General features: G+C 37.0%; 6 protein-coding genes across 10 annotated transcripts; 3 read left to right on the top strand and 3 right to left on the bottom strand.

The window, feature by feature from the left end:
* Nucleotides 1-33,004: 33,004 nt before the first annotated feature.
* LOC106060662 (N-alpha-acetyltransferase 38, NatC auxiliary subunit-like) lies at nucleotides 33,005-41,044 on the top strand. The gene is made up of 5 exons (XM_056008941.1): nucleotides 33,005-33,092; nucleotides 34,956-35,070; nucleotides 36,877-36,948; nucleotides 37,614-37,715; nucleotides 39,007-41,044. Exons 1-5 carry the CDS (start codon nucleotides 33,075-33,077, stop codon nucleotides 39,132-39,134), a joined length of 435 nt encoding a protein of 144 aa, XP_055864916.1. The 5' UTR covers nucleotides 33,005-33,074; the 3' UTR covers nucleotides 39,135-41,044.
* Nucleotides 41,045-42,569: 1,525 nt separating this feature from the next.
* On the bottom strand, nucleotides 42,570-54,027 carry LOC106065074 (retinal rod rhodopsin-sensitive cGMP 3',5'-cyclic phosphodiesterase subunit delta-like). The gene is made up of 6 exons (XM_056008193.1): nucleotides 53,821-54,027; nucleotides 52,468-52,530; nucleotides 51,959-51,984; nucleotides 50,183-50,308; nucleotides 49,364-49,469; nucleotides 42,570-47,828 (listed from the first exon to the last, which is right to left on the bottom strand). The coding sequence occupies exons 1-6, from the start codon at nucleotides 53,859-53,861 to the stop codon at nucleotides 47,747-47,749; spliced, it is 444 nt and encodes a 147-aa protein (XP_055864168.1). The 5' UTR covers nucleotides 53,862-54,027; the 3' UTR covers nucleotides 42,570-47,746.
* Nucleotides 54,028-59,280: 5,253 nt separating this feature from the next.
* On the top strand, nucleotides 59,281-86,581 carry LOC106053655 (uncharacterized). 3 transcript variants are annotated; one of them, XM_056007665.1, is made up of 9 exons: nucleotides 59,281-59,594; nucleotides 65,989-66,143; nucleotides 67,844-68,002; nucleotides 68,373-68,501; nucleotides 80,688-80,779; nucleotides 82,865-82,976; nucleotides 83,386-83,473; nucleotides 84,812-84,924; nucleotides 85,042-86,580. In XM_056007665.1, exons 2-9 carry the CDS (start codon nucleotides 66,003-66,005, stop codon nucleotides 85,117-85,119), a joined length of 912 nt encoding a protein of 303 aa, XP_055863640.1. In that variant the 5' UTR covers nucleotides 59,281-59,594; nucleotides 65,989-66,002; the 3' UTR covers nucleotides 85,120-86,580. The 3 variants fall into 3 exon arrangements, with proteins under 3 accessions (XP_055863640.1, XP_055863639.1, XP_055863641.1); XM_056007664.1 differs by having other exon boundaries at nucleotides 65,986-66,143; XM_056007666.1 differs by lacking the exons at nucleotides 59,281-59,594; nucleotides 65,989-66,143 and adding an exon at nucleotides 67,036-67,112 and having other exon boundaries at nucleotides 85,042-86,581.
* LOC129922286 (myb-like protein X) lies at nucleotides 75,276-80,464 on the bottom strand. Its single transcript, XM_056007663.1, has 2 exons — nucleotides 80,098-80,464; nucleotides 75,276-79,254 (listed from the first exon to the last, which is right to left on the bottom strand). Exon 2 carries the CDS (start codon nucleotides 78,384-78,386, stop codon nucleotides 76,302-76,304), a length of 2,085 nt encoding a protein of 694 aa, XP_055863638.1. The 5' UTR covers nucleotides 78,387-79,254; nucleotides 80,098-80,464; the 3' UTR covers nucleotides 75,276-76,301.
* A 2,578-nt stretch (nucleotides 86,582-89,159) lies between the features above and the next one.
* LOC106053657 (uncharacterized) lies at nucleotides 89,160-109,184 on the bottom strand. 2 transcript variants are annotated; one of them, XM_013209248.2, is made up of 5 exons: nucleotides 109,057-109,184; nucleotides 94,863-94,985; nucleotides 94,011-94,100; nucleotides 92,124-92,298; nucleotides 89,160-90,711 (listed from the first exon to the last, which is right to left on the bottom strand). In XM_013209248.2, exons 2-5 carry the CDS (start codon nucleotides 94,921-94,923, stop codon nucleotides 89,442-89,444), a joined length of 1,596 nt encoding a protein of 531 aa, XP_013064702.2. In that variant the 5' UTR covers nucleotides 94,924-94,985; nucleotides 109,057-109,184; the 3' UTR covers nucleotides 89,160-89,441. The 2 variants fall into 2 exon arrangements, with proteins under 2 accessions (XP_013064702.2, XP_013064701.2); XM_013209247.2 differs by lacking the exon at nucleotides 109,057-109,184 and adding an exon at nucleotides 101,226-101,837.
* Nucleotides 109,185-114,594: 5,410 nt separating this feature from the next.
* On the top strand, nucleotides 114,595-136,663 carry LOC106064005 (uncharacterized). 2 transcript variants are annotated; one of them, XM_056008847.1, is made up of 20 exons: nucleotides 114,595-114,984; nucleotides 118,427-118,530; nucleotides 119,242-119,331; nucleotides 119,429-119,530; nucleotides 119,666-119,809; nucleotides 120,358-120,417; nucleotides 120,645-120,806; nucleotides 120,895-120,971; nucleotides 121,567-121,723; nucleotides 121,880-121,978; nucleotides 122,288-122,456; nucleotides 122,739-123,130; nucleotides 123,221-123,360; nucleotides 123,941-124,205; nucleotides 124,591-124,763; nucleotides 125,182-125,386; nucleotides 128,366-131,956; nucleotides 134,163-134,241; nucleotides 134,360-134,488; nucleotides 136,293-136,663. In XM_056008847.1, exons 1-20 carry the CDS (start codon nucleotides 114,966-114,968, stop codon nucleotides 136,454-136,456), a joined length of 6,321 nt encoding a protein of 2,106 aa, XP_055864822.1. In that variant the 5' UTR covers nucleotides 114,595-114,965; the 3' UTR covers nucleotides 136,457-136,663. The 2 variants fall into 2 exon arrangements, with proteins under 2 accessions (XP_055864822.1, XP_055864821.1); XM_056008846.1 differs by lacking the exon at nucleotides 114,595-114,984 and adding an exon at nucleotides 117,438-117,586.
* The last annotated feature ends 7,516 nt before the right edge of the window (nucleotides 136,664-144,179 follow it).

Here is a 144,179-nt window from a genome sequence, read left to right as displayed (position 1 = left end):
CTTTGCATGTGGTACCTAAGATTAAACAGTTTAGTAAAGAAATATACGTTCGTGAACATTAGGCGCACAGTCTCTAAGTCTTCTATAGACCTAAAATTGTATATACTCTGACTCTGAGAGGATTTATAAATACGCTTAACAAGGATTTTGTTTTCGTGGGGAGGGGGAATTGGGGCTGGGTAAAAAAAAAATGTTCCCCTTTTTTATTTTACAATCTATCATTCATTTGTTATTGAGAGTATAATATTCTCTCTTACAAAACAGTCATCATCTTTATAAAAAAAAAGTCTTTTATTTTCATTTTGCTGTTTTTCTTTTACAGCAGTTCTCACATGTTATAACGACTAATTAGAACTACGCCTGGGGGAACCGGTGTAGGTCAGTGATGGTACAATATTCTCTCTTACAAAACAGTCATCATCTTTATAAAAAAAAAGTCTTTTATTTTCATTTTGCTGTTTTTCTTTTACAGCAGTTCTCACATGTTGTTATAACGACTGATTAGAACTACGCCTGGGGGAACCGGTGTAGGTCAGTGATGGCCCACATTCTTCTGCCCTGGATTTAAATACATTTCAGATACGCGTGTCACGGATCCAATAGTTCCGACATCCTGCGACTTCTGCAGAGTGGGCAGACGTTTGGAGGGTCAGGACGGTACCGCCTTTTGGGCCGGATATGGACAGCAGGTCTTAGTTTGAGCATCGCTGGTTCAGCCTGAAAGTTTTGAGAATTGGCACTCTGTGGGATGAAAGAAAAAAAAAACTGACAGAATAATTATAACATCACATGGAGTCGCTTTTTTATCTAAACCTCACACACGCCCCCACACATCACCACACAACTATCGCCATACTCCCACCCACCATCAAGTCTTAAACTAAAACGATTGATGTCGTGTGTCGCCCACCCCCTTCTTTTTTTTTTCTCTTTCCCATAATGCAATTGATTTCCGTTACAACTTTAAATGTACTCCGCCAAACAATGCTAAATATGCCAAAGAGCTTGCCAACTTGATCGTTTTAAACCCGCCGCTCTGCACTATACAAGTAGTAAGACAAGAAGTGATACACATTTCACGTTCATTTTTTGTTGCCAACTACGGTCGTAAGCCAGTTCCAATTGGAAATGCTAAGAGGCTAATGGGGACGTCGATAGGGTGAACAAATAGGCCGATACTGTGTCGTGGAGATGAAATTTTACATTGAAGTTTATTGATAGAGGCGCTCCAGTTGTTTAGATAGTAGTTTAGCTTGAAAAAAAAAGAGTATCTACTTACCTACTTATCTAAATATTATATAAATGGATGGCTGCCTGGTCGTGCGGTTTGCACGCTGGACTGTCGTTCAGATTTATCGATGGTCCCGGGTTCAAACCCTGCCCGCTCCCATCCCCCGTTGTCCTGCGGGAGGTTTGGACTAGGAAGTAATTATCTTCAACTCTGAAGGAACATCCGAAATATGTAAAACAAACAACAAATATCTATCTATCTATCTATCTATCTATCTATTTATCTATCTATCTATCTATCTGTCTGTCTGTCTGTCTATCTATCTATCTTTCTATCTCTATCTATGTACCTGTCTGTCTGTCTATCTATTTGGCTATCTATCTATCTATCTATCTATCTGTCTGCAGGCCGGCCCTAACTATTGCGGGGCCCTAAGCGAAACGGATTGTGTGGAGCCCGGTCTGTGTAGCAGTAGGGATAATAAGTGAAATTTAAGATTTTGGTAGAAGACTATTCATACTAAATTTTTAGAATTCATACTAAGTTTTTCATCGTAAGAGTAACAATTAAATAGAGGTCTGAACCCAAATATTATTTTCCTTGTCACCTTTTTCCAACCATTACTTTATACTGATATTTTTCTATTGTATAAATAAATTAGGAACTTTACATCACAATGTATTCTTGACTCCTGAAAATACAAACAATTTAAAGTAGAATCTAATTGGTGCACTTCATTTCTCATCCAACTTCAGAATTATTTTGTTTAGAGCTTTAAATTATAGTTCTGTAACAAAACAAAGTTACAAACATGCCTATTGAACAAAATGTATCAATTACAAATTAGCTTTTTTTTTAAAAAAATTATTTTTCGAATAATTTTTTTTTCGGCGGCGATCCTCAAAGCCTTAATCTAAGTATGCGGGGAATCTTCTTTTCAAGGAACAAATCGGTTGTATCTGCAATGTTGTAAGGGCCAGTAAATTCATATTAGAATATGTTTCAAGTAAAACATTATAAAAGATGTCCTTTTAATAGGATGAATAATGAGCTGTAGATGTCAGGAGAATGCGTTTCTATCTATCTATTTATCTGTCTGTATGTCTGTCTGTCTATCTATCAACTTTTTATTGTGTTTTTTCAATTATATGAAGATATGTGAACACTAGAAAATAAATCAAGTGGATTTTGTAAAATAAATTCGTTATTGAACCATTTACATCTCAACAATGTCGTATGCTAGTTCTAGTAATGGTTGCCTAGCAACGTGTATTCGGTATACTGACAGAAAATACATAAGTCTCCGGTCGGGCGCATGAAATAGGTCAGTCTGACACCTAAGCTCTCGTAACAAAATGTCACCTAGATGAAGCTGAAATGTCACAGAGCACCGTGGTGAAATGTCACAGGCGAGAGAGGTGAAGGCTTTCAGCCCCTCTCCCGACACCTCTTGACTCCGCCCGGGGCGCCCTTCTTCACCCAGCAGAGTTGCGTAATGTCGCCACTGGAGAAGACACTTTGAATGAAGTACCCGAGAACAGGGAACCGTTTCAATTAAAACTGACAATGACTTTTCTTCTGATTTTTTAAGGGACTCTATTTTAACTCGGTAAAAGGCCACTACCTTTAAAATACAAATCAACCCCTTGTTGATCCAGTCCGTGCTTTGGGTTGTAGCTCCTGACAGTTAGTCTATCTTAACCCTGTACGAGTAGGCCTATAACTAAACATGACTGAAGTTCAGAAACCTCTTTTTTTTATAATTTAAACTTGGCTGAGTGGTAAAATACTTGGCTTTTGAACAGGGAGATCTTGGGTTCGAATCTCAGTGAAGAGTGAAATATTGAATTTCTTTATTTTTAGGCTGCCTATGAGTCCACGAATCTCGGGTTGTAGCTTCAGACCTTGTAATCTTTAGGGCAGACGATGTTAAGGCCATCTGACGGCTAACGAGGGTATCATCTGGCCAGCACAACGACCAGCCGCTTTACTTTCCCCAGCCAATGTCAGGCACCCATTAGAATAGAGTCTGGTGGACTCAGGGACCCTAATAAGATCCCGAAATTAAAAATCCCAGTCTTCATAGGGTTTTGAACCCGGGATATACAAACAGTAAGGCTTGAAAATATTCCAGTGAGATATATTTATATAATATGATAGCTGATTTGTTTTGATAAGCATATAGGCTCGTGTGGTTACAGTTTTTGTGGCATTTAGTTTGTGCACCATAGTTTGAGTGACCTCTAGATTGTATGGTCCATAGCTTGAGTGACCTCTAGATTTTATGGTCCATAGCTTGAGTGACCTCTAGTTTGATTGTCCACTAGTTGGTGTGTCCCACAAAAGCTCTTTTTTTCCCCAAATCTTTACTACACAATGGGACACAGAAGAATAAATGAAGAATTGTTCTTTAAAGTCTTATTGCCATAGCCCCATGTTGGTGTTTCCATGCCGCTGATGTTAGAAGCTGATGACAGAATCTGTTAAAGTTGGACAATTTAGGGGAGATAAGTTTTGAGCGCAATACTTGTGTAGGGGAGATCATTTGAATTACGTTAAGGTTTTGGTTAGAAAACGAATCCTCGACAAGATCTATTTATTTGTCTGTGTGTGTGCGGATGTGTGGAAGCAGTGGCGCAGCTAGGGTGGGGGGAAGAGGGGGGGGGAGAATTTGAAAATCCCCCCGGGCCCCCACTTGAGGGTGGACCTTCAAATGAGTGTTTTTTTACATCAAAAACTAAATATTACTCAAAATGCAGAAGCCCCCAAAGAGGTCAGGCCCCCGGGCCCCCAAACAATGGGAAATTCCTAGCTACGTCCCTATGTGGAAGTGCTTTTGTGCGGCTATGTGTGTGTAGATGTGCGCGGCAAAGTGTGTGTGGCTGCTTAGTTTCAGAAGTCTTCCAGGACTTGCAGACGTCTGTAATGTAGAGAAATAGACCTGGCCCTAATGACAACATATTGGCGAATTCTGCACCGGAAGTAGAAGCTGTGGACAGACATGTAGGTGTGACAGGTGTGTTACATACAGTGAGGGAGGGCGACAGCGATATCAATAACCATTCAGTCAGCAGAGGAAAACTGGGTATCAAAATCAGCCCGGGCATTACCATATAAACCGGCCCACAAATGGCATGTCATATCATGGGCGTAGTCAGGATATATGAGAGTGGGTGTATAATGTAATTAATCTTCATTACAAACTGACCTTTCATTCTTTCGGAAGTTTTCTTTTACCCTAGATTAGGCCCTTCCTTTAGTTAGTGTAAAGACAGTACACACAGCCCCTGACAGCTAAGTAATCTGGGGGAGCGCTGTGAGCTCTGCGACTAGCTGCTGACCCCCGTTTTTTTTTTTAGTTGTCTGCATTAAAAAAAAAATCATTTTTCTTTGGTCGCAACCAGACCGGCCCATTTGGTGTCGGCCCACCGGGCATTTGCCCGTTTGCCCATATAGCCAGTCCGCCCCTAATTCATTATAACTTTATGATTGGGCATTTTAAAAACTTTTTGAACAAAAGTGCCTAAGAAAAATTGTTAAAAATCTTGGAAGACAACGGCCCCCCGCTCCATCAGAACTACGCCAGGTCGTCGCGAAGTGGGCGACTGCTGTCAATCAAAACAAGAACGGAGCGGTACAAAAACTCGTTCGTACCTCACTCGGTCAGACTCTATCACCGCCACTCATTGATCAGGGAACATGAAATGCACCAAGATACCTGTGTGTAGTCGCTGAATGAACTCTTTATGTTGTGTCTGTTGTATTTATGTGTATTTTTCTGTTGTGTTGTCTTTATAAGAGAAAAGAGTCCTTGTGATCACAACAAATTTCGGTAAGGATCAATAAAGCAGTCTTAGTCTTAGTTTTTAGTGTAAGAATTACTAGGTCTTAAGTTATGTACTAACCATGACTTGCTCAGCGTTCTCAAACTGTGGTTTGCAACCACTAGAAGGATCAAGGGGTCTACTGTATAAATTATGTTAGCCTTTATATTTTATAACAATACTATTCCTTACGTGTTTCGTTTTTTTATTTTAAAATGAAATCTTATAGCAAAATCAATTTAAAGTTATTATATATTTGTCACAGTCTTAGTTGACATTGCATGATTTAATGTTCACGTCATGTTAAGAGTTTAAAAGACATGTGAAATTCCTGATGTAGAAAACAGGAAGTAGAATAAATAAAGTTGACTTTGAATTCAGTCAGTCAAGTCAAGCAGACAAGTGAAGTCAAGTTAGTAAAGTCAAGTGTATTCTTTGGACCGAGTGGTCAAGTATATTTTGGTCCGGGATGGACAGTAGCGACTTAGAAAAGTCGGTAGTAATTTCAGTTAGAAAGTAACTTGTGGGCAGTTGTTGCCAGTGGTCTTTTGAGACACGTATTAGCTAATCTATATTTCTGCACAGTGTTACCCGCTGAGACGCGGACGTGATTTGTAACTGACATACATGGGCATACTTTTGATACCGCTGTTATGCGGATAGGATTGTTTATTATTTCTTGACTTGTAGCACTAACAAGGAGTGCAGTGTATTATTATTATTATTGTAGTAAAATAAACTTCATGTTTGTCTGCTGAAACGGACTTAGGTCAGTTTATAGTATTTGTCTTGTCACGTGTCAAGAGTACTTCAAGAAGCAAGAACCCAGTATTACACGACATTCTCATTCTGCAACCTTACACCATTCAACCTGTCATTTACAATATTAAACAAATCTTTTCTACAAATCATAGGCTCTTCAACTTGGACTTATTTTAGTTGGTGGTCTAGTACAATCTCTGTCGATTTCAAACCTAAGAACCTATTGAAATCTTTCGCTTCTAGTTTTGTTTTTTAGCCTTTAAATCTAGACTATTAATACAAGTTTACTGTAAGTTTAACTCTGGAACGCTAATATTTAGATTATCTATGGTATCTGTTCCATTCAAACAGACGGTCCACATTGCATCTTCCGAAAAAATCTGGTAGAAGTTCAAACTTATTTTTAGCCTAGTGATTGGTTGAGTGGATTACAGTGAGGGGTCGGCAGTAGCCTGGTCCCTGGTCTCGAAACTTAAACAGGAACAAAGAGGGCGTCCGCCTCAGCTAAGAATGCTTAAAGAAAAATAAACATATAGAAGGGAAAGAATAATCAATGTGGTGCGGCTACTGGAATAGAGTTAAGCTCAAATTGTTTGTGGCGCATTTTTTTTTAGATCTGCCAATGACAAATGAGCTACTCTATGATTTGTTTCAATGATTCAGGACTCATTCTGGTTACACCGACACTTTTCCAAGACAATCTCTTCAAAACTCTTCACCTGTCTCTTTAACACTTTCTTGAACAATCTCTTGTACAATCTCTTGAACAATCTCTTGAACAATCACTTTAACAATCTCTTGAACAATCTTTTGAACAATCTCTTGAACAATCTCTTGAACAATCACTTTAACAATCTCTTGAACAATCTCTTGAACAATTTCTTGAACAATCTCTTGAACAATCTCTTGAACAATCGCTTGAACAATCTCTTGAACAATCTCTTGAACAATCTCTTGAACAATCATTTTGACAATCTCTTGAACAATCTCTTGAACAATCTCTTGAACAATCTTTTGAACAATCTCTTGAAGAATCTCTTGAAGAATCTCTTGAACAATCTCTTGAACAATCTCTTGAACAATCACTTTAACAATCTCTTGAACAATCTCTTGAACAATCTCTTGAACAATCTTTTGAACAATCTCTTGAACAATCTCTTGAACAATCTCTTGAACAATCTTTTGAACAATCTCTTGAAAAATCTCTTGAACAATCTTTTGAACAATCTCTTGAACAATCTTTTGAACAATCTCTTGAACAATCTCTTAAACAATCTTTTGAACAATCTCTTGAAGAATCTCTTGAAGAATCTCTTGAACAATCTCTTGAACAATCACTTTTACAATCTCTTGAACAATCTCTTGAACAATCTCTTGAACAATCTCTTGAACAATCACTTTAACAATCTCTTGAACAATCACTTGAACAATCTCTTGAACAATCTCTTGAACAATCTCTTGAACAATCACTTTAACAATCTCTTGAACAATCTCTTGAACAATCTCTTGAACAATCTCTTGAACAATCACTTTAACAATCTTTTGAACAATCTCTTGAACAATCTCTTGAACAATCTCTTGAACAATCTCTTTAACAATCTCTTTAACAATATCTTCAACAATCTCTGCGACAATCTTCAACAATCTCTGCGACAATGTTCTCAACATCTTCAGACTTTCTAGTCTTCACAATGACGTCTGACCGAGCATATCGCTGCTAACCAAGCGTATGCTAACTGACCAGGTAACAGGCAACATTATGTCTGAATAAAAAAACACCTTGTTTATTGTTAGATTGAAAAGTCTCGAAGACCTTGGAGTGATATTGGTGTAAACAAGTAGATGAAAAGTAAAGACTGACAATGATGTAAACAATTGAGTAACTTCTTTTTTTTTCCAGACTATTTAAGAAATGTAGAAATAACTAACGGAGTTATTGTTCAAGGACATTTATTGTGAGCTCCTTACTTGGATTATACTTGACACATAACATACTTCTTTCAATAACTCAAAGCGACGCCAGAGATGAATTAACAACAAAATATAACTTGAATAAAAGTAATCAGGATAACTGTAGTGGTAGACAGCGCATTAAATGTCAACTAGTAAATATATGCATAATTATGAAAGCTGACTTCTATATTACTTATACTATACGACTAGGTTCCATAACTCAGGCCTCACTCGGTCAGACTCTATCACCGCCACTCATTGATCAGGGAACATGAAATGCACCAAGATACCTGTGTGTAGTCGCTGAATGAACTCTTTATGTTGTCTGTTGTATTTATGTGTATTTTTCTGTTGTGTTGTCTTTATAGGAGAAACGAGTCCTTGTAATCACAACAAATTTCCGTAAGGATCAATAAAGCAGTCTTAGTCTTAGTCTCTGACAACAATAACAAAACTCTAAGCGCTGTCACTCTGTCTCAACCAATGGACCAATGAAATAATGATAAATAAACATAAATCAAAGTAGAATTCTTTAAATCTTACACCCAAGATTCTCTCAAGTGTTGTTTACAATATTATATACAGACATAGTCATAGTCACCACAACAACATTCTATAATGGATAGTTAGTAATGGTCAGTATTTTCTCTGTGCTTAATTTATACAACTATAATATTATATGGCTGTTTATATGGATAGCTGCCTGGTCGTGCGGTTTGCACGCTGGACTGTCGTTCAGATTTATCGATGGTCCCGGGTTCAAACCCTGCCCGCTCCCATCCCCCGTCGTCCTGCGGGAGGTTTGGACTAGGAAGTAAATTATCTTCAACTCTGAAGGAACATCCGAAACATGTAAAACAAAACATATATGCCAGTCAGGTTATTATTCTATTTGTACAAGTGATATATATTTTATGGGAACTGGTCCATCGCTGGATCACTTGTTTTATTGAACTGAGTTTGACGACATTGAGGTCAAGGATAATATATTCTACACTGTGTTTCTTCAGTGTGTACTTTCTTCAGTGTGTACTTTCTTCAGTGTGTACTTTCTCTTCAGTGTGTACTTTCTCTTCAGTGTGTACTTTCTCTTCAGTGTGTACTTTCTCTTCAGTGTGTACTTTCTCTTCAGTGTGTACTTTCTCTTCAGTGTGTACTTTCTCGTGTACTTTCTCTTCAGTGTGTACTTTCTCTTCAGTGTGTACCTTCTCTTCAGTGTGTACTTTCTCTTCAGTGTGTACTTTCTCTTCAGTGTGTACTTTCTCTTCAGTGTGTACTTTCTTCAGTGTGTACTTTCTTCAGTGTGTACTTTCTCTTCAGTGTGTACTTTCTCTTCAGTGTGTACTTTCTCTTCAGTGTGTACTTTCTCTTCAGTGTGTCCAGACAAATAGGTACACCCGAGCTCGCACATGTCATGTACTTTGGGAGACAATACTACTCTCCAAAAAAAAATCGTGACACTGACCATTTCTGAGTCCATCTCAAACTATACCTGACTTGGCTCTCAGAACTTTTTCTAACCAGTGGTTTAATTGGAACTTTACATCCTCTTTTCGATAGGTTTCCAGTAGAAAAGGTAATTGACCAATGAATGGCTTCTATCCTTAACAGGTGTTTACTATTCAAATGAAACCACGTGATTTGTTGATACTGTCAGTCACTTTCCATTATTCACGAAATGAATTATATTGATTTTTTTTCGGGCTGTCTGCGTGAATATAAAGGCTTTGTGGTGACAATAGAAATCTTTTCTGAGTTGGACTGTCAATGTTGTCATTGTTGGTGATATACATTAATAAGATGTTTGCTTACTTTCGTTCTGATAAGGTGAACAAATCAACTTTCATTAGCATTATCAAGTCTGAACAAAAAACTGTTATTCATTGGATACCAGCTCATATACAACTAGCAGGAAATGAGGAGGCTGACTCACTCGCCAAGAGTGGGAGAACTAACTCACAAATAAACTCTGCACTCTATCCAGAAGAATTGAAGAGATTAATTGTAAACAAAATAAATGAGAAAAGGACGAGCTCTCATCCAAATCACAAGAAAGATGACGCTTACTATAAGCTATCCCGACAAGACCAACGTCTTATCTTTCGACTCAGGACCGGACACAACAGAATGCGACAACAAATGTAGCGGAAGCTCAAAATTGGAACCAGTGAAATCTGCCCATGTGGAGTATCACCAGAGAATGCCGACCACGTCCTCCAAAACAGCTCTCTTTACCAAGAGGCCCGTATAAAACACTGGCCCCAAATCACCCCAATAGGAAGGAAACTCTATGGAGAGCTCCCTGATTTGGACACCACTGCACAGTTCATCTCATGTATTGGTCTAGTCATATGAACACTCCAACATAACAATGAGAACGAGGAAGAAGAAGGAGTCTCAACGATTAATTTACCTTCCAAAACTCTTTCAATACTATTAGAAGTTGCAGACAGTGTCTTTTTTTTTTTAATTTATGTTAGACCAACTAGAGCAATCCAGGCATCATAAAGACTCTTACGTCAAAATGCCCTCTTCACATCTGGTATCGAAATCCATTAAAACGCATCATGAAAATTCACCGTGTCCTTGTCCTACCATCTTCATGTCATTAACATGTCATCACTGAGTCATCTTTTCATCATTACCATGACATCACCAAGATGTCATCACTGAGTCATCTCTACATCTTTACCATGTCATCACCAAGATGTCGTCACTGAGTCATCTCTACATCATTACCATGACATCACCAAGATGTCATCACTTAGTCATTTCTACATCATTACCATGACATCACCAAGATGTCGTCACTGAGTCATCTCTACATCATTACCATGACATCACCAAGATGTCGTCACTGAGTCATCTCTGCATCATTACCATGACATCACCAAGATGTCGTCACTGAGTCATCTTTTCATCATTACCGGTGCCATCAGCACAATGTCCAAATCTTCGTGACATGACCTTAACATTACCATCTCTTCACTATAACAGCGCCGTCTCTTTGTATTTGGTCTCACCACGTCACTATTCAGTTTAGCATTGGTCTCACCTAGTGTCTTATTAAGTTAGGTGTAGATGTTTTGGGGGGGAGGGGGTCATTCTTACCTGGAGCACAGACCCGGAACAGAAGACTTCCACGTATTCAAATTTATCATAAAACTGACTGTTGTCGATAACTCCGTGAATATAGAATGGAAGGGAGGTAACCCTTGAAAAAAAAAAAAAAGGTTTTGTAATAAGAAAACAATACTAAGGGAAAATGCGCAATGATTGTGTTAGCCAACCAATAAAATATCAGAAATACTGCCACACCGTGACCATTATCAGAGATCAGTGGCTGGAGTAGACGCCCTTACACGGTATTGTGGCTGTAACAGGAATAAAAAGAAATTCCCTGTTCCTGACGCTGCCTTCAGCGCTTGTAGCAAGTAAGCTCAGGACCTTGTACATTGTAACATTGTAGTGGTAACGAGCATTGTGGAACCTTAAGACAGGACTTTGGGTCAAGAGCTCCTTGTCCAGTCCTGGTCGCTGATTAAAATCCCTTTCAAAGACTAATCGGGATAATGGGGAGGCGTGATGGCTGTTGGTTAAGCGCTTGGATTTCGATCTAGAGGTCCTGGGTTTGAATCCTGGTTAAGGTTGGAAGTTTGACTTTCTGGATCTTTAGGGCGCCTCTGTGTCCACCCTGCTCTAATGGATAACTGATATTAATGGAGAAAAGTTAAGTCGGTTGGCCACATGACACCCTCGTTAACCATAGGCCACAGAAACAGATGACCTTTACATCATCTGCCCTATAGACCACAAGGTCCGAAAGGGGTACTTTACTTTTTTTTTTTTTTGCACTTCATATAAGCTTTGTTTTAATTTTGTTTTTGTTATAATTATTTTTAAAATGTTTTTCTAGTTTGTTTTCAGATAGAGAAAAATTTAATTTTAAAATTAACTTTCCCAGCAGTTTTGTTTCATAAAAGTAGGCATACACCATTTTTACAACTATTCCTAATTGTAAATAGTAAAAAAAAAACAACAAGAGAAATTATCCGGCATAACAGATTAATAATTAGCATTTTTCAAAAACATTTATGCAAACGGTTTTATATATTTTGCTGACAATATGTTTTAAAAAATGTGTATTACTAAATTAAGTACCTTCTGTTATATTAGTTACTTTTAAACAAAATGTTACTATTTTCATTACAAATCATAGTATAATTTTAATTTTAAACAACGATTGATAATTACTGTCGCATAGTATACACCTTAACAGGCAGGCCTAGACAATGGTATTCTTGTACTTCTTGAGACTGTCAGATAAGAGTTAAGCCTTCGGCTCTTGGAACACTAGGCCAGCAAAAGCGAACAAGAGTTCTCCCCTCTCACCGGCCTGAATGAGAATGGGCAGGGGGGGGGGGTCTGACTCGCGGCCAGAGGCTGCGTACACCAGGAGCCCCGCCATTTTCCTTTTCTATACCAGACTAACCGTGCAGGGAACGGGACCTCCGTGATCTATATCGAAGGTGCCGGCGGGATACACCATTTATGTAACGGTCCCTTGAGGAACGGCTTTTACCCCAAGCTCTTTAACCCATTGTCCATTTGAGCACAGCCACATGAACAAGTTGAGGTGAACCACAAGTTGTTTTACGAGATGAGCCATAGTCGTTTTAGGATTTGAACCACAGTCGTTTTAGGACTTGAACCATAGTCGTTTTAGGACTTGAACCATAGTCGTTTTAGGACTTGAACCATAGTCGTTTTAGGACTTGAACCATAGTCGTTTTAGGACTTGAACCATAGTCGTCCAAAGACTAAAAGAGGTAAACACCAAAGATGTTCACTAATGTTTTAAAAGAAAAAAAAGTTTCATGATGAAAAATTTATAAACTGATTGACCTTACATTCTAACCCAGTAAGTTTTCACCCTGAGCCATTCCACGCCATAGAGACAGAAGCCCCCCCAAGTCCAGTTTCTTATTTAAGCCCCACAAGTCCGTCGTGGGAACTTGAGATCAATTAAAATGGGAGCGAAATCTTATCCCAAGAATAGTTTCAGCCCTGAGTCCAATCCACACGTGAACACGCACACATTCCCCCCTAAAACATAACACACATGCTTAAATGCACACATACACACACAAACGCTCCAAAAAATCTCGCAGATTGGCGGGATCTCGCTTGCCATTGGTGGATAATCCCATCACGTCTATTTCTGGACCTTGTATCGATTCACTCCCTTGTGTCGTCTAAATTACGCCATATTGGTCTGGAAACGTCTAAAGAGCAAGTGTACGAAATACCATTCTCTCTCATTTCTTTATTGTAATTTTCAGTTTCATCCGAGCAATAAAATTCAGTTAAATAAAACTCATGATGGCAAATTATAAACTTCAAAAGTGTTACGTCATACTGCGGAAGTGTACCGCGTTCAATGATGACGCAATAATTAAACACATAATAAAACGTTCTCCAGTTTTAATTCATATTAATTACTTACAAGTGTTAATATAAAGATTATAATTCACTCCGTTCTTACAGTGTACATAAGCCCCTATCTCCCTCGCACCCTGGAGGGTTCTTTCCAAAAGATAAGCTGTGTTCTTTTTAAGTAGTTTTAGCGGCCCCCGAAAGGGGAAAAGACGAAATTAGTTTGTTGTCAACTTCGGGGCCGATTTTCAGCTTGTGATTCCACACAAGCTGTCTTTGTAACCTTGTTTTTATTTTGCTTGCTTTATAAGTTAAAATGCTCAAACTCTTTACATTGCCTACCTACAACACAGAAAATGTCGTTTGTACCTTTTAGTCAACTGATGTTTGTTTGTAAAATGGTTTGTATGTTTTGGAATTTCCTTCAGAGTTGAAGATAATCTACATCATAGTCCAAACTTGGGGGCGCTGTGACTGAGCGGCAAAGCGCTTGGCTTACTTACAGGAGTCCGAGGTTCGAATCCTGGTGAAGACTAGGATTTTTAATTGTGCTGGCCGCATGACACCCTCGTTAACCGTAGGACTCAGAAACATATGACCTTTACATCATCTGCCGTATAGAACTCAAGGATGGCAGCCCTATGAACCCTGGACCATCGAGAAAACTAACGACAGTCCAGTGTGCATACCGCACGACCAGGCGACCATCACTGCATACGTTCTTCAGAGAGCTCTGCGCTCCATGGACTCAACGCTTCTAGTCTGGCCACGTTTCTCCCTCAAAAGTTGCAGTTTGCTGGATTTTGTTTTAGTGCATGGACCAAAGGTTTGGAACTCTCTCCCCATTGATCTCAGGCTTCTTCTTTTTCTTCTAGCCAGCTTTATTGCTGCTGAGCTGTCAGCTCTTTTTCAGACTTTGGAAAAATACAGACTTTGCCAAGGAAAAATACAGACTTTGCCAAGGAAAAATACAGACTTTGCCAAGGAAAAATACAGACTTTGCCAAGGAAAAATACAGACTTTGCCAAGGAAAAATACAGACTTTGCCAAGGAAAAATAGTGTGTTGTTTTCTTCAGTTGTTCAGCACTGCCGTACAGAGCGTTGGTTATGTTGGGCTCACTACATTCAAGAATTCTGACCAAAACTTTTTTAAAGATTAGTTTGTCATTTTAACTCTTATGTTTATCTTTGTTATGCTATTATATGGAATATATCACCTTGAGTCTACATCATGTTAATTAACAGCGCTTTATAAATTAAATTTTCAATTTACTAATCCTTAACAGAATACTCATCTGTAAGAAAACTTCTGCTGGTCGAAGTGTCTCTTCTCTTACAGTATGAAATGTTCCGGAACAACGCAGCAAAAACAAAACCTTAAAAAAAAAAAAAAAAGTTCCTCAAACCAGGGATTAGCCAAAGAATAACCTCTGCAATCAAAATATAAACACTCCGAGAAATAGTCCTGATATGACAACAGGCTGACTTCTCCAGCTTTGGCTTTGTTCGGCGCGATAAATCTGGCAAGCGATGCGGGTCAGGGGTCAAGAAAAGAGATGAGAAACCTATGAGACATTGACGTTCAGTCCAGATTTTTCTTGTCAGTGACAGACCTCTGGGGGAAGGATAAATCGTTAACTAATCAAATCTGAATAAAACGGACGAATAATGGTTTTGGCTTGTAGAGAGAAAACCTTAATATCATGGCTCAATGAACGCATTGTGTCCTCTGTCTCTAGATTTCCAACTGGCTAAGGCAGTGTTTCCCAAACTGTATTCCGAGGAACCCATGTGTTCATTGAGGCCTGGATAGTTTTTTTCCACGAACTACTGGAATAATTAACTATCTTATCTTATATAATACAGACGTTACTTCAAAAAAGAAGATGATTACGTCCTACGCGTCATACATTTAGTCATGCATATTAACCAATGACTTAAATTCTGCCAAGCCACTGGTTTTCCTGGCTATCTCAGGCTCTAATAGCACTAGGGAAGAAGGAGTATTTGTACAAATTTGTCCTAGCATATGGGACAAGGAATGTGCCTTTAGTAGTAGGTCACTACACGAATGCATCTCTCTAAAAAAAATTAGCAAAGTGTTCCGCTAAATACTCAGATTGTGCGAAGTGTTCCGTTAAGAAAAAAAGTTTGGGAACCACTGGGTGAAGAAACGAACGCAATGTATGTGAAGTTATTAAAAATGATGAGATATTTGTTGTACTGGTCACACGGGAGTGTTCAATGTCCCAAGCAATGAATAGGATTAAGGGCCAGTTAAGGCTTCAGTTGGTTTCAATAGTGTTTCTTTACTATCATAAGACTCGACTAGAGATTATGATTCTTCGTAAATGTAAACTATTGCATATTGTAAAGTACCAGAAATCATGTTTGTTTGTTTGTAAAATGTTTTACTTATTTCAAATGTTCCTTCAGAGTTGAAGATAATTACTTCCTAGTCCAAACCTCCAGCAGGACGACGGGGGATGGGAGCGGTCAGGGTTTGAACCCGGGACCATCGATAAGTCCGAACGACAGTCCAGCGCGCAAACCGCACGAGCAGGCAGCCATGCTTGGTACTACCCTATACAATAAACTAAATTTTACTGCAAATACTGATTATATCAGCAAAAAAGGGGCAACAAAGGTTACGATTACTAAGAAAACTATCCTCGTTTAATGTTAGCGAAAAGGCCTTGGTTATGTTTTATCACGCTCACATCTGCAATATTCAAGTTTCAATATCACTGCCTGGTATGGCAATCTGAGCATTAAAAATAAAAATAAACTTTATAGAATCCTAAATGCTGCAGGTAAAATCATTGGCAAAAAACAAACCCCATTTGGGCAGTTGTTTGAGACAAACATCTACAAAAAAAAAGCAAACAAGATCCTCGAAATAAAAAATCACCCTTTGTGTCAGGATTTTGTGATTTTACCATCACAAAAGAGATACAAGACACCGATAGCAATAGCAAACAGACACAAACACTCTTTTGTTCCCCTGGCAATCAAATCATTAAATAAGAACAATCTGGTATAAACTTTGTCACATGTAAATTATGAGTGAGTCTGGTGTGAATGCACACTTTGGTTTCTTATAGTTATAATGTTTTTTGTTTGGTGTAATGCACCAATTGTAAGACATATTTCCATACGGACAATAAAGATTATTATTATTATTACTATTAAGATGTACAATAGTGACACGTGTTATAATTTCAATTTTAAAAATGTTTTAAGTCTTTGTGCAACAGACTACTCTCTCTTCATTTTGCTAGAGAAAAAAAAATCCGGTGAGAAGTTACATTGCAAGGGGAGAAAAACAAACGAACAAAATCCCAATCTAATTAGAGTAGCTTCCCTTCGTCAATCGCTTACTCTGTTGAACCGTTCAATTCAAACCTCTGTTGCCTTGCAGCTACACACAATCATAAGAAAAGCTTCGGGAGTCAACCCTGAGGAAAAATCAGGAGGTGGCGACCCTAAGGCAGTTTGCAGCACCCAGTGCTACACTCTGGCAGAACCTGAGACGCCGAAACTATATCGGTACTGCTGTTCCTTTGGATACATCAGCTGTGTGGAGAGGGGGGGGGACTGATGTGTGGGCGACATCGTTCCGACCACAGCTAATGCCCAGGCATTCATCTCATTTCCATGAGATGATCCATACTCGCTTCGTGACTGAAGAAGGCCCTAGCGAGGTAAATGCGAATGCTCGAATTCAATGTATTGTAAATATCATATGTATTCACATCATAAGGATGGCTGCCTGGTCGTGCGGTTTGCGCGCTGGACTGTTGTTCGGATTTATCGACGGTCGAGGGTTCAAACCATGCCCGCTCCCATCCCCCGTCGTCCTGCGGGAGGTTTGGAACATCCGAAACATGTAAAACATTTTACAAAAAAACAAACATTTTATAAAACCTTGACGCGTGCATTACAGTAGTATGAGTATTTTCTCGAACTTAAATTGCTTATTTATTCAAATCATGAAACCTTGACGCGTACTTCACATTAGGTATAATTTAGTGTTGACCTGAGATAAATTATGAGGTCCTAAGTAAACAAGTTAAAAGACATAAAGAAAATGGAACAGACACAAAATAGGGCAGTGAGATTCATAACAAACGAATATTCACTTTTGACTAGAGTAACACCTTTTGTTAAATCACTAAATTTAGAAAGCCTTCAGGACAGAAGACGCAAAAGTAAAGTAGCAATTATACAAAACACTGAACCATAATCTTCAAATACAAAAACAAAATGAGGCACATACCTCATCCCATATGCTAGGACAAATTTGTACAAATACTCCTTCTTCCCTAGTGCAATTAGAGCATGGAATGGGTGGCCTGAGCTAGCCAGGAAAACCAGTGACTTGGCAGAATTTAAGTCATTGGTTAATATGCATGACTAAATGAATGCATGACGCGTAGGACGTAATCATCTTCTTTTTTGAAGTAACATCTGTATTAAGTAAAATAAGATAAGATTCCTTAGTGCTAAAGCCCCTTATAAATGTCGGCGCTATGTGAGAGTCTCCCTGTGTCTGAATCTGCACACTCCCAATGTCGGCGCTGTGTGAGGGTTCTTGTACATGTGCCAGTGCAATCCAAATGAAGGGGTTACGTCGCTATAATATTGTGAAAGCCCTCGGTCGCGAATCTAACGCAAAATCAATGTCGATGTTCTGTTAGGCTCATAAGGTGAGGACCCTTGGGGACTGCACCGACGAAGCCGAATGTCGGCGCTGTGTGTAGATAATATTTCGTGCCTTTATCGCCAGTCAGCACTTTTGGAGTCACAATCAATGTAAAGAACACTAATCCCCATTGCAATCGGAAAGGGGAGCTTAGGAAAAAAAAAAGAAGACAACAGAAGGTGTAGAGCCGAGTGGATTATTGGCCTTTGTAACGAATGATCACGAGATGGCGCTCTGAAAGCTATGACGTCATTCAACTCTCACATCCTCCTCACCTCCCCCCCCCCCGAAATCTTCTAATATCATCACCCCCCCCCCGAACCTAAATCTTTTGTAAGCGCTGCTGACCAAAGTGTGAAGTGTTGACACACCAAGCGTTGATTCGGACGTGAATGCGAGATTGGTGAGCTTTAAGAGTATAGGTGTTAGCCAAACGGTCAGCGCTCTGGGCTGTCGTCTCGGTGGTCCCAGGTTTGCAACCTTGCCCCTACGCCATCCTCCGCCCTGCTGCGGGAAGTTTGGGCTGGGATGTAACAATTTTCAATTCTGATGGAAATGTTGTTTACAACACTTACAACTATTGTAATTGTACTATATTACACTAATAATAAACTCAATATCTGTGACTTCTAATTTATATAACACCTCTTTTGGTGTTTATTTAAGTGTCTGCTGTGTACTAGCTAACTGGTCTTCTCTTCACTTGAATTATTGTCGCCTATGTCTACTAAGATAAGATAAGATAAGATAATTTTATTGACACAATCAAATGGAAATTCAGCTTGACTACAATTGACAACATTAGCTGAGTACTATAACTAGAATAGCACAACAAAATGGCAGGATGGCTGCCTGGTCGTGCGGTTTGCGCGCTGGACTGTCGTTCAGATTTATCGATGGTCCCGGGTTCAAACCCTGCCCGCTCCCATCCCCCGTCGTCCTGCGGGAGGTTTGGACTAGGAAGTAATTATCTTCAACTCTGAAGGAACATCCGAAACATGTCAAACACTTTACAAACAAACATGTAGATTCAGAACTAAATGCAGTGAGTAACAGACGATATATTTATTAAGTATAAAATAACAACATACTGGCAATTCCAGCCATAAAGAATCACATGTGATACTTCACAAAATTACTTGTAAAATCTAATGGAATACAAGTAGTACACATAATATTAGCATTCAGTGTTTGCAGAGTCACTTAACCTGTATGGGAGCTTTGAGGCACTATCCCGAAGTTTTACGCTGAGGCTCTACGGGAGGACTAGCCCTTCCAGCCTTGCAACAAATCGGATTTCATCAGTGACTAAGAGTTCAAGAATGGACAGGGCTCTCTCTTGAATTATTGCTAAGAACAGCTGATGACCCTGAAAAGTGTGTGTGTGTGGGGGGGGTGGAATTCTGTTACGTGAACTTTCACCCCAACAACAAAAGTCAAGGGACATGACTCGAGTAAAAGGTAGATAGTTTTAAGTTAAACTAATTTTGGAAACTAGAGTCGTCTTTTCTTTGAATGGTTTCAACGTAAAAGCTATCAACAAGCATACAAATTGTTAAGTACACCTTTCAGCATCTATATGACAGATGATGTAAAGCCATCTGTTTCTATGGGAGGCGTGGTCGAGAGGCTAAGTACGCTTGAACTTGGCTTGGCTTGGCTACCTATGAAGGGGGCTCGAGGTTCGACACCCGACTCGAGAAGAGTTGTGTTTACTGAGCGCCTAAAGGCAGCACGGAAAACCTATTCCCAGATACTCCCTCCCCCCCCCCCACTGGTCCACAAATGAGATTGGACCAAAGCGCTCTGAGCATGCTATAAGCATGAAAGTAGCGCTAAACAAAAGCCATAATTTATTATGGAAGAAGGTTAAGATAAGATTAGAAAAGATAATTTTTATTGCTCCAATCAAATGGAAATTCAGTTTGACTACAATTGACCACCTCAGCGTAACTGTACAATAACAAAATACATGTCAATACGAGCAACATTCACACACGAAACGAACACACACTCACAGCCAGCGCTTTATAAATTAGACTTCTATGAACTTCTCGATGACGACAGCTGATCTTGTAACACTCTGACCGACAGTGGGATGAAGGAGTTTTTAAATCTTTCTGTTTTAGTCCTAATGGAAAGGAGACAAGGGTGTCATGTGGCCAGCACACACCTGCACACAACTCACTCTCCATTCCTTAACTCAAGTCAGACAACTATTAAAGTCGGGTGGACTCCAAGAGAGTCATGAAAATTCCGAAATTGAAAATCCCTGTCTTCTCCTAGATTCGAACCAGAGACCCCGCGCAAGCCAAGCGGTTTATCACTCGGCCACCACGCCACATCAACAAACATATAAGTATTTAACGACGCTGAAATAAGTATAGACAAGCCAGTGGCGTAGATAGGGATTCGGCGGCTGGGGGAGCTTGATCTCTATAGGGGCCCCTGAATTTTGACATTTGACACGGAAGGAGATATTGGAGTAATATTTAATATAAAAAAAATAAATTTCAGACACTCATTTGGGGACCCTCAAATGGAGACCTGAAGGGATTTTCAAATTTGAACCCCACCCACATCCCCGACCCTAGTTACGCCAATGATACAAGCCCCAACCGGAATAATAATAAGAAGAATCTCAAAAAAAAAATTAACTAAATATTTCTAAACCTCGGAAGAGCGTCAAAGCTGCAGATATTATTTTTAGCTTGTGATCCATTGCTTTGGTTCTGACCTTGACAAGCTTGATGGGAAGAGAAATCCCCAATCAGAAATATGTAAATTTTAAAGTTTAGACTGAGGGGGAGATCATTCTTGACAGATATGTCGTTAAACTATCATGACATGTCAACATAAAACGAAATTGGAAAAAAAATCATTTTAAATTCTATTTTTGGCATCTTTGAAGCTTAGGCATAAGAGGAAAAAGTTATGTGAGTTGAAGTCTGCAAGATCTCCATTGGATTGATAATGAGTGCGTTGGAGTCATTGGAAGCACTTCAAAGATTTAATAATGCCAGAGCGGCCACGTAACCATGACCTCTTTAATTAAATTACGAAATTTTGAAAAAAAAAAAAAAACTCTAGCCTTTGTTCATCGTTATAAAATAATTCATTTGTTGTTATTTTTCTTAATGCTGAAACTCTATTATTGGTTTAGTGTATTGATACTACACTATAAACTAATTTATATGATTCCTACAACAGGGCCAGCCTTATGCAGCCGTCTAGGGCCTCCAATTGGTAGGGGGTACTCGCTTAGGACTGCAAACATTTTGTCTAGAGAAGAAATAGCGAATTATGGCCACCAAATTCACTTCGCCTAGAGCCTCAAATTATCTAAAGCCGACCCTGCATATAATTGCACTTTTTGTTTCCATGGTAACCTTAACATTAAAATTCTGAGTGCTGATGTCACCCATACACTAAGCACGAAGTAAAGCATTTAATTTAGTAAAAGTAAAGCTCCCCTTTCAGACCTGTAAAGATCATCTGTTTGGCCGACGGTTAACCAGGGTGTCATGTGACCAGTTCAATTACCAACTGCATTTACTTTTAATCGACTAATGCCAGGTATCAATTTAAGTTGAATGGACTTAGGGACGTTCTAAATATCCCGAACTTCAAATTCCCAGTATTCGCCAAGATTCGAACCCAATACCCTCCGGTTCGGAATCTCTTCGTTTAACCACAGGGCCATCCATCTCGCAAAGTTGTGCGTTTAACAAGTTTTAATATTGACGCAATAATCAGAGCGGTATAGAACAATGTTTGAAATACCACTTCCCACTTTTTCTTCATTTCAGAGCCCACACTTAAGTGAAGTGATCCTATGAGGTAGGATCAGGGGGATGGACGTCTGATTAAGTGCAGACCCTGTAGTTTCGGGAAATCCCGAGAAAAGGATCGAATAGAGGAACTTAATCCCTCGCATTTAATTGGAACCGATTCAAAGCCCCAATTCCATTTTGCAAACTCTGAGCTCTTCAATGTGTATCTGTCTGTGTGGATAGTATGTTTGTGTGTCTGTGTTGATGGTATGTTTGTGTGTGTGTGTGTTGATGGTATAACTGTATATGTTGAGATGTTGATGGATATTTTTTGAACGAATGTGTATCCGTGTGTAACGATTGTGTGTGTGTGTGTCACTGTGTTATTCAGTGCAGATTAGGGTGTTTTTTTCCCCAATCAAATTAAAATGACCTTAAGTTAAATCTTCCGTGCTGCAAAGGCAAAAAAAAGAAAATCAACGGGGAAACGCCAAAGTCCAAGATTATCGTTTCGTGATGCAGCTTTGTGCGTAATTCTCTAGAAACCTGCAGTAATGTCCAGGCATATCACGCCACGGGTCTATAACCCAAATAAACAGGTTTGGTAAAAAAAAAAAAAGCAGGCTGCAAGGGTCACCAACCGTTCTCCATAACGAAGTTAGGGGGTGGGCACTGAACCGACTAATTAGGTCGTCGATGGTGAAGCCTTGGCGGTGTATTTCTGAACTTAATAGACTTTTATGGTTTAATATACTTTAAAATATCTCTAAAAAAAAAAGTTATCGGACAGAAGACTCAAAAGTAAAGTAGCAATAATACATAAAACACTGAACCATAGTCTTCAAATACAAAAACAAAATTTAATAAAATACTCAGAAAGACACAAAGATAAAGGCACATTCCTCATCCCATATGCTAGGACAAATTTGTACAAATACTCCTTCTTCCCTAGTGCTATTAGAGCATGGAATGGTATGCCTGAGCTAGCCAGGAAAACCAGTGACTTGGCAGAATCAGAATGTAAGTCATTGGTTAATATGCATGACTAAATGCATGACGCGAGGACGTAATCATCTTCTTTTTTGAAGTGACCTCTGTATTATATAATATAAGATAATATGTTTAACATTTGTAATTGCTGATATAAACCAATCTCTTCAAGAAAGACTTTAAAGTTGTACTAGTGATGGGCCTATTACAGACATAGTCAAGGAAGTTCTACAGCAGCGGTTCTCAACCTTTTAAGCTCGGCGACCCCTTTTTACAATCTCCCACTCTGCCGCTACCCCACCTCACACACACACACATACAGCAATAGAAGAATAGACAATAACAATCCATATTTTTGATGGTCTTAGGCGACCCCTGGCTAATCGTCAATCGACCCCCAAGGGGGTCGCGACCCACAGGTTGAGAACCCCTGATCTACAGTCTTACCGTCGGGCAGTCATACTGTAGTACATGTGTGGTGTGTGCTACTTGATAGATAGACAGACAGACGTATAAGCAGGTAGATAGAAATATAAGATAGATGGAAGTAGAAAAATTGTTTAGCAGGTCATGTCCTTACAATCTGCATCTCATTTCTGAATATGTATACAGGGATAAGGAGAAAAGCAGAAAAAGGCTACTTAGATCAAATTACATTTTAATGGTATGTTTTGGACCCCTCTACTCAAGAAAAGTTAAGAAACTGGGACAGACGCAGAATGGAGCCGATTTTTGTTTAAAGAACCACCAAGCCATCCAACAGGTGGAGATAACACACTAATAATCGATGGGTATCGTCCATTTGTACCAAACACGCGTTACTTATACCAACTAATTCAATTAGCTGAGCTCCCTTCAGACACCACTCCCAAGCAATCAATAAACAGTTACGTGTCAACCTCCCCCCCCCCCACACCCTTTTCCAAACATACGCTTACACTATCACAGTCACACTTTTTATCACACAGTCAGACGCATATACACCCTCACACACTTCTTGACACTACCACACATACACTTTTTCATAATAACACATACAAACACACACCCCTGCCTCTTTTATTCCCTGCTGTCCGGATTATGGAGGACGAATCTTTAATTTCAGAAGGAACAGCCAAAACTTAAAAAACAAGCATTACTGCTAAGACGTTATCAGCCCCTCTGGCCATACGCGGTGGCTGAACGGTAAAGCGCTTGACTTCCGAACCGGGGACCGGGGTTCGAATCCTGGTGAAGAATGGGATTTTTAATTTCGGGATCTTCGGGCGCCTCTGAGTCCACCCAGCTCTAATGGGTACCTGACATTAGTTAGGGAAAAGTAAAGGCGGTTGGTCGTTGTCCTGGCCACATGACACCCTTGTTAACCGTAGGCCACAGAAACAGATGACCTTTGCATCATCTGCCCTATAGACCACAAGGTATGAAAGGGGGACTTTACTGGCAATACTGCACACCGCGACACAACCAACTCAATGAAATTGCCAACTCGGGCTCCAAATACCGAAATTCCAATATTATCACAACCAATACTGTACAATTGGCAACATGATTCCTCGATTCGTGGATAAATGTTCTTCCGGGCTCTTTACTGCTGTATCAAACTTTACTAGCCTCCCCGTCTCGTCCTGGATTGTCAAGTCACGCTCCCCTTTCAGACCTAGCGATCTATAGGGCAGATGATGTTAAGGTCATCTGTTTCTTTGGTCAACGGTTAACGAGCAGGGTGGCCTGTGGTCAGCGCAACGACCAACCGCCTTCACTTTCCCCAACTAAAGTCAGGTACCCATTAGAAATGGGTGGACTCAGGGGTGCCCTAAGAATCCCGAAATTCATAATCCCAGTCCTCACTGAGATTCGAACCCAGGACCACTCAGCCACCGCGCACTCTCGTCCTGGATTCTACTTGACCTATTTCACTCTGGACACAAATATCAATCAAATGTGGAAATGATTTTGTGCTATAAAAGAAAGTGCACAGAAATTGTCACAAACCTTTTAAAAAAATATATTATCAACACTTTATTCTTTACACCGGATACCCCAAAAAGCTACCTATTTATAGAATGAACATCTCCAATATTTCTGTATTCTGTAAATCATTGCCACCAAAAAGCTACCTATTTATAGAATGAACATCTCCAATACTTCTGTATTCTGTAAATCATTGCCACCAAAAAGCTACCTATTTATAGAATGAACATCTCCAATATTTCTGTATTCTGTAAATCATTGCCACCAAAAAGCTACCTATTTATAGAATGAACATCTCCAATACTTCTGTATTCTGTAAATCATTGCCACCAAAAAGCTACCTATTTATAGAATGAACATCTCCAATACTTCTGTATTCTGTAAATCATTGCCACCAAAAAGCTACCTATTTATAGAATGAACATCTCCAATACTTCTGTATTCTGTAAATCATTGCCACCAAAAAGCTAGCTATTTACGGATTCGCCGCCATGTAGGAAAACCCTGCCCGCTCCCATCCCCCGTCGTCCTGCGGGAGGTTTGGACTAGGAAGTAATTATCTTCAACTCTGAAGGAACATCCGAAACATGTAAAACATTTTACAACATTTTACAAAACAGTGAGGACTGGGATTATGAATTTCGGGATTCTAATGGGTACCTGACAGGGTTTGAACCCGGGACCATCGATAAATCTGAACGACAGTCCAGCGTGCAAACCGCACGACCAGGCAGCCATCCATGTCGGAAAATGTCCACTAAAGTAGTTATACCTTGTTTAATGCTTAGCATTTTGGAACACAATATAATACATATTTGACTTAAATACTTAAGCCTATAAATAGCACAGAGCCTCGGAATAAATACAATAAACCAAAACGTAATATGTTTAATTTATATAGTTCAGTCATGTATATATATATATGGCATTATTAGATAATTATTTTTCATTTTGGAAACAACTAAAGAAATTAAACATTTATTTGAACTTCAATATCAAACAATCGAGCAAGAAAAATTCAGTGGAAGCGTTGGCTTTGTATGGTTTTAGAAAGTTTGGATACATTTGGCTCATAACTTGGTTTTTTTTTTTTTTGTTTCAAACACGACTCTAAATTTCCATTTGTTAGTTGGCTTCTTACTTTACTTTTAATTCTATTCATGCAAGAGAATGCTTGCTCGCACGAATATGTCGATCCAAAGATAGTCATCACTTCGAATGCTAACTTCGCCTCACTGTAGCAATGTGGAAGATTATTTCATGCGCCGAATCAACTCGCGGCATTCCTTTTAAAGCTGTCCACTTTTGTTGCGTATCGTACATACATTTCTGGACCTTCAACTCTTCCAACTTACTTTTTTGTACAATTGTGCTGATGTAATTCGTGCCAAAAGTTGCACTGATTTAATCGCGATACTGATTTAGACATTCAAAATGAAGTAATTGACCGCTCTGAATATCTTCTGCAAAAAGAAATACTTTTTCTTTAAAACAAACCAATTCCTCTACCAAAACGTAGTCTGAGTTTTCCTTTCCTTGCAGTTTTAGATTCAGTTCATTTAATTTTCGCTGTATTTAGTTTTCGCTGTCATATCAATCATTAAGTAAAATGTTTGCCACTATTTGTCGTTCTCTAATTCGGTGTGATCAATGCCTTTATCATTGAGCAATGTATTGATTTCGTTCAAGCACAAAGCAAAACGTTTCAACACCTTACCTTTGGAAAGTCATAGGTCGGATATACTGAGTCTCCATTACGTTTAAGTGGTGGAGTGCTTTTGACAAGATGCTGTTAATAATCTTGATTACTAAATTGATGACCTCATCTATTTCAGTCGGAATCGTTTTGGACACAAAGCGCTTCTTGGTGCATTATTCAGTGAAACATAAGAATTTCTAGGTTTATTTTGCTCCGACGAATCGTTGTTGCCCTTTTAGTTTTTCCTGTCATACTTCTGGCTCTATCCGTAGCTATTTTAATGATTTTATCTTATTTTCTTCAAGGTATTTTTGCATAGTATTCACTCTATCGTCCCCTCTAGTTTGTCACGAGAGTGGTAGCAATCCTAGGAACGACCTATACTTGACCAAAAGACAAATTGTGCTGTGTCTTTATGTCGCAAGACTAATCTATAGCAAGTGAATGAAGAAGAATGTTAAATATCTTCCACCTGCAAATATGTTACATGTGAAGACATTGTAGCTATTCTATCTTGTACTGTTTCAGCGGATAGTGGCAAATCTTTGTTGTTGTTTTTTTTTTTTAAGATTTCTGGTTTATTTTTGAAATTCACGAAACAGTTCTTCAGATGCACGTAGGAATCAGTCTTTGTCATACTCAACATCTGTAAATGGTTTGCCTTTTAGTGCAATTTCTAGTGGTACCGCAAAGCTTGCCAGATTAGCATTACTTGTAGATTGCTTCTAACTTTGAGAAGATAATTCGTGGTGAAAAGCAAGTACAAGTGGCTGAGAGATCGAATTGGCACCTAATCCTCGTTAAACGATTCAGAAATTTAAAAAAAATGTTTCGATAAAATAAATAATATTAGCATATGGAACTAAAGAGCCGCAGCTTCACATTCAAAGAGCCGCATGTGGCTCGCGAGCCGCAGGTTGCCGACCCCGGATCTAGACTATTCTTGCCCAAACTGTAGTACGCGCCCCAGGTGTCCACGAGAGGACAGAATAGTGTCAGCAGAAAAATGAAAAATGTATACAACAAAATAATCAACTTGACCCTCACGACTGTTTAATGTAAAGTATAGAACTATAGACACTTGTTTAGGGTAGGCCCAGCGCCAGAAACATTTAGGCCCGAAACAACTGGGTACTTTTTTAAAAACGCATGGCTGCCTGGTCGTTCGGTTTATGCGCTGGACCGTCGTTCAGTGTCTCGATGGGCCCAAAGTTCAAACCCTGCAGCTGCCATCCACCGCCGTGCTGTGGGAGGTTTGGACTAGGATAACATTTAAAAAAAAAAAAAAAAAAAAAAAACATAACCCATATTTTTTTTTGAAGCAAGGGAAATAATAATAAGATTATTAATTTACATCTGGACTTTTTGTTACCTCCCTTTGATAGTCAAACTTGTTTTTTTTTTTTTGGGGGGGGGGGGGACTGGAAAGAGTGAGCATTCTTTAGAAGAGCTAAGGGTTATTTAACAGCATTTCTAGTGTTTCTCAAGATGTAGATACAAGGAAGAAAGTCTGAAAAAACAACAACTCTGAATTGGACATTACTGTTACTCCGTTTGTCTTTGAGCTTACTTAAGAAGATCGCCTTTGGCATGCGGCCGTCCTCCGTGCGGGATAAGCGTCCGACCCAGTGTAGCTGTCGAATGGTAACATACTCATTAAAGCTTCGGTCAAAGAAAACGCTTCAGGGACACCCTCAAAGCCTCTCTGAAGGCGTTCAGCATAGACCCAGCCACCTAGGAGACAAAGGCACATGACAGAGCATCATGGCGTCGCGCTGTGAAAACTAGCGCACAGGTTGCTGAGGAAAAGAGAACAACGCTGGCAGAAGAAAAACGCCAGAGAAGAAAAGCAAGGCCAATGGCACTAACTTCAGAATAACCTGCCTAGTGTGCAGCCGAACATTCCGGGTTCACATAGGTCTCACCAGCCACATAAGGAGGCATAAAACCCCAGTGCAAAGCCCTTAGCTCCCTGTATGACAAAGTGGTCATCTTCTTATCTTATATAATACAGACGTTACTTCAAAAAAAGAAGATGATTACGTCCTACGCGTCATGCATTTAGTCATGCATATCAACCAATTACTTAAATTCTGCCAAGTCACTGGTTTTCCTGGCTAGCTCAGGCAACCCTTTCCATGATCTAATAGCACTAGGGAAGAAGGAGTATTTGTACAAATTTGTCCTAGCATATGGGATGAGGAATGTGCCTTTATCTTTGTGTCTTTCTGAGTATTTTATTAAATTTTGTTTTTGTATTTGAAGATTGTGGTTCAGTGTTTTATGTATAATTGCTACTTTACTTTTGAGTCTTCTACCCTGAAGGCTTTCTAAATTTAGTGATTTTACTAAAGGTGTTACTTTAGTCAAATGTGAATATTCGTTTATGAATCTTATTGCTCTATTATGTGTCTGTTCCAGTTTCTTAATGTTTTCTTGAGTTGAGGGGTCCCAAACAGAGGATGCATATTCTATTCTTGGCCTAACCAAGGTTAAATAACATTTTAGTTTTATGTTCTTATTTGATTTATAGAAATTTCTTTTAATAAATCCTAATGCTTTGTTTGATTTTTTTTGATAGTTTCATCAATATGGGGATTCCATGACAGTTTTTCATTTATTATAACACCTAGGTATTTTGCGTTTTTAGTCTGTGTTACTGATTTACCATGAATAAGATAAGTTGATTTAATTTGTTTTAGTTTTTTTTTGTTACTCTTAATAAATGGCATTTTTCTAAAGGGTTAGTGTTGAAGGTGAAGCAGTAAGCGGGGAATCATCAAGGTTTAACTGTTACATTAATATCTCAACCGTCTTAATCTTATCTTCTTATCTTATATAATACAGACGTTACTTCAAAAAAGAAGATGATTACGTCCTACGCGTCATGCACTTAGTCATACATATTAACCAATGACTTAAATTCTGCCAAGTCACTGGTTTTCCTGGCTATCTATATGGTAAAATAGTAGGCCCTACTTTTAAAATAGATTTTAAATCTAATCCAAATAGAGGGACAAACAGACTGACTGATATACAGCACAAAAACTAAAGACGGCATTTCCCATTACGTGTACGCTAAACATGGCCATCTCTGTTGAAAACTAGAAGGAAAAAAAAAGTATCCTTTAGTCTACATCACACATAGGGGAGATAACAGGCGAATTCAGTTAATTTTTCTTGGGGGAGCTACCACCTTCTACCAAGCTCGTCCCCAGGTGGCGGATAGGGGAAAGACCCTTAGATATAAGGGTTAGATGTGAATAGCAAATAAACAGCCGCGGACCAACTGGTTTGCAGTCATGGAGGATGAGGTGAAGTATTCCAGTGGTTAGAATATTTACTAAAAACATCTCAGATTGCAAAAAGCGAGTGTATTATTTAGAGGCCTACAGTCTTGCAAGATCATGAGACTTTTCAAAGGCTAAATAGTCATTACTTAAGAAAGAAAAAAAATAACCTTCTAGAAGTTCATGGCAAGGAATGATATTGTCTAATTTCAAATATGTGTCACAGTCTAGGTTGACATTGCCTGTTATATGTTCACCTCGGGCCATGAGGGTGAAAGACACTTGAAACTCCTGATGTAGAAACAAGAAGTAAGAATGACTAAATTGACTCTTGGTCAGTAGTAACCTTAAGGGTCGAGAGAGTAGCCTATGTCAATGAAAGGTTTAATGGTGTAACTTTGTAGAATGCGAATGTCGTGTAATACTGAGTTCTTGCTTCCTGAGGTGCTCTTGACGCGTGACATCTTCAACTCTGAAGGAACATCCGAAATAAGTAAAACATTTTACAACATTTTGACAAGACAAATAGTATAAACTGACCTAAGTCCGTTTCAGCAGACAAACATGAAGTTTATTTTACTACAATAATAATAATAATAATACACTGCACTCCTTGTTAGTGCTACAAGTCAAGAAATAATAAGCAATCCTATCAGCATAACAGCGGTATCAAATGTATCCAATATATGTTAGTTATAAATCACGTCCGCATCTCAGCGGGTAACACTGTGTAGAAATATAGATCAACTAATACATGTCTCAAAAGACCACTGGCAACAACTGCCCACAAGTTACTTTCTAACTGAAATTACTACAGACTTTTCTAAGTCGCTACTGTCCATCCCGGACTAAAATATACTTGACCACTCGGTCCAAAGAATAACACTTGACTTCTAACTTGACTTTACTTGTCTGCTTTTCTTGACTGACTGACTCTAAGTCAACTTTATTCATTCTACTTCCTGTTTTCTACATCAGGAATTCCACGTGTCTTTTAAACTCTTAACATGACGTGAACTTTAGATCATGCAATGTCAACTAAGACTGTGACAGCCTAGTCACTTGAGAGTCGGTAGTATCTTCTATCTCAGAAAGCTGAGAAAATTTAACATCGACAAAACAATTATTAAACTTTTTTATACAGCAACCATCATCTGTCTAATTAACTTTGCCATCACCTGCTGGTATGGTAATACCTCACTGGCACGTCTACTTAGACTAAATAGACTAATTAAAAAAGCATCGCATATCACTCGAATGCAGCTACCATCTCTTGAAGAGCTATTTCATGAAAGATCCCTTTCGAAAACACTCTCGATTCTTAAGGACAACCTGCACCCATTAAACCACTGTTACATAAGATCTGAACGAAGTGGTCGTCTCCTTTCCATTAGGACTAAAACAGAAAGATTTTAAAACTCCTTTATCCCACTTTCAGTCAGAGTGTTGCAAGATCAGCTGTCGTCATCAAGAAGTACATAGAAGTCAAATTTATAAAGCGCTGGTTGTGAATGTGTATGTGTTTCGTGTGTGAATGTTGTTCGAATTTCTCATCTATACCGTTATTGTACAGTAGCTACGCTGATGTTGTCAATTGTAGTCAAACTGAACTTCCATTTGATTGGATCAATAAGATTATCTTATCTTATCTTATATAACAATAGAGTCGTCTCTGGGAATATCTTATCTTATCTTATATAATACAGACGTTACTTCAAAAAAGAAGATGATTACGTCCTACGCGTCATGCATTTAGTCATGCATATTAACCAATGACTTAAATTCTGCCAAGTCACTGGTTTTCCTGACTAGCTCAGGCAACCCATTCCATGCTCTAATAGCGCTCGGGAAGAAGGAGTATTTGTACAAATTTGTCCTAGCATACGGGACGAGGAATGTGCCTTTATCTTTGTGTCTTTCAGAGTATTTTATTAAATTTTGTTTTTGTATTTGAAGATTATGGTTCAGTGTTTTATGTATGATTACTACTTTACTTTTGAGCCTTCTGTCCTGAAGGCTTTCTAAATTTAGTGATTTTACTAAAGGTGTGTGGACAGTAGCCTACATATATTTTCTAATTGTTGTTTTCTGTAGGCTACTTGGAGCTGGATACATATTATTATTGTTTATTGTTACCCGCTGTGATGCGGACGTTACTTGTAGTCTATTCTGGAGAACTTAACATGTTGGATATATTTGATACCGCTGTTATGCGGATGTGATTATGTTTCTTATTGGATTATGTAACCACCAAGAAGTGCATTATGATTATTAAATAAACTTTATGTTTTGTCTGCTAAAGTGGATTTAAGTCAATCTGTAATATCTATGTTTGTCACGTGTTGAGTGGACACACGAACCCCAGCATTCTTATCTTCTTATCTCATCTTATATAATACAGACGTTACTTCAAAAAAGAAGATGATGACGTCCTACGCGTCATGCATTTAGTCATGCATATTAACCAATGACTTAAATTCTGCCAAGTCACTGGTCTTCTTGGCTAGCTCAGGCAACCCATTCCATGCTCTAATAGCACTAGGGAAGAAGGAATATTTGTACAAATTTGTCCTAGCATATGGGACGAGGAATGTACCCTTGTCTTTGTGTCTTTCAGAGTATTTTATTAAATTTTGTTTTTGTATTTGAAGATTATGGTTCAGTGTTTTATGTATAATTGCTACTTTACTTTCGAGTCTTCTGTCCTGAAGGATTTCTAAATTTAGTGATTTTACTAAGGGTGTTACTCTAGTGAAATGTGAATATTTATTTGTTATGAATCTCACAGCTCTATTTTGTGTCTGTTCCAGTTTCTTAATGTTTTCTTGAGTTGAGGGGTCCCAAATGGAGGATGCATATTCTATTATTGGCCCAACCAAGGTTAAATAACATTTTAGTTTTATGTTCCTATACACAACAAGCATGTTATAATATGGAACAGTAATTTTATCATTAAAATACGCTGCCAAAATATCTAAGAAATTTTTCCCAGTTTTCTTTTTACCTTCTTAAAACATATTAACGAGTTATGAAACATGAAACAAAACAAAATCAATATTTAAAGTCGAATTATTATTCACATATTCATGAAAGGTAGGCACCAATTTTTTTTTCACACAAAGACAATAAGAACTGATAAGAGTTACTTCATATTTTCATGGCCTCCAAACATGGAATGATAGATCTATTAGCTATAGCACTTAAATATTTAAGTATTTCAAAATGTTAAAAATATCTTAGCCTAAATGTTCATTAAGTATTAAGGTTTTTAAATAATTTTATGTCTAGATAAATAAACTTTCTTTTTTTTTTCACATTATTGTTTAGATCTATGACATGTATATCTACCTAGTCCTAGAGAATCTAATATTGAGATCATTTCGATTTTCAGAGGAATTTCCTGACCAGTTTTATATTAACTCTGTAAACATTCTGCGAAATGGCTGGTGATTCGATGGTAGGTTTACGATTTTAAAATCTAGATTCTAGCCTAGATCTAAATTGTCTTAAGACTTAAGTCGAGTTTCATTTTAGAACTAGTCTAGATGATGTCTCATATATCTAGAAAAATTTTAGAATCTAGAGACTAGAGAGTAGTTTATTTAAACCGGACATTACATGAATTCAAATGTGTAAGTTTTCCTGTAACTTAGTCTGACTTAGTCAACTTTAAACTTAGTGTAAGTAACTGTAAGTCTGTCTGTAAGTGTGTAAGTAGTGAATACTAGTGTAAGTCAGGTTGTTGTTTGTAAAATGTTTTACATGTTTCGGATGTTCCTTAAGAGTTGAAGATAGTTTACTTCCTAGTCCAAACCTCCCGCAGGACGACGGGGGATGGCAGCGGGCAGGGTTTGAACCCTCAACCGTCGATAAATCCGAACGACAGTCAAGCACGCAAACCGCACGACCAGTCAGCCATCTATGTTGTATGTCCTATGTTACCTGGATGACTTTACCTCTTCCTAGGCCGCCTAGAGTTAAGACTAGTCACTAGATCTATATTTTTTGGTTGGCTAAGTCTATACTAATGAGCCCGGCAATATTTATTGTTTTTGGGGCTAATTTATTTCATTCAAAGGCCAAGTTTTTTGATTCCATACAAAAGAAAATTAATAGGGTGTTTGAATTAAATAACGATTTTCTTACCAAAATTTATTTCAGATGGACAGTTTTGGACATCAATGTTAATGATCTTATATTATATTTGTTTGTCTGTTTTTTTTATTTTTTTTAGAGAATAAATGGGCAGATGTTTGGAGTGAGCTTGATACATATTATTGAATGAAGTTAGGTGCCTAGATCTAGTTTCTAGACCTACTAGATAGATTTCTGATAGATCTAGGTAGATTTATATAGAGAGAATATAGATGATTCAGCTATTTAGGCAAGAATGCTATCCTAACCTGTAATATACTACAAAAGATCATCTGTATTAGAGATGTATTAGATTAATAAAAAAAAACACAAACATTCAACACACATCTAATCATGCGAACATAAAATAAGTCTAAAAGTCTGTGTAGAAGTCACTATCCCAGAACGATAGCTCAAAACTATAGAAATAATCAATTACTATGCAATCTTCCACATTCATAAGCTTTTTACTACCTCGAGAAGCCTGAGAAGGCTTGATCTATGAGTTCCACCTTTTTTTTATTTTTATAAATCCTTTTTTATTGTTTGTCTAGATCTATTACAAATTTATTTACATGACTGATCTAAACTAATTGTTACAAGTATGCTTAATATTTGTTTTGTTTTTTACAAAAAGATTTTTGGTTTGATATCTGGAACAAGGGAAAGAAATTTTACTTAACTGAAGTGGTAGTATTAAGCTAAATTACTCCCCTTTAAAGGTCGTCATCTGAGGCTTAGTGAACACAAACATGAAACAGGATAAGAAACAATAGACAACTATACAATCTTTTATAATCTTAAGTACTTCACTAGCAGAATGGTTACCATGTCAGGTCCTTCATCTTTTTTATATATATATAGATACACATATATTCCGTTCTTTCTCTCTCTCTACCCCCCCCCTCCCCTTTTTCCAACTGGACCAGACAAGTGATAGGATCATAGCGTATTGAGAAAGCTAAAAGCATGAAATTGTGCTAAACAAAAACAAATGCTAAAAGTATTTCTAATCGCAAAGATTTATTGTTGTTAGTCTAGATCTATTACAAATTTAATTACATGACTGATCTTAACTAATTGACACAATCACACTTAATATAAGCTTTGTTTTTTAAAAAGAAACAATTATTTTTTGCATTTTACTTACTGTTATTAGGATTACAGTTTTTGGCTTACATTTCAGAAAGAAAATGGTGAATCTAGTCATTGTGAGGAAAGAAGAGTGAATCGCCTGAAGCTGGAGCAGTGGCTGAACAAAAGCATGAGAATCAAAATGACTGATGGAAGAACACTTATTGGTTAGACATTTTGTATTCCATGTCTTGGTCATACATAGGGGTTGGTATGGTCTGTGTGTTTCTATGGTGACGGTAGGAAGAGGTTAGCGATTGGTTCTGAATGATGCAAGAAAGGTGGCTTTGTCATCAGTGGTCTTAGTGGAGACCAGTCCAGAATGTAAGACTGAAAGGTTGTGTTATTGTAATGAGTTAGATTTTGTTAAAGAATATTATTACTAAAGTCTTCTATATTTATAGCATTTTATCACAAATGGATTTTCTCTATATTATAATAAAATTGATATTTAATACTGTTCACAAAAGAAGCTATTCAAGTTATTTCAAGTTTTACAAGTTAATATATAAGACACCTACAGCGGTTTAGTTGTCTACCAGTTGTTTGGTCAACAACCGTCAAAAACAGATGGCTTGTTCATAACTAGCTTTTGAAGTGTTTTGAATTCCCAGCTAATTTCTATTCATTACTGAGTTTTTTTTATGTGATCTAGATTTTTTTTTAAAATTTTAACTCCACAAGGCTGTCTGGTCAATCAGAATGCGCGCCTGTCATTGTGACTTGTCAATGGTCGCAGGTTCATACCCTGATCGGTGCCATCCCCTGTCGTCCTGTAGGAGATTTGGACTTATCTTCAACTCTCAAGGAACATCTGAAACATGAAAACATTTTACAAACATTTTTACAAGTTTTGAACATGACAAAGAAGACGTAATCATCCACGGCATGTTTGGGCTCAGAAACATTGGAATTATGCTCATCTTAGAATTTTGCTAACAACATTGGTGACACTCTTTAACACTAGAATGAGCTCCGTCTACACCAAGCTTACTGGTTTAGGTGCAAGCTTCTTTTCCTCTAAATCAGCGGTTCTCAACCTTTTAAGCTCGGCGACCCCTTTTTTACAACCCCCCACTCTGCCGCGACCCCACCCACAACAATAGAAGAATAAACAAAAACAATCCATATTTTTGATGGTCTTAGGCGACCCCTGGCAAATCGTCAATCGACCCCCAAGGGGGTCGCGACCCACAGGTTGAGAACCCCTGCTCTAAATGGTAACAGCTCTGCCAAATCCAAAATATAAGCCACATGTAGAGGCCAGGAGTTGGTCCGGTTGTCGGAGGCTATTTGAGACGCATGACATTGGAACATTTTGTAGGTTATGGAGTGCTTATATCCATTACAGCTTCCAGCAATATCAACCTTACATAACCTTAAATTGTATAATAAATAATTTACTAATTTCCAGTCAGCCCCATAGGAAATGTATGGCACATTGTGAGATTTTTATCCATTTTTGTCTTTCTTTTGTACTACTGTTATCAATTATCCAAGACATCCTTTTTTTTTTCTATCATTTTATTTGAGTTATTAGGCAACAGATGTGTTGTTTTTCACTAGACTATCTGTTTCCACTTTTTAAAATTCCCAACTAGGGCAAAATATTAATTTTATAATTGTAGAGAAAAATGGCTTCTATTTTTCTTTGTTGCTTTTTTAATTATGATAATCTTGGACTTTTGATTACCCTTTTTCAAGTGGAAATCTGTTTTCCTTATTACATTTTGCTAGCTGTGGCTATTGGCTTGTCAACTCTGAGTTGAACATTATGAAGCTCCTATTTATTTATTTTTAACTCTTTAAATGACAAAGTTTCAAACCGCCCTTCTAAAAAATGTAAATAATTACGTCCTAGCCAAAGCCTCCTGTAGGATGGAAGGGGATGGTCAGGGTTTGAACCTGAGATGATACTGACTACAGTCCAGAACATAATATATCTATAAGATTGTCATGTTTTTGTTTTTCAGGTACATTCTTGTGTACAGACTGTGACTGTAATATTATAATGGGGTCATGTGAGGAATATTTAAAGTCTCCAGGTAAAAATGATTGTATTTTCAGTTGTCATTTATCTTTATGTTGCATGTTACGTTCAATAAACAAAAATAATCTATCACCTTCAGGTCATATTAACCTGCTAACAGCTAATTATCTTTTATTTATTCAATCATATTGGAAAAGGCTTTGGAAATAAAATCTGAGGGGAAATCAGCCGATGATCCTTAGGGAACTTGTAGCACACAGTGCTAGCCCCTGACGAAACTTGAATTACCACTGATCCCAAACTTAATCAGCAAATGACATTCCTTTGGTCACATCTACTGCGTAGAGTATCTAGGAGTTGGTTTTCCGTGCTGCCTTTAGGCATTCAGTAAACACAACTCTGCCCGAGTCGGGTGTCGAACCTCGAGCCCCCTTCTAGGTAGCCAAGCCAAGTTCAAGCGCACTTAGCCTCTCGACCACGCTTCCCAAAAATAGATAAATCCCATCATCATCCTATTAAGATATTACATTAACCAGCAAACTTTGTAGCTAAGGGAAATTTCTTTAAAAAAAACAACAATATAATTTAAATCAAATTATTTTTAACAATTGAACGTTCACCCTTTTTCAGACATTAAATTTGTGAGCAACAAGATAATAAAATTTTATTTAATAACTTGCCAATTTTTTTTTAATTTTTTTTTTTCTTCTCATGTAATAGATGCAGAGCCTAGGGAGGATCCCAGAATACTTGGATTGGCCATGATTCCTGGGAAACATGTTGTATCTATAGAGATAGACGACACTGTGTCAATGGGAGAAGGTTGGTCATGGCTTTGGTTACCATACTTATGTAGGGAAAAGTAGTCGGTGAATATGATGTAGCCATTTTATGGCTTGTTCGACTTATTTTTAGGCATTCCTTTAGTAATAAAGTGTATTACAATTACATCAGTAGGGCAGGGGATAGTGGCAAGCAGATTTTAAACCCAAGAACAGTTGGCTATCCATTGTTTTACATGTCTGAGAATGTGGTAGCTTCTTGAGACAGATCTGGTCTCAAAGAAGGAAATCCTATGCAGAATTGGGAGTCAGACACTTAATGAGGTTGTGACAGAGCGTCACATGAGGTTTGCGGGACATGTTCTCAGGCAAAATGAACTACGCATACCAAGAGTTGCGATGACATGGAGGCCAATATGAGGAAAGCGCAAACTGGGACGTTGTCGTGTAACTTGGCGCCACACCTTCATGGAGGACCTCAGAACAGTGGACACCAGGTGAGAGGAGGCTTCAGACATTGCCAGTGACAGATCCTTATGGTGAGAGCTTGCTGCCCAATGTGTCTACTGTACTTAATCAACAAAAGTAAATGACTCTACATTCCACAGTAAATAACTACATTCTTTGTGCCGCCCAATGCGCCTAAGTCTAAGTGAGCTTCTTGGTTTTGCAACATTTGAATACCGTATGAGGTTTAAATGCTAATTCTGATTTGAGCTCATAATTAGAATCAACATGTGTTGATCAGTTTCTGCTTTTGTCGAAGACCTGTTGTTCATCTTTCCTGTACTGTAGATGTTTCCAGAGTTAAAAATTGTAATATTGAACAGCCGGTCCTCTGCAATCCTAAGGGGTCGTGCAAACAGTGACAGTAACTGATTTGTTTTAAAAACTTTTAACTGAAGAGCTTCAATACCATTTCAAAGTTCTTCAAAGTTGGAGAAAAAAAAAATTAAAATTATGTATGTTTGTAATAATAACTATTGCATTCACTTGGAACACAGTATAGGTCATGGTTAAATCAGGTTTTCAATAACCCTTTTAGTCTTAGAAATTTACTCATGATAAATAGACAGGCAGTACAGCACACTAAACAATTTTTAAAAATCTGCTCTGAATATTTGTCTGGTCGTATGGTATGCACTCTGGACTGTCATCTGAATGGTCTTCAGTTCAAATCCTACCTGCCGCCATCCTCTACCATTTTAATGGAGGTTTGGGTTGCGATAGAATAATCTTCAATTATGAAGGGACAACCAAAGCATGTAAAGTAAACATATATAAACAAACATAAATATTATTTTAACTAATATTTATTATCTTTTGAACAGAAGATTCAGAGTGCCCAACAAGAAACAACAGTTGTGATACAGCTGAGACCACAGCCAGCGGGACAGATATCAGTACCTCCGTCTCTGACAGTGAGAGAAACATTGCAGTGGATTACATTTCATCGTGAGACTTTGATTTGATCTGCATTTTGCTTCCATTGTAGTTGTGGTCTTCTCTTGGGTCGTATTCTGAACAGGACGCTATATCTCCTTGTTATCAATCATTTAAAATCAGATATGCTTATACAGTTTTACTGTTTCTATAAAATAGTTTTTTGAATTTCTTGAGCTATGATAAAAGTGTTAAAATGTTGTTTTAACTTTCATGTTGATGGCCAAAGGAAATGTAAAACTATAGGATTCACAGATGAAATGATAGTTTTTTTGATCTCTTTGAAACAAATTTAGCTGTTATTAAAATGGTCTAAACAAATATGAATACATTAAAAAAATATTTTTTTTTACACTATGTTCACTCATGTTACCAGTTTGTAACATTTGTATTATTATGTGTCACTTTTTAATTTGTTTTCCTGTGCTGGTGTGTGTGAAGTGTCCATATTATTCTCTCACCAAGAAATCATTTTTTAAAAACTTTCTGTGTTTGCAGTATCCACTTAAGATCAATCAGAAGTCAATAGATAAATTATTAGATGATAAATAGCCCCAACTAAAACAACAAATTCATCAACTTACTGCAGGACTTCAATGGCAATTAAAATTTCTCACAAAGCTTGAATATGGCTTGTAGTTGCCAATTATAAACTTTGGTTTTTAGTTCTTTCCATTAAACAACCTTTATACCCCCCCCCCCTAACGAGCTGAAACAAAGATCTTACTCTCGAATGTTTGGCTACATTCTGAACATGCTACAGAGGCTGGACACTGTGCCAATAGCCATCAACTTTTTGTTACCATGCATTTCTTCTTCTTTGAGTTTGTCCTTGAATTATTTCATTTGATTACATTGAGTTAGCTGCCCTTTAGTTAGCTGGTGGAAAAGGATTCATTCATTCTGTCGATGTGGTCTGCCCACTGTCAGGACCTCTGTATTATGCAGATTTTATTTAAGGCGCTGGTTATTCAGCTTATTGGTGATTTTTTTTTATAGTGCTCATATTTTATTATTATACCTTTTATATAGCGCTACTTTCATGCTTATAGCATGCTCAGAGCGCTTTTGGTCCAATCTCATTTGTGGACCAGTGGGGGTGAGGTGGTATCTAGGAGTTGGTTTTCTGTGCTGCCTTTAGGCATTCAGTTAACACAACTCTGCCCGAGTCGGATGTCGAACCTCGAGCCCCCTTCTAGGTAGCCAAGCCAAGCCTCTCGACCACACTTCCCTCATATTTCCCAGCAAGGGCATCCAATAGACCTCAAGCTTACTTTGTGATGCCTTGTCTCTTTCAGTGTAACTTTTCATTAGTCCCATGTACTTTAATTCTGTAAAGTTTCCCAGTGAAATTTTAAAGTTCATTAAACAGGCGACTTAAGAGTTTATTTGGCTTGCAGTTGGGGTGATTGTTTTTTTTACAGTGTTCAACAGATGCCAGTAGACAGGTGAATGTCCAACAGATGTCAGGTAGCTAGGTGAATGTCTAATGAATGTCAAGTAGATAGCTGAATGTCCAACAGATGTAAGTAGATAGATGAATGTCCAGCAAATGTCAGGAGAATGTCCAACATATGTCAGGTAGATATGTGAATGTCCAATAAATGTCAGGTGAGGTGCTAGGTGAACATGTCTCCTTTAGATTTTTCAACCCTTTGTTGGGTAATACTAAGCTTTGATCCAAACCAGAATTGTATTATGATGACATTGTCTCGTTATTAACAAAACAATAAGGAATTTTATATATATATATATAAATACATATATATATATATATATAAATACAAAGAGAACATACATTAAGAAATCATTTGTTTATATGAACCAGCAGCACTGATATATATTTTCAACTTGTTCATGTGAAGCAGCAGCTCTGAAGAAGTCTTACTGAGTTGGTGCCAAAGACACTACCTTCTCTGTCTCCACTTTACTATTGTACACTGCCCAAATTATGTCCCATAGATTGAACACTGTATTCTATTTAGGATTTTTTTTAGTACATCTGTTTGTTAATATTAAAAATATTTAACTTTATGACTAAAAAAAACAACAGTTTAATGATTTTTTAGATTTAAAAATAAAATTATTGATCTGTTGAATTTTTTTTAAATTTATTTTTCAAGTAACTTTGTTTAAATTATGACTGCCTGAACTATTATGAGAGCTTGTTTTTTTTGAGTGTAAATTGTCAGGCCTGGTTGATGTATGTAATGTTCACACATTTTCTTTGTTCACATGATAGACATTGTATAGACTGACTTACTAAGACCATCTGGATTTTCATAGTGTGAGACTGCATAAAAGAAAAAAAATAGCAATACTTCTTATTAATAATGCAATTGCTAAGTTGGATTTATATGAAGAAATAAAAATATCTTTTTAAATGAATTATTTCCTTGTTGCAAATGTACATCTTGAATGCACATCAAGCCCCTAGCTTTATATCTACTATAGCTTTTATATAGCACTACTTTCATGCTTATAGCCTGCTCAGAGCGCTATGATCTATTCTCATTTGTGGACCAGTATGGGAGGAAGTATCTGGGAGAAGGTTTTCCGTGCTGTCTTTAGGCGTGCAGTAAACACAACTCTGCTCGAGTCTGGAGTCGAACCTCGAGCCCCCTCCTTAGGTAAGCCAAGCCAAGTTCAAGCCTACTCTAGACCACGCATCCCAGGAAAGAATAATGACAAATGGAGAAGGCATATAGAGTTTATGTTTGAGTTTTTCCTGGTTTTGTGTAGAAACAACAAACATTCTTAAGAGCTCTGGGGTGATGCACTCAAAATTTGTTGGAGAGAATATTAAAGAAAGAATATTTAAAGTATCTTGTAATTCAGGTTTATTATTTTTATCTTTTTGTTTCTTGCAAAGAGGCATTGCAGGAGATAATAGCTGCATTTGGGCTGCAGATTAAAGAGGTACATCTCCTCTGCTGATGCTAGAGCTTAGCAAGTTTCTCATAGCAACAAGGTCGTAAGGCTAGCCACTGGGTTAAATCAAGACCATTCGTTCTGGAAGGCCTCAACACTGACCTGCAACGTCACAACCTGTGGGCAGTTTAGACCAATAGCTCGTTGCCACATTGTACAGGCCTGTGATGTGGCAAAGAGCTATTGGTCTAAACTGCCCACAGTTTGTGATGTTGCATGTCTGTGACCTGTAGGTTTTGCATCTTCATGTGAACATCTCATAGATTAAGAAAGATTGCAAAGGCCCTGCTGTGACCTAAATATTTTGGCGTCGTGCAGACCTGTGACGTGGCAACCAGCTACTGGTCTATACTGCCCACAGTGTGTGACGCTGCATGTCTGTGTTTAGGCCTTCTATAATTGATTGGTTAAATACAAGCTAATTAAGAAAAAGTTGTTCATCTATTTTCTAAAAAAAAAAAAAAAGCTATCTCAATAAAAACACAGAATATGAAAAAAAAACAACTCAAAAACACAAGGCTACTAGAACCATCACACATATGTATTTAATCTTTACAATAAACAGTTCAAAGTAACACTAGAAAGTACCTGTCTAGCCTTTATAGTAGCACTTAAAACAAATAAGTCCAAACAAGTTCATTGAAAAATATCATACTACTTACAAAGATGTGTTATAAAATGTAAACAAAACAATGTCAAAGACAGAATCAAAATTGTTTGACTGTAGATAAACTTTTGGACAACACAACAATTTACAAACTAAAAAGTTTATATTCTTCTTCTTCTAGCCAGCTTTATTGCTGCTGAGCTGTAACACGTTTATATATGGGAGAACAAAACTTGTGCATTTGTTAGATGGATGGGGGAGTTAAATTCTAATTCTCCTTGTTCAATTCTAAAATTATTTCATTTCTATATTGCTCCCTGGTCATGGCCACATTTTTAAATGCTTGCGAGTCTTGGACGCTGACTGCAGAGCTAGAGTGGAGGATCCTAGCATTGGAATTGAGATGCTACAGAAGGATCCTAGGGAACACACTTAAAGACCGCATCAGAAGCAAAGAGATTAGAGACAGGGTTACTAAATCGATTGGTCCACACAATGACCTGCTCACTATTGTTAAAAAACACAAACTAAAACTCTGTGGCTGTATTACAAGGTCTAAGGGCTTGCAAAAACCTTCCTTTAGGGAACAGTGCCAGGTTGAGAAAATGAGGCAGACAAAGTGATGGAAACACAAAAAAGAATAGATGCCTCTGCAAGAGGTTCTATCAAAGGAAAAATACAGAGGAATGGAGAAAGATGGTTGACAAATCTAGCACGGTGCCCCAACGGTCCAACAGACTAAGGGATAGATGAAGTTTCCACATAAGCTAAACTGAATGTAGGCTCAAGATGCTAGGAGAAAGAAACTAACATAAACACCGGAGTTAAAATGATAAACTCATCTCCATAATTTCAAACAGTCATGTTTTAATGCTCTTCTTCAATGTAGTGAAGTTTGTGTTTTGTTTGAGCTCCATTGTCTAGGAACTGAAAATCAATGTAAACATGGCTTTTGAGGGGAAAAAACAAACCAAGACTTTAGTCCATGTGAGTGATTAGTCCAGAACAGTTGAAGCAATTGAAGCAACTTAAAACATTTTTATGGGAGACTTTAAAAGATAGAGCAAGAGATGGTGGTTCATTGTAAGTTTCTTGGAGGTTCATCGTAGTTCACTGCCACTATAAATCATGTCATTCAGTCAGTCTAGCTGCATTATTGTTCTGATACTTAAATCAATATGTGATTTTTTTCCCTCACTGGAATGATATTCATTTTCTACGACCCAGCTTGAAATCAGTCTCGTCTATCTTCAAATCCACTTGACACATTGTCAATTCAAAAACAACTCTAAATCTTGTGCATGACTATGCCAGACAAAATCAAATGTATCAACAAATATATCAACTCTCAAACCCAGCCACAGTGAAGCAGCACAAAGTCTAAACTCACAGCACTGAATTGAAAGCTTGACCAAAGAAGTGAACACCTTAGAGACTTCATCATATAGAATCATCATTGGCTGTGAAAAGCATGATAATTGAAATGTCTCAAGTTTTGATTTCTAAATTTCTTGACTTGTTCCAAAGATGAAAACTCGTCTTTTTATTAATGAAGCTAAGCAACAAATGAAATCCATAAAGGGCAGGAGCTCTTACAAAGTCAGCACACTAACAGTTGAGACCTTAAAGGCTAAACAGAAGAAAGGTGCAAAATGACAAACAAACAAGTGTAAGAGGTGTCAAAATATTTAGGTCACAGGTGGCCCTTTGCATTCTTCCTTTATCTATGAAATATTAACATGAAGTGGGCAAAAAATATAGGTCATATAGGAACTCTTACAAAGTCAGCAGCACTAACAGTTTGAGATCCAGAGAAAAGACTAAATTGAAGAAAGGTGCAAACGACATACAAACAAGTGTTAGATGTGGCAAAATATTTAGGTCACAGCTGGGCCTTTACCTTCTCCCTTAGTCTTTGAGATACTAACATGACAGCATTTGTTTCAGTACTAAAGCCTCAAACCCTATATATATATTTCCTTAATCTTAAGAGTTAGCAAAGAAATGCTGACAACTACATGCAAGAAAACTGCCTTAATCACTACTTCTGCTTCTTTCAGAAACATAAATAAAACATGTCAAGTGGCAATTTTCCCTTAGAAATGGGGTACCCAATGTGTGAAGATGTACAACAAAAAAAAGGCACTATAGCTATCAGTGGTGTGAGAACCTTTAACCTGGAGAGACCAGGTACAATGCTAAAAACAATGGCATGGAATGAACGGTTTAAAGAAGAAGCTACCAGGTCATCCTTTAGTTAGGGAAAGTAAAGACGGCTGGTTGTTGTGCTGGCCACATGACAGCCTGCTCGTTAACTGTTGGCCAAAGAAACAGATGACCTTTACATCATCTGCCCCATAGATCGCAAGGTCTGAAAGGGGAATTTTACTTTTCTCTTTACAACCAGGTCATCACAAATCTTTAAACTATATGTGACCTATATTTAAGTCAACCAAATATTAACATTACTGAAAGCATTACAACCTGGAATAGTCAACATGTTGAGAACCTATACTTATATTAGATGACAGCAATACAGTAGATTAAAGATCTGCGACTAAAAATATTCTCTGCTTGGTCCTGTGTTAAGCACATTGCAGGAGGTTTGGCCTGGGATGTAAAAAATCTTCAATTCTAAAAAGAAATGTACAAAACATTAACATCTAAAACAAACAACTGCTTTTAAAAGTCTGCTGACATTGCCATGATTTAGAATCTATTTTTGTGAGACGACTATCAAGATTCGAAAGGGGTGCCCCAGGAAATAAGACATAAAGTGAATACAACATTAAACATCATAATGAGACGGTGATGGACGGAATCTATTCCAGGAATGAATGGCAACTATTGCTCCACTGACATGTCCAGCTAAGGTCGCTGCTGTAGGTGGAGTCAATAGTAAATAGTTAACTATCAAATCAGTGTGACATACAAAACAAGACTACAGAGTGCTCAGATATAATGTAAACACAGCTGTCAACATAGTGAATCAACAACCCTGAACAAAAGTGGGGAATGGGTACTTCCTAAAAAGAAAACAAAATGCTGGTTCTGAGCTGATTCAGGATCATCTACTGTTTGATAAAATCAATAAAAACTTTGGTCAAATGGAGGGCCATTTTATTCCTGTAGGATGACATCATTATACTTTTGTAGGATGACATCATTATACTTTCGTAGGATGACACCATTATACTTTTGTAGCATGACATCATTATACTTTTGTAGGATGACATCATTATACTTTCGTAGGATGACACCATTATACTTCTGTAGCATGACATCATTATACTTCCAATTTTGATATTCAATACCATCGTCCTAAAACTGTATCACAACATTCCTTTGACTCTGAATATTTACAAGTTCATTAATCAAATTTTCCTTATATGAATAAATATTTGGGACTTTTGACATTCAGGTAAAAATATTAAATATGAAAAAATACCAGAGGAAATAAAATGATATCATTGGCAGGTGGGTTACAGATACACTGAACATTGAAAGAGCAAAAAAATCAAATAAATCTGGTGATAAAAACCAAAGTCGCACACATTCAAACGCAAAAATGTTACAAATTTTCTTATAAAAGGGATGGAACTCTTCAAGTATCAAGAATTTCAGACCAAAATCTTATCACCATTGTGACTCTCTTATATGGGGTGAAGCTAGGTAGGGTTTTAAAAAGCTAGGAAAGTTTAGAGCAGTAAGTTCTTGTCTCTCTTGTGGGTGTATACAATTAAAAGAAAAGGAGAAAATACAGGAATAACGAAATGCTGAAGAATATAGTTAAGTTCCTAACTTTTTGATCTGATAGACTGCAATGAATAAAGACAACATTATGAGACGAGAAATCGCAAAGAATATTTCTCAATCTTTGATGCTATATGACAACAGAGATAAAAAAATGTTTTTTCTAAAAAGTGTGAATATTTCAAAGCAGTAAAACAAAGTAAACAAAAAAAAATGTGTTGCTTTGAAGTTTTGTCACCATTAAGTTTTGTTGTCCATATTTTTACTGTTGCAATCTAGTCATAAAACATTATTTTCTATTCACACGTTCATGGTATTGTTTTCACTCGATCATGATACAAAATATGGAATCCTTCATAACAGAATCAAACATAAAATATTTTGATATAAATAGTAATACAGTCTAGTAAAAAAAAATATATCAGTAATACTAAAATAACTTTTTGATTTTCATTCGATGATTTAAAATTAAAATCAATAATCATAAATAGGTTTTTAAATATTTCCAAAAAATGGTTTCTTTCCTTAAAAACGCAAACAAAAAGTTGAGCAAATAATAAAATACAAAACTCGGTTTCTTATCCTAGATAACAGAATAAATAAAGTAACTGAGTTGCAGTCAGTGGTAGTTACACAATGAAACCCAAAGAACAAAAGTCTACACTGGAATAAAACAGTATCAAGTACAGGAGGATACCGATTGTCATAAAAAGTACAATCATTAAAAAAAAAAAAACAATGTTGGACAAAACAAATTTACATCTGGAGTCTATATACAAGTTAAAACAAAGTATGACACTGAATGTTATTTATATATAAAAATTACTTGAAATTTTTTACTTTGTCTATTTGTTTTGTTACTTTTTTCCATATTTTGTTTTTAATACATCACAAAATAAATACTCTTGTAAACTAAGTTAAGGATAAAAAAAAGATAAAACTAGACCTGACAAAGACCAGCTTGAGTTAACAACTAACTTGTGCATGACAACAATTTCTGGCCTCCAGCGTAAACCTCAAATCAGCTATGGCTCTCATTAGTCGAGAACTGATGCAGTTTCTTAAGAGACATCAATCGAATGAAATGAACACAGGGCATCTAATTAAAAATAATTTTTAAAAGCTAGTCTAATAAAAGATTAGATTACAACATTTCTCCTTAAAAAGAGTGCACAAATGTGACCCCTGTAGCGTCTTCGCTTTGGAAATCAAGTCTATTGCTCAGCTACATGGTACACAAAAGTGTTTCCTTTAAAACTTTGTCCTATGAATTTCTAGCTTGTTCACATTTTCCTCTTGTCCTTATTTAGTGTCAAGCAGATGAAGAGTTCAGGGTATCAGACGTAGAATATACGAACTTTAGATATGCTGACTACCATATCACCATCGAAAAATCTGGTCTCTATAACAACATGTCCACTATAAGGATAAAGAAAAGTTTATAAACACAAAACATGTTGGAGGAAGAGAAAAAATATTTGTTTAAAATAGAGACTATTTTATAGAAATGCTTACAAAATACTATGAAAAAAGTAGAACTAGTAAATGCTCTTTTTTTTTTCATTTAGTAGATATGATCACAGATGATCTAAAACATCAAGAGTCTGGTTGGTTGGACTGTTTTGTTGATCATTCTGTTTAAGATGTTGCTACATATTTAATGTTCTAATTTTTACAAGTTAATCAATTAAGCATGTCTAGTTGTCATACATCCAGTGAAAAAACTAGCACCACATCAAAACTGCCTTCAAACCCCAATTGAACTCCTTCTAAATCAAACCACTTCAGATAGCACTTTTTAAAAACCCAACAAGACCAAGAACAGATCCCAGCGAACATGTAAATGAAAGGAAATAATAGAAAAAAGGTGCATAAAATACTCCTTCTTCCCTAGTGCTATTACAGCATGGAATGGGTTGCCTGAGTCAGCCTGGAAAACCAGTGACTTGGCAGAATTTATGTCATTGGTTAATATGCATGACGCGTAGGACGTAATCGTCTTCTTTTTTGAAGTAACGTCTGTATAATAATAATAATATTAATAATAATAATAATAATAATAATCTTTATTATCCGTAAGGAAATTTGTCTTACAATTTGTGCATTACACCAAACAAAAAACATTATAACTATAAGAAACCAAAGTGTACATTCACACCAGACTCACTCATAATTTACATGTGACAAAGTTTATACCAGATTGTTCTTATTTAATGATTTGATTGCCAGGGGAACAAAAGAGTGTTTGTGTCTGTTTGTCTTTGCTATCGGTGTCTTGTATCTCTTTTGTGATGGTAAAATCACGAAATCCTGACACAAAGGGTGATTCTTTATTTCGAGGATCTTGTTAGCTTTTTTATAGATGTTTGTCTCAAACAACTGCCCAAATGGGGTTTGTTTTTTTGCCAATGATTTTGCCAGCAGCATTGAGGATTCTATTAAGTTTATTCCTATTTTTAATGCTCAGATTGCCATACCAGGCAGTGATATTGAAACTGAAAATATTGCAGATGTGAGCGTGATAAAACATAGCCAAGGCCTTTTCGCTAACATTAAACGAGGACAGTTTTCTTAGTAGTCGTAATCTTTGCTGCCCTTTTTTGCTGATATAATCAGTATTTGCAGTAAAATTTAGTTTATTATAAAATAGGGGGGAAAAAAATTGAGAACAACCTAAGTAATGATGGTTTGACTTTCATCCAAACATCAGTAAAAATTGGCTATCTCTAGGCTATTCCCTTCTAGCGTGTGTCCTTTATCAAAAGACCTGGTCAAGATACTGGCCCCAAGATATCCTTCTTTAAAGAGTAAATATACTGAGAACTCATCTGGAGACCACTACAAGTACACTTCATTTTTGTGCTCTGTCGTGTTATGTGTCAGTATTAAATATATTCATGTAGTTTAAGTTCCTGCACTGAAAATGAAGATAAAAAAAAAACAAGTATACTCACTTTAAAACATTAGCTGGCATCATCTGGCCTTCTGGGGCTGCTTCAATCAATGACTGCCAGGTGTTGGTGGACCCAGGAATGACAAAGCCAAACTCAAAGACCCATTCTGTCAAAGGTTTAAAAAAATATATTTTTAGAAATCTTTTAAATGTAATAAAATAGAAGTCACATAAATGCCATCTTTATTTTCCTTTGGTTATCCAGAAGATTGGGTCAAGAAGAAATGTTTTTTCCATGCCAAGGTTTGAAAAATTGCACAGTTTCAAAATGTTTAGATTTTAGGATGACATTAGTATGTCCAACTTGAATAAATAAAAAGACATTTTGGTGCAGCCATTTTGGTGCAATGTTGTTAATTATGTCTGTCAGGGGTAAAAAGAATATAAATAATCTATGTTTTGTATGTGTGTCTGTGTTCAAATCTATTTTTTATGTAAACAAAAATAGTATTTAACTCTTGGTATTTAAAGCACAGAGATAACATATGTCCATTCTATGTTTGAAAAACAGTAAGCGTGGTCGAGAGGCCAAGTGCGCTTGAACTTGGCTTGGCTACCTAGAAGGGGGCTCGAGGTTCGACACCAGACTCGGGCAGAGTTGTGTTTACTGAGCGCCTAAGGCAGCACGGAAAACCAACTCCTAGATACCCCCCCCCCTTCCCACCGGTCCACAAATGAGATTGGACCAAAAGCGCTCTGAGCATGCTATAAGCATGAAAGTAGCGCTATATAAAAGCTATAATAATAATAATAAATAAAGACATTTGAAATGTTAGTGAGACTGAAATGTGTACTTGACTATTAAACAACAACAATTTACCTTCCAAGCATTTCCCTTTAAACAAAACTCTCTGCTCCAATCTAAACTTGTCCATGGGTTCTTTGGAGGAGAAATTAATTTCTCTGGACACTGCTCGACACTTTAAAATCTTTTTGGGGACACGAGCTGTGGACAATAAAATTATTTATCATTAAAGAAATAAAATCGTTAGAGAATTAAGAGCAATGTCAAGTAAATACTATGTAGATTTAATTAACATCAGTTCAGTCAAATCTGGTTACTATGACCACAGGGACCAAGAGTTGCGATGACATGGAGGCCAATACGAGGAAAGCGCAAACAGGGATGTCCTGGTATTACTTGGCACCACACCTTCATGGAGGACCTCAGAACAGTGGACACCAGGTGGGAGGAGGCTTCAGACATTGCCAACGACAGATCTTTATGGAGACAGCTTGCTGCCCAATGTGCCTACTGTACTTAATCAACAAAAGTAAATGACTCTACATTCCACAGTAAATAACTACATTCTCCAGTAAATGACTACATTCCCCAATATAACTGCTGAATGTATCTAAATGCTATATTGTATCTCAGAACTGTATAGAACCTTTAGGGACTAGCATTGAATCTGAACAGCAAGAATCTTTCTTCACCATTTTCTCATGTGCAGTGGTTCTCAGAAGCTAGCCAGACACCTTCTTGATCTAACTCCTGCCAACCAACACAAAATTTTCAGCCAATGTTCAAAGCAGGTCTTGAAATCCAAGAAATTCTGGAAAAGGCAGTCTTTGCCTTATGAACTAGGGTGTTATCTTGGCACTCAGGGGTAACTTTTAGGAATCTTAAGGTGAAGAACCAGGCTTTATCTCCAGAGCTCAGTATGTAACATCCAATACAAGACAAATTACAGTACATCATTTATCCAAATATCAATCATCCAAAACGTCAAATATCTGGACTGACTTTTTTTGGTTGCTTTTCGTTTTACAGTACAGTATCTAAGTGCTCTTGCATGACAACCTACATTGGTGCAGCAAAAGACCAGCAATAATTATTTCTCTCAATAAAGTTAGACTTGTGTGAATAACACTTTGTCCCCCTGTATATTTTATTTGATTTTTATGTTTACAGACAGCATGATTATTGATACCCCCATATGAATTTTCTTTATACTGATGATCAAATGGACTGTTATACTATATCTGGACAGACCCCAGTGGCAATTAATCCAGATAATTAACATCCTACTGTAGATGTAGGAAAAAAAAAAGCAAACATGTTTTGTTTTTCATATTTTGAATGCTCTTTCACAATACAGGATTATTACATCCTAGCCCAAGCCAACCACATGAAGAGGGGGATGGTGGTGAGCAGGTACGCAGCATTTTGTCACTAGAGGTTCAAACGAAATTCAAAATTAAAAAAATGTATGATAAACTACATGGAGGGAAGCATGGTCGAGAGGCCTAGTGCGCTTGAACTTGGCCTGGCTTGGCTACCTAGAAGGGGGCTCGAGGTTTGACACCCGACTCTGGCAGAGTTGTGTTTACTGAGCCCCTAAAGGCAGCACGGAAAACCAACTCCTAGATACCCCCTCCCCCCACTGGTCCACAAATGAGATTGGACCAAAAGCGCTCTGAGCATGCTATAAGCATGAAAGTAGCGCTATATAAAAAAAAAGCTATAATAAATATGCCTAAATATTTAAAACAACATTATTACCCCCTTAAAGAAAATGAACCAAAACATTATTTCTACTTCCAGTATAATTTCTCCTAAAATATCTAATAGGGTAAAAAAATATGTCGCTACCTTCATGTTCTTTTTCTGGGACTGATCTGTAAATAAAGAAATAAGTATAAATTAAGAATGTACATCACTAGTTGTATTACCTTGAAGTCAGTAGGCAAGTAGCAGATGTCACTAAATAAATAATTATCTCATTTTAATCTTTCTCTCCGTAATTATTTACCTCATTCTGATGGAATCAACATTTATATCGTCGGTTAGGAGAGAAAGAGTTAATCTTTCTTGTCCAAAAAAAATTAAAAAATAGAATGTTTGGTAATTCAACCCCTGAGAGGATCAACACCCACAGGCCATGAGCTGCTAGCCTAAACAATAATTTAAAAAAAAACTATGCTATACTATGTACCTCAAACTATCAAGTGAAAGCTTGTTACGTCTGCAGAAGTTTATGACCATCATGTGATCTCTTTTTTTTTTTCTTACACAGACGTGTACAAAACATTATTCTAATAATTTGTATTTTAGGTTATCAACCAGTTCAGCTTTCTAGAACTTAACGAATGTAAACTTACAGATCATCACTTGACTGCCAGAGTACCTTGCCAGTGTCTGCATCTCGCAAGTTCATCCAGTTACTAGTTGTCAGTTGAGGCATTCATACTCATTTTGTTTTATATCGACAATATATTATATCAACAAACATAGGAAAACAAAATAAACAGACACACTTAATCTTTTCTTCTTATCATTCTTATATTATAAATAAACAGATGTTCCTTTACAAAATAAGATAATTAGATGTATTATAATGCAAATCCGTGTGTCAATCTGGTCATGCATTTTAATTAGAGACTTATACTAAGTCATGGCAGTCATGGTATTGTTTTTTTAGGATTTAGGCAGCCCATTTCAGGCTCTAATAGCACTTGGGCTGAGCACTTAGAGAATAAAAGAATTAGTCATAACATATGGAACTAGAAGTGTGTCTTTATCTTTGTGTCTTTCTGAGGATTTTTTTAGGTTTTGTTTTTGTATATTTGTAAACTATGTGTTTGGTGCATTATTGCTAATATTTACTTTTTACTTCTGAACTAAAGTGTTTCTATTTTTAGTGAGTTTATTAATGCTATAACTCTATTTACATGTGAATATTCACTGTTGTATACTTTACAGCTCAATTTTAATTTTGTGTAAGTTCACTATATCTTGATCTAATTCTTCATAGTTTTCCTGAGCGTCCCAAACAAAGGCAATATTGGTCTAACCAAGGTTTTAATTAAAGTATTTTAGCTTTACTTTCTTGTTTGTAAATCTTTCTTTTAATAAATCATTTATCTAATGTTTGTTGGATTTTTATTTGCTACCTTACGCCTTAGTACCCAGAAGCTCTATGTGTAGATCTATCATATTATTCATATATGATATTCATATAGAATCTATTATAGATCTAGACTCTAGAGACAGTAGACTCGTAATAGTAGAAATTATAAATTAAAATTTCTCTGACTTCTAATCAGTAAATAAATAATTCTTTGTCTAGATCTAGATAGTAAATCATTTATATAAATCTGAGTGTAGTAACTATATCAGTAAAAAATGTATATTTAATATATACAAAATCTAATTAATAATAATTTTAAAAATTAATGATGATCATGACATGAATAAGTCTTGTTAATCAGGTCTTATCAGCCCTAATCACCCTGTCAGGTTAATCATTTTTTTAATGAAATAGCTTTATTTTAATCACGTATGATAATGATTAGATCTAGAATCTAGATCTAAAATAATCTAAATTTACGTCGGCAAGAGTCAGTAGATACTAAACTCTAGATATAGATTAGTTACGAGTTGAATTTCAATTTATTTAAAAATTGAAACCAAAAATTAATATTAATAATTATCAAAAACTTTAAAAAGGATACAGTTTGAAACCTTTCATTATGTCTTCTGGTTTAGAAGGCATGGTGGCGATAAATATGCCACGCAATGATATAATAGTCCGCAACAGAAGCTTAATAAAAAAAAAATTATCAAAGCGTAATAGATCTAGCTAGCTCTAGAATTAGATCTAAAGCCAATGGTTGGTTTCCACAGCTTCTGTCAACAATCCAAAATGGTTGAACTTCAATTTCCGGTGAAAATATTTATAAATTATGAACTTTTATCAACGACTCAAATTCGTTTGTTATGATTGCATGTTCTATTGTTTCGCTATATTCGCCATTTTCTTTCATTATAGACAACAGCGCTTTTGGTCGACTCCAACTGAGAGTATGGTGGAATAGGTCTCTTCAGCTTACAACAAAAAATCACTGGACTTGTACATAGTCACGTGAAACACTGCACTCATCCTTAATCTTTAGAAGACATTCCATGCCATAATATTTACATTCGTATCATCTCTTATATTTACATTCATATCATCACTTCTATTTACATTCGTATCATCTCTTGTATTTACATACATATCATCTCTTATATTTACATTCGTATCATCTCTTATATTTACATTCGTATCATCTCTTTTATTTACATTCGTATCATCTCTTGTATTTACATTCGTATCATCTCTTATATTTACATTCGTATCATCTCTTATATTTACATTCATATCATCTCTTATATTTACATTCGTATCATCTCTTATATTTACATTCGTATCATCTCTTGTATTTACATTCGTATCATCTCTTATATTTACATTCATATCTCTTGTATATACATTCATATCATCTCTTGTATTTACATTCATATCATCTCTTGTATTTACATTCATATCATCTCTTGTATTTACATTCATATCTCTTATATTTACATTCATATCATCTCTTGTATTTACATTCATATCATCTCTTGATTTACATTCATATCTCTTATATTTACATTTGTATCATCTCTTGTATTTACATTCATATCATCTCTTGTATTTACATTCATATCATCTCTTAGATTTACATTCATACCATCTCTTGTATTTACATTCATATCCTCTCTTGTATTTACATTCATATCTCTTATATTTACATTCATATCATCTCTTGTATTTACATTCATATCATCTCTTGTATTTACATTCATATCTCTTATATTTACATTTGTATCATCTCTTGTATTTACATTCATATCATCTATTGTATTTACATTCATATCATCTCTTAGATTTACATTCATACCATCTCTTATATTTACATTCTTATCATCTCTTCTATTTACATTCATATCATCTCTTATATTTACATTCATATCATCTCTTATATTTACATTCTTATCATCTCTTCTATTTACATTCGTACTATCTCTTAGATTTACATTCATACCATCTCTTGTATTTACATTCGTACGCCTATTTACGCTGTGTGAAACTGAGTGTTCGATAATAGTTCGTCGAAATGTGTTATTCTTCCTGGAACGTTCCGTTACTGTTAAAGAAGGGGGAGGGGTTATACAGATGTGTTACGATTTATTACAAGGGGTAAAGGGGGGGGATTTCTGAAGATTTGTTCATCTTAACTTTCAGCTATATTTGAACCGTTGGCGCACCACGCAAGATTTGTCAACCGCCTTGGATAGTACCTCTTCCCATGACAGGCCTTTTATTTTGTCTTCCCATCGCTGTCTCTGCCACTTCTTCTTTTTCCTGGTAGGCTACTGTTCCCTGTAGGAAGGTTTTTGCGAGCCCCGAATGTAATAAGGCCGTAGTTTTAGTTTGCTTTTTTTTTTATAATTGGCAGGTCATCGTTTGGACCAATTGCTACAGTAACCCTGCCTCATATCTCTTTGTTTGTGATGCGGTCTTTAAGATTTGTTACGTGGCAAAAAAAAAAAATATATTCAAATGAAATAACAAACATTTTTAGATCATTTTGTCATGTTAACTCCGGCGTTTATGTTGTTTTTTTTTAATGTTATCTCAGCGCCTTCAGCCTGCATTGTGTTATACAGTGGTCACGTGACTTTCACTTACCACCGTGTTCTGCAGAAGGACAGTTGAACGGCTAGACCTGTAGGTGTCGTTTGTGAGATTGAAACTTAGAAGTGAATAAAGTGCGGTAGGTTGATATTTCAGTGGAAGCAGACGGCCACATACCACGGAGACGAAAAATATCGCTATTTAATTTTATTTTTTTTTTTAAATATCGAACTTTTAAAAATTTTATTATTTAAAAGGCTATCTATTTATCTACAAGTTTTGACAATTGAAATGTGTCATTTATAACGATTAATAATGTTTGTATATGCCCACATGGAGCATATATAATGTCTAATTTTTTTTCATCAAATTCTGAAGCTACATGTAAATAATATCCTTGAGAACGCGTCGAATAGTTTTGATTAGTCATATTCGACCAAGGCATATTGAGTATCAATGACAACATCGTTTTTTTTTTTTTACACTTTCCTAAAATAACCGTTTCTCGGAAATATAGTAGGCCTAAATAGTGCTTTGGCTTTGAACGGAAACTCGAGCTATACGAGTTTGTTACCACAACTTCAGTCAAGTACAAATTATTTCCCTTGTTTGAGATAACAAACAAAATAATTAATTACCAATAGTTAATAAACTAGTTGGTTATTTCTCTAAATGGATTCTTGTGTTGTCAGGTGAAATAAACAATTGTTCAAAATTTTTCAGCTTGATCTGAGTGTTGGGTGTGGGAGAAATAAGGTATAGCCTGCAAACGTTTGACCAGACAGAGTGAGTTAAGGTTTGTAGACCTAATAACCGTATTCTAGCCCCATTTTGTATTTCGCTAACACACATATACATCACTTCCTTTAATGTGTACTTTTAAAAGTCTTCCATTTATATAAAGATATAATAAAACTTAGAATACAATGAACCCTGAACATGTATACCTACATTTACATAGTATTTTAGTGCGCCCTTCCCCTTTCCCTGTACACATTCACAAGTTCATTATACATGCCTTTTTTTTTTCCCGCAAGCTGTCACCTGCTTGGACATCAGGACGCTGTAATTCGGTCAGCTGTACTGTTGTTCCTGGTCCCTGCACTAAAATTACGATTAAGTATCCTCCACATATGACTTCCACAGAATAGTAATATGCACCATCTTTTAAGGCTTAGAGCTTAAAACGAAATGATATCTTTATAATCATACTCACTTTATAATCATACATGCTATATAGTCGCGTTATAATTATAGGCCTACTCACTTTTATAGTCATTGTCATAAATAATCCACCTGGTTAAATTTAATTTGAAGCATAAATATTAAAGTTATAAAAAATATATACATCTATTTAGTGTCATTTCTGACGGTTAGGGCCTATTGGCTAATTAAGAACTCTGAATAAAATGCGCAACTAGGGAACATTTGGGGATCCCAAAAAAAAATGGTTCCAGTGATATTTTCATTAATTCTTAAGAAAGAGAAAATGAAAAATTGGCCTTTTTTTTTTATTACAAGTGGCTCCGTGTCTCAGATAGCTTAGGGCTCGTCAAGTGTAAATCCGGCCCTAGAAACACATAGGTCATGGCTAGAGATGTAGGTCATGGCTAGGGATATAGGTCATGGCTAGGGATGTAGGTCATGGCTAGGGATGTAGGTCATGGCTAGGGATGTATTCTTCTAACTTTAAAACCATCCTGAATCTGTGTCAAAGAAAGTCGCTCAGCAGCTATTATTCCATAGCAAACGTAACAGCTTTAAACTACATAAGAAGATTCTTGATAATTTTTACGGCGCGACAATGCAAAATTTGCTAACATATGGAATAACTTGTTGGCAAGGAAACGTTTCATCTAGACTGTTGCGCCGCTTTGACAACTTTATAAAAGAGCATCAAAATTCACACGCACCACATGACCATATTTGAACGAAGTTTTTGAACACAAATGTCTAGGAAAGTCGGGAAAATCTTGGAAGACAACAGCCACCCGCTCCATCATAACTTCGTCCAAGTTGTCGTGAAGTGGGAGACTTCGGTCAATCAAGACTAGAACCGAACGGTACAAAAACTCGTTCGTTCCTTACTCGGTCAGACTATATCAACGCCACTCGTTGATCAAGGAAACGTGAAAAAGATCAAGATTTATGTGTGTAGCACTTAATGAACTCTTGACGTTGTGTCTGTTCTATTTATGTAAATTTTTCTGTTGTGTTGTTTTTAGTTTTAATCACAACGAATTTCCTTAAAGGATCAATAAAGCAGTGTTAGTCATAATCTTAGTCTTTAAGGTGAAGACTTACGCCATTTTGTTATTGTTTTTTTTTTTGTGTGACTAAAAGGGATTTCAATTTACACTAGAAAAAATTACAAAATGGTTAACCCGTAAGAGACGCGGTGGCTGAGTGGTAAAGCGCTTGGCTTCCGAACCGGGAAACTCACGTTCGAACCCTGGTGAAGACTGGGATTTTTAATTTTGGGATGTTTGGGCGCTTCTGAGTCCACCAAAATCTAATGTTTACCCGACAATAGTTGGGTGTGCTGGCCACATGACACCCTCGTTAACCGTGAGCCACAGAAACAGATGACCTTTACATCATCTGCACTATAAATCGCAAGTTCTGCAAGAAGTTTTAAGAAGTTTTAAACTGTAAGTCAAGAAATAAGAGATTCTAAACAGGATCACAATAACTATTGGGCCTCACGATGACCTTCTAACTATAGTCAAAAACAAAACCGCAAACTAAGACTTTATGGCCATATCACATGGTCCTTATGGTTCGCAAAGACCTTCCTTCGGGGATTAGTACCAGGAAAAAGCGGAATAGGCAGACAGAGAAAGCGATGGGAGTGTGGACAGGCTTGTCGTTGGAAGACATTCTGTTCAAGGCAAAAGACCGAGATGAATGGAGGAAGATAGTCGACAGATCATGTGTGGTGCCCCAACGATTCAACAGACTAATGGATAGGTGAAGATGACGTATAGAAGTAATCAGTTTCTTGCTACTTTTTGTTGCAGTTTTTCTTCTTATACTTAAAATGTGAATTTTGTTATTTTGCTTCAATGACATATTTAAATAATAACGAAGCCTCTTTGCAGACAAAAGCTATACCAGTGACAACAGTATGCCTATAGATATATATTAATTTCGGGATTTTTAAAGCGCCTCTGTGTCTAATGGGTACCTGACATAAGTTGGCGAAAAATAAAGTCGTTTGGACGTTGTTCTGGTCACAAGACATCCTCGTTAACCGTGGGCCACATAAACAGATGACCTTTACATCATCTGCCCCATAGGACAATCACAATGTCTGAAAAGGGTGCTTTAAATTTCACTTTACATTTTCCTTTAATACAATGTAGTTTTTAAAAAAGAGTTTCTTTTATTTAAGGTAGGTCTATCTTAACAAGGGGAAAAAAGGACGACGTCATTCAAGGAGAGCCCCTATTTTATTCATTTCTACCATGTCTGGCCTAGGAAGCATGCTAAAGACAAATCGTCTAAAAAACTATCTGGGTTAAAATGGTGTAAACATCGAAGAACTCGTGATTTTCTTCTTCGTCAACATATTTATTTCCCTTTGTTTACTTCGTATGTTGATCGGAAGAGTCCTAGAAATGGATTTACCTGTAGCCTATATAAGTCTTCATTTGTTCTATGATGTAATTAGTGTAATCCGACTAGAGACGTAGATCTAGATCTACATCTGTGAAGTGAACATTTTTCTTTTAGGGATTATTTGCAAGATAAATAAAGTGCTGCTCCAAAACAAAGCTGCTGATAGTAAGATCATAGATTATAACTTATGATACATTGAGTCTAGATATGTGATTACATTATTTATAATTTCACTATACTTTTGCCACATCCAGGGCAAGCATAACCATTTTCATTTGTGGGCTAATTATATGAAATACTGTACCGCCTACTGACTGCGCAAAGTATTTTTAAATTGATAGAGTTTTTCAGATGTGGCCAAATAGCTTGTAATTTTTTTTTCATAACTGCCAAATTACTAGGAAAATGGATAGAGCCGTTTTCGAGATTCAAGTCTAGTTTCCACCCATGTTTTGTCCGTGAATTACGAAGCTAAATAGAGGATCTGTAATTATAAGTTTTAAGTCGTAAAGTGAAAGTCTAATGCCTTCTCCGTATTGAAATTATTGTGTGACACAAACGGGAGAGCTTAGAACATTTGAGTCTGCAGAGCAAAACGAGCACAATAAATCCCCTCTACCTTTTAAACCTAGCTTATCATCGCGTCTTTAATGTATATACCGGATGCAGCAAATAGCTAGCAATTTATAGTTTTTCTTGTAATGTAAGGTTATGTATATCTCTTGATTTCTCCCTTCATATTGAGTTTAATGTTAGCCATCTCAGCTTTTTCATTTGGTAATAAAAATTCCATTTAATTTCACATACTTAAAATTATTACATCGATCGGTTTGAATGATAATACCATATTCGAATTTTTAGCACATATTTGTTATTAATTAATACATTAAAAAAAAAAAGAAGAAAATAGTGATCATTTATAAAACCTTGATTAAATTAAATTTTCTTCCCTTTTCTAAGTGGTCTCCCTTCTTTCATGTCTAATGGCACATTATATGTTAAAATCTAAAATGATGAATACTTTACACTAAAATTGATTGCCACCTATTCCGGTCAAGCGGCCTCCGTTATAGAGAACCTTTAAACGTGGACTACTTCAGTTAATGACATTTTAAAACTAGTCTACAATATTATGTAGGCCGTTTAATGTCCTATAGCAGTGATGCCCAACCTAATTCGGCCCGCGGGCCTTTATAATTTCCGACACTCGTCTCACGGGCCACATGAACGAAAAGTTACAAAATGAAATGAAATTGTTCTGAAACTATTTTGGTACAAACCTATGGATTTGATACTTAATTAATAGGTTATTTGACAATTGTGAATTTTTTTTTACGAGCTCAATACTATCATTATCTCTCTACTTAAATGTGACCAACACCGACTCATTTTGTGGTCTCTTTTTGATAAATATTTCCATGGATCCCCCAATATCTAAGCATGGTTTAACAATGTTTTATTCGCGGCTCACACCAAGAATGCCACCATATTGATTTTATAATGCCGTTTTTATGTTGTTTTTTTTATCAACCACACTTTCTTTATAAAATAAATATGTTGGCCTATTATCATGTTCATAAACACACAAATTTTAAATATCATGATACCAATCCATCAGAGAAAAAGTGGGAGCCCAAGCGTAGGTAAAGATACATTTTTTCAACTTTTTTTTTTTGTTTGGAAGGTAGATTTCTACACTTAGTGCCGACGTTGCGGCGGGCCGGATGGAACCACGTCATCCGGCCCGCGGGCCGTAGTTTGAGCATCACTGTCCTATAGTAAAAGTGCGTTATTTCACATAAACTGATATTATCTCACATCCTCTTCGTCTTGTACCATCATGATGTACACAAGTCTGGTAGAGTTACTGGTACTGGAATACGGTGGACGGTGCGGTACTTAGGTTTACATCAGAGTTATTATACCCTTTACATTCAACACATGTCAGGTTTCGCTAGCTTGCAATAAGGGATTCCAAGCGTAATAAGTTCAGATTCATTTTGTGTGTGTGTATTTATTAACATCAGACTTCTGTGCTACTGTGAACTGCAATTAGCTTAAAGAGTGGTATTGGTCTGCGCTAGCCAATTATCACTTTAAAAAATACTCTGCGCAGGCTGAATGCTATGCAATACCAAAAGAAAATCCGCTGCCGAGGACAAACGCAGACGGCGAAAAGAAAATCTAAATCGACCACCTCCAGACATTGGTTATGCTGGATGTGGCAAAATATGTAGGTCACAGCTGGGACTGCGCAGCCACGGGAAATACTGCATTCCTCACTAATCTTTGGACTCGAAGACTAGCCTTATTATTATTATTATTAGCATCATAATAAAAAAAAAAGACTTGTACTCATAATGGAATAAAGACAGTTCCGATGTTATCTTATATAATACAGACGTTTAGCGTCTTTACAGACCATCAACTTTGGTAATCGAGACGTTTTTTTGGAGTTATTTGTTTAGCCGATATGTTACCGTATTTAATGATTGAATTGTTAACAATCTTGTCTCGTTTCATCGCATATTAAAAGATACAGTGCAAAGTTTTAACTTGATCCGAGAATGGGAAATGGGAGAAAAAAAACAACATATAGATCTACAAACTTTTTACCAGGCAGACAGTGTAGAATATTCGTATTACACAAATAACAAACTAGTGTTTAAGAGGGAAGACATATTAGGAACTCCAATTATTACGTAAACACAAGCGGTGTTGCACTGACGCGCTAGTGTGCAAATGTAGGCTACATATGTTATAGACAGAGTGAGTTGATATAAGCTTTGTAACAAGTAGGGGCCTGTGAGTTATTTGCTGACATATTTCTACGCAACAGGATTTTCTTTAATAAAATCAGTCTACAAACAGTTTTGACGTCAAATTAGATTTTAGACATCCATCTTACCAATATTGTGCCTGGTATCAAGAAGTCAAAATCGCCAAGTATGCAATTTCATCAAAGTTAATTAACCTTTTTTTTTTCAACCTTTTATGTATGCATTTTATTATAGGCCAAGTTGCATAGTTTAAAAATAATAAAGCTAAAAGAATATGAGTTAATTATTTATAGTTGTGTTTAATTTAAACAAAAGATAAATATTCAAACCAAAAAAAAAACATCAAAGTGTTCCGCTAAATTCTCCAAATGTACAAAGTTTTAGTCACTAACAAAGAATCACTGATGTCGAGGAAGTTATTGTTTAATCATATGCTTTATGAAAGTTAATACTAGTTGCAATACATATTGGCTACCGAAGTTAATACTAGTTTCAATATATATTGGCTACCAAAGTTAATATTAGTTTCAATACATATTGGCTACCGAAGTTAATACTAGTTTCAATACATATTGGCTACCGAAGTTAATATTAGTTTCAATACATATTGGCTACCAAAGTTAATATTAGTTTCAATACATATTGGCTACCGAAGTTAATACTAGTTACAATACATATTGGCTACCGAAGTTAATATTAGTTTCAATACATATTGGCTACCGAAGTTAATATTAGTTTCAATACATATTGGCTACCGAAGTTAATACTAGTTTCAATACATATTGGCTACCGAAGTTAATATTAGTTTCAATACATATTGGCTACCGAAGTTAATATTAGTTTCAATACATATTGGCTACCGAAGTTAATATTAGTTTCAATACATATTGGCTACCGAAGTTAATATTAGTTTCAATACATATTGGCTACCGAAGTTAATATTAGTTTCAATACATATTGGCTACCGAAGTTAATACTACTTACAATACATATTGGCTACCGAAGTTAATACTAGTTTCAATACATATTGGCTACCGAAGTTAATACTAGTTACAATACATATTGGCTACCGATTCATGACTGAATGTTAGAAAAAATCGACTTCTAAATTTAGCAACACCAGGAAGTCTCCGTGTGCGTATTGGTACGTAAAACTGTCGAATAGCTGTAGGGGGGAAACAACTGTTGTATATATATTTGAGTTAGGTCACCCATTCTAAGGTTATTTTTATTATACTATTATTAAATACATTTTATTAAAAAGCCTATATCTCTATGTGATCATGGAAAATGGGGGGGGGGGGGGGCGCCAATAAGGTACCTTGCCCGGGGCGCACGTTTTGCTCAATACGCTCCAAGCCCAATTGCCAAATGAACAAAAGTGTTGTTGTGTAGATTTCTGGTCGGCTTCGGTCGGCGCAGTCCCTTATTTTCGTAGCATTTTAATTCACTACTATCTGTCTTAAAAACCTTGGTCCCTGGTGCTGCTATCCATGTATGTCTAATATATGTATGTATCACATTTGTTTCAGCACCTAGCTTCAACTCCATGTTTATGTATGTAACATAGTATGTAGTTTACATGATTAGATATTGAACCATTAGTATATTACACTTGTTTTAAAGTTCTCTTTTCTTGTTTTATTTGTTATTGTATGTTCTGTGGCTATTTCTATTGTGCGTTCAGAGCATTTTTTTTCATGTGTCTTCGTTGTATATCAAGAGGCGTTCTGGAGGAGTTTATTTGTAGTCCTGTTACGGTCAAAGGGATGTAACCGTAGAAATACTTTACTCTGTGACATTGTCCCGTTTCCCTCTTCTATTGTTCAGGAATTACATGTCGGATTGTCGACCTTTTCGGTAACATTTTCCTTTTTGGAATTTGTCAAGTTTCAGTTTTGTAAGTCAACAGCTTTTTTGGGTGTATTGATTCATGTAAGGTCGCCTTAATTAAAATACGAATTTTTAATCTACCGACTCCAACCCTCACCCTCTCTCTTTCACTCTTCTTATTTGCACCTCTGTATCAGTGGCGTAGCAAGGTACATATTTAACATATGAGCCCGGGTTCCAGAATATAATGGTGGGGCCCCCCTCCGCTACACTGAGTAAAATAAAAACTAATCTATCAAGTATACATCGGTACATTTTTTAAAAGGCATTCTTTTGTCGGTAGGCTACTACATTCTAGAAGTAATAGTCATTACATTCAATTCACTTCGTAGACGCTTACTTAGACCTACACGTAGCCCAGAGCAGATTGGCGCAGAAATCACAGTGTCAAGCAGAAATCACAGTGTCAGGCAGAAATCACAGTGTCAAGCAGAAATCACAGTGTCAAGCAGAAATCACAGTGTCAGGCAGAAATCACAGTGTCAAGCAGAAATCACAGTGTCAAGCAGAAATCACAGTGTCAAGCAGAATTCATAGTGTCAATCAGAATTCATAGTGTCAAGCAGAAATCACAGTGTCAATCAGAAATCACAGTGTCAATCAGAATTCATAGTGTCAATCAGAATTCATAGTGTCAAGCAGAAATCACAGTGTCAATCAGAAATCACAGTGTCAAGCAGAAATCACAGTGTCAGGCAGAAATCACAGTGTCAAGCAGAAATCACAGTGTCAAGCAGAAATCACAGTGTCAGGCAGAAATCACAGTGTCAAGCAGAAATCACAGTGTCAAGCAGAAATCACAGTGTCAATCAGAAATCACAGTGTCAAGCAGAATTCATAGTGTCAAGCAGAATTCATAGTGTCAAGCAGAATTCATAGTGTCAAGCAGAAATCACAGTGTCAATCAGAAATCACAGTGTCAATCAGAATTCATAGTGTCAATCAGAATTCATAGTGTCAAGCAGAAATCACAGTGTCAATCAGAAATCACAGTGTCAAGCAGAATTCATAGTGTCAAGCAGAAATCACAGTGTCAAGCAGAAATCACAGTGTCAATCAGAAATCACAGTGTCAAGCAGAAATCGGTCTCAATGTTAATCACTGCGTTTGCATACCTTTGTTTAATTGCTTTTTTCAATGTTAGATAATAACACTAAGTAAATTATATAAGAATTTGATAGATTTCCAGTGCCATTGTGAGCCCCCATGGGTCATCGGACCGGGTTTATTGAACCCATTCTCGCCTTGGATGCTACGCCACTGCCTTCGTTACCAAACGGTTCAACTTTTGTGTGTAGAAAACGAAAGAGAGTTCCGCAGTGTTCAAAAGTGTTCTCTAGTCTCAGCAGCGGACCAATCGTCTGCTGAGTGCAGTCATTACATTCAATTCACTTTTCAGACTTAATATACCCCAGCGCCGTTTGGCGCAGAAATCAGTGTCTCAAGCAGAAATCGGTCTCAATGTTAATCATCGCGTTTACATTTCTTTGTTTAATTGCTTCTTTTTTTTTAAATGTTAGATAATAATACTAAGTAGGTTAATTAGGAATTTGATAGATTTCAAAGTGCCATTGTGGGCCCCCATTGGTCATCGGCCCGGGTTCATTGAACCCCTTCGCGCCATGGATGCTACGCCACTGCCTTCGTTACCAAACGGTTCAACTTTTTTGTGTGTAGAAAACGAGAGTTCCGCAGTGTTCAAAAGTGAAAACAAATTATCATGTTATGGCCACTTCCTTTACTTTCTAAACCGGATATACCAAAAATGTAGCTATTTATAGTTTCTCCGCCATATATGAAAATGTCCAATAACAATTGCTTGGAATTTTTATTTTTTTTCACTTCAACTTTTCTTTTTAAATCTGATTTGTGTTTATAAAAAGTAGCCCCACGTCTAAGAATGTTCCGAGAACGAAACCCAACAACAGGAGAAGGGTACATCGAGGTGCAAGCTGTACAGGGTGGAGACGAGGCCGAAGGCAAGAACAGAGAGCTCACTTTCAACAAAGCTAATGTCGTGTCTCGGAGACATACATATCCAGTGAGTAGTTCACAGACAGACGACATTTACTCTATTTGTCTAAATTAAAGTTTCCCCTTTCAGACCTTGCAATCTGTAGGGCAAATGATGTTAAGGTCATCTGTTTCTTTAGCCAACGGTTAACGAGCAAGGTGTCATGTGACCAGATTTTACTGTCCCCAACTTAAGTCAGGTACCCATTAGAGCAGGGTGGACTCGGGGGCGCCCCAAAAAAATCAAAAAATTGAAAATCCCAGTCTTCAACTAGATTCGAACCCAGGTTCGGAAGCCAAGAGCTTAATCACTCAGCCACCACGTCCCCCATTTGTCTTAATTTAATTTTTGTTGGTCTCTTAGTTAAGCCATGAAACGACTATGGTTTGTCTCGTAGAGACATATTCTGGAAAGACAATACCAGTCGATATATAAGATAAGATATTCACTAAATTCAACAGCTACAGAAGTAGCACTATTGAGCTATACTAACTCAACAGCGACAACAGTGAAGTAGCGTTATTTTATTTTTTAGACATACTAAATTTAACAGCAAGCACTATTGGGACATAAGCTTTTGCATGTTTCCATTTTCCACAATGCTTCTTGATAAACTTTTAAAAGATATTCGAGAACCCCATTTTGTTCTTTTAATTATTGGGAAAAAGGGGGTGGGTATAACTCGTCTAAATTAAAAAAGAGCTATAGTTTCCCCTTAGTTTTGTGAAGCTTGTAGATTGTAGAGTGTAGACCAGCGGTTCTCAACCTTGTAGGCTCGGCGACCCCTTTTTACAATCCCCCACTCTGCCGCGACCCCCCCCCCCCCACAGCAATAGAAGAATAGACCAAAAAATCATTTTGGCTTCCAAACCGAGGCTTATACTCTTGTATGTTAACGTCTGCTAGAAGACACTTTTTGCTTCCTTTTACTTTTGCTGAAAATGTCGACACTTTATTTTGAGTCTGGTTTGTTGAAGGTTTATGACATCTGCACAAGTAGGCCCATGTTTAAGATTTTTTTTTTATGTTTATTCAGTACTGAAGAAATTACATTGCCAACAACACATAAGACACTAACCTAAGTTAAAGTTGTTCATAAACTGTCCAAACTTGACGATCACTGGGTTGTCCATTATGATTGTCCTTTGCTGTCGACAAAAGAAGTTTTTGGGATTAATTTGGAAGGATCTGTGTCTGTCCTTATTTCCTATGGAAGCCCAAAGATTCCAAGAAATATAAATGGTTATTCAGTACTGAAGAGATTACCTTGCCAACAACACATAAGACACTAACATAAGTTTACGGTTTACACAACAGTTCACGTTAAAATTGTTCGCAAAATGTCTGGTACTTTTTGATCACTGGGTTGTCCATTGTCCTGTGTTGTGTATTGGCTTCGATTTAGATACAGGTTGGTTTTAAATAAATTGCATAATTTTATTATTTTGGTGTTTATTGTTGGTGTAGGCCCACTTTGGTTATAGGCCCATTATCTAGTGATTTAGGGGCTATATTTTTTAAATTATAGTTTTGTCTAGATTAATAGCCTATATAACTTCACCTTTTAGCCAAAATCTTCACTTTTATTATACAAAACAATAAAATAATTTAACAAAGATTGAATGCGGTTCACAGACATATATTGCATAGGTCTATGATGTGATTGTTAAAATGGGAGATAATTCATGTCCACAAACAACTAAACCTAAACATTGCTTTCTGATCAGTTTCACTTTCATGTTCCTGAGTATGCCAACTCTGGTCACTGCAAATGGATCTACTCAATGTCGTATGGCGGAGGTTTGGTCGGAGGGGATACAATTTCTGCCACAGTCAAAGTCGGACCAGGTTGTGCTGCCCTAGTCAGCACACAGGAATCTACAAAGGTGAAAAAACGCAATTATTTAGTTTAGCCTACTGTATCTACAATGCCAATTAGTATAGGCCTATTTTAGTGTGTCTTGAAAATAAGAATAAAACTATTGTATTCATCTGTTTTTGTGTGTTTCTCTTTACTAGGTCTACATTTAAAAAAAAAAATTGACTACATTTTGTACAATCCCCAAATTGTATTCATAATAGTTTCCAAGTCTTAACAATATTTTAATTTGGTTTACAAAAAAAATCAGAATACTGCTTATTGTTTTTTTATAACCTAGATCTAGGTTATTTTTTTAGTATTGTGGTAATTGAATGATAATTCTGCGGTGTAAATGAATTACTTGTAGACTACTTTAACTGCAATTTGTTTTCTAGGTATATCACTGCAACTACAGCGGGGAGACAACTCAGACCACTAGCTATGACATTGGTGATGGGAGCCTACTCTGTGTTTTGCCAGATGCAACAGTTTGTTACAAAGATGCTAATTTTAACCAAACACAGGTAATTAGGTCAACTAATATCGAGTCTTCAATATGTAGCAAGATCAGTGCATTTTGTTATTAACAAGTGTCTGTTTCAAACACAATAATTTAATTATTAGCCGTTTACATAATAATAGTGGCAATGTCTTTGATACCTAGGGCTAAGATCATGGAGAAATAATGCAGTGTTTCACATGACTACTCCCTAATAACAATAGTAGTAGGATGGCTGCCTGGTCGTTTGGATTTATCGATGTTTCCAGGTTCAAACCCTGCTTGCTCCCATCCCCCGTTGTCCTGCGGGAGGTTTGGACTAGGAAGTAAACTACCTTCAACTCTGAAGGAACATCCGAAACATGTCAAACAAACAAACATTTTTTTTTAGTCTACACGTCACTACAGGTACAAAAAAACTGCTGGGAATCAGACTCCTAGAAAATCTCTAAACTGTCTAGATCTATATAGATCTATAGACACTGGGCTTACCCTTAGGCGTTATGAAATTATTAATCATACCCTCTTTGACACCATTCTACTCACCTTAAGCAGACCCTGTTATTCAGTCTATAGCATTTTACATCTCAAAAGACAATCTTTTCCCTTTGGAACTTCTCATCATGTGATGCTTGACAGACCTTACAGTACAACCCAAAATAAACTGCACTCTATATGGCAGTGCTGAACAGCTGATTAAAAAAAAAAACAGTGTGCTAATTTTTCTTTGGCACAACCTGCAACAGAGCCTACAGCTCAGCAGCAAAAAGCTGGCTAAAAGAAGAATATACCTAGAAAAGAAAAGAAATGAGTTTGTACATTTATAAGTCACCACTCTGGCTGGCAAAAAGTGACCTAGGCTTTCCAAGAGCACCTTTTCACTTGTCAAAAATCATCCTTCAATCTTCAGTGGAGGAAGTACAAAATTAGGGTTGTCCAAAGAAAAGCTGGGTGGACAACAATTAGGAGGATTATTATTATACTATCACGGAACTTTTAAATTGTTTATTGCTGTTGATAAATATTTGCATATTTAATGTCATACATTAGGCCTTATAACTATAGCAGGATGTACGTTGGTGAATTAGTTTTTTTTGTTGCAGGCTGTCCATTAGTGTCTTTCTTGATTAAGCTATTTTTAATTTTCAGTAGTTAAAATGGATTCTAGTAAATCTTTTGTTCTACCATAATGTACAAAAAAGATTAATTACAGAAAAGAACAAATCCAATAACAGAAATTGCAGATACCTTGATTTATAAATCCAACAAGAATATTCACATCTGATAGAATCACAATATTGAAATCACCCAAGTAGATTATTTGTGATAAAATAGTAATATAAATTAAATATATCAACTGAATCTATACAGAACCTTGACTCTTCTTTAAAAATCTGTTTGTAGAGAACTCGTAAAATATAGATACTGTAGGCCTACATATTAAGGCATCAAAAGCAGTCTCTATCTATAATTGTCCTTTCAGACATCATCTGTTATCTAACAAGCTAGATTTTTTTTTTCTGTCTTGACACTATGTGAAGGAACTTGTACTAAACAGGGTCAAGGTTAGGTCACCATTTAGTGCCTATTTATTATTGACAAAGACCAATGAGAAACCTTTTTTACATTTCGGTAATTAAAATAGGTAACAATTGAAGACTTAATTATGCCGTCTTACAAATGTAAGTCAAATTAGAAATGCATTCTCACAAATGTTTTGTTAAGACCTCTGCGCGGTGTTGATTCTTGACAATCTGTCTAGTGTAGATCTGACTGTAGGTAACGCTGAATTCAACACTTCAGTAACACCGGCGAAAGGCCGAAACAATCAAATATGTAGTCGACGCTGATGTGTTGTTCTAACAATATGTTTAATACTCAAAAGGGAATCGTCCGATGTCAATAATGTCGTACTCAAGTCTACTACTTTACAATAAGCGTCCTCCTTCTAGCGTCGTTTAGAGCGTTCTTCTTTTTAAAAGATCTGTCACGTCACTTGTCGCTAATTAAAACTTTACCCTATTCCCGAAACAAATAACTAATTCCTAACTACTTCCTAATCGTGTCATAACAACTCCTCCCCCTCCCGCTAAAAAAATTGCCTGTCAATTTTTTAATCTACTGTCTTAGTCTTACAATGTGCAAGGGCCAAAATGTAGGGAAACATAAAAGACAACACAACTTGAGTCTTGATTGCGATTTCAACTTCTCTTTCTGTGTCCACAATCAAGTTCCTCTGAACACATATTTCCCTCAAGTGTCACTAACTGATACTGTCCAATGTGATGTGCCATAGGTGACCGCAGACATAGTTCGTTTGCTCTGACACTATAGGTGTGTCTATCTATACTTCATCACATCACGTTCCAGAGGTTACACCGCTTTCCCTCACACGTCAGGACAGACAATTTACCTAATATGACAAATTGACATTTATCAATGCTCGTTCTCGCACTATACACCTAACGTTCTTTCGGGCATCTACAAGTGTATTTTATTTCCTCTCTCCACTTACTTGTCCCCACACGACCTAACTCTTGACTGATGTATGATAATGCTCAAATACAAAGAATAAATTATAAAACTTACTTTTCCTTGATGTAACTACATCGTCGCCTTATAAATGCCCTTTCTATTCATACACACATACATGCAATGCATACATACTACCCGAAATTACATAATTACCATGAGTCAATCTAATGATAACCAAATTACATTTATATTATAACATAAATATACTATTCAAAGATACATTAAACAACCTAATACCCATCTAGTTATGACTACTAGTTAAGTCAATTAATTAAGAATAACCAATTTAAATAAAATCCAACTTATTTACACACTATGGTCTCATAGTGCTATGTTTCACAGGCTATCTACACGACTCATACATTTGTTCTCTCCAACTGGAGTTAACATCTCTTCTTACACCACTATAGCCCGCGTGTGGCCTTCTACCTCTGTATGACTTGCGATTACCGCTACCACTGTCATCTCTTCTATCATCACTATCGGATACAGACCTGCGCCTCCTATCCGAACTCGCAATCTTCTGCTCAGACTGTTCTGTCCTACTCCAACAGTCTTTAGCGATGTGCCCATGTTTATGGCAGTTAAAACAAATTCTGTCATTTCTAGGTTTATTTCGCCTCATGTTGCCATACCTGCTTTTCCAACTTCTAACCTGTTTGTCAGAAGCGGCGCTGACACCTGCTACATTTCCAAGTAAAACATCTCTAGATAACCTCGGCATGGCTACCCCTTCGCAATACCCTGTGTATAATGGAGATCGAAGGAACACTTTGCACGCTTCGAATCTCTTAACTGCGCCGTCTGCCAACCTGACTGATTTGGTATATCCTAAATAATCCTTAGATTTCACTAATCCCCCTCGAACTGCGAGTGTACTGCTAGCTGTGTCCCGGATCACATTTACCTGTTTATTATTTATCATGCCCGGATATGATTTAAATCTATCTTCCCCACAATCAACGTAATTAATTTCTTCATCTGGTTCGCTATGTCCACTATCACGATCCCTGTCTTGAATGCTCCTTACAAAATTAACCCTATCTGGTGGCCGATTATCCCTCTCTTGTCTACGGTTTTCTCGATTACCTCTCCTATCACTAGTGCCACTATTACCCTGTGCATTTCTATTGCCAGCTCCATTCCCTCTATGTTTCTTACACTGGTATGCCATGTGTCCCTTTTCCTGACAGTTAAAACATGTAACATCCCTAAAGTTTCTATCATCCGCTTTAGGTCTATCTATTCTCCTATCATAACTTTCCCTGCCATTGTTTTCATTTTCCCAAGGTCTATCATTTAAGCCTTCATAACTATCCCGACAACTGTTCCCACGTTCCCTGGACCTATCATTTCTCCTACCATAATCCCTATCACTAACATCATTTCTCTTTACATAATTTACCAGGTCAATAACTTTTTTATGGCCGCTAACTGAAAGTGGGTTGTTTGGGTAAGCATTCTTAAAGATCCTAATAATTTCTACCAAGTCTTCAATTACCTTAGGGTTTCTTTCTTTTACAAAGGACTGTAGCTGAGGGTCGCACTTATTGATAAAGTTATCAATCAGAATGAAGTTCTTCAACCCCTCGTAGGTGTTCTCTACATTCTCGAATGCGAGCCATTTAGTGAAGAAGTCTTTCTCTGAGTTGATAGTTGTTTGGGGATCAACTTGGCTGGATGGAGTGTTTTCATAATACTTCTTTCGGAATGTTTCCGCGTTGTGCCCGTATGCGTTTAGCAGTTCCTTCTTTAGCACCTGATAGCTGTTTTGCATGGAGTGGTCATGGTTTTGGCAAATCGTGAGGGCTTTCCCATGTACGAAGTCCAACAGGATTTCGGACCACTCCTTCTCCTGGACATTAAACTTTGCAAGTTTAATTTCAAAGCGTTTCAGATAGTCGCCGATGTCGTCCTTGTCTTCCGCAAAAGGTTGGATTTTCTTCTTCATCCATGCGGCGCTACTATGGCTTTCTATGTTGGCACTATTGTTGCTGTTTCCTTCGGTGGGCCCACTTACACCAGCCTCTATCCTCATCTGTTCTACTTGAATTCTCACTTTTCTGTCCGCCTCTTCTTTTTTCTCCCTCTCGATGCGTTCCGCCTCTTCTTTTTTCTCCCTCTCTAAACGTTCCGCCTCTCTAACCTTTTCCCTCTCCAACTTTTCTGCCTCTCTAACCTTTTCCCGCTCTATGCGATCTGCTTCTTCTTTTTCTTTTTCTCTGGCTCTTTCAGCTTCTCTGACTCGTTCCCGCTCTCTGCGGTCTGTTTCTCTTATCCTCTCCTTCTCTAAGCGTTCTGTTTCTGCAGCCACCATCTGCTGCACATAGGCGGCCAGTTCTTTACCGCGTAGTTCCAGTTCTGTCTTGGCCTCTTGGATTAGCTTTTTCCTAAACTCTTCTAGGTCGTACCCTGGAGCAATTGCCATATTACTTATTTGTTACTTTACCTCGCTTTTTATTTAAATTGTCTTACACAACAGCCTAATAGCTTCTATTATCTATGTTCTATAAATCAAATTATCTTTTGAGCGTACCCTCGCTCCGCGGCTTCCTAATATCTCTTGATTCAAACGAATTCACTTCGTCGCTCTAAACCCTTGGCGTCTAGACTACCAACTTCGACTTATACCTTCTGTACTTTCCAAGATACACTTAGTATCCTTGGTACCAGTGTGTAGGCTACCCTTTGACCCGACTGAATCCGCTGTGCGACACACACACACTCAGCCGACTACGTGTTACTCACACGAGTCGCCGGTAAATAGACCAACCTGTCTATTTACAAATACTAAAATTTACAAATGGGCAATCAGGCTTCGCCTCGATTGTTCCCCAGATCTAGTCTAGATTACGCTAGATCTTAGTTACTTCTTACCTGCTTTCACAGCCAGGAGTGTATATAACTTACTCATACAAATAAACTATGAAATTAAACCTAAATACGTTAAACACCAAACTATAGATCTAGTTCTAATGAATGAGACTTTCGTCTGACAGTAAAGACTTAAGACAGGAGTATTTCAAACAATTAATACATGACGTTACTAAAAATGATTAACTAAATGATTCACATTCACACACAGGACGAATTAACAGCTAAACGTATATCTGGACCTCTTGCTAGATTACACCTAATTTTAAGGATATCCCCAATCCACCACGATTTAACCTGGTAGTGATAATCTAGCGAGTGGTCACTTCCCTACGGACTCTAATTATTCTACGGAGAAAGTAGTTAAATAACACTTGACTTATCTGTCTAAGAAGCGGCGATGCGATAACTCCACAGTCAGTCTCGGGTCCACTCTTCCTACGCTAATGTCTGTCCCGGCGGCAAGGCTCACGGCGATGTGAGATAAGGACAGCGGACGTTTCGGCTCTCCAAGGTCCTTCGGTACTGGTCTGCAACGGCTCCGGTTCTTCGGTGGTACGGCGTCTGGTTCTGGTTCACGGTGATCTGTCGTCTGGCTCCGGTTCGTCGGTGACGTAGAGTTTGGTTCCGGTTGCTGGTTCCAAGGCAGGTACGGTGGTTCCAGGTGGTCGTCTGTCCAAAGTGAAACTGGAACGGTCCAACAGTTGACCCAGCGACAAAGTCAAAGTCCAGTGCTAAAATACCGGCTATCTGGCTATCTAACGTGTAGCACAGATTCAGCCGAGACGTAGACCAGATTAGCACCACTGTACTTAAGTGCCGTAGGCAGTAAGATGGTTCCTACGTCACAAGTTCTTTGGCGTGACCTCAACGGTCGATCTTGGCCTTGCAGAGGTGACCTTCACGTTCGTTCTCAAGATGCCGGGCAGGCGATATCTATTCAGTACGGCTTCGACAGGACGGTTTTCTTCCCTTCGACAAACTGTAGCCCTCTCAATACCGAACTACAGGCTTCAGTACGCTGCCCCAACGTATGGGCGTTTACAAATTACAAATGTAGATCTAGATCTATATTTCGTTACCTCCTAGGTCTACGAGTCCAGGGTCTCACTGGCTTTCCTTCGCCGACGTGGCTGTATAATCAGGGTCTAGCTGCAGACTAGGCCGATGACGTTAACTTCTGCCTCCTCCTAACAGAGGGCTTCTATTCTTCTTGATGTTGCCGCCAGTGAGCTCCGAGTCAGGGGTCGCCACGTTGTTAAGACCTCTGCGCGGTGTTGATTCTTGACAATCTGTCTAGTGTAGATCTGACTGTAGGTAACGCTGAATTCAACACTTCAGTAACACCGGCGAAAGGCCGAAACAATCAAATATGTAGTCGACGCTGATGTGTTGTTCTAACAATATGTTTAATACTCAAAAGGGAATCGTCCGATGTCAATAATGTCGTACTCAAGTCTACTACTTTACAATAAGCGTCCTCCTTCTAGCGTCGTTTAGAGCGTTCTTCTTTTTAAAAGATCTGTCACGTCACTTGTCGCTAATTAAAACTTTACCCTATTCCCGAAACAAATAACTAATTCCTAACTACTTCCTAATCGTGTCATAACAACTCCTCCCCCTCCCGCTAAAAAAATTGCCTGTCAATTTTTTAATCTACTGTCTTAGTCTTACAATGTGCAAGGGCCAAAATGTAGGGAAACATAAAAGACAACACAACTTGAGTCTTGATTGCGATTTCAACTTCTCTTTCTGTGTCCACAATCAAGTTCCTCTGAACACATATTTCCCTCAAGTGTCACTAACTGATACTGTCCAATGTGATGTGCCATAGGTGACCGCAGACATAGTTCGTTTGCTCTGACACTATAGGTGTGTCTATCTATACTTCATCACATCACGTTCCAGAGGTTACACCGCTTTCCCTCACACGTCAGGACAGACAATTTACCTAATATGACAAATTGACATTTATCAATGCTCGTTCTCGCACTATACACCTAACGTTCTTTCGGGCATCTACAAGTGTATTTTATTTCCTCTCTCCACTTACTTGTCCCCACACGACCTAACTCTTGACTGATGTATGATAATGCTCAAATACAAAGAATAAATTATAAAACTTACTTTTCCTTGATGTAACTACATCGTCGCCTTATAAATGCCCTTTCTATTCATACACACATACATGCAATGCATACATACTACCCGAAATTACATAATTACCATGAGTCAATCTAATGATAACCAAATTACATTTATATTATAACATAAATATACTATTCAAAGATACATTAAACAACCTAATACCCATCTAGTTATGACTACTAGTTAAGTCAATTAATTAAGAATAACCAATTTAAATAAAATCCAACTTATTTACACACTATGGTCTCATAGTGCTATGTTTCACAGGCTATCTACACGACTCATACATTTGTTCTCTCCAACTGGAGTTAACATCTCTTCTTACACCACTATAGCCCGCGTGTGGCCTTCTACCTCTGTATGACTTGCGATTACCGCTACCACTGTCATCTCTTCTATCATCACTATCGGATACAGACCTGCGCCTCCTATCCGAACTCGCAATCTTCTGCTCAGACTGTTCTGTCCTACTCCAACAGTCTTTAGCGATGTGCCCATGTTTATGGCAGTTAAAACAAATTCTGTCATTTCTAGGTTTATTTCGCCTCATGTTGCCATACCTGCTTTTCCAACTTCTAACCTGTTTGTCAGAAGCGGCGCTGACACCTGCTACATTTCCAAGTAAAACATCTCTAGATAACCTCGGCATGGCTACCCCTTCGCAATACCCTGTGTATAATGGAGATCGAAGGAACACTTTGCACGCTTCGAATCTCTTAACTGCGCCGTCTGCCAACCTGACTGATTTGGTATATCCTAAATAATCCTTAGATTTCACTAATCCCCCTCGAACTGCGAGTGTACTGCTAGCTGTGTCCCGGATCACATTTACCTGTTTATTATTTATCATGCCCGGATATGATTTAAATCTATCTTCCCCACAATCAACGTAATTAATTTCTTCATCTGGTTCGCTATGTCCACTATCACGATCCCTGTCTTGAATGCTCCTTACAAAATTAACCCTATCTGGTGGCCGATTATCCCTCTCTTGTCTACGGTTTTCTCGATTACCTCTCCTATCACTAGTGCCACTATTACCCTGTGCATTTCTATTGCCAGCTCCATTCCCTCTATGTTTCTTACACTGGTATGCCATGTGTCCCTTTTCCTGACAGTTAAAACATGTAACATCCCTAAAGTTTCTATCATCCGCTTTAGGTCTATCTATTCTCCTATCATAACTTTCCCTGCCATTGTTTTCATTTTCCCAAGGTCTATCATTTAAGCCTTCATAACTATCCCGACAACTGTTCCCACGTTCCCTGGACCTATCATTTCTCCTACCATAATCCCTATCACTAACATCATTTCTCTTTACATAATTTACCAGGTCAATAACTTTTTTATGGCCGCTAACTGAAAGTGGGTTGTTTGGGTAAGCATTCTTAAAGATCCTAATAATTTCTACCAAGTCTTCAATTACCTTAGGGTTTCTTTCTTTTACAAAGGACTGTAGCTGAGGGTCGCACTTATTGATAAAGTTATCAATCAGAATGAAGTTCTTCAACCCCTCGTAGGTGTTCTCTACATTCTCGAATGCGAGCCATTTAGTGAAGAAGTCTTTCTCTGAGTTGATAGTTGTTTGGGGATCAACTTGGCTGGATGGAGTGTTTTCATAATACTTCTTTCGGAATGTTTCCGCGTTGTGCCCGTATGCGTTTAGCAGTTCCTTCTTTAGCACCTGATAGCTGTTTTGCATGGAGTGGTCATGGTTTTGGCAAATCGTGAGGGCTTTCCCATGTACGAAGTCCAACAGGATTTCGGACCACTCCTTCTCCTGGACATTAAACTTTGCAAGTTTAATTTCAAAGCGTTTCAGATAGTCGCCGATGTCGTCCTTGTCTTCCGCAAAAGGTTGGATTTTCTTCTTCATCCATGCGGCGCTACTATGGCTTTCTATGTTGGCACTATTGTTGCTGTTTCCTTCGGTGGGCCCACTTACACCAGCCTCTATCCTCATCTGTTCTACTTGAATTCTCACTTTTCTGTCCGCCTCTTCTTTTTTCTCCCTCTCGATGCGTTCCGCCTCTTCTTTTTTCTCCCTCTCTAAACGTTCCGCCTCTCTAACCTTTTCCCTCTCCAACTTTTCTGCCTCTCTAACCTTTTCCCGCTCTATGCGATCTGCTTCTTCTTTTTCTTTTTCTCTGGCTCTTTCAGCTTCTCTGACTCGTTCCCGCTCTCTGCGGTCTGTTTCTCTTATCCTCTCCTTCTCTAAGCGTTCTGTTTCTGCAGCCACCATCTGCTGCACATAGGCGGCCAGTTCTTTACCGCGTAGTTCCAGTTCTGTCTTGGCCTCTTGGATTAGCTTTTTCCTAAACTCTTCTAGGTCGTACCCTGGAGCAATTGCCATATTACTTATTTGTTACTTTACCTCGCTTTTTATTTAAATTGTCTTACACAACAGCCTAATAGCTTCTATTATCTATGTTCTATAAATCAAATTATCTTTTGAGCGTACCCTCGCTCCGCGGCTTCCTAATATCTCTTGATTCAAACGAATTCACTTCGTCGCTCTAAACCCTTGGCGTCTAGACTACCAACTTCGACTTATACCTTCTGTACTTTCCAAGATACACTTAGTATCCTTGGTACCAGTGTGTAGGCTACCCTTTGACCCGACTGAATCCGCTGTGCGACACACACACACTCAGCCGACTACGTGTTACTCACACGAGTCGCCGGTAAATAGACCAACCTGTCTATTTACAAATACTAAAATTTACAAATGGGCAATCAGGCTTCGCCTCGATTGTTCCCCAGATCTAGTCTAGATTACGCTAGATCTTAGTTACTTCTTACCTGCTTTCACAGCCAGGAGTGTATATAACTTACTCATACAAATAAACTATGAAATTAAACCTAAATACGTTAAACACCAAACTATAGATCTAGTTCTAATGAATGAGACTTTCGTCTGACAGTAAAGACTTAAGACAGGAGTATTTCAAACAATTAATACATGACGTTACTAAAAATGATTAACTAAATGATTCACATTCACACACAGGACGAATTAACAGCTAAACGTATATCTGGACCTCTTGCTAGATTACACCTAATTTTAAGGATATCCCCAATCCACCACGATTTAACCTGGTAGTGATAATCTAGCGAGTGGTCACTTCCCTACGGACTCTAATTATTCTACGGAGAAAGTAGTTAAATAACACTTGACTTATCTGTCTAAGAAGCGGCGATGCGATAACTCCACAGTCAGTCTCGGGTCCACTCTTCCTACGCTAATGTCTGTCCCGGCGGCAAGGCTCACGGCGATGTGAGATAAGGACAGCGGACGTTTCGGCTCTCCAAGGTCCTTCGGTACTGGTCTGCAACGGCTCCGGTTCTTCGGTGGTACGGCGTCTGGTTCTGGTTCACGGTGATCTGTCGTCTGGCTCCGGTTCGTCGGTGACGTAGAGTTTGGTTCCGGTTGCTGGTTCCAAGGCAGGTACGGTGGTTCCAGGTGGTCGTCTGTCCAAAGTGAAACTGGAACGGTCCAACAGTTGACCCAGCGACAAAGTCAAAGTCCAGTGCTAAAATACCGGCTATCTGGCTATCTAACGTGTAGCACAGATTCAGCCGAGACGTAGACCAGATTAGCACCACTGTACTTAAGTGCCGTAGGCAGTAAGATGGTTCCTACGTCACAAGTTCTTTGGCGTGACCTCAACGGTCGATCTTGGCCTTGCAGAGGTGACCTTCACGTTCGTTCTCAAGATGCCGGGCAGGCGATATCTATTCAGTACGGCTTCGACAGGACGGTTTTCTTCCCTTCGACAAACTGTAGCCCTCTCAATACCGAACTACAGGCTTCAGTACGCTGCCCCAACGTATGGGCGTTTACAAATTACAAATGTAGATCTAGATCTATATTTCGTTACCTCCTAGGTCTACGAGTCCAGGGTCTCACTGGCTTTCCTTCGCCGACGTGGCTGTATAATCAGGGTCTAGCTGCAGACTAGGCCGATGACGTTAACTTCTGCCTCCTCCTAACAGAGGGCTTCTATTCTTCTTGATGTTGCCGCCAGTGAGCTCCGAGTCAGGGGTCGCCACGTTGTTAAGACCTCTGCGCGGTGTTGATTCTTGACAATCTGTCTAGTGTAGATCTGACTGTAGGTAACGCTGAATTCAACACTTCAGTAACACCGGCGAAAGGCCGAAACAATCAAATATGTAGTCGACGCTGATGTGTTGTTCTAACAATATGTTTAATACTCAAAAGGGAATCGTCCGATGTCAATAATGTCGTACTCAAGTCTACTACTTTACAATAAGCGTCCTCCTTCTAGCGTCGTTTAGAGCGTTCTTCTTTTTAAAAGATCTGTCACGTCACTTGTCGCTAATTAAAACTTTACCCTATTCCCGAAACAAATAACTAATTCCTAACTACTTCCTAATCGTGTCATAACAGTTTAGTCAAGCTTTACTAGACCAGACAATGAAACTGAAACTTTTATATTTAAAACAAGAGTTTCAACTATTCAGCTATTGCATTGTTCTGTAATATGAAGATTACCACATTGACAGTGTTGATTTCCATTATTTCAGTCACGCATTGTTTTGAAAAAGAAATAGTTACAAGACTTCTTAAATTACATTTTAAAAAAATATGAAATAAAGAATAAAATATTTTACTTCTATATCTTTTAATAAGGTTGTTCAAATGAGACCATCTTCCAACTTAGTTCTACTGGACTGGATGCTAAGTGGACGCTTAGCCCTTGATGAGTTTTGGGCTTTCAAAAGGTAACTGATGCAAGCACATGAAACAAAATTATAACTCAAATAGAAAAGTTTAAAGTTTGCAAATAATTGTTTTTACAAAGGTTTCATTCAATTGGGTTAAGACAGTGTCGTTTTCAATAATAGAACTATCAAATCAGCTTCTATTAGATTTCATCTGCAAACTTATTGGTAACAGGATGGCTGCCTGGTCGTGAGGTTTGCGCGCTGGACTGTCGTTCGGATTTATCGATGGTCGAGGGTTCAAATCCTGCCCGCTCCCATCCCCCGTCGTCCTGCGGGAGGTTTGGACTAGGAAGTAAACTATCTTCAACTCTGAAGGAACATCCGAAACATGTAAAACATTTTACAAACAAACATTTTACAACATTTGACTTTAATAGCTCATAACAAAAAATCATCATTACTAAAGAGTACACGGTAGAAAAACAACTAGGCTTACTAGAAAGTAATATTTAAAAAGTAGGCTTACGATGTATCTGATGAGCTACAGTACATTTTGGTTGGTTATAGTTCTAAATTATAATTTTTTTGTTTGGTGTAATGCACAAATTATTAGACAAATTTCCATACGGACAATAAAAGATTATTATTATTAGTAGTAGTAGTAGTAGTAAACTAAAGGCTGTAAAAGTATTATTTTAAGTATCTGATGAAACAACTTTTGCAGTAGTTTGCCATTCTTGTAAAAATATTTGAGGAACTCTATTCACACTTTATGCACCAAATTTGATTTAGATTGTACTTGTGAGAAGAATGGCTTGAGGAGCTCTTATTTGAGGAACTCTATTCACACTTTATGCACCAAATTTGATTTAGATTGTACTTGTGAGAAGAATGGCTTGAGGAGCTCTTATTTGAAGAACTCTATTCACACTTTATGCACCAAATTTGATTTAGATTGTACTTGTGAGAAGAATGGCTTGAGGAGCTCTTATTTGAGGAACTCTATTCACACTTTATGCACCAAATTTGATTTAGATTGTACTTGTGAGAAGAATGGCTTGAGGAGTTCTTATTTGAGGAACTCTATTCACACTTTATGCACCAAATTTGATTTAGATTGTACTTGTGAGAAGAATGGCTTGAGGAGTTCTTATTTGAGGAACTCTATTCACACTTTATGCACCAAATTTGATTTAGATTGTACTTGTGAGAAGAATGGCTTGAGGAGCTCTTACCAACACATACATATTCTAGTATATTTTTTAAAAGCCTTTGATAGATAATCCCTTGTCCATGAAGGAAGTTGTCAAACTTGGTCACTTTTTTTATTATTCAGGAGTGAGTTTGAGAATTTGAAAACATTTAGGACTGAAATGGATAGTTTGATACAAAATAATTGCAGTAAACAATGAAAATGTCCTCATTTTGTAGGATGTATCATAACCCTAAAATCAATGGCTCAAACTTTTTTAATAAGAATTCAACTGAACAATGTGATGTGGTGGTCAAGTGTTAAATTAAAGCATTTGACTTTTTTTGTTCAAATACCAGGATTTTTAGGATACCCCTGAGTCCACCCAGCTCTAATTGGTACCTGACTTAAATAAATTATAGCTTTTAAATAGTGCTACTTTCATGCTTATAGCATGCTCAGAGCGCTTTGGTCCAATCTAAGCTGTGGACCAGTGGGTAGGAGGGGGTATCTAGGAGAAGGTTTTTCCGTGCCGCCTTTAGGCACTCAGTAAACACAACTCTGCTCGAGTCAGGTGTCAAACCTCGAACCCCCTTCATAGGTAGCCAAGCCAAGTTCAAGCGCCCTTAGCCTCTCGACCATGTTTGGGGAATTAAAGGTGGTTGGTCATTGTGCTGGCCATAGAAACAGATAAGCTTACAGTTTCTAAAAGCAGTGTCATTTTTTAAAAGGGATTAAGATTGTGTCATAGTTTGGTGTCATAGTTTGGTGTGACTCATTTGAATTAAGTGTCTTATCTAATAAAAGAAATATCTAAGCCTACCTAGTGAAAAAAAAAATTAATCTAAAATTTTTGGTTACCTTATGCACATTCATTATGAAAATTTACTGCCAAGAGACACAAGTTTGCTCTTTTTAAATAAAAAAGTGACTATTAAAAACTCTTCTAGGTACAAGAATTCAATTGAAGTGTATGTGTCAGATGAGCTTATAATCAAAGATTGTACAGATCTAGCAGACACTCCGCAGCTAACTGTCTCACAAGGGATGCGACACTTCCATGTAATACTAAAATTACTTTCAATACTGTTATTGTTAAAACCTTTAAATATTTATCAGTAATCAAAAGGATTATTTTATTACAAGAAAAAATAATTAAAGAAGTAACATTGAAATTTAGTTTTGCAATTTCCTTTTAAATACATTTGAACCATGATTTGAACTAACTTTATTTTAAAAAATTAGTTTTGTAAATATTGAAGATTGAAAAAAATTTCTAAGACTTTTTCTTAGTATGTTCCAAACTCCAAGTAAAATGCTTCCTTTAAGAAATCATATGTGAAAACTATTTTTAAAAAAAAGAATATGTTACTTTTTTTTTTTTTTTTTTTCATTTATACTTTGTCATAAGTAAAGCATTAACCCAATCGTTTTTGTCTAATTTTTCAAACAAAGCATCTTTTTTCTACAGGTGTATGGGACACTATTTGTTCTTGGCCCTGGACTTCACTTCCTAGCTGAACATCTCCTTGGAATCTATGCCAGGAAAAAAAATTATAGTAAGAAAATTTAAACATTTTATAATAAATATATATTAATTTTTTGTTGTCTGACAGGTATTTTTTTTTTAGATGTGGTTGATATACCGTACCTCTTATATTTCTGTAAAATTCATTGGTTTAAATGAACGATTAGATTATATTATAAAACCTTTGCCAAACTATAATTATGCTGAATTATCTCCCTTATTGAGATTAAACTAAATGCATTCCTTCTCCCTTCACTATTGAGTTCATTAAATGAGTCACTGGTAACATTTGAAAAACTAATCCTATCACCATGCCCATTTTCTATTATCCAATGGGCAATTTGGATGGCTGCCTGGTTGTGCGGTTTGCACGCTGGACTGTCGTTCTGACTTATCGATAGTCCCGGGTTCAAACCCTGCCCGCTCCCATCCCCTGTCGTCCTGCGGGAGGTTTGGACTAGGAAGTAAATTATCTTCAACTCTGAAGGAATATCCGCAAACATGTAAAACATTTTACAACAAACTTTTTTACTTATAGTGTCTATGTACTATTCAACATGGCTCTTCTAGATTGATTCCTATCTAAACTTTTTTTTCTCAAAGAGTGAACTAAATCTTACTTAGACTTACTTAGACTTCGATCCTCTCACACCGTTCAGTGCATAGGCAACAAGATATCTCCACAGAGATCAGTCACGGACTACATCCACAGCCTTTTCCCGGCTGCTGCCTACTGATATTAGGTCTTCTAGGAAGGCTTGACACAATTCTAGATGTGGAAGGGCTTGTGTTTTCTTTCCTGTTTTGCCTCCCACATTATAGTTGACTTTGGTAAATGTTGTCTTGTTTAAGGATGTCTCCCGTTTGGTCACCTTGCCACTTAGGGGAGAGTGCCCATATGGTGAAGGATTAACACCTCTATTATTGCCTCTGTATGTTATTTCAAGAATCCTTCTCCGCCATCTTTGCTGAGCCACTTTTTCAATCTTTCTTTATGGATGGCTTCCACGTCTTGCAAGCACAGGTGGAGGAGGTCCATCTTGGTCTGCAGGCTAATTGATTTGTTAGCCTGGATTGGCCAATCATGTTTATTTTTTTTATATATTATATCTTTCCAAAAGCTCATTAATGTAGAAAAAAAACACATTTTGATCATAAAAACAAATATAAAGTATGCTGGTTTTAAATAACATTTGATTTAAAGTGAAAAGAATATTCATAATAAAAACCAATTAAATATTAAAGTTATTTAAAGTAAAAACTTATTTAAATTATAAACAGATTTCTAGTACTAATCATTAAAATGTATTTTATTGTAAAGTGTCAATTGAATGAAAATATTCTAGTTCCTTGTTTGTTTGTTTTTCAGATGATGCCCATGATCAAGACTTAATTGTTTCCATCAGTCCAACTCAGTACACTGTAAATGGTGACCTCATATCTGGATGCTACTTGAGATTTTTGGCATCAGACATGAAGAATGTGAGATGAATTTTGTTTTTCAAGTTGTTTTTTGTGTGACATAAAGAATCTATGAACAGTTTGTTTTAGTGCAAGGCTAAAGTCATTATGAAGGTTGATTTTATATTTCTATTTCAGGCAGCCAAAGTTATTCAAGAAATCACATCACCATTGATAGAAATCTTGGGAGGAGATCCCTTCGAAAGGAAACTGTAGTCATCCCCAGTTTTGGATGCAACTATAGAAATGAAGATTGAAGAAGATAGCACATATTTCTGCCTTTAAAAGCTTTGAGACCATCGATCAAATTTCTGCTTTGAAAAAGTGACCTTGATGAATCCTGAATTAAAAGCTTTTAAATGCAAATTTAACATTTTATTGTGATCATTCTGACTGTTGATGGACATCTTACACAAGAAATTTGACAATTGTATTATTGGATACTTATTATTATTTATCTGCATAACTTGTACGTTTTTGTTCAATTTTTGCTTATGCTTTTTGTCTGTGAAACTTTGACGTCCATCAAGAAACTTTTATAACGGTATCATTTGTTGCATGTTGAGAAACACATATGTAGGACATTTGATTACTTCATACATTATTGTATGTTTTGTTTTACTTGTACACATAATGATATGTTCCATTTTTCTTTGGCTTTTGGCTATTCTGTTATTACCGATTGTTTTTAATTGTAAACAGTATTAACGATGTCGGTTGGCATTAACAATTCTGCAACAAGGTAGCACATGATGATCAGAATGTAAAGACATCTCTATGTAAATACATGGATGGCTACCTGGTCAAGTGGTTTGCACTCTGGACTGTTGTCTCGGTGTTCCCATGTTCGAACCCTACCCGCCGCCATCCCTTGCTGTCTTGCAGGAGGCTTGGGCTAGGAGGTAATAATCTTCAATTCTGAAGGAACATCCAAATCATGCATCACTAACAAAAGACATTAACTCATGATCTGGCCTCTTACCCCCCAGAGCATTGTTAAAGTTTCTGGGTCTGAAATAAAACAAGATATAAGAAAACGCCAACTTGAAGAGATGATTTGAGGAACTCGTATCAAACTAACATACACCCAACCTACTCATACGAACAGTGTTTCCAATCAAAGGTGTCAGTTCAGCCATCTTTCTGCATGTTCATAACACATTTTTTTTTACTTTATGATTTTGATTGATGAGCTAAGAAAGTCTTAGCTGTTTTTGTATAACAAGGTTTTACACTAACTTAAAATAATTGGCTGGCTGCAAACTATTTCTGAGTGCATGTAAAATATAACATTCTCTGTATCAGTTGTGTGAAATGACTAAGCCCCTAAGAGTGCTGGGCTTTTATGATGATGTTTCTTGACATCATGTTGTATGTTGAAGGAGAGCTCTTCATAAATAGAATTCTGTTTAAAAGATTTTTCAGTGTCTTAAATAAATGAGGGCTGTAGACCTATTGGCTATGAAAGCTGCTTGTTATCCTCAATTTTATAATTTACTTTTTTACAAGTGCCAAATGTAACATTGCAATCTGTACTGTGCTTTAGAAATCAATAAATTTTTTGAAGAACAAAGAAGTGTTATTGAACTAAATTAATCACGTTTTAAAACATAAATGTCATAGTTATATAATGAGCTTTTATAACAAGGTCTGAAAGAGGAACTTTAATTACTGCTTAGTTACCTAAAGCAATAAATATTATATTTTTCAAAGAATATCTTATCTTATATAATACAGATGTTACTTCAAAAAAGAAGATGATTATGTCCTACGAGTCATGCATTTAGTCATGCATATTAACCAATGACTTAAATTCTGCCAAGTCACTGGTTTTCCTGGCTAGCTCAGGCAACGCATTCCATGCTCTGATAGCACTTGGGAAGAAGGAGCGTTATATTATCAGCTTATTATAACACGTTTGTTTCATTTGTCTTGTTCATCAACCTGTGAGTTTGACATTGCTAAGCTCTATCATGTTAGCTAAAAAAAAAAGCAAAATAGTTAATTCGAAAAAAAAAACAATTGATAAAAAGCTTGATACAAAAAGAAAATCACATTTTATTGTATATGAGAATACCAAAAACATGTTTAACTTAACATGCCATGTTATACCTTGAATGTTGCCAGTTAATTTAACATTTTGTACACAAAACAAATAGAAAATAAACATCAAAATCATAACTACCTCCAGGAGTGTTAAATTATGAATAGACTACACATTCTGACTAGTTCTTCAATGTTTTGGTATTGCTAAAAGGCATGTGTAGTCATTTTTTGAATTGCTGTGAAGATCCTTGGGACACATGGCTGCCAAAAGCACTGGAAACAAACATTCATTTGTTGGATGACAATAATTGAGATTCAGAACAAACCTGAATGTGTCAACAGTTTTAGGGCCACTTTAGATTACATACATACAATATTATAATACAAATATAAAGAATATCTATTTATATGTTATATTTCCTAAATAAGCATACAACTATTTGTAATAATGTGTTTACTCCAAACAAACAAATTTTATGGAGGTAGACATTTTGAGATTCCATCATTATATACTGCAAAAGAATAGTGATATCTTATCCATAGACAGCAATCCTATTGTAAAAAGGTCATGTAAGAACTTTCATAAATTATTTCTATTTTGTCAAACTGTTTAATTTTTAATGACTTCTACAACATGGGATACCAATGAGTAAGAATAAAATTACTTAAAATTTGTTAGTACCACTAGTGTTTTGTAAGTAATACAGAGATTGTTTTTAGGTAAAATAAATCTTTATAAATGGCACACAATTTTTTTCTAGGACTGTTTATCAGGACCCTTACTTCAAATTGAGAATGAAAAAGATTTACTAAACATAATAATGAAAACAAATTTGCTAACATAAAAAGCATCTTAAATAGCTTGAGAAAGATCTTGTATCAAAATTGTATATAGCTTGAGAAAGGTCTTATCAAAATTGTATAACATACCACGATGACCTCAGCAGTAGTACAATGAAAATAAATAGGAAAATAAAGTACAACATTTTATATTAAGTAACATTCTAACAACAGAGCATAATACATGAAAGACTTGTATACAATATTTAACATTATTTCTCAATGAATCAGAGGTGCGGTGGTCCAGAGGTAAAGTGCTTGGCTTCTGAACTGAGAGTTCCAAGTTCGAACCCTGGTGAAGACTGGGATTTTGAATTTTGGAATTTTAGGGCGCTTCAGCTCAAATGACATTAGTTGGGGAAAAGTAAAGGTGGTTGGTCGTTGTGCTGGCCGGCCACATGACACCCTCGTTAACCGTGGGCCACAGAAACAGATGACCTTTACATCATCAGCCACATAGACCACAAGGTCTGAAAGGGGAACTTTCTCAATGAAGGCAATAATGGTAGCCAATTCTCAGTCTGCTGAAACATATTAGTGAAAATAATGGCTATAAAAACAAAGAAATATTTAAATCCTTTTTAAGATGTACATAAATTACAAGAAATAGTATATCTCTATATATTATATTTCAGATAATAAAGATTAATATACGTTATGAGATTATTTGTTAAATAAATTGCAAGTAGTGTCCATATGTAATGCATAACAAGACAAAATGATTGTGTGTCGTGTGACTTTAAATCTTCTAAGTATGTTTCTTGTATAAGCAGTGTCATGGATATGAAGTCATGAAATAGAAAACAGTTTCAACTTAATAGGATATGCTATCAATTATTTTGTACACTTTACATAAACAATAAAAAAAAAATACAACACGTATCTTTTCATTAAATGTTTTAAGAAGTCTGTCTATATGCTTATAAATACTTAAAAGAAAAATTGGTCTATAGTTGTGCATTTCAATTAAGACCAAAAGTTAGTCGAGTTATATTTTAAATTTGCATTTCATAAATATTATGCTTATTATAGAATACATACTTCATTCTACAACACTTACATGCCTTGATACTCTTATAAGATATAATTTAACATTCCTCGCAATGCGGGGCGGAGTGGCATAAACCACTAGGCTACCTATCAAGGGAACTCGAGTTCAAGTCCAGACATGCCATGGATTAGAACGTTTTGGACTGATATCTGGATTTTAATATTTGTATTTGCTGAACACCTAAGCGCAGCAAGGAAACCTTCTCCTAGAGATCCCCGTCCCCTCACATGTCTACAAAAAGAGATTGGACCATAAAGCAATGCGCATGCTGTAGTATAAAAGATGCTCTACAGAAGCAATCAATGTCTTTTTTTTTAAATCATGTGAAACATTCAAACATTTTGTTTGAGACTGGACTTGAGGGAGGGAGAAAACAAAATGCCACAAATCCTAAATAGCTCTGTGGTACAGTATATCAATAAATACAAAACAAATTTCTATCAATATTAAAATGTGTTCTTTATCTTTAAAGATCATTTAATCCATTTGTTTTTGCCATATTTTGATTTTTTTTTTCTACAAACATTTAAATTAACACTTTTTTGCTGTTCTTTAAGAAGAATCCGTTTATAAAAAAAAATCCCAAGTAAAAAAATAAAGTCTATATAAATTGGTTTTCATCAATGGGTTGACTATCGGAATCATCTTCCAGCTCAAAATCATCCAACATAACTGTGGGTAGAACTGGACCCGTGACTCTGCAAGTGTCCAACACTTGAGGATTTCGACTCAATCTCAAAATACTTGCCTGCAACGTACCCAGGGCTTTAGAAGCATCATCTGCAGGAGAGGCAGACTCATTTTCAGCAGACTGTGCCGATTTGTTCTCAGCCTCCTCCACACTAAAGTCGTAAAAGTCCCAAACAGGTGTTTCCGGCCTAGAGCCAGGAGTAGAGGCGACATCTGAAACTAGGTCAGAGCTGGCCTGAAGACTTAATCTAAATGATACATTTGACAACTCAGTGTCATCGTTATTGTTGGACTCGTTAGTGAGTTGCGCAATCTCATTACTGAGATCTGATATATGAATAGATGGATGATTTGTGTTCCCTTGTTCTTTATATCCACTTGTTACATCACTCTCACAATTAACATTAAGAAGTTCATTTGGAATAATTTTCTTTTTGGTACAAGCTTGATCTTTCCCTTTCGTGCCATCAGTACCTTGAGATTCATCTGGGAGAGGCTGGTGGTCACCCCTTGGCTCCTCATCAACTTTAACGACTGTGAATTTCCCGCTCACCCGCCTGACCCTGCCATTTTCGGAGGGGTCATAATTTTCCGAGCTTAAGCTTCGACTGAAAATCTCGTTAGGAATTATTTTTTTCTTCACTCTAGTTTGAACATTGCTTTCACTGTCTGGCGACGAGGGGGAAGAGACACTTCGAGCGTACCTCTTTCTGAAAGAACTATCCATCTCTTCATCAGTGCTGCTGGAATCCTTTTCTGGCGTGATGGTTGGAGACCTTGACCTTATGACCAGACTTCCCCCTACTCCTTCATCATCTGAATCTGACAAATTTAATGATGAGAACCTGTGGGCAAACAGATTTACTTTTTCAGAGCTCTTCCCAGAAAAAGAAGCTCTGTTAGTTAAAGGTGATTTATTTGAGAAGGAGCTAGATCCATTCATGATGATATCCTTGGCGCTGTATACCTTCATACTGTTTGGTGTAGTGTGATTCACGCAAGGGATTAGCGGGTATTTCTCCCTAATAGGTCGGCGTACGGCCGTGCGCAGCGGCAAGTGAACCATGGCCATAAGGAATGTCTTGCCTGTTTGTTTCTGAGTCATACAAACTTCAAGCTGAAGACTTCTCTCAGCAATTATTTCCTGTGTCACTCCAGAGTAGATTAACGGCGTTTCAAAACTGTGACCAAAAAAAAAAAAATTAAACAATTTATTTTGTAATCTAAATTAATTTCGGATCAAATAAAAGAATTTTAATAAACTGCTCTATGTAATAGTCACAGCTGCTATTGGGTTCAAAATAAATAAATAAACAGTTTGAAATAACTGAATACAAGTCAAAGACATTCTTTAGCTCTGGGCTTGGCCAGGACATTGGAAAAACTTCAAATATGACTTAACAATAGCCTTCATTTATCTAACATGTTTGTCTAAACATAAAGGTTATGACATGTCCTAACCCAAAGCTACTATGTCATAGCTGGGAGAGAGACTACGTGATCTATAACTACTTACACTAAATACTCTCTCTCTCTTTATCAAAAAGGATTTAGATGCTTCATGGCCCTATTGAACGAAACTACTATACATAAAGTGAGGCATCTGTAACATCTAGTTTTATCATTATGTGATTATTATGGTAATTATAAATATAAATCTAGCGATATAGTATTCAATGCAGCCGGGATCCCCGAAATACTATTCGATGAACAAATATCCAATTTCAAAAATTAAATAATTTAATATAACAAACTTGAATTGTAGAAACAATGACTGAGAATGCTTTATATATAAAGTCAGAACATAAAAGAATTGAAATAATAAATGTACGGTGCAGGCATTGAAATCAAGCACAATGAACAACTGGCTAGCCAGATTTAGTGCCTTCCCTTTGATAGACAAGAATTTGCACTGAAAAATCTGTTTATTTTTAGCTTGGACTTTTTTTTTTGAACATTCTTAGCTTGACATCAAGAGATGATGTCATTTTAAATGTATGCAAGATGGGTTTACTTATTAGAATAAGACCTAACAACTTACACTGTTATCAGTGGTGTAGCAAGGGATTTGGGGTGGGGGGGGCCTGACCTCGTCAGGGGCCCCTGCATTTTGACATTAGACATCATGACATAAGGTAATGGCGTAATATTTCATGTAAAAACAAATTTTGGACACTCATTTGGGGGCCCCCCTCAACTTGTTGCCCGGGAAGATTTTCCAATTTTGCCCCCCCCCCTCCACCACCCTAGCTATGCCACTGTATGTTATTATCAATGTACCACTAGCTTGGCAACTCAGAGACTCTACAAGTGGGAAGCGTGGTCGAGAGGCCAAGTGCGCTTGAACTTGACTTGGCTTGGCTACCTAGAAGGGGGCTCGAGGTTCGACACCCGACTCGGGCAGAGTTGTGTTTACTGAGCGCCTAAAGGCAGCACGGCAAACCAACTCCTAGATACCCCCCCCCACCCCCACTATCCACAAATGAGATTGGACCAAAAGCGCTCTGAGCATGCTATAAGCATGAAAGTAGCACTATATAAAAGCTATAATAAAAAAAAAAAAAAGTAATAGCACTGAAACAGAAATATGAACCTGAAGGACGAAGAAGAAAAAATATGTTGGATGCTGTTCTGACGGCTGTATGAAATGTTCCCATCTTTCTGTGCTGGCTCCACTCGTACTAGCTCTGTCCTTCTACTAGACTTATTAACAGTATCGGGTATAAAGTAGCTTCTGACGTAGACTGATTCTATAGAGGAGGTCTGGGCTGAAAAAAGAACAAAAGCAATAAGCCCCAAACTTTATATAATTTAAATGTCTTGATTTTCTTAAATCTTATCTTATAAATTACAAAACTTTCTTCACAAAAAAAAATTATAATTGTGTCCTAAACATATCCATGTGATAGACTGTTCATAGTAAGTGGAGACCTAAACTCTGCTAAGTCATTGGTTTGACTTATTGGCTTCCTTTTTTTTTTTGGACTATCTGTTATTTATAAGATAAGATTCAGGCAAACTATTCCATGCACTTGTATAAATGTGTTCTAGTAAATAGAATAAAAAGTATGCCTGTAATCCTGAATGGTATTTTTTAGGTTCTGTTTTGTTTTGCTTCTATACTTTTTAAGTCTTCTGTCCAAAAGTCAATTATTTTAATGTTGGTGTTATACTAGTCAAATTTGAAAAAAAAAGCTATAATTAATATTCTTTTTCCAGATATCTTACATTGAAAATTCTTTTTAATTTGAAAACTTTTGGGTGCAACTTTAGATTGTGGGACTAAGATTTCTTACTGATCATTTTCATTTATAATAAAGACCTAGCTACTAATCAATCTATAGATAAAAATATATACTATTCTACACACTATTCAGTATGCCCTTAAAAAAAAAATTAAACTTTTTCAATGGCCATGTTGATATATGAAATCTAAAGTCTACACAAGGTGCTAGACCAGTGTTTCCCAAAAGTTTTTCCGTAAGGGAACACTTCGCACATTCTGAATATTTAGCAGAACACTTTGCTATTTGTTTTAGAGATATTAGTTTACGTGCTGGCCTAATAGTTAACTATTCCAGTAGAACACCGATAGAACACTGTTTGGGAAACACTGTGATAGACAGTTCAGTCAAATTAGAAAGTGTATGAACAGCTTTGAAAAAAATCCTTTTGCTAGGGCAAAGATGATAATAACTAAAGCTCTAATTAACATGCATGGCAAGATTAACACATGAATGTGTGGCACTTGGCATTTTACATGTCATGTGAGCATTTTCTCCCTTGGCAACTTCTCTTGTGAATAGGGAGACAAAAATCCTTGATCCACATCCAGTGTCACAGATTTGGCAATCCCCAGACACTGCCAGCCTGTTCAGCCTTTTCCCTACATCTGGTGTGTTTACCATCATGACTGCCTTTTGCCTGGGACTTTTTTCTTCCCAACTGTTGGTGTTGAAAGATTCATGTCTTACATACAACAGTCTATGAAGGAGTTGAAAGGAGTTGAAAGGAGTTGAAAGGAGTGAAAGGGAGTGAAAGGAGTTGAAAGGAGTTGAAAGGAGTTGAAGGGAGTTGAAAGGAGTGAAAGGAGTTGAAAGGAGTTGAAAGGAGTTGAAAGGGCTGCAGCTCCTCTGCCATCTATTGGATCACCATGGTGGTTCTATGATGACCTCTTCTGTCATCCAGGGGGCTGTGGGCTTTGCACCGAGGTCTTTTGCCTCCCCCATGTAGATGATAAGACCTCCCATGTAGATGATAAGACCTAAGTGATCCTCTAATGTTCTGGCTAAACAGTGGGCTGGTGTTATCCGACCACTATGTAATACATATCTTTTGAAGTCGACCCTGTATCATTCAGTGTACATGTATATGGATACTCGTAGAATGTAATTATCTCTTTTTTTAGGGAGAATCTGTAATCAAAAAGATAAGATAAAATGGTAGATTTATATGTAACACTGAAAGATGAACAACTTACGTGGCGGTAGGAGCAAATCACTCACTTGCCAAACTTTTATTTTCAAGATTGTCTTGGTGTATTCAAAAGATAAGTGAAGATTGCCGATTGCTGTTTTAGATGAAAACATGTGACCATTAAAAAATCCATATGTACATAATCAAATACTAAGTTATGAGTATAACAATATGAAATGAAATTCTGGTAAACACAAGATGGGTTAAGCACTGGCGTCATAAGGGTTGGTGTCACTAGGAGCAGCCTGCATCCTCTGCTAACCCTTAATACTTCACTGGGGTTAATGCTAATTGATTATGCAATATAGTAAAATAATAAATTTATATTTTTACTACGTGAGTTCATGTTCTATATACCTATGCTCACCTAAACATTAGTCATTGCCTTTAATTTCAGTACAGACTAAAAAAACAACAACAATTGATCCTAAAATTAGTAGTCTCGTGCTGACAGACTAACAAAAGACCATTATTTGCTATGTATACATTTAGCAGATGTGGTGGCCACTAACCAGAGAAGTTTATATATTTATTTTTTTTAACTACGGTGACTACGTTTAATTTTACTAACCTATATATTTCTGATCTACGTAAGAGCCAGTTACATTCAGTTTTTAACAATAAAAACTACTTTTAACTGATCATATGCTATAATAAGTCTGTAAATGATTATCTATATTAATCTATAATAATCTATATGATTATCCAGATCTTATGCCATAGTCTTCAACACAGATAATCTCCCTTGCTATTATAATTGAAAGCATGTAATGAACTGTGAAGACTTATTACATTTCATAATTCTACCATTAAAGATTCTAATTACCAGACTTTGAAATTTAAAAAGTCAATTTACCAGTTTGTTCAGGTATCACTGGAGGTTGATCCCACTTCTCTTGCGTGTCCGTCCCGTTCATTCTGAAGGCCTTGAAATCATCTCGACCACCGCACCACTCCCCACTAGCGTTCCGGCTGTTCACTGTGAACACAATGTGCCTTAAATGTGTGTGCTAGATCTAGTCAAAAGTATTAGTTAATGTGTTTACCACAAGGCACGTCTTCTTTGACGAAAATTTGTGACACAAAAAGACTCGGCAGGGGAGATCATTTAGGGTCAGACAAAAAGTGAAGGCTCAGTTTTGGTGGGAGGAAAGACAATAAAGTAATATGTTAGAGGAATCGTCTACTATTTTGAACATATGTTAATATTTATAGACTATCTTGTGTATATATATATATATATATCCAATTAACAATCATTCATTACAGTAGTACATTAGGCTTACATCTGCGAGTAATTATCTCATAAAATACAGACGTTACTTCAAAAAAGAAGATGATTACGTCCTACGCGTCTGCATCTAGTCATGCGTGTTAACCAATGAGTTAAATTTTGCCAAGTCACTGGTTCTCCTGTCTGGCTCAGGCAACCCATTCCATGCTCTAATGGCGCTAGGGAAGAAGGAGCATTTGTACAAATTTGTCCTAGCATATGGAACAAGGAATGTGCCTTTATCTTTGTGTCTTTCTGAGTATTTTATTAGCTTATGTTTTTGTATTTGAATTTTTTGGTTGAGTGTTTTATGTATAATTGCTACTTTACTTTTGAGTCTTCTATCCTGAGAGTTTTCTAAATTTAGTGATTTTACTTAAGGTGTTACTCTAGTCAAATGTGAATATTCATTTGTTATGAATCTCACTGCTCTATTTTGTGTCTGTTCCAGTTTCTTAAGGTTTTCTTGCGTTGAGGGGTCCCAAACAGAGGATGCGTGTGTTTTAGTCCAGCGTGTTAATTAAAATCATTGGTTATTCCAGACTGATTCTGAAAGCCTTTTACAGGCTCTAATGGCATGAGGGAAGAAGCAAGGTTTGAACGAATTAGAAATGTAGACCTTCTAATCTTATATAATACAGACGTTACTTAAAAAAAAAAAGAAGATGATTACATCCTACCCGCCATGCATTTTAACCAATGACTCAAATTCAGCAAAGTCACTGGTTTTCCTGGCTAGCTCAGGCAACCCATTCCATGCTCTAATAGGTCTAGGGAAGCAGGAGCATTTGTACAAATTTGTCCTAGCATATGGAACGAGGAATGCGCATTTATCTTTGTGTCCTCTGAGTATTTTATTAAAGAGTCTAAGACTCTATGCTAAATCTAGATCTAGAGTAGTTAAATTATTTGTATGGCTTACGGAAGTCACTGGGAAGAGGTGATCGTAATCATGAGATCCTCGGAGCTCTTAAAGACTTTCCTACCAGAAAATAGTAAAGACTCTCATCTATGTAAATGACAGAGATGAATGGAGAGAGACTATCGACAGATCATGTGTGGTGCCCCAAATAACAGACTAAAGGACAGGTGAAGGCGAATGTGGCTATCTTAATAATTGTACTTCTCTACTTAAAGTGAGTTGTTTATATATTTGAAAGTAATTAGATCTCTACTTTGAGAAAGTTGGTAATATATTTGAAAGTAATTAGATCTCTACTTTGAGAAAGTTGGTAATATATTTGAAAGTAATTAGACCTCTGTCTTCTTTGTTCTTCCAAACTCACATTTTCATATTTTTTAAAATTTCACGCTCAATGCAATGTTTCAAACCAGCACATTTAAATAGATAGTAAATCTATTGAATATTGACTACAGCTTTCTAATTTAAAAAAAATAATAATAACTGTGTTACATAAGATCTGAACGAAGTGGTCGTCTCCTTTCCATTAGGACTAAAACAGAAAGATTTAAAAACTCCTTTATCCCACTGTCGGTCAGAGTGTTACAAGATCAGCTGTCGTCATCGAGAAGTACATAAAAGTCTAATTCATAAAGCGCTGGTTATAAGTTATGAGTGTGTATGTGTTTTCGAAATTTGAATGTTGTTCGTATTTGCATCTATATTGTTGTTGTACAGTAGTTACGCTGAGGTTGTCAATTGTAGTCAAACTAAATTTCCATTTGATTTATCTTATTCTAAGAAACCAAAATGATATTGTAGCCTTATTAAGTTCTACACTTTTATCTCCATGTTAAGCACAATGAACTGTACTCTGAGCTACGCAAATGGTTCTTTTAATTTAGAAATTGAATGTATTCAAGTATGCAGGGCAATCTTATGTTACAACGTGGTAGTTAAACTTTTTTGTCACCCCACTTGCCCCCCCCCCCCCCCCCATTTCTTGGCGCTGTTCTCCCTGCCGACATTCCCCCACAATCCAACGACAAAGTCTCCGGTGCATTCCTATACACCAGCGGTTCCCAGGCTTTTAATATTCTGCGAACCCCTCTTACAATTACCCACTATGTAAAAGTGCGAAATCCAGCATGGTAAAGAATGCCTTCAGATTTTCAGCGCCAGAGAATGAATACTCGTTTGTTTCTGACATAATAATAATAATTACAATTAATTTATAAAGCGCTGTTAACAAATAAAATGTAGGCTCAAGGCGCTGGGATAACATTACAAACATAAACACAAGAGTTTAAAAAAAAATAATCCCAAAAAGTTCTGAACAGGTAGGTCGTAATATTCTTCCTGAATGTAGTGCAGCATGTCGTCTGACTGAGATCAATGAGGAGTGAGTTCCAAACCTTTGGTCCGTGCACAGAAAAAGCCCACAGACCGTAGCTTTTAAGGGAGAAATAGTAGATAATTATGCTTTAATATGCAAATGCGTATAAACTAATTTTAAAACACGAAACACGTAACTCATTTAAATGAATTTTGATCACATTTGTCGCTAAAAATCCAATTTGATGTGTCTTAAATTCATACGAGCATCAGCCCCCACAGGATGTTGATTCAATCTGTAAAAGTGCGATATCCAGCATTGTAAAGAAATGCCTTAAGATTTCAGGTCAGAAATCAGTAGACGCCATGGATATAGAAGAAGATAGACGTATCTTGCTTACTGTGTAGAAAGTACTACTAGTCATGAACTTGCTGAATTCTATTGGATTAGGTTATCAATTTATGTGAAATATGACATGTGATTTCTTGATGGCGGGACTTGCCAGTATACTATGTATTTCATTTCTAATTACTGCACGGTAGACACTTTTACAATAATCAAATGTCACTTAATAACTAGTGACAGGGATGTCAACATTACCCCGAGCATGCCGCATCAAAGCTTTATTCATCTTTTTGCCAACGTGCAACGAAATGGGAGAGGCGAGCGGGGTAGGATATCTTTTGGAGTGCGTTATTATCAAAGGCCAAGGTCAGGTGAATAAAAAAAGTGAAAATCTTAAGAGATAAGAAAGATAAGAAACAAAAAATCATGGTCATGGTGCTGATTGATTTCCTTCCTAGGGTCATCTTTCACTTAAATTGCCAATCGTTCTTCTTTTCACCAGTCTTGATTCTGTCACCATAAATATCCACCCATCCCAATGGCGTTGCTACATGGCCTGCTTCAACATTTCCTACTTTGCCTGAAATCCCTTAAGGCATTCTTTACAATGCTGGATTTCGCACTTTAATAGATTGAATTAACTTCCTGTGGGGGATGATGCTCGTATGAATTTAAGGCACATCAGCGTAGATTTCTAGCGACACATGTGATCAAAATTCATTTAAATGAGTTACGTGTTTTGTGTTTTAAAATTAGTTTATACGTATTTACATATTAAAGCACAATTATCTACTATTTCTCCCTCAAAAGATACGGTCTGCGGGCTTTTTCTGTGCACGGACCAAAGGTTTGGAACTCATTCCCAATTGATCTCAGTCAGACGACATGCTACACTACATTCAGGAAGAACATTAAGACCTACCTGTTCAGAACTTTTTGGGATTATTTTTTTTAAAACTCTTGTGTTTATTTTTGTAATGTTATCCCAGCGCCTTGAGCCTACATTTTATTTGTTAACAGCGCTTTATAAATTAATTGTAATTATTATTATTATTATGTCAGAAACAAACGAGTATTCATTCTCTGGCGCTGCCAGGGTCGAGTTTCGTTAAAGGGAAACAGAATTATTATTATTATTATTACTAAAAACAAAAAGGACGCCTTCGTAAGACATTGAGCCAATCTTTTACACTTATTCTGAACACGCTGACACTTTAAAACAAAGTTAGGCCTAAAGTTGTTCTAGCATATTGAAGAAGTGATGAAATCTGAATTTTTATATTATTTTTTTTTTTTTGGAAAAGGGGGCGGGGCGATAGGCCTACTTAAGAAAGGCGAAAGAAAAAGTTTTGAAAAAAACAGTGGTTTTTTTTTTGGGGGGGGGGAGGGGGGAAGCATTTACTGTTTAAATGCAGTGTGTGTGTGTGTGTGGGGGGGGGTCTTACTATATGGCCCTGACTTTATAAAATCCCTCCACAGTGCTTAGCCTTTCATTTCCGCCCCAGTGATGTAAGAGCGTATACACAAGTTGGGGCGTGAGAGAGAAGCGAACAATAGATGTGTGACTCTGTGCTAACTAATGTGTCACTGGGGAAGAAACGCTGAAGAGATTGATGCCTAGTCTCTCAGATACACGGAGATCTCCAGTAACAAGAGATGCATCTGACAGCGGCGGCTCTTCTGGGGTTAAACAATGCAAGAGACACAAAGTCTTGGTGTAATAACGCATGTCTGAATGTGTCTCATACAGAAGTTGGTGGCCAGACAGAAACCTATTAAGTATAGATCTATCTGAAGTTAAATAGAATCAAAAACCTATTAAGTATAGATCTATCTGAAGTTAAATAGAATCAAAAACCTATTAAGTATAGATCTATCTGAAGTCAAATAGAATCAAAAACCTATTAAGTGTAGATCTATCTGAAGTCAAATAGAAACAAAAACCTATTAAGTGTAGATCTATCTGAAGTCAAATAGAAACAAAAACCTATTAAGTGTAGATCTATCTGAAGCCCAATAGAATCAAAAACCTATTAAGTGTAGATCTATCTGAAGTCAAATAGAAACAAAAACCTATTAAGTGTAGATCTATCTGAAGTCAAATAGAAACAAAAACCTATTAAGTATAGATCTATCTGAAGTCCAATAGAATCAAAAACCTATTAAGTATAGATCTATCTGAAGTCCAATAGAAACAAAAACCTATTAAGTATAGATCTATCTGAAGTCCAATAGAATCAAAAACCTATTAACTATAGATCTATCTGAAGTCAAATAGAATCAAAAACCTATTAACTATAGATCTATCTGAAGTCCAATAGAAACAAAAACCTATTAAGTATAGATCTATCTGATACCCAATAGAAAGTAAAACCATGAAATTCAATACAGTCTCTCTCTGTATAGTCTCCCCTTCTGGACTAGTTGTCCGGCCTATATAAATGTATTTCGACGGGAAAGTGAATGCATTGAGCCTGAGGGATAACATCGCTTCGTCTGACTAGGTCCGTGACATGAACACCTGAACTGATGACGTCAACGCTTGCTCTAACTTAGGAACGTGGTGTCCATTTCTGTTAAGGACAGTAACTCGGTCAAAGGTTAACAGATCACGTGACAAATACATATGGAATACCTTTATACTAGACAATATGTAGGCAGACATAGAAATGTGACAAGAATTATATCAAGACAAATCGCCTTGATCATGGAACGGACGGAGTGGTCATTGAAAGGGATTCTATTCAAGGCAAAAGGCACCAGGAATGAAGAAAGACGGTCGACAGAGCATGCGTGGTGCCCCCATCGATTTAACAGACTAAAAGATACGTGAAGATGTGCAGATGTTGCAACAGAGATCACACAATTAAAACGGTATTCAATAAAGCAAATGCAAACCAAGAAAGGTTTTGGACTATTTGAATATGAAACGATTGGTACTTAAATACACAGCACTCACTAGAGAACGAAATGTCAACACACTACGAAACGAGGCATTGAAAGGAGAGGCCAATAAATTGTTTCTTTTCTACGTATCGGGTGTTAAATAACAATTCTCGCGTCCTAATACGGAATTCTAACATACTTCTAACAGACTTCTAACAGGACATAGAGGGATGGCAGCGGGCTTGATTCGAACTCGTGACTATTATGACGACATTCCTGAGTGTATTCCACACGACCAGGAAGCCACCCAAGTACTAATGTACGTCTTATACAAGATGGTATACAAACTATATGTCAATATTATTCAATATATAATTATAAAGAGGGAGTTTTCAAGCCGGGGGTGAGGATATGTAGCTTTTTCACTTCCCACACCCTTTAACAACAGATGTTAACATATCTATTTGTGGCGTATTACCTTCACAGAATAGAGAAAAACACATCCTTAGAATGAAGCCTGCCCACTCTTGAGGAACAGATAATCAAAATCAGACTTTGTTACTCTCCTGTACCAGCGTAAAGCGACTGGGCGGACTCCTGCGAGTTATCCTTCCTCGAATGTCACATCATTTGAACATCCCCAGAACAGAACGTCCTCCCAGAGTTGTTATATCCACATCGCCAAGTCGCTAATCTGAAATACCTTGACTCCCCCGTTCCTCTTTCACGGCGCATCCAGCGTTATGTAATGACATCCTCAACGCCTATCTGTTTACTTTCAATTAAATGTGACTTCTGCGCGTCAATGTCTATGTCCATCAACCGTAGTTATAAAGACATTCTGGCAACGACTTTGTGTTTGAGCTTTGATATATTTTAACGTAGACTCAAAATAGCTACGTGTCCAAAAGTAAGCCAAATTCTGGAAAGCGCGGAACAGGTAGGGCCGAGATTTCTTGGTCATATATTGGTTTTTGTATAGACGGTTAACTAACTGGGCGAGATTCTTTCATTGACTGTCATATATGCTATGTATCTACCAGCCTATGAATAGAAGAGGTGTGTGCTGTATTATGACCCTTTTTTTCTCCACTGCACAACTTGAATGCCGTGTCAAATGACTACACACCTAGCGTCAAAGGGTGCACAAGAGAAGGGAACGAGAAGGAGGATCCTTATCTTGTATAGGTGTGTTTCATTCAAGGGTCGTTTTTATTGCTATGTGACGCTGTGTGTGTGTGTCTTTGTGGGTAAAAATTTAACATTAAAAAAATATGGAATAATAAAATCATAGAAATACAAAGAATACAGACAAGAGCACAAGTGATTGGTGGGTGATAGTACCCCCTTCAAAGAAGCCCTTCCGACAACAATGACGAAATCAAAGCGAAGTTACAAATAGGATTTAGTAGCAGACGTGACTGCAGATGGTCCACAGGTCGTTGAACAGGCCCCCACGAGTTGGCGGACGACACACGTTCATTGAGACTGTGGCCGTGTGGGCGTTTCTAAAGAATCTCGTAAAAAAACAAAAACAAAACACGAAAAGAATGTGTACAATGAAAACACGGGGCGGAGGTGGGGGTAGCCTATTGTGTAAGCGGGAGGGGGGGTAGCCTATTGTGTAAGCGGGAGGGGGGTAGCCTATTGTGTAAGCGGGAGGGGGGGTAGCCTATTGTGTAAGCTTGAGTGGCGACTAGATTTCTCCTTGAATCTAAGTAGTTTTGTAAGCAAGAGGTGTCTCCCTTATTCACGGACCCATGTAGCCTGCATACATCTATGAAATGTGACTATAATAATGGACAACAGTTTTGAAAACACAATAACAATAATCCCATTTTGAAGACCAACTAGTCGCGACATACAAGATCATTGTTGGTCTTGTCTTATCTTATATAATACAGACGTTACTCAAAAAAGAAGATGTTTACGTCCTACGCGTCATGCATTCAGTCATGCATATTAAACAATGACTTAAATTCGGCCAAGTCACTGGATTTCCTGGCTGGCTCAGGCAACCCATTCCATGCTCTAATAGCACTAGGGAAGAAGGAGCGTTTGTACAAATTTGTCCTAGCATATGGAACGAGGAGTGTGCCTTTATCTTTGTGTCTTTCAGAGTATTTTATTAAATTTTGTTTTTGTCTTTGAAGATTGTGGTTCGGTGTTTTATGTATAATGAATAGGCAGAAAATAAGTCATTAACATAGACATAAATAAATATAGACTGGCCGATTAAAGAGTTTTATGAAACGAAAATTTTGTGTACTTTATTATACAGCATTTATGAGCAGTATAAAAGTGAAGTATTCATATCTATTTCAGCCACACACCTATATATATTGTAAATAAGGAGGCAGTGTAGTTTTGTTTAATCTCTAAGAATGAAGATCATGCAATTTTTTATTAATTCGGAAATCCGAATACAATAGATATACATGTTTTCAAGTTACATGAAGTTACTTCCTTCGGCCAGTCTATATTTGTTTATGTCTATGGTCATTAATTAACATGCATGACTAGATTGGCCTAGGAACAAGCGTATGACGTAATCATCTTTTTTGAAGCAACGTCTGTGTATTTTTTAGATAAGAACATTTACGTTGACTTGAATGGGGGAAAATATGTTAGTCCAATGCAAGGGAGTTAATCAGTTTTTTAATTTATGGAAATGTAGACTAATACGAGTTATCTCAACAGTGCTACGCTTGGCGACTTATCGATTTGACTCGAGTTCAAACCCAGACTATAGCTGTTGGATGAGCGCCTGAATTCAGTACAGAAACCGTCTCCCGAAAACCTCCCCCTTCCATCAGGTCCACAAAAAGAGGACCCTGGCGGACTGCGCAAGTTATAGCAGGAAGAAACAAAACTTGAAGACAAATTGTAGCCTACTTCTTACAATGCCACAACCAGGGCCGGATTTAAGTATATGGATGTCCCGGAGCCGGATTTTTGTAGAAAGAAATAGGAGTTCATGCAAATTTAATCAATTTCCTTTAAAACAATATTTAATATGCATATTTTAGTTATAAAAATAGTATATTTTTTTTATAGTTTGTGGAGGGTAAGGCCCTTGGTAGACGCACTGTCGTAAATCCGGAGCTGTATTGCTAATTCAAGTTTGCTACAAGCGTACACTTCTTAAGCACGACATTTTTGCCAGCCGTAAAAATTTGAAAAAAAAAAAAAAATGTCGGATAAAAAAAAATGTCGGATAAAAAAAAAATGTCGGATAAAAAAATGTCGGATAAAAAAAATGTCGGATAAAAAAAAATGTCGGATAAAAAAAATGTCGGATAAAAAAAAATGTCGGATAAAAAAAATGTCGGATAAAAAAAAACGTACAAGTTTCTTACTCGACTAAATTTGGATCTATTTTTATCTCTTTTGTGCAGGCCCCTTTCTTAATGATACCCCGGGGCTGTAGCCCCCGCCTGCTATCCTCCCTGGCCCCAACTAGCCACCTACCAGACTTGACATACACACACTTAAACAAAACCCAGCCATATTTTATTAACTCTCCCCCCGCTGGGATGCGGACATTTTAAAATAATTGAAACAAAGCTGCATTCTTATCGCTGATAAAAGTAGTGACCTAACAGACCACGTGACAAACAGTAAGGCTGTTTTCTGTCGCTTTTTTTTATTTTCGCACATCATTCTTTAACCAAGGAACTTCGCCCCAACTTATTTTAGATCATTTTAGCTCAGAGTCAGCTTATTTTAGATCATTTTAGCTCAGAGTCAGCTTACTTTAGATCATTTCAGCTCAGAGTCAGCTTATTTTAGATCATTTTAGCTCAGGGTCAGCTTATTTTATATCATTTTAGCTCAGGGTCAGCTTATTTTATATCAATTTAGCTCAGAGTCAGCTTATTTTAGATCATTTCAGCTCAGAGTCAGCTTATTTTAGATCATTTTAGCTCAGGGTCAGCTTATTTTATATCATTTTAGCTCAGGGTCAGCTTATTTTATATCATTTTAGCTCAGGGTCAGCTTATTTTATATCAATTTAGCTCAGAGTCAGCTTATTTTAGATCATTTCAGCTCAGAGTCAGCTTATTTTAGATCATTTTAGCTCAGAGTCAGCTTATTTTAGATCATTTTAGCTCAGGCTCAGCCTTTCTTGAGTAATTTTTGCCCAGCCAGCAGATCTATTGAGGCTGAAAATGAAAATCGGATTAGAAGTCTACGTCTGATAGTCGACACGACCTAATGACCTCTTCTAAACTAGGACACGCTCAAGTGTAGGATTTCACGATTGGCTTCTGACCTCCCAGTGGATAAACCTTCTCAAAAGTCGTAGTTGACCGACAGTGTATGACTAGGCGTGACGTCAGCTGGGTCAACAGAGCGTGTCTTTGACTAGAACCTACTGGTGACTGTATGAAAGTGACAGTGGACCTCATTCCACAATCGTAAACAAACAAGATTTAGCACGTGGTGCTCTATCTCTTCTATATAATTTACGATCTCATGTTTAATTCATGATGGTTGTCACGTGACAGTTTTTTGTTAGTTGTTTTATCAATAAGATCACGTGACTAAATGTTGTTTGTTTACGATTGGTGAATGAGGTCCATTTAAATACTAGGTCTGGATCAGTTACCGGCTTTAACTCTCACTTTAATAATCTTTTTTTTCCGACCATTATTTTAGCTCCCCCTCCCACACACACACTTCACCCCGCCCCCCTACACACAAACACCACCAAAAGTAATTCTTGACAGCGAATAACTTTTCCCTCGGATTGAGTTTATACCATTTTTGTTTAGTAACAAACAATACAATAAGCCCAACGTGGCATATGTAAAACGCAGCATACGTAATACGTGGCATATGGTTAACGCAGCATATGTGAAAGGCAGCATAAGTAATTGTAGTATATGTAATGCATAGCATATGTAATATACAGAATACGTAATACTCAGCGTGTGAGCTATATATTCAGTTGATGGGTACGCGACTATTCAAAACACTAGGAACGCATACTATCGTCAATGGCTTAGAGCTGTAGGATCAGATTATCTCTCTTTATAGGCCTACACAACGACATTGAGTTCTTGCCCTTTGAACAAGCTAATGTAAGGTTTGTGAGCCCGGAGATTAATTAGGAGTGCAGTATATATCAGAGGTTCTCAAACTTTTTAGACCTGGCGACCTCTTTATATAGTCAAAACTTACCCACGTACCTCTATGATTGAAAAAAGCTACATAAATACGTATTATATGAGTAAAAATAATCTTTAACAAAACTGTTGAAGGAGTCTTTGTTGAGAATATAACTTGTTAAATTTTTTTTAAAAATGCCTTGGTTGAGGGTGATGAGATTTTATGAGTATATTTATGTCCGGCTCGAAGAGCACACATTTCGAGTCGGTTTCTTTTTATTTGTGATGAGGTTCAAACAGGCAATGAGTCCACGTTGTATCAAACTAGAGGACGGAACTTCTTTACAATGTCCGGTAATGCTAAATTTGTGGTACCCTTGATAAAACATTGGTTTAAAATCCTCAATAGTACAAATTTCAAGTGAAGAATGACTTCAAATCTTCTATGTAGGTCGTCATAGTACTGTACGTACTAGATATATCAAACAGTAGCGACGGACAAGTTGATTATTATTCAAGTTATCTGATCGGATTAACTGTCTTTTAATTTCAATTGTATACAGTATATCACGTGGCTAGGCAGCCCCAGCTGCGACCTACATATTCTGTCACACCCAGCGCAGACATTGTTTACCGGTGGTCGATTTAGATTCATTCGCCGTCTCGGTCTGTCCTCGGCTGTGGATTATCTTGGCCTTCGTAAGGCTAATAACTCCAAACTACATACAAATACTGAGCTGGCAATAATGCCCCGCGTCCCTCCCCAAATAGTATCAAAACACTACCAATATAGCCAATAAATATTTGCCACGTTCCTACGTGTGGTTAAAGTACCCCTCAGGTGGGGAAGCCACATAGGTCAAGAAATGTTGCCAACGATTAGTGACCATCTGTCACTAACACATTTTGACAGTCCACGGTATTCCCAGTGGCCATCGCGAGTCACTAAACACTCATATGACATCTAGCAAAGCTTATATCAACTCAACCTGTCTGTCTGGTACATTTTACAAAACTTATATCAACCCAACCTGTCTGTCTGTCACGTTATTTCTCCCACTTCCCACCTTCTTGGCTAAAGATAAAACTTTGCACAATTATTATTTTTTCCTTACTAAATATGAATCCATCAAATACAGTTAATTAAATAGTGCTAATTAATTTATTTTCTTTAATATCGAAACAACAAAGGTGAGGTGGTTGAGAGGTAATGCGCTGGGGTTCCGAACCACCCAGCTATAATGGGTACTTGACATTAGCTGGCGAAAAGTAAATAAGGCAGTTAGTTGTTGTGCTGGCCTCATGAAACTCGCCTTAACCGTGGGCCACAGAACCAAATGAGCATTAAATCATCTGCCCTATAAATCACAGGGTCTAAAAGGGGGAACTTTAAATAGTGGTAATTTTTTTTTATCGAAAAAGGGGAATAAATATTACAGTATTGAGATATATGGCAGTAAATATGGAGTTTTTCCCATTTGATAAGCCTTTGTTTTGTAAAAAAAAAAAAGTGTTTTTTTTCATTTATGTTTCTACCTACGGTTATCTGAACGCAATTACTAAATATGAAGTTATTTTTGTTTCATCCTAGCTGCTTCCCAAGGCCAAGTCGTCTTTGTTGAGAGTTAGAAGAATATCAAATATCACTTTTTTATTACATAATCTGTTACTACTTAGAGATTCAGGCTCAACGACGGCTAAGAAGTTTTAAGAAACTCTTTTAAGCCCAAACTATGAAAGCCTCTGGACCAGGGGTTCTCAACCTGTTCTCAACCATAAAGTTTTAAAAAGAAAATGAGACGCTTTAATTATTAATGTTGGATATCGGTTTGTTTTTTAATTACTCAGCTCAACTTTCTTGTCTTATAAATTACAGACGTTACTTCAAGCGAGAAGATAATTACTCCCTACACGCATGCTCAGTGCGCTATAGTCCAATCTCTACTCATGCTACACGCATGCTCAGTGCTCTATGGTCCAATCTCTACTCATGCTACACGCATGCTCAGTGCGCTATGGTCCAATCTCTACTCATGCTACACGCATGCTCAGTGCGCTATGGTCCAATCTCTACTCATGCTACACGCATGCTCAGTGCGCTATGGTCCAATCTCTACTCATGCTACAAGCATGCTCAGTGCGCTATAGTCCAATCTCTACTCATGCTACAAGCATGCTCAGTGCGCTATAGTCCAATCTCTACTCATGCTACAAGCATGCTCAGTGCGCTATAGTCCAATCTCTACTCATGCTACAAGCATGCTAAGTGCGCTATAGTCCAATCTCTACTCATGCTACAAGCATGCTCAGTGCGCTATAGTCCAATCTCTACTCATGCTACAAGCATGCTCAGTGCGCTATGGTCCAATCTCTAATCATGCTACACGCATGCTCAGTGCGCTATAGTCCAATCTCTACTCATGCTACACGCATGCTCGGTGCGCTATGGTCCAATCTCTACTCATGCTACAAGCATGCTAAGTGCGCTATAGTCCAATCTCTACTGATGCTACACGCATGCTCAGTGCGCTATAGTCCAATCTCTAATCATGCTACACGCATGCTCAGTGCGCTATGGTCCAATCTCTAATCATGCTACAAGCATGCTCAGTGCGCTATAGTCCAATCTCTACTCATGCTAGATCTGTATCTCTAGCTAGCGCGGGTCAAAGCACTTCACTTGTGTCTTGTCCAAAGGTCTTAAACTATATAGATATCCAGATCTATATCGTAGTCTATGCAGGTCTATTTCTATTTTGTAAATAGATCGTCTATACTTTTTTTTTTTTAAAACATTAATCAATACACTATTTCATGAAATTGGATTTTTTAAATATTTTTTTTTTTTACTATCTAGTATCTATAGATCTAGATTAATTAGATCTAGATTCCGATTTAGAGAGATCTAGATCTTGACTATTTTTTTTTTTTTACATCTATCAATATTTTGAATATAGCAAATCTGGGCTAGAATTAGTAGAATAGGCTAGATAGTAGATAGGCCTATTTCAATTCAACTTGATCTAGATTCTAGAAATTTGTTACAGTTTGTAGATTTATGTACTGTGGTATAAATAATGTCACATATATTTAAAATAAAAAAGACAATAGTGAATATACCTATAATGTAGATCTAGATCTATGTTCATAATTTGATTTTAAAAAAAAGAGCGATGACAGATCAAACGTACTTACAGACAAATGGCGTGTAGACGTCTGCTGACACGACAAGCTACACACCTCACTGGTGCTTACATTCACAATACATTGTTGACACAGCAGACGAGCGTCTCTCGCTACAGACAGAGGTGAAATTATTCCCCCCTACCCCATAAAAAAACATTAGTGGACTCCTTACGAGTTGTCTTTTCTTTTTTTTTTTTTTTTCCTACTTCCACTGTCCCACCCCCGTCCTATATATTTAAAACTCCCTTTTCCGAGTTAATTGTTCATGGCGTCGTTAGGCCTTGCAGTTTCAGCCTTGGGACGAAAACAAAGCAAGTCAAGGATATGGTAAGGTGCAACGATAACTTTAGGGGGAAACAAAAAGGGGACAGATACAAAGGTGACAATTGGTGAATCAGACGAGAAAGGCTGTATTGGGAGATCCCCCCCCCCACCCCGACTGCCCATTCTGCCAATATGGCGAAGGACTGGCTCGTGATTCGTGACATGACTCAATATTAAAGTTAAGTTCCCCTTTTGGACCTTGCTGCCATAAATATTTGGGGCCTCCTAAACAACCGAGTATTTGTGCCCCCCCCCCGCACACACATAAAAAAAAACTTCAAACAAGAAACATAAAGCGTCGAGGAGCCCCCCCTTCTGTTGTGTCCCAGGACTAGTCTTAATAAGTGACCCCCCCCCCCTCCTCCTGGCGTCAGGCCTGATGACAATAAAATAATCTATTTGTCATGAAGCATCAGTATATTATTTTTTTTTATAAAAGGAAAAACATTATAAAACTTCTTTTAGGTAACTATCGGGTGTTTCATGCTAATAAATACGTTTTCTTATTACATACATTTAAACCAATTTTTGTTTTCAGGAACTGACGCAGACGGCGATAAGATAATCTAAATCGACCACCAGCAGACAATGGTTATGTCTGTGCTGCATGTGGCAAAATATATAGGTCGCAGCTGAGGCTGCATATCCACGCGAAATACTGCACTCATAGGAAAAGCCTTATTATTGATACATTGGTTTGCTATTCATAGATACAATTTTTGGAAGTAACGTCTGTATCATGTAAGATATAAGATATATACTTGTATTGAATATTGACAACATGTCGCTCGGTGTCCATCAAATTGTGAATCAGTTGAGATGCAATTTCTGTTTTATCAGAGGATAGCATAGGGTGGGCCCCACACGGAGAGCATAGGGTGGGCCCACAGGGAGAGCATAAGGTGGGCCCCACACGGAGAGCATAGGGTGGGCCCCACACGGAGAGCATAGGGTAGGCCCCACACAGACAGCGTAAGGTGGGCCCCACACAGAGCATAGGGTGGGCCCCACACAGAGAGCATAGGGTGGACCCCACAAAGAGAGCATAGGGTGGGCCCCACACAGAGAGCATAGGGTGGGCCCCACACAGAGAGCATAGGGTGGGTCCCACACAGAGAGCATAGGGTGGACCCCACAAAGAGAGCATAGGGTGGGCCCCACAAAGAGAGCATAGGGTGGACCCCACAAAGAGAGCATAGGGTGGGCCCCACACAGAGAGCATAGGGTGGGTCCCACACGGAGAGCATAAAAGGTTTCTGGATCGCAGATGTTGAACACTCCAGAAACAAGCCTCTGATGATTTGGTTAGATGAGAAGTTGCAAAGAGAACTTGTTACTATTTTCTCAGACCTTCCAATTAGCAAAGAAAAACAAAACAAAAAAAAAAGTCAAATATAAACAAGAAAAACATTTTTAAAAAATACTTAAAAAAAAAAAAAACACAAGAAAATGTGTCCTTCATAACAGTGGTTCTCAAACTGTGGTTCGCGGACACCCCCCCCCCCCCGGGCCAGTGGTCCGCGAGATAACCGAAAGGGGTCTGCATAAAGATGAAAATTGTATACAATTAAATTATTTTTTTCGCCAAAGGCCGGTTTATACGATCTGATAAATTTAATAATAATAAACTAGCCCTTCATTGCTGTTTAAATATCTACAATTCTATGAGGACCTTAGCCAAAGATTTTAAGACATTCTTTGTATGGCTATTTTCGACTGGGCATTAAACGCTTTTGGACGTGGAAATAACCCAATCACAGGTAAATCCCTACTTATACTGTAGCAGCTTATTAAAATATCCACAAACGAGGAACTTAAATCAATGTCTGAACAAGGATACCACACATTTTGGTTAGAAACACAGATTCCAGTTTTATATCCTGCAATTGTACAGCAGCGTTTGATCTCTTTCCTATCTTCTTATCGGGTAGAACGTGGATTCAGTGACGACATGGGTACGTCACCACAAATTAAAGAAAGCGGCTAGACATTTTTTGTTGGTTGAGATGTGCAGTTGCTACTAACAAACATTGAGTCGAACATACATTTTCTTAAAATATCAGATCAAACTTGGAAATGAAACGTATCGTGGCTAAGACATATTACTTGTGTCACCTATTTTCGCTAAGAGCTGCAACATGAGAGGTTGCTGCATCATTCTAATAAGGTCTACCTGGATTTGTTGGTTCGCATTGTTTGTTTTTTTTTGTTTTTTTTTAATGTATATCAGAATTTACACAAAGGATGCTAAGTAGAATTATATTAGTTTAGACTTTGACGCATTTAAATTCTCACAGTTAACACCTTTTTTTATTTTTTTTGAAAAAAATTCTCTCGTGAAACAATGTGGGTCGTGGGTTTCTTAGTGTCATGGGGTGTACTTGTTTTACTTAGAGACAACATAAGGTAGAGCTTAGGGCCCTAAGCCCTCACTTGCTTGCCTCCCCCCCCCCCCCCCCAAAAAAAAATGGTTTCAGAGATATTTCCAATCATTTTGAAGAAGGGGCAAATGAAACAATGCCTTGTGTTGATTACAAGGGGCCCCAAATCTCTAATAGCTTAAGGCCGTGTGAAGTCTACATCAGGCCCTGATCAAATTTTATCGCCCGGGTTCATTGGGTCACGATTAAACCCCTTCGCGCCAGCATGGTTACTAGTACGCTACTAGCTAGCCCTTGACAAGTCTATACATTGGTCTGTGGTAGTGTCATTTCCCCAATCAAAAAAAAAAAAATGCCGCTGGGAGCTTATCTACAACCTGTGAAGAAGCCTAGGACTGATTAGTACTTTTTTTTTTCTAAATGTAAACTTTAAAAAAAAAGGAGGGGTGGGGCGATAAGCCTTAACATTTCCTCTAGACCGCCCTCCTTTACCACTTGTGGACGGGTGGCGTATAGAGAGGGTTGGCGGGTTGTTCATTGTTACACTCCCTTTTGAAAAGAATAAAATATAACATCACAACTTCAAATAATCCTAGGATACGATAATGTCAAGAAGACATCTTACAGTCGTTTTTCTTATTATACTCCAAAGACTTATAACTCTTTCTCTCCGTAATTATTTACCAGGTTCTGGTGGAATCAACGCTGGTATCGTCAGTTAGGAGAGAAAGAGTTAAAGCACCACATTCTGTCCACGTTTTTAAAAACAGTCTTAAGGAAGGGCGCTACTGTTCACAGCTTTACACGCGCTTTCGTCCCCTGATATTATATAAGCGTGTAGATCTAGCTCCATATAAGAAAATATAAAAGACTGTGCAACAGGGGTGGACTGACTGTCAAAATCGGCCCTGGCATTTCTATGCAATTCGGCCCACAAATTCTATATCATATGATGGGCATCCATTTCTAGGTTTACCTGTCCTCAAAGTCAGTATGTCAAGTTTGATAATGTATTAATATGCATGTATACAGTGAATTCTACATCTTTATTAGAAATATAGTCCTTATGTAACTTTTTAATCGCTAAGTATGTAGGCCCTAAAAGGATGAAGCCTACTAGTAGCACTGTCTACGTATGAAGGCTATTACATTATTTCGGAAAATGTGTTAAATTAAAATGGTATTACACTGAAGAGTCTGTGAAAGATTTGTTTTTAGACACGACGCTCTTGGGACCTTTTTAGAAGGGAATAGTATAAAACCTTTAACATTTTCATATGTGCGATAGGGGCATCGATGCGGCCATTTCGGTTGCTCTACCGGCCCATTTGGGTACCGCATTTGCCCAAATGCCCATATAGCCAGTCCGCCCCTGCTGTGCAACAGTTCTCGATATGAATGCAACCATATATTTAACCCGAGCATTAGAACAAAGCCTACAAAAACTGATTTCAACAGGAAATACATGTTACAACACTGTCTCACATTTGTTAAAATATTTCATATGTAGTTGCAGAGAAAAAAAAACGGACTGATAATCTTCATTTAGGTTAATCTACTATAGCAATGATACAATAGTGACTATATATTCAGTGATGCCCAAACTAAGGCCCGCGGGCCACATCCGGCACGGTGCTGTCAGGCCCTTCGAAACCTCTGCCCACGGAACATAATGAAGCAGCAGTGGGTCGGTTCCATTGGGTACCAGGATTTATTAGTTTAGATTTTAGGTGATACGGCATGTATGTCGGAAATTTATCTGGCCCTTGGGCCGGAAAAGGTGGCACATGAATGACATATGACAATTCTTTTTATCTTGTTTCGCAAATATGATATGTACGTGTGAAACAACAGCTTGCATGTTTTAATGTACACATGTTCGCTTTCAGAAGACATCGGGATTTATTATAAGAAATGTTTACCAGTCAAAGAACATAAATAAAAAAACTAAACTACTATTTAACTTTGGTTAGGCCAGAGATTAAATACACAACCTTTGTTCATGGAAACATAAGGAAACTAGTACAGACGCAAATTTGAGTAAAATCACTATATTTAAAGACACTTCAGGACAAAAGACTAAAAATGTAATTAGCAATAATACACTAAACCATAATTTGCAAATGCATAACTATCTCTTTTGAAGTAACGTCTGTAATTTATAAGATTAAGTTGTGCCTAGTTAGATTTGAAAAAGCCTAAGCTAAATGAGATATTGATATCTTTTTAAGTCCAGGTGATATATGTCAGTGCTAAATATTTCTTGGGGGCCCTAAGCTAATAATAATAATAATAATCTTTATTATCCGTATGGAAATTTGTCTTACAATTAGTGCATTACACCAGACAAAAAAACATTTTAGCTATAAGAAACCAAAGTGTACATTCACACCAGACTCACAAAATCCTGACACAGAAGGTGATTCTTAATTTCGAGGATCTTGTTAGCTTTTTTTTTTTGTAGATGTTTGTCTCAAACAACTGCCCAAATGGGGTTTTGTTTTTTTGCCAATGATTTTACCAGCAGCAGTTAGGATTCTATAAAGTTTATTTTTATTTTTAATGCTCAGATTGCCGTACCAGGCAGTGATATTGAAACTTAAAACATTGCAGGTGTGAGCGTGATAAAACATAGCCAAGGCCTTTTCGCTAATGCTAGTGTCAATGACAGACGTCCAACCGTAGACCAACACATGTCTGTACAACATACGGCCCTTGTTTTGTTTATTTTATAGGCCTAGATTGCCTTTCGCTTGTTGCAGGGATTAGAAATGTGTATCCGTGTTCCTCTTCTTAGGCTATCAATGTGTGTCAGACTAAAACGAGGCTAATTGTTTACACATGTCTAGAAACAAATTCGGAAATGTGAAACAAAACACGAGTTATGCCACATTGGGGGAAAAGATACGGGGGGAGGGGCGATGCGATCATTATCAGTGTCAAGGCCAAAGCTGGCTCTGCTCTCGACCACCACTCCCTTCCCTTTAGCTCTTATCGTCTGCTGGCCAATGGACCGAAACCACTCTTAGGCTCCACGTGGTTGGCCTATAAATACAAATACATCAGTTTGGTCCACGTGCAGCGCACAGCTGACTGTGACAGTGGAGAGGAATCTTCTTATTTATTAACGTTGGATTTAAATAGTCTTTGTTGGAATTATTTATCTTGATTTTGGATTAGTTTTTATTTTTACTGGAAATTTATGTGATAAAAATGATTTCTAAAACATCAGGTAGGCATAGATCTAGATCTAGAAGAAATAATCTAGATCTATTAATACTATTATTTTTTTTATTTTTAGTTACTTTGTAACACTTTGATTAAGTTTGATGACTTTGTTACTGTATTAGTGTATTATAGACTACTAGACTCTATACTCTATAGAAGACGTAGAGATCATACTTAGACTAATAACTAGATCTAAAAAAAAAAGAATAGTATAGATCTAGAAAAAAATATATAGATCTAGATTTAGATTATTATAGATCTAGATTTAGATTATTATATTATTATAGATCTAGATCAGATTATATTTATTAGATCTAATTTAAATTTTTTAATAAATTAAAGTATTAAATTAAAGGCATAGATTAAGACTGATTAAGATCTAGCTAGATATGATATATCTACTAGATTCCTTCTATTAATATTATTAACTATTATCTATACTCTATTTCTATACTGACTAGAGTAGATACTACTGTAGTCAGTGTAGTAGTAACTCTAAGTAGAGTAGATCTACCTATTGGTGACTTAATCTAAGCCATAAGCATATATAAAATATATTATTATATAAGGCTTATGAGGAGTTCTGAAAATATTATGCATGAATTTTATTTTAAATAAATATTTTAGAAACTGTATAGTATAGAGTCTAGTATAGAGTGTATTAACTATTATTAGTTAGTATAAAACAGACACAAACACTCTTTTGTTCCCCTGGCAATCAAATCATTAAATAAGAACAATCTGGTATAAACTTTGTCACATGTAAATTATGAGTGCGTCTGGTGTGAATGTACACTTTGGTTTCTTATAGTTATAATGTTTTTTGTTTGGTGTAATGCACAAATTGTAAGACAAATTTCCTTACGGATAATAAAGATTATTATTATTATTATTATTAAAAGTATAACTATAATAAAGTATAATATATTACTGCACAGTTGCACAGTTACGTTACAGTGTACATAGACACATGTCTAGGTCTTGATTCTAGAATATAGATCCAGATTCTAGAATATTCTAGATCTAGATCCAGATTTCGCACACATTATTTAGCTCTAGATCAAAATATTAATTTAAATAGATTTGTCTATGAATTATATTTATAAATACATCTGAAGATTCTATAATGCATACATAATCTAGATATAACCTTTTTTTTAAAAAGACTGATCTAATCTAGGTCTAGATATATTATATTTGTTTAAGTTTAGGAAGATATGCATGCATATTGCATCTGGTTGTGGGTGACACCCCCATATTGCCCATATGAAAATGTTGTAAAATGTTTTACATGTTTCGGATGTTCCTTCAGAGTTGAAGATAGTTTACTTCCTAGTTTACTTCCTAGTCCAAACCTCCCGCAGGACGACGAGACCCGAACCATCGATAAATCAGAACGACAGTCAAGCGCACAAACCGCACGACCAGGCAGCCATCATGATTCACTGCACTCATGTACGAAGTTAATCTTCGGAATCGAAAACAATGTCATTATTATTGTTTAGAATACATTTAAATATTTGATTGACTATCTAGTTAGATCAAGATGATAGCTATGTTACTATGCCGACTATATATAGGTCTGCACTTGACTTGTTACTGACTTGTATCATAATCTGAAAATGATGGGCTGAAATAAATAAATATAAAAATAAATCTCAGAATAGTAATAGTCTAGCTCTAGAATATAGATCTAGAACATAAGATCTTACACCGGTATTAGTATTAAGACATAAGTAGTATACTATAAGAGTGTAATAAATGGGATTGTATTATTGATTAGTTTTGAGACATGACATATAGATATCTCACTCTCTCTCTCTGTAGCACGTCATTTAAACAGTAAACCTAAGAAATATTCCACGTGGCAGAAGTGAACTATTTTAGATCTATTACGCAATCTATACTAATCCCTGGACTAACATAGAATTACATAGTTCTGTTTTTTTTTTGTTTTTGTTTGTTTTAGAAACAGCATTTAAAATTAAATGTAAATATATCACAATTTAATCACAAATATAGATCTAGAATTTCTAAATAACAATTTAAAAAAAAATCTGGATTTAAAAAAAAAAATGATTTGCTAATTTTATTAATCATGCCACAAAATATAGACAGTAGCAACTCGCTAAAGTCTAAAGCTATAACATAGATCTAGATTTTTGTGGTGAGGGCAAGGGAGGGTAATGCGGTGGGCACTTTGACTTTGCCAGCTGGTACACAGTCATTTAAATTAGCTTAAATTAAATTAGTAATCCTGTACAATATTCTTTTTTTTTTAATTTCGTAAACTTAATACCTAAATTTATCTAGAACTATATCTAAGTATTAGCGTGAAGTAATGAAGAACGTTATTATTATGTGGCAAAAATAATAGCATGTATGATAATGAACAATGAAGCTTAATACTATCTGGCCATGGAGTTAAGGAAAAAAAAATATTCAGATTACAAATTTACATAGTGTCAAGATTAAGATCTATCTAAATCTAAGTTTAAAGTTAGATATGTATAATTTAGTGAAAGTATAATCTTCATTTCCATCGTGTGTTCTTTTTTTTTTAATGAAAGCTAGATCTACAATTATATTAAATCTGGAAGAAAGAGGTGGGCTTATTTACTAGATCAGTAACTCATGAGTAGCTACTAGCTAGATGTAATCTAGATCTATATAGATCCAGAATCTAGAATTCTACAATGAGTGAATGACTAGTGTAACATGACTACAACTTCAAAACAATGTTTTTTACTTCAACACTTCTAGTCTAGATCTAGATATTCATATCATGTCAAAACAATCAAATGACATAGTGATAGTCGGAGTCAATTATCTATAGATCTATAATATAATCTCGATCTAGATATCTAGTGATTACTATAGACTATAGTAAATCGTGACACTCTGACAGTCAATCACTAATGTCAGGAAGAGTAGTAGTAGTAGTTGTAGTTAAAGACTAATAGTAATACTTACTAATACTAGAACTAGATCTAATCTAGATATAAATGTAGTTTTTTAATTGTCAGTAGATCTAAAGATCTAGATTTATATTATAGATCTAGATTCGACCTGAGCTCTCTTCCTAGTCCTAGTAAGTAGCCTACTGTCTATCTCTTAGAACTGGCAACTGTGGATTTTTCCAATGAACAGGGGTGAATCAGGAGCACTCCATTCCCCACTTTGTCTTAATGTTCCAATGTATGTTACCATCACTGGCTTGGGTCATACCATTAATTTCCAGTGTTGCCCTCCAGGTTCTTTCCCTCTATTAGTAGACTGACGCCACATGAATTTCTTCACAGTACTATTATGAAAGTAGACCAACCTTATAAAAGAGATTATCTTTATTTCAATGAATATTTTTGACATGCTTATTCCTAAAGATTTTAAAGATTTTGTTTCTCCCTCCCTCCCCCCTCTTCACTTTCAAAATACAACGCACAAAGACAAGATCATTTATGACAGATCATTTCTGTTGGCACTCCGACTGTCGCCACTTTCACTAGTCAAGCCAGCCAACTGTGAGGATAATGATGTCATACTGGAGGAGGTAAGTCACACGTAATTTAGAAATTGTTTTCTTATTTGTAGCATCAACATTTATGTCATGGCAAATCAGAATATTAGTTTCTTCATTAATTCGCAAATTATATTGCACTGCTATAACATTATATTATAATGCTCAATGTTGTGATAAAATACAAATATCTAACATATAAAGCAGGATACTAAGGCGCATGTATATATGCCCCACTTAGAAACAAAACCGTTTGACCAATCTTGGCATATAAATGTTCCTTAGATCATGACGGAAACCTATTGTATGTTAAATGTCCCTCCCACTACTGGAGGGCCCTAAAATTAAACAAAAAGTATTAAAGATTGAAACTTTTTAACAAATTGGGTTAACCCGTTGTCACTGTATTTTATATTTCATATTAATATGTTGGTTGAATGGGTAAACCCATTTTCACACTCCATTTTGGATTTCTATGGCAAAATAAAAACAATTTAAAGGGAACATTCTCAATGTTTAACATCTAAATTCAATCCAATAGTGATTGTAATACCCAAAGTAATGCCTGCAGGACGTGAGTGATATCGCATGGCCTAAAATGTGTCGATGTGCCAAAAACTAAAACTGAAACTGTGGGTGATATCTGGCTACTACAGCAATACAATAAAACTTTTTTTTTTAGCTGTAAATTGTTTTAGGGTTAAAATAATAATCATCTTGCTTTTTAATTTTTTTTTAACATAGCCCATTACAGCAGATAGTATTCCTGAATGCCGAGGAGAATTAACAGAGGATTATTTCTCATCGGATCCACAAAATAATTTTAACAGAAAGGTAAGGTGATGTGATGTATATGACCATGTCTTAAATGTCAAATTGAAAATTTGTTTGAAGAGACAGTTTTGATTGAACTTTATCTTATGCTTTACAGCGTGTCATTACTGGGATCTCTTTAGAAAATGATCAGAAACTTCTGCATGCCAGTGACAAACCTTGGAAGCCAGGTCACAAGGATCAACAGAAAGAAAATAAAGTATGAGCTTTACAGTTTTTATGTTTAAATCTTAGTGACCTTTTAGTATTGCAGACACGCTGCTCTGGCTATACAGTTAGTATGAAATGTTTCTAGGACTTCCCATTTTTATTTTTACTACTTTTTATTTTTTAGAACAAAAATCTAGAATCTTCAGTGCTGTACATCATGAACAGATTAACTCCCTCTAATTTTAAAAAGTTGGCAGAAGAAATGATGGCGTTAGAGATAACAACCTTTGAGGACCTTGAGTTGGTAGTCAGCACAGTATTTGATAAGGTAATTTCTGGGCTACTGCAGTCCAGGCATTGGCATATTTCTTTTCATATAATTTCTTACTGTATTTTATTTTCATAATCCTGTGTACTCCCTGAGGGGAGCATAAGGCTGCAAAGTAAAGCCCCCCTTTTCAACCTCTATAGTGCAGATGGTGTTTAGGTGAATTGCTTCTAAGACCTACGTTTAATTAAGGTTTATGTGGCCATCATAACAACCTTGACTCTCCTTAACCATTGTCAGGTACTTTTATGGTTGGTTGGACTAAGGTGCATCCTGAAGATCCAGAAGTTCAAAAAACCAGTCTTCACTAAGATTTGAACCCAAGACCCGGCTCAGTTTGGAAGCTAAATGCTTTACCACTCAGCCACCCAATCCCCTTCTTACTGTATACATCTTACCTAAGCAAAGAACTTTAAGTCTAAGGGAGATAGTGGGAAATTTTTTTTTTGTTTGGATTTTTTTATTTTTTTTTAGGTCTCTTTTGAGTAGGTTACAGTGTGTATCTGACCCAGACATAATATGAAATTTTCTCTTTTCTTTTTTTACAGGTGGCTATAGAAACAAAGTTTGTCCAGGCTTATGCATCTTTGTGCCAAGTTATGCTAGGGGTAAGTTTTTTTTTTAGTATGTGATAGAGACCCATTCTTTGATATGCAAATAGTAAGGTGCTATAGCATTTCCACTTGGCATTAATTTAGTAAAGACAAAAAATTTACATAGCTGAAAAGTTACAGGAATAAAAATTAGCCTTATATTTCTGACTTTGTTTAATATTACATTAAAATTTTGGTCAGTTTTGAAGATTTATCTAATTGAAATATTTATTTTTTGCCAGCTGCAAGTTGAACCTCCTCCCACAATTCCAAAGAACAAAGCAACCTTTCGTGCAATATTAGTAACTAAGTGCCAGAAAGCCTTTGAAGCTGATAAAAGTGTTATTTTTGAAAGTGCGGAGGAAATAAAGAAAAGAATTACGGAAGAAATGAAAGAGGACACTGTATGTAGATCAAATTATACTTTTAAATTTACTGTTATTTCTAGTATGAACTGTGAATTATTAAAAACTTTTATTTTTGTGTTGACAGCCAAGCAGAGCTGAAAAAATTGAGACAACTTTATATCAGATGAAATTAAGTCAAATGAAGTTTTTTGGAAACATTAGGTAATTATTTATTTTATTTTTCTGTTGCTATTTGATATAGCACACTAATAAGGGTCCTTCCATAGTGCAATTAGATCATGGAATGGGTTGCCAGAGTCTGACAGGAAAACCAAAGACTCTATTTAATTTGCTTGACTAGATTGGCACATGGATACATGTAGGACGTAGCTCTGAAGGAACATATGTAATTCATAAGATAATTATTGGCTTCATTGATAGTGAGCAACATTGTTTGGCTTTATGCTTGATTGTATTTGCATTAATATATTTATCTTAGATATCCCAGAGTTCAAATTCAGGTCGTTCACTTTTTTAAATACATTAAGAATCACAGAAATACCCCCTCCTTTCAAACTGGTCCCGACAAGTGATAGGATCATTGCTTATTGAGAAAGCTAGAAGCATGAAATTGTGCCAAACAAAAACAGTTGTTAAAAATATTTCCTAATCACACAAATTTACTATTATTATTCTAGATCTATTACAAATTTAATTACATGACTGATCCAAATTACTTGATACAACTACATTTAATATAAACTGTTATTAAAAGATCATGTCAAAAGAAAAAAACAACTTGTTTGTTCATCCCCAGTTTTATCTGTGAGTTGTTTAAGTTGGGTATACTGCCTGAAGTCATCATTCACAGCTGTATCACCAAACTTCTCTCATGCACTGATGATGAGTCTCTCTTCTCCTTGTGTAGACTAATCACTGCAGTGGGCAAACACATTGACACCAAAAAGTCTAAGGTTTGTTACTGATAATAGTCCGTTTGTCTAAACCACTTATCCTAATAAAGTTTTGAAGAAACACAGTATTTATTTATATTTAAAGTTTGTATTAATCATACTATTTAAATGCTATTTTTTTGCTTAATTTTGTTTGCTTTTGTTTTAAAACATCAGGCCCAGATTGACAAATATTTCACCAGGATAACGCAGTTGGCTGCCATCAGCAAATCAAGACTTAAGTTTGCTCTCTGTGACGTGCTTGATTTAAGAAAGGTTAGACAGTTAGAGCTCAGTCTCCCATTTCCTCATTAAAATTTAGGGTCTTGGGGTAGGCATGCCTGTCATTAAGATTAAAGGGGTTTTGGTGCAGGAATGACTTGTTAAGATTAAGTGTCATGGGCTGGTAATGTATGAATTATTCTCATGCCTTGAGTTATCCTAATATTGTATTCCCGGTTGTGAGGATAAACTTTTGTGATAGAGCATTAATATTTGAATCCTTTTTTTTTTAAATTTAAGTTATATATAAATAAAAAAAACAGCAACATAGAATTATAAATAAATATATTTTTTTTAAAACAGAACAAATGGGTTCCTAGGACCAAAACGACTGGTCCCAAAACTCTTGAAGAAATACACAAGGACTTCAAAGAAGAACAGTCAGTGAGCGAGTCACCAAAGCCCAAACCAAAGAAACCATTGAAAAGGGAAGCAGCAACAACTGACATCAGACCAAGTACTACGACCAGAGGTATGTTGTCTAAATTACATTTTTTAATCGTGAGGGTTAAAACATTTTGGATTAGACCATTCAGATCTAAAGAAACCTTAAACCAGTGCCTCTCAAGAAGTCAACTGCAGCTAGATCCTAAATATGACTTGTTTCTCTACTTATTTTAAAGATATTAACTTCATTTTTAAATAACTTTGTTATTTAACTGTAAGTGATTTTTTTTTATTATCATACATTCTTTTATGTATTGTTTATCTAGCAGTGGTTATGGATGATAAACTATTTTAAATAATTTTACAGCCAGTAAAACGAGCAACCCCGCTGAGGTGAAAGAAGACAAAAAACAATGCAAAGCTGGCAATGATTCGGACAAAGAGAATGAGTGCAATTGGACACAGGTCAAATCAAAAGGAAAGGCGTCTCAGTCCAAAAAACAAACTGGCAAAATATCCAAAGAGAAGAAACAGGCTGATGCAGGTAGATTTGCTAAAAAGAATGAAACGCCACCAAACACGGCAACCAAAACTTTTGATGTCATTCCAGAAGTTTCTGACGACTTCACTGTTAGAAAGATGGAGAAAAAAGGTTCTGCTGAATCCACACTAAGATATGATCTGTCAGATTCTGAAAATGAACAATTGGAGGAGCCTAAAGTGGAGTCGATTGACTTCAGTCGATTCAAACTGTCCAAGGTACATTATAGGCATAATTAATTAAACAGGAAACTAACTGCTTGTTTTAAATCAAGCATTATTAAAGTTTTTTTTACTTGTACTATTCAGAGTAAAGTTGAGGATGATGACATAATACTTGCACCTAGAGGCAAGACAATGTTTTCATTTCTGAGTAGACCCTCTCAAGAAAATACAAGCACATCTAAGACCAAAAGTACAGAAGAGAGAATCGAAAATAAAACTAACAGGTACGATAAACATTTTGACTTGCTGGTTTAACTTTTGAGTTTCACTGAGACATTCACTTGTGGTGCACTTGGAACACTAGAATGTTCACTTTAAGGTCTGTTAGAAACTTGTGGGTTTTTTTAAACAATTTAAGCCCATAATTAATACACTTATTGTACCATTAAAAGCTACATTTAATTGTGAGTAAATTATTGCTTTATAATCAGTATTTTTCTCTTGTTGGTTTTAGTGTGGAAAGTCAGGAATATTAAAAAATGAATAAAGGCTAGTGTTAAGTAACATGAAAATGTGGATATCAAAAATGTATCCACCTTAAATTCTACTACAAAAAAGTTATTTATTAATTGTTTAGTTAAAATTTAACCTATAATAGTTTTTTTTATGTTGTTTCTACATGTTGTTACTCAGAAATTCAAAAATGGATTATTTTCTAAAACGAATAGGACAATTGAGTAAATGTATTTTCTCAAAACTATTACTTAAGCTTTCCAAGTTTTCCATTGTAACCTATTAATTTTACACATCAATTCTTACTTATTATCAATTATGAATTGACCTGATGATTTAAATGCTCACCAGATTTTCCTTGCTGCTTGATGTCTCAACTGATGAAAGTCTGGATGCTGTACTGAGTGAGGAACCAAAACAGAGGGCATCAAAAGTAAATGCCAAGTCCATCCAATCAGGAGGAGGGGTCTCAAACAAAATCAAGAAGCTCCCTTTTGTTGAAAATCCAAAGCAAGGGAAGGTTATCCCTCAAGTCGTCGTCAAGTTGTCAGAAGATGAGTTACAGACGAAAACACTGAGTATCATTGATGAGTTTATAAACTGCCATGACAAAAAGGTAATTTTTTCAATGAATATTTGTTGGTTGTACTTTGTTACTATGTGTCACAAGTTATTCAAATCCCCAGCAAAATTTAAAAGGAGGCTAAAAAAATAAATTTCTTTTTTATGTATTTCTTTTAAACCATATTAATTAATTAAAATAATTTAGTTTAATTTAGTCCTATGTTGGAAAAGTAGCTTTGTAAGTTGCAATAGTTATTTAACAAAATTGTTTACTTTGGCAACTTTATCTAATTTGTATTTGTGGTAACATTGTATTTAGATATCTTAGTTTATAATTTGTTGCTTGATAATAGCTAATTTTTAAAAAAATAATTTTAATTTCACTACATTACATATCTTAGTTTGTTTCAAATGAAGCTGTTATTCTGTGTATTTAGGAAGCTTGTTTGTGTATTGATGAGTTGAAGAGTAGAGCTGACATGAACCAATTCATCACAGTAACTGTGAACCATGTGCTAGAGAAAACAGATGGTATTCGCCAACAGATTGGTGAACTATTTGATGATTTGTTGAAGAGCCAAATTATTACTGTTGAAGATGTAACAAAAGGGTTAGTATAATCATTGATAAAATCATTATTATAATATAAAATATATATAACATAAGAAAAATGGCCGGCTCCTCTACCACCAAAGTGTAAGCCACCTTGATCCGCAATATATGTGAACAGGAGTGTCTCTCCTAAATAGGGCTCCACAGCCATATGAAAAAGACATAAACTATAGTCGTTCTACGAGGCCAATATCATTATTATAATCATTGCTATAGGAAAAATATCAGGATAAGAAAAAATCTACTAAAAAATAAGAAAGGGTTAATCTTGTATAAAGATGAAGCTTAAATATAAACTTTAAAATTAAAAAAAAAAGTCATTACACTGTATCTTTATGCTTGTCTAATTCGACTGTTTCCTATATAATGTTCTCTAGACAAAATACTAATTTCAGTCAAATGTATTATATCTTCAGCTTCTCTGAAGTGATGGTATTTGCTGAGGATATTGTGATAGATGTCCCCAAGCTGTGGGCTTACTTGGCTCAACTTATTGCTCCACTGCTGAACCATACGCTGCTCTGGTCAAACCTTGAGCCTATGATATGCTGTCATTTGCAGCCGAAGAACTCTGCCATCATGTTAGCACATATCTTGAAGCTACTGCTTGACAAACAGATGGTAAGTTATACTAAAGCTAGGCCGAATGTATTTAATCAAACATGATCTGTCTAGTTTGAAGCTAGGCATTCAAAAAAGGTATTGGTATATCTGCAATCGTCACCAGTATCTTAGTCTCTTAAGAATGCAATGCTTGTTCTTTTGTTCCATTGAAATACGTTTCTAGCATTTTTGTTTAGTAGACGACACATTGATGTCTCTCTCCAAATCCTAACATTCTTTTCAAATCTACAATAAAGTTGTCCCAGTGTAGAGACGAATACTTTGAAATGTTCTGCTAGTTTTCAAACTTTAGAAACAATAAAAGAATGCCCTATACTTGTTTACACAAGATGTGGTCAGTTTTGCATAAAATTCTTTTCATTGAAGAAAGAAGAAAGATAACCATGTACATACCTTAAATTAAAAAAAAGAAAACTATCCTATCCTATGTGTTAATCAAGTCATGCATGTTAATCTGCTAAGTCGTTGGTTTTTCTGGCTGATTCTGGATACCCATTCCATTCTCTAATAATAGGGAAGAAGAAATACTTGTACAAATTTGTTCTAGCATATAGAGTAAGAAATGTGCCTCTATCTTTTTGTCTTCATTAGGTTTTGTTTTTCTATTTGTAAATTATGTTGTGTATGATTGGTACTTTACAACTAACGTGGCACCCTTACATCTTAGGAGGGAGAGGGCAGTACTTACGGCCTACGAGCGCTACAAAAGGGGCGACTCTGGGCTACCCACCTCAATTTTAGTGCGTCAGTGGAGAGAGAGGAACCACATCAAAATGCAATCGTTCCTCCATATAGCGGTCAATTTGTCTAAATCAGCTGGGCTCTCCACTGACAGAATCCCTATTAGGAGAATTGGTACATGCCCTCCGTGGAGGAGATTGCCGGCCCCACAAATTAACCTGTCCCTGTTAGGGCAAGAGGGAGCCACCAAGAGGCACTTAACACCTGCCATTCTCAAAAACTTGGCATCCATAACCATAAAATCCTACCCATCAGATGCCATTTTCTGCTATTCCGATGGGTCGGTAATGAGGGACCCCGACAGATCGGGGTATGGGGCCCTTATCGTCTACCCCGACCGGACTGAACCAGACAGGCTCTCTGGTCCATGCGGCTACGCCGCATGCTCCATGGATGTCGAACTCACATAGATAACTAGGGCGTTCGAGGCCATTAGGGCCCGAATGCTCAAACGCGAGACTAGCGCCACCACGGTGGTGTTGGTCATCGACTCTCGCTCCAGTCTCCAAGTTATGGGTGGCGGCGGGGGAGGGTCGCCCGTAATAGAAGAGGCAATCGGCGCCGCAGATAATATCCGCCGAGCTATTGGAGCTGTCGTTTTCATGCAGTGGGAGCCTTCACATTGCGGCGTGAGGGGCAATGAAACGGCAGACGCCCTCGCAAGGGAGGGTGCTATGGCAGCCACACACCTCGAAGCACCAAGCACATACTTACAAGCAACGGCACAAATCCGAGCACTCATTCAAGAGAAGTGGTTAAAATCCTGGGAGGAATCCGACAGAGCACGTGGTGTCTGGCAGCACATGCGTCACCCAAATCGCGACGATCCATGGTGGCGACTGAAGAGGTCAGAGCAAGCAATTATTGCGCAGTGCAGGACGGAACACTGTCCTATTGGGGCATACTTTGCCCGGTTCCGCCCGAACTTTGACTCCCGATGCCGTCACTGTGGAGAGAGGGTCGAAACAGTGTCGCATGTCTTGTACGAGTGTCCCCAGCTCCGCGAGCTAAGGGGGGACTTGCCTGTGCAGTCACTCGACTTGTATGGTAGCTATGAGGCACTACGCCGGACGGCTAAGTTTCTTGCCAGTGCACTACGGGAGGACTAGTCCTTCCTGCTCTGATTTTTCAATAGGAGTTCATCTCAGGTACTTTACTCAAAAGAGTAAACATTTCTTTTAATAAACCCTAATGGTTTTTTAACAACTTCATTAATATGGTGATTCTGATCTTTCAATGGCAGGCCCGTTCATTCTTTTATGTTGGTCTGTGTAACTAGTTTACCTTGAATTAGTTTTTTTTTAACTTGTTTTAGTTTTTTTTGGTACTCTTAATAATTGACATTTTTCTGGGTGGAAAGACATGCACCAATTTATTACTTATCTATGTAACTTCTCATTCTGTTTGTAAATTTCACTATCCTGTGTTTCTTTATACAATCATGTCTAAGATGAGTTACGTTTATTATGGGTATCAATTTAAACTCTGCATGCAAATCTTCTCTTTAAATTAAGACCTGTGGATCTACATTGAAGAGTTGACTTGTTGGATTGCCCTTTATTAATTCTATCTGTGATGCTACCTAGAGTATTAAGGAAGCAAGGAAAGTGTGTCTTTTCTAATAAATATTTTGAATTTCTTCTTGGTCATCTTTAGAACTTCTTCTGGACACTTAGCCTCTATAGAAAGTTTTTAACTATGATTGGCAATGCCTTCTATTCTGAAGATTAAGGATTGAGTGCAGTGTTTCACATGACTACACAACCCATTTGTGATCTGCATATTTTCTCGCATTTTGTTCAAAGCCGTTGCCCGCTGGCTGTATATTTAACTCTTTCTCTCCATAATTATTTTTCCACGGTTTGATGAAATCTTCATTTTGCTCATTGCTGTTTCACTTCCCTGTTATGATTAAGCTTCAATAGCTTTGTCGTTTGTTATCAGAAAATGTTTTATTAGGTATAGAGTTAAAAGGGAATGCATGCTCTTTTTATATAATACAAAATAAAGTTATAAAATTAAACATTAATTTAATCTAATGAGGTCAAACCAACACTGGTATTGTCAATTAGGAGAGAAAGAGTTAAATTTTCTTTCCATCATCTGCACCTGTCTTAAAAAAATGACAGTTGGAGAGCTCTCACAAAGGCTGCGGGACAAACATTTGAGACTTAATGTATAGCTTAGTTTTTCTTCTTTTGAAACTGATTGCTGAAACAATTTTTTTTTTTTCAGACTGTGGCAGAAATTCAAAAAGGTTGGAACGCAAGTAGTCTCAACTGGACACAGTTTATGGAGCAAGACAGAGTAGTTGAATTTCTGGACGAGCGCGGAATAAACCAGATCTTTTCAACTTCAGATTGTAAGGAAAGAGAAATCAACTCAGTTGACACATTGGATAGCAATATTGACCACTGTGAAATAGTGGATACCTTGAGTGAAAGACCTGAGCCTCAGATAGACTCCAGTGAAAGACCTGAGCCTCAGATAGACTCTAGTGAAAGACCTGAGCCTCAGATAGACTCCAATGAAAGTTCTGAGCCTCATATAGACTCTAGTGAAAATTCTGAGCCTCAGGTAGACTCCAGTGAAATTACAGTGGGTCACGGTCAGCTGGATGCCACTGAAATTGTTTATAGTCAAATAGAATGTGATATCCAATTAGAATGTGATAATATCTTTAAAAATGAATCTGAATCTATGCCAGTAGAACTGAAAATTCCTAACATCAGTATCACTGGTGAGGATTGCTTGATTAAATATCCAACCTCAGAGATGCCTAACTTAGAACCTGTCATTGGTTCAGCTTCCTTGTTGACCAGCGACTTAGTGATGGCCCAAAATTTCAACAATTCACCATCAGATGTTGTCGTATGTGAAAATAGTTTTTCTAACGAACTTTTGGAAACGGCTGATGAGAATGATGGTCGTCAGATAGACCAGGACACGCGCAGCGAATTTTCAGACGAAGAGGGGTTTGAAACGTGGAGTAGAGAAATGGAGGAAGACGAAGCTGGATTCTTTATTTCCTGCTACACGTCGGAGGCAGGAGCCAAGAAACTCTTTGTTTGCCGGTTGCCTTTTGAAATCGCAGGAAGTGACGAGGAGGAGGATGGGGGTGAAGATATGGCTGATGATGAAACTGTGATCAGATCCTTTCTTAATGACAATACTCAGGCAAAAAGTCTTACAGATTACAAGGTAGTTTCACGAAATGAAAACTTGCGAAACTGTTTACATAGTGACATCAGTGCTAGTCAACATGATAGTTCTAGTGTGTTGGAGGCTACTGCACACAATGGCTCTGGCACATCTTCTCCACAAAGAGATTCTCTGTGCATGGGTGAAATGTATGCAGATTTGGCCCAAAACAAATGGAGCTCAGTATACTTGGATCCTAGTGCACAGCAGTATCTTGAAGCTGATAATACAGAAAGCATAAGCTCACAGCCAATAGACTTTAATAGTACTAACATGGGCTTCATCAGCTCTATTCCAAATGACAGCACTAGAACTAAGGCATACCCCATACGCTCAAACTGTACTGCTGATGGAATCTTGAGATCACAACATCCTGATGGTTACATCTGGGGAAATAAACTGTACACCTTTGAAGACCATAAAAGATATCTCCAATCTTTAGAGAAATCTATCACCAATTTGTCATCAGATGCTCCATGGTTTAATTCTGGTAGACCAGCTGCTTCCAGTGGGGATAAAACCTCAGTGGCCGTTATTAAACCAGATGATTCCAGTGGGGATAAAATCTCATTGGCTGCACCATGTTTTGTTCCTGGTAGACCAGTTGATTCCAGTGTGGATAAAATCTCAGTGGATGCACCATGTTTTGTTCCTGGTAGATCAGTTGATTCTAGTGTGGATAAAATCTCAGTGGATGCACCATGTTTTGTTCCTGGTAGATCAGTTGATTCCAGTGGGGATAAAATCTCAGTGGATGCACCATGTTTTGTTCCTGGTAGATCAGTTGATTCCAGTGGGGATAAAATCTCATTGAATGCACCATGTTTTGTTCCTGGTAGATCAGTTGATTCCAGTGTAGATAAAATCTCACTGGATGCACCATATTTTGTTCCTGGTAGATCAGTTGCTTCTAGTGTGGATAAAATCTCAGTGGATGCACCATGTTTTGTTCCTGGTAGATCAGTTGATTCCAGTGGGGATAAAATCTCAGTGGATGCACCATGTTTTGTTCCTGGTAGATCAGTTGATTCCAGTGGGGATAAAATCTCATTGAATGCACCATGTTTTGTTCCTGGTAGATCAGTTGATTCCAGTGGGGATAAAATCTCAGTGGATGCACCATGTTTTGTTCCTGGTAGATCAGTTGATTCCAGTGGGGATAAAATCTCAGTGGATGCACCATGTTTTGTTCCTGGTAGACCAGTTGATTCCAGTATGGATAAAATCTCATTGAATGCACCATGTTTTGTTCCTGGTAGATCAGTTGATTCCAGTGGGGATAAAATCTCATTGAATGCACCATGTTTTGTTCCTGGTGGATCAGTTGATTCCAGTGGGGATAAAATCTCAGTGGATGCACCATGTTTTGTTCCTGGTAGACCAGTTGATTCCAGTATGGATAAAATCTCAGTGGATGCACCATGTTTTGTTCCTGGTAGACCGGTTGATTCTAGTGGGGATAAAATCTCAGTGAATGCACCATATTTTGTTCCCGGTAGACCAGTTGCTTCTAGTGGGGATAAAATCTCAGTGAATGCACCATGTTTTGTTCCTGGTAGACCAGTTGCTTCTAGTGGGGATAAAATCTCAGTGGATGCACCATGTTTTGTTCCTGGTAGATCAGTTGCTTCTAGTGTGGATAAAATCTCAGTGGATGCACCATGTTTTGTTCCTGGTAGATCAGTTGATTCCAGTGGGGATAAAATCTCATTGAATGCACCATGTTTTGTTCCTGGTAGATCAGTTGATTCCAGTGGGGATAAAATCTCATTGGCTGCACCATATTTTGTTCCTGGTAGACCAGTTGATTCCAGTGGGGATAAAATCTCATTGGCTGCACCATATTTTGTTCCTGGTAGACCAGTTGATTCCAGTGGGGATAAAATCTCATTGGCTGCACCATATTTTGTTCCTGGTAGACCAGTTGATTCCAGTGTGGATAAAATCTCAGTGGCTGCTGCATCTTGTCGAGATGATTATATGAATGGACCATTGCCATTACAAGACGAGGCTGAAGTCTTCTTGGGAAACTCAGTAAATAAAAGACAAAATAATTTTAGTAATGGTGCTTGTGACTTAAAGCAGAATATTGACTCAAGTTGTCATTTTCAGACATCTTTTCAGAATTATAACTTTTCATCAGGTTATATAGCTAGCAACCATTCAACTTCAGGACAGACATCTGTGTCTAACTCTATGCAGTTTAACTTTTCTCAAAAACCTCCAGAGCATCCCAGCCAGTCTTGTAGTAATACTTATTTCAGAGGTGTTTCTAACTATGGCTTCAGCAGTGTCGGAAGTGACTTAAGTAATCTCTCCATTAATCAGCCAAAGAAAGTGGGAGTCTCCACTTTTGGTTTTGATGCTGCCTCCACAAATAAGTCCCATTGCACAAACGTTGCCAGAGATGACCTCAGAGCTGCTATATCCAGCAATGCATCAGTTAACTGTGCCATCGACCAGTCCAGTATCCTGAATATGTTTCTGGGCAGGTCTCAAACTTCATCATCCCAACTCAGTGTGGACGTACTCAGTTATCTAGCATTGAGTCAGGCAGCCGCTTCATCTCTAGAGACAATGCTTAGGAATAAATCTTCCAATCAGGATATTATACAATTCATTAAGGTAAGACTTTTCTTTGTTCAATATAACTGGTAGATCTAGATAAACTTTTGAAACTCTAGTATATATATATATATATATATCTAGTTAAGATTCACCTTCACCTATCCCTTAGTCTGTTGGAACGTTGGGGCACCACGCAAGATTTGTTGTCATCTTTCTCCATCCCTCTCTGTCTTTTGCCTTGGATAGAACCTCTTTCAATGGCAGGCCCGTTCAGGCTTTTATGCTTGTCTTCCCTATAAATTATCTGTTTAATTTATAAAGAACAATTGAACTGTTTGAATTTTTTTTCGGAGATGTTATTTTTCAATATTTTATTCCCAGTAAAATATTAACAAATCATCCTTTAAAAAAAAAGAAACTTAAGTAATTGTTTCGTCATGTAAAATAAATAAAAAAAAACAACAGATCAAGTAATTTTTAAATTAGACATAAAAAAACTCTGGTTTGGCCATTATAGCAATTAAATATACCTTTCTTCACTGGCAGCCCATTTGTATTTCTGCACAAGAGTTGGAATGGTCAATTTATTTAGACCCAATTGTTTTTTGTTAATATGACTTAAAAATCAGTTTGGTAAGAGTAATAAAAATACATAAAATAAATATATTACAAGATTAAATTTTTTTTATTGCACATAAGAAGGTAAAATTAATGTTAAAGATTGGAGCATTTAAATTTTTTTTCCAAGCAGTCTGAACTCTGTTACTCAGTTTAAATTCTTTTTTTTTTACAAAGCTTGTATCAAATCTGTCTGTCTGTAAAAAGTTTCAACACATTATTTCTCCCACACCCATTCTCAGATCAGTTGAAACTTTGCACAATTATTTCTTGTACCTGACAGAATAAGAATGAATAAAAAAAAAAGATTAATTAATTATTGGTAATTATTTTGCTAGGTATCAAACGAGGTAAAGATATTGTACTTGACTGATGTGGCGGTAAAAGTTGAATTAGTTCCCTTTAAACTTTGTAGCTTAAAAGTTTGAAACTAACAATAGATAACTATGAAACTTATAAGCACTTCTCAGGCACAGTGGTTGAGGAGTCTTGGGCCCTTAAGCTCGAATTCAAGCCTATACAACTTTTTTATTTATATAATACACATAAAACGCTGTCACAGTAACCTTCACCCAGATTCCCCCTTTTTTCTCCAAACTATACACTTGATATAAGCTTTGCTTAAAAAAAGAAAACAAAAATTTCTGCACTAAAACTGTTTTTTTTTTCTTTTGTTATATTACATAATATATATATATATATATATATATATATTGTGATGGTATGCACCTTTTTGAAAAAAATTATTACTTTTCTTGTATTATAACATATATTATTTAATTTTTAGTAGTTAAAAGTTAGGCAATCAACTACTGAGTACCAGCACCTAATCACTGAGTACCGGCACCTATTTATTTATTTACGTTAATTATGTATAGTCTATGTATACGTCTATTGATTTGTGTTTGTTTTATAGTTCACCATGCTGGGTTATCTAATTAGCATTGGTTGTCTCTTTCTTGGTGTGGGTCTAAATCTTACAGCTACATATAAATATGTACATTTCAATGTAAACTAAATCAAACTTGACAGACAGACAAGAAAAAAATAAAAGTGAGGAATAAGCTCCCAATATATAATCAGGTCCAAATAATTGCTCTGACAAATAAGGACCTAGTTATGTAGATAGTTTAGCTGGCAAGTTTCTTTCTTATTTCTAGCTCAATTGATAATACACTCAATTGATAATACTGAAAGACATATTCTAGAAATTTAGCACTTATGAACTTTATTCTTAAATTCTATACACATTTGTGTGGTCACTGAATGATTTTTTGACACCCTTGTTAACTGTGGGCCACAGAAACAGCGATGACCTTTACATCATCTGCCCTATAGATCTCACGGTTTGAAAGGAAAAACTTACCAATTTTTTTGTACTGAATGGTTTCAGCAATATTGTTTTTCAAAATGAACCAAGTAATGAATAAAACATAACGTTATGGGCACAGCCTTCTAATGATCGACATTCAATTGATCAGCACCTTTTTGCAACCTGTTGTGCATACATTTTTTTTTTTTAAATGTAACCTTACCTTGACTTAGTAATGGGTGAAATAGATCAAGGGAAAAAAAAAGGAAAAGGAATTTAGTGTAAGTATTAAATATTTTTTTTTTTTAAAAATATTTTATATATCTTCTTTAGGAAGCCATTGTTGGGAAAGTCCTAGATGGAGCCCTGTTGTCAATCTTCATGACAGCCTTGGCTTGTTCTTTTCTGAATGGTAAGTCTTGATCACAGCACTTCTAGTAGATTGCAAAAAGAAACATAAGCTGTTTAGCATCTATTATCTAACATTGCTAAACATGATGGAATAATATATTTTTTTAAAATGTGTTCAGATGTTAAGGAATCAATTGTCAAAGAAAGAAAAGAAATCATTTCATTCGTTTTGGCCAGAGATGTGAGTAAAGAAATGGAAGCTATTCAGATTCTGAATCTAGTGCTATGCCAGTTTGGTTACCCGCAAGGTAAGATGTAACTTAAATTTGTTTTTTTTTTAACTATATTTTCACTTTAGGGATGATAACAAAAACAGCTTTATAGATGTGTATAGTATGGTTTTTGAGTTAAAATATATATGCAGTTAAGACTATTGGTAATACAGCTATGAAATGGCTTCTAGTAGTACATTGTTCTTTTCAAAATATGTTGTTCAAATCATTAATCAAAGAGGGGAAAATGAAGAACTGTCTGTCATGTAGCAAGAGGAAGATGAAAACTGCTTACATCTATTATAGTGTTACAAATGAACAGTGATAGGTAGAGGTCAACGTATGACCCCGTTAGATGACACAGCAGCTAGTGTTCCCTGGAATCTACATGTACAAACAAAGACATGATGTGACGTGTCCACACGTGTTGTTCCAGGGGACGAACAGATCTAAGTAGGGGTTCAGTTACTAATGAACAGTGACAGATAAAGGTCACTACGTGTGACCCCGACTTGATGACACTGCAGCGAGTGTTTTCTGGAATCTACGTGTATAAATAAAGACAGGATGTGGCGTTTCCTGACATGTTATTCCAGAGGATACTAGGAGTGTTTGTGCAACTTTGGAGAAGCGATTAGGGACTCTATATAAGCCAGAAAGTTAATGTGAAAGTCAGTCGTATGGAGTCGTGAGTGAGCCGTTACAGTCGATACAGACGATGTAAGACGTGTGCGGCCCTAGTGGAAGAGAAATGTGTACGACTCGATGCAAGTTAACTAGGGTAGAGTTAACTGGAGTGGACTACTGTCGTTAAAGTCTATACAGCGAACTACAGTGGACTTGAGCCGTTACACTCGATACAGTCGATGTAAGACGTGTGCGGCTCTGATTCGATAGACTTGAGGACAACTTGGTTCAGCTTTGGGAGACCTGGAGCGACACTGGGAAGTGTGTCGTTGGTCTGTTCTGTGGAATACGACTCGGTGCAAGTTGAGAAGAGATGAATTGCAACAAAGTGAAGAGATGAATTGCAACGAAGTATAGCTAACTGTAAACTGACAGATATTGTACAGTCTTCTACGCTACATGTTACAGTAACGAATTGTTAATAGTCATTAAAGTTATATGAAACTGAAAGTCGTCAAGTTCTTTGCTGTGTTTTTATTTGTGTGCCAACTAATACATCTAGCCAGAAGATTGAGAAATACGTAACAATATTTATCTCAAAAAAAAAATTCCCAGGTCTTCACCAGGATTTGAACCCAGGTCCCACGGTTTGGAAGCCAAGCGCTTCACCGCTCAGCCACCGCACCTCCTAATACAATTTTATGTCATAGAAAATGAAACTGATCACATTTGAGATTATAATACTTTTTTATAATACTTTTTTTTTTTTTTTTTTTTAAATTATTTAATGCAATGAAATTTTAGTTCTTACATAAACAATACACTACAGTTCACTAAATGCAATATCTACTGTAAAATATTACAGAAAGATTTTGGAATGAAAGGTTTGCTTCAAACCATCGGTTCATCTAGATATCAATAGAAAGAATGAAAAGATATCTTATTAGAACTATACATAATACTTAGGAGGGGAATAAAATGACTTTGTTCTTATGTGCCATGTATGGCTAATTGTAGCGAATTAAATGAAATTCTTATAACATTTTGATTTTTTTTTCTGTAAACTTGGTTAGTACACAGCACTAATTTACCACTACAACCGCATTTAATACAATTGATTTGCTTAGAGAATCTATTGGGTAGCATCCTATTATTTCATGTTTGTAGTTAGCTACACCTATCTATATGGTTGTTTATTATTTTCTATGACTAGGTATCTCCGTTCTTCTGCAAGAGCTGGTCACAGAAGAGTTGGTCAGTTATGAATCCTTACAGACTTTGTTCTGCAGCATTAGTGACGCTCACCTCCGCAGAGCTAGGTCCAAGTACACATACACTAGACCCACAGAGACCCCCACAGCCGATGAAGGCAGATGAAAACTGATGTCTTTGTATGTTCTACTGTTTGCATGATTTTGTTCCTGGCTTTTTGAAAACCAGCGTTAATGTTATTTTAGTGTTGACATTTAAATAGGAGACAAAAGTTATTATGCACATTGATTACTATGTAATTATGTTTGAATGCCATTTCATTTGGCTTACTTTATTTGCATTTGTATATCATGAATAAATTGTTTTATGAAAACCAAACTAAAATATTTTTTTTTTTGTCAAAAAAATAATAATAATCTTTATTGTTCACAAGGAAATTTATCTAGAACAATTAGTGCATAACAACGAACAAATGCACACCCATTTGTAATTTGTATATCTTCCATAAATAATAAATATGGTAGTTACAAAAATTAAGAAATGTTTTATAAAATTGAATATGTGGCCTAAATTCACTAAGCTCAAGTTAACCAGTACCAAAATTTCATTCTGATTTCATTAGATTTGTTCTCCACATGTCCACAATAAAGTGTGCTAAGCACAATCAAATTTTCTTACATTTTAAAATATATTTGAATATATCTTGCAATCCAAAATTAAAAAAAAAAAATTTAATACTGTTCTTATCATTCTTAAATTCTTTTCCGATTTACCTTACATGATCATCTGTTTGAAGTTCCCTCGAGCTAAAAAAAAACATAAAGAAATTTAGCTAGGCTGCCGATCTAATGCTCTATGTAAAAAAAAATATTTGTATACATAAAACTTTTTTTCTATGTAAGATATTTCTCTAATATGTCTTGGACTGTTTTCATTCAATTTAATTGCTTGATTGTTTGCTCTTTACCGTGACCGGATATGCAAAAAAAAAAATTGCGGCGGGGGAGAGCTTGTTGTTTCATGATGTTGGATTCGTGCACTTTAGTTCAACACTCCATCATCTGCTTTCAGTGACATCGTGACTTTAAAACAAAATACATTTACCAGGTAGACTCCAAATTCCAGATTTTGAACCCTGGGAAATAGTAAGTTAGAGTGTAAACAAACCCATTCATTACTCTTGTATATTTACATACAAAACGATGGCATTCCAACTCCTGTAAGGTCGTTGAGAAACACTAGTCTAATCGTGTTGGTTTAGTGGGCTCCCTTGCTGTTGAATCAATGGCTATCCTCTTAGAGAATGACCAGAAAAAAAATAGGTTTGGCTTTGTTAATTTAATATATAAAGCAGAAAGTAAGATGTATGTAGGCCTATGTACGGTACGTGACGTTTTGGCGACGGGACGTTTTGGCGCGAGATATCATTTGACGATAATTTAATAAGCACGTAGCTTTTATAACAATGTTTATTTCACTGAACCATAATATTGTATGTATAGTCTGAATTCTAACACCGTTCAGTGAATTGTTGTTTTTTTAATTATAAAGGTTTTGCTTATTTCATGAATATAGGCCTATAATAAGGCATATTCCTGAATGGTAATGACATGCTATATGTGAGTTCTGCTAATCGCACTGGGTGACATTTTTGGATTTCTTTCCAAAAGATTTTTTTTATTTGAAATTAGTGTAATATACGAACTAGCTAACAAAAAACATGTTATCATCTAAAGCTCTATTACGCTGAATGACGACAATAACTCCACACATAGTAAAGATCAAGACACGGAATGTGGTCAGTACAAACTCTAACGTGAAAAGATATATTTTGAGAAATTGTTAGGGGTGATTTAGGTGACACATATCGCATTGACGCAGGTAGAGTTAAACAAATGAAGACAAGACCAGCACCGAGCACTGGTCGTTGGCGTCATGCGTCTGGCGATCATCTCTTTGGGAATGGTCATTACATGTGACACTTATCCCGCCCCCTCTCTTCTGCTCACATTTCACTCCTTGTAGGCTATATACTCTTTCCTCCACCCCTCCCCTCTCTCACGCGATTTTTGTTTTTAATTTTAAAGTAATTTCTGAAAAAACTTTTTTGACAATAAAAGTGTGCCTCTTAATAAACACACATACACACGCCAAAATGTTTATTAAAGAAAATGATGTGAAAAACAAACACACATTTATATTTAGTACGTGAAAAATATGTCTTAACACAAACACTCATGCAAAACATAGATATGAATAATTCTTTTAAAAAGAAATAATACAATAAACGTACATAATGTATTTCGCGCCAAAACGTCCCGTAGCCAAAACGGTCGCGCCAAAACGGCGGCGCCAAAACGTCCTGCTTCGATGTATGTTTGTCCCACATAGAAACCAAAACCGCTTGACCAATCTTTTTAAAACGTGGCATAAATTTTCCTAAGATCAGAGCGGAGACAGTGAATGTTTAATGTCCCTTAACCGGGAAGGTTGGGGGGGGGGGGGCGAAATAATAATTTTAAAAAAAAGCTAAATTTATCTCTATTAAAGAAAGAAACTTTTTAAATAAATCGGGTAAATCCGTTTTAAATAATAGCTATATTTACCTTTATCAATTTGTCCGTTATTAAGATTATTTCGTCTTTGCCCAGACCAATGACTTAAATTCTGCCAAGTCACTGGTTTTCCAGGCTGATTCAGGCAACCCATTCCATGCTCTAGTAGCAAATAAGGAAGAAAGAGCATTTGTATAAATTTGTCCTAGCGTACATTCAAGCTAGAAAGAGTGCAAGGAAAGAATAAATGCTTCACTAAGATCATGCCATATTTTAGACTTGTCACCGTAAGGAGCAAAGGGATGAAGAAAACAGGTCAACGACAGCCACTTTCTTTCGAATATCGTACATTTTATATCACGACATTACTAAGACATGTCATTTAACTCTTTCTCTCCTAACGATACCAGCGTTGATTCCACCAGAATGTGGGTAAATAATTACGGAGAGAAAGAGTTAAGTATGAAAGCAACGTGGATTATTTTGTCACGTTGAATTCAGGTCCGCAAACCCCCTTTCCACTTTGAACAGAAGAAGCCACACTTGGTCTGCCGATGTTTGCCATTAGCTAAACCAGCAACATTTCACCATGGACTGATTGTTAATACAAGCCAGTTAATTTTAGAACAGAGATAAGTTTAGCTGCGGTCGTTAATCAAGCAAGTGGGCTTCCCGACCCTGCACAGAATAAATCTTCATCATAAGCGCAAGACGCTTTAAAAAAAACAACAAAAAACAATTGGCTCATTTTATAAAGACCATTCTAATTGAGTGTACCACAACTTTGTTCATAGGTATTCTGATTTCGACATTAGGTCTTTTAAACAAATTTGTTACGGTTCTTTGCGTCATTTTAGGAAAAAAACTAATAGGTGAATATATGAAACGTGAACACTTGAAAATCACAGTTTCTAGTTGTACAGCTATGACTATGGCTGCCTGGTCGTGCGGTTTGCGCGCTGGACTATCGTTCGGTCGTCTCCACGGTCCCGGGTTTATACTCTGCCTACTGCCATTCCCCGTCGTCCTGGACTAGGAAGTAGATTATCTTCAGCTGTGTAGGAACATCTGAAAAATGTAAAACATCCGAAACATATAAAGCATGCTTGTACGAACAACGAAAACAAATCAGGCTATTAAAAACATTTTGGCTAAATTAATAAATAAACTGTTGTGACACGGTTACTGTGTGGTCAACCGTGACACACGGTCAAGAGTTGGGTATCGAGAGTTAGGGGACTTGGGGGAAGTGACGAGTGTGTAAACAAGAAGAGAGAGAGAAAGTCAGCGAGTGAAGTTGGGTGTCTGTATATAACGTTGCCGTGTATTATGTTAAAATGTTCCACAATTAAAAGGCACTTTAAACGTAAAAGGACTTGTTTCTTCACATAAACCTTATCACAATTTAATACAAAGACCGCATCACAAACGAAGAGATTAGAGACAGGATTACAGCGGTTGGACCCCACGTTGACATTGTTTTTTAAAAAAAACCGCAAAACTAAAACTCTTTGACCATATTACAAGGTCTTTGGGGCTCGCAAACACCTTCCTTCAGGGAACAGTACCAGGAAATAGGAGAGGCAGACATAGAAAGCGATGGGGAGACAACATAAAAAGAATGGACGCATTGAAAGAGACTCGACTCAAGGCAAAAGGCAGAGAGGAAGGGAGAAAGACGGTTGACAGATCACGAATGGTGCCCTAACAATTCACCAGACTAAGATCACGAATGGTGCCCTAACGATTCACCAGACTAAGAGTTGACAGATCACGAATGGTGCCCTAACGATTCACCAGACTAAGATCACGAATGGTGCCCTAACGATTCACCAGACTAAGATCACGAATGGTGCCCTAACGATTCACCAGACTAAGATCACGAATGATGCCCTAACGATTCACCAGATTAAGAGTTGAAAGATCACGAATGGTGCCCTAACGATTCACCAGACTAAGATCACGAATGGTGCCCTAACGATTCACCAGACTAAGATCACGAATGGTGCCCTAACGATTCACCAGACTAAGATCATGAATGGTGCCCTAACGATTCACCAGACTAAAATAACGAATGATGCCCTAACGATTCACCAGACTAAGATCACGAATGGTGCCCTAACGATTCACCAGACTAAGATCACGAATGGTGCCCTAACGATTCACCAGACTAAGATCACGAATGATGCCCTAACGATTCACCAGATTTAGAGTTGAAAGATCACGAATGGTGCCCTAACGATTCACCAGACTAAGATCACGAATGGTGCCCTAACGATTCACCAGACTAAGATCACGAATGGTGCCCTAACGATTCACCAGACTAAGATCATGAATGGTGCCCTAACGATTCACCAGACTAAGATAACGAATGATGCCCTAACGATTCACCAGACTAAGAGTTGACAGATCACGAATGGTGCCCTAACGATTCACCAGACTAAGATCACGAATGGTGCCCTAACGATTCACCAGACTAAGATCACGAATGGTGCCCTAACGATTCACCAGACTAAGATCACGAATGATGCCCTAACGATTCACCAGACTAAGATCACGAATGGTGCCCTAACGATTCACCAGACTAAGATCACGAATGGTGCCCTAACGATTCACCAGACTAAGATCACGAATGGTGCCCTAACGATTCACCAGACTAAGATCACGAATGGTGCCCTAACGATTCACCAGACTAAGAGTTGACAGATCACGAATAGTGCCCTAACGATTCACCAGACTAAGATCACGAATGGTGCCCTAACGATTCACCAGACTAAGATCACGAATGGTGCCCTAACGATTCACCAGACTAAGAGTTGACAGATCACGAATAGTGCCCTAACGATTCACCAGACTAAGATCACGAATGGTGCCCTAACGATTCACCAGACTAAGATCACGAATGGTGCCCTAACGATTCACCAGACTAAGATCACGAATAGTGCCCTAACGATTCACCAGACTAAGATCACGAATGGTGCCCTAACGATTCACCAGACTAAGAGTTGACAGATCACGAATAGTGCCCTAACGATTCACCAGACTAAGATCACGAATGGTGCCCTAACGATTCACCAGACTAAGAGTTGACAGATCACGAATAGTGCCCTAACGATTCACCAGACTAAGATCACGAATGTTGCCCTAACGATTCACCAGACTAAGGTATAGTTGAAGGGAAAAGAGATTCATAGTAGCGTCAATTTACAAGAGAGGCTGTAGATAGCTTACTTAAGTCATTGGTTTTCCTGGCGGATTCAGGTAGCCCCTTTCTATGCTCCAATGGCACTGGGGAAGGAAGAGCACTTGCATTGACTTGGTTCTGGCATATGGAATAATGTGCCTTTCAGAACTTTCAGTTTTTAAGTGGCATTAGCATTTTTGTAATGCCGGGATCTTCGGGCGCCTCTGAGTCCACCCAGCTCTAATGGGTACCTGACATTAGTTGTGGAAAAGTAAAGGCGAAGGCGGTTGGTCGTTGTGCTGGTCACATGACACCCTCGACAACCGTAGGCCACAGAAACAGATTACCTTTACATCATCTGCCCTATAGATGACAAGGCCTGAAAGGGGAACTTTACTTTGCTTTACCATTTTTTTAAACTTTGACCTACTTATTTTAAGTGAAAATCGTGACCCGTTAACTTGACTTCTGAGAGATCTAGGACTAGAAGAGTCGTAAATGGTGGTTTGGGCTAGGAGGTCAATCTAATCAGCTTCAATTCTGAAGAAACATCCGAAACATATAATACAAACTTAACCCCCCCCCCAAAAAAAAAACAAACAACAAACAACAACAACAACAACAACAACAACTACAAACAAAGTAAATTTAAAACAAGGTTACAAAGACAGTTTGTGTGGAAATACAAACTCAAAATCGGCCCCCCGAAGTGGTCCACCCAGGCAGTTAAAAAGGCAGGTTTCAATATTTTCAGAACGAATATCAGAATGCAATTCTATCAAAGGCAAATGACAGAGAGGAATGGAGAAAGAAGATTGACGGATCTTGTGTGGTGCCCCAACGGTCCAGCAGACCAAGTGTTATGAAAATTATATGCTGTATCGGTTGTCGTTCTTATGTTTACATGTGCTTGTAACTCGTCCGTAAGAATGTGTTCACGAAATGTGTGTTGTGTAGTCAATCAGTGTATTAAAGCCATACTAAGCGGGCATGGTTGAACTCTGCAGTCCATCCGGTCATTACTATGTACTGCAGCTAACAGGAACGACTTCTAGGGTTCAACCGAAGAAGTGGTTCCGGGACATAGGATGGCTGCCTGGTCGTGCGGTTTGCGCGCTGGACTGTTGTTCGGATTTATCGATGGTCGAGGGTTCAAATCCTGCCCGCTCCCATCCCCCGTTGTCCTGCAGGAGGTTTGGACTAGGAAGGAACATCCGAAACACGTAAAACATCTATGCCAACATGGTTGATCAGTCCGGGTCTTGTCCTGCTGAAGAAGAACGTTAGATCGTCTAACTATGTGATATATGATAGGTGACAGTGAATGTGAAGTAAGATGTGAACTTGGCCTAACTGATGTCTTATAATGTTTATCTAATTGGTCTTATTGTTTTGAAAAGGGTCAATCTCTTATTCAAAGCCTCAACAAACGAATATATATGACACAACAGATGTCTTATAATGATAATCTAATTGTTTTTACTGGCAGAGTGTACAGTTCACGCGATTATACGAAAAACTACTTATTAATTGTTAATGTTACATTATGTTCTACTTATATGCATACTAAATAGATTTTTTCTCTTTAAAAATAAAAAAAAATTATTTTGTTTGAATATGTATAAGCTAGTATGACAGAACTTACTTAAATTTGTAATACAATTGTAGAACAAAAAAAATTTTGTCAAAAAATTCAAAACCGTTTGCATAAATGTGTTAAAAATACGGTAGACCATTATTTCCCTTACTAAATAGCCTCCAGTGTTCATTACTATTAATAGGGAATAGTTGTAAAAGTGGTGTATTTGTATAAAAAAAAACTGCTTGCATAGTTGATTTAAAAAATTAGATTTTTCTCTTTCAGAAAAGAAAAAAGGAGCCGTTGCATCAGAACTTTGAAGAGTCTAAAATATTATGATGTCGGATTTTCCCTATTTTTTCTAGTTTACGAGATCTAAACGAGACGGACGCACGTATGGACAGACGAACCACGCAAAACTAATAGCGTCTTTTCCCCTTTCGGGGGGCCGCTAAAAATACTTTTAAAAAAGACAAACACCATCATAGCTTATACTAAGTGTAGTTGTAGGCCCTATCCATTAGTTTGGATCAGTCATGAAAGTAAATTTGTAATAAATCTAGACTAACA

Source organism: Biomphalaria glabrata, chromosome 13, assembly GCF_947242115.1.
Source record: "Biomphalaria glabrata chromosome 13, xgBioGlab47.1, whole genome shotgun sequence".
Taxonomy (NCBI): Eukaryota; Metazoa; Mollusca; class Gastropoda; family Planorbidae; genus Biomphalaria; species Biomphalaria glabrata.
This window is presented reverse-complemented; position numbering and strand designations above follow the sequence as displayed.

Bases quoted from the DNA above. Each gene is read 5' to 3' on its own strand.
- LOC129922286 (XM_056007663.1), bottom strand. From the start codon at position 78,386: ATGGCAATTGCTCCAGGGTACGACCTAGAAGAGTTTAGGAAAAAGCTA.
- LOC106065074 (XM_056008193.1), bottom strand. From the start codon at position 53,861: ATGCCTTCTAAACCAGAAGACATAATGAAAGGTTTCAAACT. The intron at 49,470-50,182 runs GTAAATTGTTGT...AACCTTTGACAG, and splicing joins TAAAGGGAAATGCTTGGAAG to AATGGGTCTTTGAGTTTGGC. The intron at 47,829-49,363 runs GTGAGTATACTT...TTATCCTTATAG, and splicing joins ATGCCAGCTAATGTTTTAAA to TGGACATGTTGTTATAGAGA.
- LOC106053655 (XM_056007665.1), top strand. From the start codon at position 66,003: ATGTTCCGAGAACGAAACCCAACAACAGGAGAAGGGTACATCGAGGTG. The intron at 80,780-82,864 runs GTAACTGATGCA...AAACTCTTCTAG, and splicing joins GAGTTTTGGGCTTTCAAAAG to GTACAAGAATTCAATTGAAG. The intron at 83,474-84,811 runs GTAAGAAAATTT...TTTGTTTTTCAG, and splicing joins TGCCAGGAAAAAAAATTATA to ATGATGCCCATGATCAAGAC.
- LOC106060662 (XM_056008941.1), top strand. The intron at 35,071-36,876 runs GTTAGACATTTT...TTTGTTTTTCAG, and splicing joins TGATGGAAGAACACTTATTG to GTACATTCTTGTGTACAGAC. The intron at 37,716-39,006 runs GTTGGTCATGGC...TCTTTTGAACAG, and splicing joins CACTGTGTCAATGGGAGAAG to AAGATTCAGAGTGCCCAACA.
- LOC106064005 (XM_056008846.1), top strand. From the start codon at position 117,544: ATGAAAGCTAGATCTACAATTATATTAAATCTGGAAGAAAGAG. The intron at 120,972-121,566 runs GTAATTATTTAT...GTTCATCCCCAG, and splicing joins AAGTTTTTTGGAAACATTAG to TTTTATCTGTGAGTTGTTTA. The intron at 123,131-123,220 runs GTACATTATAGG...TGTACTATTCAG, and splicing joins GTCGATTCAAACTGTCCAAG to AGTAAAGTTGAGGATGATGA.
- LOC106053657 (XM_013209247.2), bottom strand. From the start codon at position 101,250: ATGTGTTTTTCTCTATTCTGTGAAG. The intron at 94,101-94,862 runs GTAAATTGACTT...CATCTAAAACAG, and splicing joins AGTGATACCTGAACAAACTG to CAATCGGCAATCTTCACTTA. The intron at 90,712-92,123 runs GTTCATATTTCT...TTTTGGTCACAG, and splicing joins TTTTCTTCTTCGTCCTTCAG to TTTTGAAACGCCGTTAATCT.